Source organism: Pseudonaja textilis, chromosome 1 (genome assembly GCF_049901715.1).
Source record: "Pseudonaja textilis isolate UNSWEBS1 chromosome 1, rPseTex1.2, whole genome shotgun sequence".
In the NCBI taxonomy this organism is placed as follows: domain Eukaryota; kingdom Metazoa; phylum Chordata; class Lepidosauria; order Squamata; family Elapidae; genus Pseudonaja; species Pseudonaja textilis.
In genome coordinates, this window is record NC_141990.1 from 199,524,970 (window position 1) to 199,652,558 (window position 127,589).

Genomic DNA, 127,589 nt, shown 5'->3' on the forward strand with positions numbered 1-127,589 from the left:
GCCCAGACATCTCCCACAAGGTTCTCATGCACAAGCAGATATATTCGCAAAGGAAACGAAGATGGCATGCATGCAGAGCAAATAATTAAAGGCAAGCTTGGGTAAGCGCATCAGACATAGGGCTGGCCCCATGCGCAGCACTCTCCTAGGCATGTTTTTGTTCAACAGTAAATGACAGGGATTCCCATAGTATTTACTCCAAGTACATATGAATAATTTGGCAATCTCACAGAATGAGTGCAGTGGGCTTTACTCTCAGCAACCGGGCACAGAATTACAGACTTATTATTATATTAATTGGTTAGATTAAATAAAAAAATAAAACTTTTAAATAATCGGCCTGACTATTTGAATAGACTATTTGAAATCTCCTTAGGCATTTGAGTTTTCTTTTTTTTAAAAAATCAGATTAAAGTACATTTTAGAAAAATCATTTGTCATCTTCGTACATTCAGGGGAATAACCACACGCCTGCTTAAAACTCACGACCGTGATTTTTCTCCAATGGGTATTGATCTCCTATAGTTAAAAGATAGGGATTAAATCTAGTCATAGCATAGGTCCTATTAATATCATGGAGACTTCACCTGTGATTTCGCTATGTCTAGCGATATACTAATATCATCTCCTTTTAACAACCCCATAATCCCTTGCGGGGTGGAGTCTAGGCAACTGAATGGAACTAAGTGTTTACTGTCCGGATGCCTTTCCTGTAGCCAATGCGGAGTTTTGTTAAGCAGATATATTCTCATTGTGCCCAGAGAGAGAAATATCTGCCTCTACTTAGGATCAAACTCACAGCCTTCTGATTGTGAGGCAAGAGCTCCACTACCTCTAGGCCATTGCACCACTCGTCTAGCAATATATATAGACTACTAAATCAAGATCTAATCCAATCGAATGATCAAGCTAAGATTGATTTGATGCTGTAAGACAATCATCTAGAATCCTTTCTTGCATAGCAGAATAGTGTTATTTTGAAACCCTGGTTTTCAATTGGTATAATTCAAAGTATGCAATTTCTAGAAATACTCCTTTCACTAGACTAAAGAATAGTTTTTTAAAAAAACATCCATTTTTAATGGCTATACAAAAATTTTCCTTCAGAACATTCAACATAACAAAAGTCCCTCCTTTTTTTAAAGACACAGATCCAGAAAGTATGGCTTTTGAGTCAGCCAAGGCTAAAAGGAATTCAAAGGATCATTTTAAAATGTCACTAAAAGAAGAAGAAAGCATTGAAAAACATATATTAAATTAAGGTCATATTTGTGTGCATAAATATTTTCATCCCATTGGATTTCCTTGATGTTTAGTTGGTAATTTATCCAAAAAGGACTACGTAGCAAAGAGAGACAGGAGACCTAACATTATTACAGATGCATCTTGCCAATGTCTCTGCGTATGATTTATAGGTGTTGTTGTTGAAAATATGGCATCGCTTGAATTCCTAGGTAATGTCAAGTTGCAGATGTTTCCTTCACAACAAGAAGTGCATACCTGAAAAAAAAGAAAAGACACTTAAATCATTTTTCTCACATCTGATAGAAATTTCACTGTCGGATGCAAGTTACACATTATACCCTAAAGTTTGCTGCTACTGCTGTCTAAAACTGCTCTGGTCTGGTGTAGAGAAATTCCCCTTTTATATCTTTCTTTCTTTCTTTCTTTCTTTCTTTCTTTCTTTCTTTCTTTCTTTCTTTCTTTCTTTCTTTCTTTCTATCTATCTATCTATCTATCTTTACACATACATACATACATACATACATACATACATACATACATACACCACGTAGCTCCAAAAGCAGGGTTGCTGTAAAGATGAAGGACATTTGAAAGGATAATTGATGAATTTTTTAAAAAAGTATCAAGGCCCATCTTCATATTATAGCTGCAATTAAAATTTGCTTAACCAACCAGAAACTGTTTTAATTTGGGGAGGGAGGGGGGCAGGGACAGCTTGGCTATACATGTTTGATTAGAAGGTGCAGTTGACTTTTAACAGATATATAACTTTGGTGAACTATCCTTTGTAATTGGCTACCATGCAAGGATGGGCAATTACCCTCCTACTTCATATCATCAAATCATGAATTATTGATTTTATATATTTTAAAACTTGACAGGAGAAAAAGGTAATACATTTATGATATGATACCAGAGAAGCTACTTTAAATTCTGATAGAATCTCTTCCCCCAAAGCATTAAGCATACCATAAAACCACCTCCATCTATTAATTGTCATTTATATTCCTGGATGAAGAAGGAAAATTTTCCCCTATTATTATCAACTTCTAAATCACAGGAAGGAAAGAAAAAAAAAAGAGACTTAACTGGAAGCATGCATACAAAATGAAAGAATGTTACATTCTGACTTGTTATAAATGTTCTTATATCAATTTTGTAGCAATGGCTGGAAATCCCTGTTACTGCCACAGTGGGCCCCAATTATGAAATTCAGAAATATGTATTTCCATTTTCTTTTTCTGGTCAAGTTTTTTATTTTATATTACATATACATATCACTGGGTATCATACATGTTAGTACAAGTAAACATAATATTATTACTCACAGCTATTACATTTCATTTTCATTGTTTCATATTGTTTAAACATACCTAATACTGCTGCCATTCAATTTCTAATCTTCCATCTTATTATTTACATATATCTTGTTATGTTAAAATGTGAATACTGTTATTCCCCTCTTATTTCTATCTCTATGCTAACTTTTATTCATGTTTCCATTTTCTAAAGTGCTCCTTAAAATCAACTTCAGAGAAACCAACAATCTTTTCAGAACTCCAGAAAAGTTACTCTAATAACCATGTTGAATGTGAGGAATATTTTATGTGGATTATTCTATCCACATGAATTAGTTCAGGCGACTTATCTGAAAACAGTAACTTATTGCCATGGTGGTGCAGTGGTTAGAATGCAGTGCTGCAGGGCTAACTCACTGCTTACTCCAGGAGTTCAATTCTGAGCATCTCAAGGTTGACTCAGACTTCCATCCTTCCAAGGTTGGTAAAATGAGGACCCAGATTGTCGGGGGCAATAGGCTGACTCTGTAGACCGCTTAAAGAGGGCTGTAAAACACTGTGAAGCAGTATATAAGTCTAAGTGCTATTGTTATTGCTCTACTGTACGTCCAGGCTATTGTTAGTAACATCCCCTGGGTAACATATGTTGGCTGCATCTGTTTTTGAGTTGAAAACTTCCATTTTCTCACCTCTCCAATTGATTCCTCTTGGTAATCATCAGCATTCACCCAGGGTTTTTAGTAAACCTATCTTCTCCACTACAAGACATCAGCATTGGTCATGTCCTTAACTCCAACGATTTCTTTCATTTAAACTTTTCTCATTTCGAGAATTACAGAGACAATTACAATGCCAAACAAAGCAACTAACTTCCAAGTTATGTCCGTGAAACAGTTTCTCATAATGTACAAAAAAGAAACAACGCACCAATTTATTTCATCTGTTCTCTTTACCTTGAGTCCTTTATGCTGGAGAGCGATGCATCCCGTAGTCAAACAATCTTCCAGTGGCACGCATCTCTTGGTGACTGATACACTCTTTCCATTGGCTTCCAGGGTATGTTGAGAATAGCAATATCTTGTTGCTAGCAAGAGAAATAGGAAGTTTTATCTCTAGTGTAATTAAGTTGTGTACAGCAGTACCAGGGGTACAAACTAGGTGGGAAAACAATGTCCTGAAAGGCGATACCAAATCATGCTGTTATCAAGAAAACTGTACCAGAAATCAAAGTTGGCTATCTTTACAGAAGATATCACAGTAAGTACAGCATCCAACTCAGAGACGAACTTTAAAAATTACTGAATAGGATCTGATTAATGCAGCTGGGAAGCCACTAAGAAACCTCAAGGCTGCAGGCTAGAAGAGAGAGTCAAAATCACCCCTGCTCCCATGGAACTTGCACAGATGTGTCCATGAAGTCAAAAGGAGTCAAGTTTTATTTATTTGGGGGAAAGAGAGAGTGGGGAGAGGGAGGGAGGGAAGGAGGGAGGGAGGGGGAGAGGGAGGGGGAGAGAGAGAGGGAGGGGGAGAGAGAGAGAGAGAGAAAACATTGCAATCATTTCATAATTATAAGTGTGTTTATAAAAATAGAATATTTTTTCTATCCCTCTTTTAAAAACAATTTAAACTCACTTCATTTTGTATGTATGTAGGACTGCATTTACAGCAAGGTATTCTAGCAATTAGATGTAAAAAACATTTTTTCATGTTAAAAAGTTTTACATTGGCTTGCATCAAAAAAGCTAGTACTATTCTTGAAAAACTCCTAATACAATACTATGGCTATGTAGAGTATAGAAACATATCAACGGTCTTATATATGTCCAGAAAGTCTTGTTCACATGAAGTGATTATAGCACCTCATCTGCCTACAACTATGTCTACAACAGGGGTCTTCAAACCTGACAGCTTTAAGACTTGTGGACTTCAACTCCCAGAATTCCTCCTTCAGTCATCTTAGCTCAGGAATTCTGGGAGTTGAAGTGCACAAGTCTTAAAGTTGCCAAGTTTGAAGACCCTTGGTCTACAAGCATAAGGACATCTATATCAACGGGATCAGGTCACACAACCTTCCAAGCTGATAGATGAAAAGCTAGATAGACTGATGCTAACAGTCTGCATGGGACATTTAAAATATCATCAGAAGTGATCCATATTCATTGCTTTTCTGGCAACATACAGCTGATTTACCTCTTGGACAGTACACATCTGGAGCCCACTGGTTGCATTCGTAGTTATCAACTGCTTGTTCACAGGTAAAACATTTGAATCCACCAGGATACGGAGTTGCTGAAAAATGCAGATGCAACCATGACATCAGTTACAAGGCTAACTGGAATATATATATACGTATACGTATACATATACGTATACGTATACGTATACATATACATATATATATATAATCTGTTATACATGTATATCTGTTATACATATATAGCAATTATACATATATATCTGTTATATATATATTTCTGTTATATATATATATTTCTATATATATATTTCTATTAGATAGATAGATAGACACACACACACACACACACAGTCTTAACAAGACTCTTATTGAGATAGATAAAACATTTAACATTTAAAGCAAGATTCTGAAGAAGTCAACTAAGTAGATCTGGACACCATATCTTTCACCATTTTTTGAAAAAGTAATAGAAAGAAACAGGACAGGATGGGAAAAATATATTTGTTAACAGTTTGCTTTCTCTGTAGCAGGGCTGTCAAACTCACGGCCCATGTGATGGCCATGCCCAAACCCAGTTTAGCAAAGTGGGGGAAAGTCCTGATATGTCACATGACATCACCATAACGATGTGTGTTTGACACCACGATCTATAGAATCTCAGTACAGCTCACACAATGTTCTTGTTTTATCCCAAGATAAAGTCTTATGAGGCAAGTGACATCATATGTGAGTTTTCCCAGTTACAGAGGACCTGAACAGGGATCTACCCAACTGTAGTCCAACATATTAATCTCTGTATCACACTGGCTCCAAAATGTTGATCTAATGGTCATTCAATCATAATTCACAGCAAATTTGTGTCCCATTTTCCATTCTCACTTGGAAATTTTTAAAATATTAATAAGCACAGCTTGTCAACTGGCACAGAAGCTCCACTAGAAAGAAATAATGCCCTGCTATTAAGAGATTTATCTTAACATCCATCCAACATCTACACTTCTGGATCTTATAGCTGTAAAGCACTATGAAATGGTATATAAGTCTAAATGCTATTGCTATTATGTATCCTGTGAAAATCTATTTAGACTCTTCCAAATATGAGTCCTAAATATCTCTGAGGGCTTCTAACACGTCTCTTTTCTAGTCTTTTCCTGGCTATGCATCACCATTTTTTGTCAACACTTCTATATAACTCATATTTTTTAACCTACTGATTGCCTTTGCTTTAAAAAAAGCTTGATCCCACCTGCCTACATTTCTTGCTATCAGACTGGCAACCCCCCACCCTCACCCCAAAAGAAGCCCCTGGCTACAAACCAACCATAGTAATCTATGCAACAAAACTGTACTGCCACTGCAGGGCAAGACAATGTGGTACCCTTTTTATTCTGTCTTTTTCGAGCTATTTTAACCGAAAGAAAAGACAAATAAAAACTTTGATTGCCCAGGAGCAAAGCACTGGCCTCTGACTTTTAACTTTTTATTGATAACAATGCCTTTCTGACCCTTACAGCTTGTGTAAGCATTCTTAGAAATGTTGTTTTTTTTTAAACGATGGGTGGCTGCAGGCCAGTTATTTAATAGCATCTCCACTTGTCTTGATGGTAGGATGGGGGGAAGGCGAACGTAAAGTATGAGTGGTAATAAGTATGCTGGGAGTTGAGAGAGAGTGAAGAGGAGATAATAGATAATCTCAATCTATTTACCTTCTGCTAATGGCTGCTTTGTGAAAAGCTCCGATGGCTATCAGGGTCATTAGAGAGAACAGCTACAGAATACTTTGAAAATTCCAAATGGACCAATTGCTCATTCAGAGTCATTGAGTTGAGGGAGAAAACCAACTCTTGATTCAAGGAGAAATTTGAAGTCCCGATAGTGTTAATGTACAGGATCAAGGAAGAGATATTGCTATCTCTGCAACGGGTGACATTTCAAACTCAGAGCATACTTTTACTACAGATATTGTCAAGTGCAAAGAATCAGGACCATTTCTAAGGTTGCTGTGTAGAAGATTTATTCATTCAAGCATAAAAATTTAGTCATCTAATGAACAGCATTACATTGGTGCTAGAAAAGGGCCAATAAAATTCAAGGGAAGGTGGACTTGGATCTCTTGTGGCAATGTAAGGACTCTAAACTGATGATGCATTTAACTCTACCCCCCAGCTGTCCCTGCTCTTCTACAGATATAGCATGCATCCTATGAATATCTAGTCAAATGCAAGCAGAACTGAATAAAACAGAAACATGGAGTATACATAACAGTAGAACCACATTTTTTAAAAAATAGAACGGAAAAGAGAGATAGCACAAATATTAAGTATGCATTATGAATTTATTGTGCACTGTACCCTCAGCAACTTCAGCTCCCTAAATTCTTTCCATTCTCATTTTAAAAAGTACCAAGTGATAATTAATTACACAAACAACACTCATTAAAGTATCAGCAATTAAATCAACAACATTTGAAGGTTAAGAGGCCCCAGGGTTAGAGATACATCTATAAAGTCTTGTGTTAATTTTACCCATTATGTTAATGCTAGCTATAGCTCAATGGATGCAGATATACAAAAGGGGCAAAATGTTTTGTTTTATATGAAGAGGAAGAATATTTGATAACCGGTGTTTCGTAAACTTTTACTAAGATCTCCAAACATTTGCTCAAGGTAAGCAATATCTTTCTATATATAAAACAGGGTGTGTAACTGTCAAGAGTATATTCATGAACTGGAATAGAGCTTGGTAACAAGATCAGCGAATGAACAGGCATAGCAACTAAATCAGCCAATGAGGACTGTTTTGGAAACTGAAACTAGAAGTAGCCTAGGCTGGAAACTGAAACAAAAAGTAGCCTAGACTGGGCTCTATATTAAGCTCTGCAGAGATGTTGAGCTCCGAGTCTGTTTATTGAAGATGAAACTAACTTGCTTGCTTGCTGAAGACTGGAGCTCTGCTCTGAACTTGCAACATGTTTCTGTTTGAGTTTGCTCCAAGTTGGAGAAATCTACAACTGGTTTGTAAAATCTACTTACGTTTATAAAGATGTTAAATGAAGCACCAGCCATCTGTGTTTTACTTTTCTGGCGCTGAATTATCGCTGCAAAACTCTCAATAGTTACTGTATACAGAAATTGCCAGGTTTAGCCGGGCTTGTTTTGTTTTTTTATTTCAAAAAGAATTGGCTTTTTGTATGGACACTGGCTATTGTATTCAACAAAAGCATCATCAGTCTGACTTCATTCTTCCTCATGAGAAAAATGATTGTACGGTGGCAAGCAGCCAATATCAACTTCATATCTTCTTAGTAGACAAAAGGTGTCCTGGACCTTGGAACACTCCCATAATTTAGTACTATAATCTAAGAATAAACCAGTATCTCCCAAACAAAAGATGAAAATAAGCTGTACATCCTTATGCAGTATCCTTAAAGTAGTGGTGGTGGTGGGAAACCTCCAATATTTATAAATATACAGCTAGGGAGATTGATTCCAATGCCAAAGTCTTTGAACATTTTTTCCCCATTACCTCAGCTAGCAATTACCTCTTCGTCTATAGGTAATCCTTGACTTATGGCCATTCATTTAGCGACCATTCAAAGTTACCTCCACCCTGAAAAAAGTGACTGAAAACCAGGCCCCACACTTAGGTCCATCACAGTGTCGCTGCAGTATTGTGACCGCAATCCGGGCACTTGGCAATCAGCATGCATTTACAATGCTTACAGCATGCTGAGATCATGATTACCATTTGAGACCTTCCTAATTGACTTCTGCCAAGTGAAGCCAGTGAAGGAAGCTTGATTTGCTTAATGACAGCTTTATTTACTTGATTTGCTTAATGACAGCTTTATTGACTTTCACACAAAAAAAGTTGCAAACCACACACACTTAATGATGCATCGCTCAGTGATGTAAGTTGCTATCCGAATTGTGATGATAAATTGAGGGCTATCTATGAATTGCACTTGTTTCTGGGTAAATAATGTTGTATAAAGATATTATAATAATGTTATATGAAGAAGGTATATTCTGCCTCACTACCAAGAACTATAATTTTAAACAGAAACAACGGGTAGAAACAGGTGTCAGAGGCTTTATTTTTTTATAGCCCAAGGGATTGCATTGCAATTTTATAAAGATATGGGAATACATACCCCTGTCTTTCCTTCCAGTTCTTCTGTAACAAGAAGACCAAGCTTCCATCTCTCTCATAATTTCTTCCAACACTAAGCTTAATTTCTTTTATTTTAAGGGTAATTTTTGAATGAGATTGGGAGAATGCTAGTGTGATGAAGTGGGTTTGGTGCTAGCTAGTGTCAGCACTTCCCAGGGTGACCTCGGGCTAAACACAACCCCTAAACTGAGTGTTAATCATATGGAGATAAAAGCTAGAAGAGGTTCTGGAGGGAAAGGGAAAGCTATATGAATAACATGACTGGAGGATATTAATTGCTTCATTTTGATACTGTCAGTATATTTTACAAAAATAAAGAAAATACCTGCGTGACACTAGAGAACGGTGTTTAAGAGAGCGGTGCCTTTAAGAAAGCAGTGGTGGCATAGTGGTGAAAATGAAGTAATGTTTCTCGACCGTGGCAATTTGAAGATGAGTGGACTTCAACTCCCAGAATTGCCCAGCCAACTATGGCTGGCTAAGGAATTCTGGGAGTCCACACATCTTCAAGTTGCCAAGTTTGGTGAAACATGGCAGTATTGCAGGCTAACTCTATCGACTGCCAGCCTTCCATTCTTTCAAGGTCAGGAAAATGAGGATCCAGATTTGGGGGGGCGGGCAATATGCTGACTCTGTAAACCATATAAAGAAGGCTGTAAAGCCCTATGAAGCAGTACATAGGTATAAGTGCTATTAGGGAGGCCCATTAGTCTTCACAAATGATTTAATGGAGCTGAAAAGGAAGGAAGAATCTTTCCAACAACATGTTCATTCTGCTGATAGATAGCCACTGTTGGACAAAACCATTTATGGAATGACAGGACCTATAGCCAATAAACTCTAAGTTATAAAATGCTATACACAGAGCCATGCAATGTATCTCCTTTAACTAAAAATGTTTGCCTAGGGATCCATCGTGTGAAAATAAAACTTTGGAAAATGATGGCTCGATAAACAAAATGATTCAGAATAATTATCTGGCTCCAAATATAACTAACTTGAATGACCAGAAAACATTTAAGAAATGCCAAATTGATCATAAGAAGCTGAATTATTTTATACTTTTACTGTTCTGGATTATTCCACTATCTTATCTGGGTGCTAGTTTGACAAATGATAAATTTGCTTACTCTGCGTTGCATTTAAGGAAACCCTTAAATGAAATGTAAATACTTTTAACAAGAATCACTCTGGTGTAGTGGTTAAGGCACCAGAGTAGAAACCACGAGTTTTGGTCTCAACTTTAGGCAGGAAGTCAGCTGGATGACAATGGGCCAGTTACTCTGTCTCAGATGAGAAGGTGACAATGGCAAGCTACTTCTGAAAAACCATGCTAAGAAAACTGCAGTTGCCAGGAGTCAATTATCTGAAGGCACTATATAAATGCACACACTGTAGCACAAATATACAGCTTTGGTTATGTGTCTCAGAGGCACGGAGAGACCGTATTCCAGGAAACAGAACATCTTGACTGATAACACTGCTACCCTAAGTTTTTTGTCCATTCAGAGCCTTTGAATTAAGTTCGTATATAAGAACAGAGGTATCATAGCTACTCTTTTGTATGGAGAGAGATAGCGCCACAATTACACCTGCCTGATGTTCCATCTTGTACCTGCATGTACAAAAGTGTATGCCTAGAGACAAAGAGGCTATGAAAGCTCCTGAATGCTTTGTACTTTTTGTCCCTGCTAAGATAAAAACAGGGGGAAAAAAAGAAGAAAGAAAGACTTATACTGAAAGAAAGTTTTTTTAACAATGGTACAGCTGTGAGAGACTCTTGTTTGGCTTGTGATTAGAGAATTTAATAAGTCCGATAGACTGTGGTTTGGGGCAAAAGGGCACACTCCTGTAAAAGGGCTATTCTAAAGGAAGAAAAAGAGACTGCCCTCTGGTCTGGAATTGCCTGTAACTATATCTGGCTATTAATTCCACTGATGAACAGCAATGCACCTTACAAGCCAATTTGTAAAGAAGACAGGAGGGGGGGAGGGGGAGAGAGGGAGGGAAAGAAAGAAAGAGAGAGAGAGAGAAGGAAGGAAGGAAGGAAGGAAGGAAGGAAGGAAGGAAGGAAGGAAGGAAGGAAGGAAAGAGAAAGAGAGAAAGAAAGGATGGAGGGAGGAAGGAAAGAAAGAAGAAGAGAAAGAAAGAAAGAAAGAAAGAAAGAAAGAAAGAAAGAAAGAAAGAAAGAAAGAAAGAAAGAAAGAAAGAAAGAAAGAAAGAAAGAAAGAAAGAAAGAAAGAAAGAAAGAAAAGAAAGAAAGAAAGAAAGAAAAGAAAGAAAGAAAGAATGAAGGGAGGGAAGGAGGGAGGGAGAAAGGAAGGAAGGAAGGGAAGAAGAGAAAAAGAAAGAAAGAGAGAGAGAGAGAAAGAAAGGATGGAGGAAGGAAGGAAAGAAAGAAGAAAAGAGAGAAAGAAAGAAAGGATGGATGGAGGAAGGAAGGAAAGAAGAAAAGAGAGAGAGAGAAAGAAAATGAAAGAATGAATGAAAGGAGAGAAAGAGAAAGAAAAGAAAGAGAAAGAAAGAAAGAAAGAAAGAAAGAAAGAAAGAAAGGAGGAAGGAAGGAAGGAAGGAAGGAAGGAAGGAAGGGAAGAAGAAAAGAGAAAAAGCAAGAGAGAGAGAGAGAGAGAGAGAAAGAAAAAGGGAAGGGAGGGATGGAGGAAGGAAGAAGGAAGGAAAGAAGAAGAAGAGAAAAAAAGAAAGAAAGAAAGGATGGAGGAAGGAAGAAAAGAAGAAAAGAGAAAGAAAGAAAGAAAGAAAGAAAGAAAGAAAGAAAGAAAGAAAGAAAGAAAGAAAGGAAGGATGGATGGATGGAGGAAGGAAGCAAGGAAGGAAGGAAAGAGAGACTTCCGGTTTGAAGGGCTTCAGCGACAGACAGGAATCCGCGATCGTGTGCTGTTTCTGTCTGGGCTTGCCGCTGGAGAACCCCAAGTCAGCTGGTTTTGGGGCTAAGCAACCCCGTAGAGGTGATGAAGAGGGCGGAGACCGCCAGCAGGGTCAAGGAGAGCCGCATCTCTCCTCCTCAGCTGGCCATTACTCCTTTTCCCGAAGGTGGTAGGAGCAGTGGTCAGAAATGGCCACCTCAAAGAAGAATTCAACCGGAAAAGAACGTGCGGGAAGAAGATAAGAAGTGAAAGTTTTGGCTGGCCGAGTTAAGTTGAAAAAGCAACAACTAAGGTACCCTGGAATTTAAATTTTACAAAAAATAACATCGCCCCCAAAGAAATGTCGGAAGCAGCGAAAGAAAGTGAAAAGGGAAAGGTTTGGCTTTTTTTTTCTTCTCTCTCCTTCCTTATATTGACAACTAAGAGACTTAAATAAAAAATCGGAAAAATCCACTTTGGCATCAATAGGCAATTAAGCTGAAAATAAAACAAAATGCCAAAGGGACAATAAAGATTTCTGGACATTAAAACCTTTTTCTCCTATAAGCAGGAAGGGAGAGAAAAAGAATAAGGGCAGGATCTGGAAGAGGGAGGAGACTGCCTGGACTTTAAAAGAATCTAAAGTAAAACTTCAATAAGACTTCTAAAAGATACATTTTAACTGAAACTTTGCAACTAAATAGTAACTCCAGGAGAGAAAGTGAAAAAAAAGAAAGAGCAAAAAATAAACAGCTTGCGTGTATTTGGATTATTTGGTGTCTTTTGGATTTTTGATTATTATATTTGAATGACTAAAATCAATCGGGTGGTTGTTTAAAAATTTATACAATGGCATCACTTCTGGATGAATTTAAAATGGAACTTAAAAAGTACAAAGAAGATGCACAAGAAGGGAAGGGTTCTTTTGGCTTTGTTTTTCAATTCTTAGAAATTGAGATCTGGAACTATGAGAAACAACAAGAAAAGACTGCAAAACAAGAAGACTGGGACAAAGAAGAAGCCATCTTTAATGAACACGTAACTTTATGTGGGGAAGAAAAAGAAAAGGGGAGAAAGAGAATGGAGAATTTAAGACTTAAAAAAACAACCAAAGAAAAGAAAACTAATTCGAAAAATAAGTATAATACTGGAAAGCAACAGAAAAGGGGAATACAGAAGAGGGAAATAGAGGTAGAGAGACAAAGGGGTAAAAAGGAGAGAGAGAAGAAGAGAGGGAAGAAGGAAAGGAAAAGAAGTTACAAAGATCCGGAGCAAGATATAAAGAAACAGGACCTATTTAGAGATAATGGGTGAAAATCTAACTGAAAAAGGGATTCTGTAAAGGTACATAAGATTGCATTGTTATATTAGTAATAGAAATAACTTTAGAAAATTGGAAACAACATATGATTAGAATGAGGGATAAAATAGTGTAATTTAGCGAAATGTTTGTGAATAAAATAAATGAAATAAAATAAATGAGAAAATTGAATTAGGAAGGAATGGGAACATTTTAATTAGTCAATGTTTTATAAAATATAACTGAAGGGGAGGGAATTAACTATGGAAAGTTTATAATTCTTGCCATAGAAGTATGATATTTCATTGAAAAGTAACGTGAAAAATGTTAAGACTTTAATGAATATTAATATTAATGATAGAATTGAATTGGAATGTTGTTTTAATTATATACATTTATAATAATTTTTTTCTTTTTTTTCAAGAATACAGTGTGTAGTTTAAGAATGTACCAAGCAGAATCCGAATGGAAGTTATGTATTATATTGGGTGTTACAACTTTAGGGGAAAGATATAAAGGCGTCATACTCCAATCAGTAACGACAGGAGAAATTTTGTTTAATGAGAAAAGATAATAGACAGTTGAAACAGGACAGACAAAAAATACAAATATAATGATTTGAACTGAGATGAAATAAATAAAATAAAATTGAGAAAATTAAAAGAGGGGAGAAGCTATGTAGAAAATGTAAAATAGTAATAAGATATGGAATAGAATATAAAAATGAGCATGAACCTGAATTTGCGTCTGTACGAAGAAATGTAACCCGGGATTATGCCGCTTTCAAAAAAGATGTTTTATTTGTATTTCTTTTCTTTTTGTGAAAACTCAAATAAAATTTACAAAAAAAAAAAGAAAGAAAGGAGAGAGAGAAAGAAAGAATGAATGAAAGAAGAGAAAGAAAGAGAAAGAAAGAAAGGAAGGAAGGAAGGAAGGAAGGAAGGAAGGAAGGAAGGATGGAGGAAGGAAGAAGGAAGGAAAGAAGAAAAGAGAAAAAGAAAAAGAAAAAGAAAGAAAGACAGAGAAAAAGGGAGGGAGGGAGGAAGGAAAGAAGAAAAGAGAAAGAGAGAGAGAGAGAAAGAAAGAAAGAAAGAAAGAAAGAAAGAAAGAAAGAAAGAAAGAAAGAAAGAAAGAAAGAAAGAAAGAAAGAAAGAAAGAAAGAAAGAAAGATTGATTTGTAGATATTTCACTTGTCTATGAAAACTGGTCTTACCCTTGTTTGGCATCATGTAAAATCATGATAACTAGAGAACATAGAAATTACAGTTAATATCCAAATAGATGGTATGAATTACGTGCACAACGTAGAGTAGATCTGCATGGCAATAATATTTATTTCCTGTCCCTTTTTTATTCTGCCCAAATTGGGACAAGAAAGAACTTTGCCAATCCTACACTAAGGGACAAACTGCATGCTGCATTTACTATACAGGCAGTCCTTGACTTACAACCACAACTGGGACCAGAATTTCCATTGCTGAGGTGAGTCACACCTGATTTTTACATCCTTTTTGTCATGATTTTTAAGGGAATCACTGCAGTTGTTAAGTGAACAGCGTGGTCATTAAGCAAATCTGGCTTCCTCCATTGACTTCGGCTTGGAAGGTTGCAAATGGCAAAGACATGACCCCGAGATACTGCAATCATCATAAATACATGCCGGTTCTCCAGCTCCTGAATTTTTATCAAGTGATTGTGGGGACACTGCGATGGTTGTAAGTGTGAGGATCACCTGAAACTTCAAAAGGTCACTAAAACGAACAGTTGTAAGTCAAGGACTACCTGTATAGATTGTTATCTACTTCTGTGCCTTTTCATAACCCCCAAATAACATGCAGGATCGAATCCAACCTGGAACGAACTGTTTATTCCCTCCGGTGCCTCTATATGAATTAAGTTTTCCTACCTGTGATCTGCATTGCTGAACAGAAAAGCCCCCCGTCACAAAAATAAATCCTACATGTTTAGCCAACCCTTTCTGATTAAGGGTAGGGGAGGATATAACTGAGCTGTACACATTATAAAGAAAAGTTTGGATCTAAGAAAGGCTACCTGATTTCTTGTTGTTCTCTTTCCTTCTCCCATGTTTTCTTCCCTGTACATTATGTATTTCTCTGTCGTAATAATCTCTCCTTTTAAATAAGCATTTCCCGACTTTTCTAAATTCCCCTATCCATCATCAGAGTACTGAGTTCGTACACTAAATTTAGAATGAGGTACAAGTTCCATGCAGAAAATGAACAGCACACCTTAGAGCTCATAGTCAAATGTATATATCTTAGGTTTCTTATATTTATCTTTTCTACAAAGTTTCCTCTGCAATAAAAAGCCAGGTTTAAATACAATGCTAAACCATAATTCAGCATCACATTAACGAGACTGAACTGTGAATATTTCCCCTTTTTGTAGCTATTTTGGTAGGGGCAAAAAAAAGCAAGGTGCTTAGCGAGATTTGCTAAGCGAGTTTTGTTAAACAGTTTACTATTTATTCACCGTAAAGAGCAGTAAAATGTGGTTAGTTTAAATTTATTTAAACAAGCGGAAGCCAGCCTGGATCAAAGTTGTTCAAATTAACAAGCGATGGTTGTAAGTAAATTAACAAGCGATGGTTTCTAATCAGGACATACTTAGAAGGCAGGACAAGAAGCATGGATGGAAACTAATCAAGGAGAGAACCAATGTAGAACTTAGGAGAAATTTCCTGACAGTTAAAACAATTAATCAGTGGAATGGCTTGCTTTCAGAAATTGTGGGTACTCCAACACTGGACGTTTTTAAGAAGAGATTGATTGGACAGTCATTTGTCTAAAATAGGTTTCCTGACTGGGCAGGGCTTGGACTAGAAGACCTCCAAGGTCTCTTCCGACGGTGTTATTCTGTTAGAAATTCCATTTAACTTATATCAGGAACCCTACCTAGTTACTAAGAACTGTCTTCCAGCAAAGGATTACTTCTGGCCCATGACCACCATCAATCAATACTACAGCTCTAAACAGCACTTGGGAAGCAGTGACATAGCACAAAGTACACCCCCTAATTATACTCTTCCTTAATATTTTAGGAAGCTACAGTGTTTACTTTCTGCATAGACTAGCCCAGTGATGGCAAACCTATGGTACGTGTGCCACAGTGGCACACAGAGCCATTTGTCCAGGCACGCGAGCCCCAGTCAAACTTACCTGCACTGTGCATGCACGCGCCTCCCAGCTCATTTTCTGCCCATTTGAGGCCATTTTTGCCCTCCCGGAGGCTCAAGGGAAGCCTCTGCAACCTCAGGAGACCGAAAAACGGGCCTTACAGAAATACCAGAAGTGCTGAGATGGGCCCATTTTTCGGCCTCCAGAGGCTGCAGAGGCTTCCCTTCAGCCTCCAGGAGGGTGAAAAAGGCCTCAAAAGGGCCGAAAATCAGCTGGGAGGCACGCGCATGCGCAGTGCAGGTAAGGGGGAGTTGCACGCGCATGTGCAGGGGGCGCATTGCATTGTGTGTGCCCGCACGCACACACGCACGCTATTGCGCACACTCACACTTTTGGCACACCATAACATAAAGGTTCACCATCACTGGACTAGCCTGTTTTTCAGAGCATTCCCCCAAAATCAAGGACCCGTTTTGCTTCAACAAAAAAGGCTCTCTCTCAAAGATTCTTCCAAAGCTATGTGGCCACTTCACTTACCTCAGTGACCAGGTTGCTTATATACTACTGTTTTACAGCATTTTGGACTGTCTCAACAACACAGGCCAAATTTTGTCCAATGATGCTGAAGGAAATTGATGAATTTCTACAAGCTTCTCAGCCAAAGAAATCCAGCCACTCTTTTGCAAGACCTCTCACAAAATCTGTAGCATGAGGAGATTCCTCTGGGTTGCTTGCAAAAATCTAGCAACTGCTGCAGAGAACATATCACTTGCATCATCAAGATGATTTACCAAACTCCTTATTAGCAAGTGTGGCAGAGAATAAATTTTGGCAAGTCAAACCAGAGAACATTACCCACAACGTAGCCCAAAGGAGCTTCTGTTCAAGAGCGATTATGGGACAGAAGCTCCTTTGGCTTTTCCAATAGACAGGCCACAGACAGAAAGAAGCTTTGATGCGAAACCCAGCACTGCATAGACACAAATTGCAGTGGCTTTTTGCTTTATTTCTTACGTGCTAGCAATCTGAGGGCATTTGTGCTCTCCTATTTGTGCTTTCTATTGGTTCTATTCTTTGAGCTTTCCATAGTCCTTGTATACATTATGACCTGCTTCACAAGTCTTACTTGAAGGATGAAGGTACACAATATCTTTCACTGTAAAGTCTCGCGCTCGTGTTCCCTTCAGGCAGTCAGCAATTAAGCTAAGGAAGAGGAGCCAGCCCAGCGTAGGCCAGGATTCCATAGCAGAGAGGGTGCATCAAACATGCAGATGGCTTGAAATCAAGTTCTCCTTGTCACCAGAAGGCCCAGGAATCTAAGAAACACACAAGGAAAGAAAAACAGGTAAGAAATCAACAGATAACCCCATACCTGCATAATTCAGGTGATATAATAAGACCGAAAACCAACACTGATCCTCAGACATCAGTTCTGTCCCAGCTTGGACACCAAGCATGTCAGATCTCTTTTATTTTTCATCTTACGGAACGTGATTGCAACAAGAAAACAATTGCTTTGTTCCTATTGGGTTTTTTTTTCTTGCCATTTTTTTTCTTGAAAAACAGCTTGCATCTCCTGTTTAAAAACAATATTGAATCGCAAGGCTACAACAGACATTCTCTCAAGATCTTCAGCAGCTCTGCAGAAAGTCAGTATCAACCTAAATTGGCCACAGAGTGTATTTCTCCTTGTACACACACACACATTATCCACACACAATGATTGGGCAGGACAATCTTACACGATGGAAATTCACCAGAAGTAGCCAGTGGTAACAAGATCCCAGGGCGCGCATATGTGCCTGCAATGTACAGTTTCCCTGTTTATTATTTATGTGCATCTAATCCTTCCCTTTTGAAGCATTCCCCAATGCAACATGAATGGGAAGCTTAACTCAACTTCAACTGAAGTGGCACATTCTTTTTTCGCACAGCAAGGTTGCATCTCCGGCTAGTATTGCCGTCTCCATTCTTTCTGCTCCATTTCAAAATCCACGCATCATAAAAGCCGTAATGAGCCCTTCAAATTGAAGCCAAAATCCATGTCTTAGACATGTATGCTCACACCACTGGCCAATTATACCCAATATTTTATTTAGTAGTTAGAATCCTGCAGTCCATTGTGGGCTATTGTTTTAAAAATGCTGGCAATTTTGCTTGTCTGAGTTGTTTTTAATCCAAAGAGATTAGTGGTTGGTTGGCAATGAAAGCCAAAGAAGAGGAAGATTTAGTGCTCTCATAAACTGTGCGAGTAGTCTTACAAAAAAAGGTGATTTCTTTTAAACACTCCAGTTTAGCACATTAAAGTTATATTTAGTAGAGTACCACATATACATGCATATAAGCCCGTCCTCAGATAAGACCACCATCAAATTATAAACAAAAATAGCATGAAAAATGCACCACCCACCGATAAGCCGACTCTCAAAATGTTGTACATTTTAGACTGGATTTTCTGCAGCTGGCACATTTTTTTTTCAATGGTATTTTGGTTAAATGTTTAATGATAGGATAGAAGTGGTTGTTTAATACTTTCAATTTGCCCTTCGCTACAAAAAGAAAGACAAAAATTAAATTCTAATCAGATGGGATGTTATCACTTGTAAAGCCTGACCTACAACAATGCCTAGGCTGTAAAAATGATTGCTCTAAATTACGATCATGCTGATAATGGAATTTATTCCTCCACCATTCCCATCCTTCTCTAGACCAGTGCATTTTTATATCTAAAGAGAATGAAGCAATGTGTGAGGCAGACACACAATTCTGCCTTTATTATCCCTCAATTGCTGTTGCTCTAATAACAAAGATATTTTTTCAGACATTTTTCTCTGAGGCAACTTAAAGTCTTCTTACTCTGTCTAAGAACCACTGCATCCTAAATTTAAGCAGGACATTATTAAATTACCTGTTATTAGTTCTGCCATAATTATGTTTCCACCTCAATCAGCATGCAAAAAAAAGATGCAAAACCAAAGCACAAGATCTCAGAAACTGATCCCAGACACATCTAAGATCTTTCTGAAGGGCCAAGTCTTCAGAGAGCACTCGATCAGGGCCAAAAGTCTTTCTGAGGAAGGGATCTGTTTAGGCTGACAGCACCACCAGCACCACCAAGAACAGGTCAACAAGTTCTAGATAGGGTTGTACTTTATTCCAGGGATACAACACAGGTAGTCCTCGACTTACGAACACAACTGGGACCAGAATTTCCATTGCTAAGCAACGTGGTTGTTAACTGAATTGCACCCAATTTTACAACTTTTTGTGCCATGGTTGAACCACTGCAACTGTTAAGTGAAACATATGGTTGTTAAACGAATCTATTAACTTTTGCTTATCAGAAGCCAGTCGGGAAGGTTGCATATGGTGATCACACATAATCCTGTAATCGTAAATACATGCCAGTTGCTAAGGGCCCGAATTTTGATCATGTAAGTATGAGTATGCTGCAATAGGCATACGTGCAAAGACCAATTGTAAGTGATGCTGTAACTTTGAACAGTTGATAAACATATACAAAGTGCAAATATGGTTCTGACACTTGTTTTCTATAAAAAGAGCTGAATAGAATACTAGATACTACAGGGAAATGTACTACAATAAAGGGCGCACTACCTTGTGAATTAAACCCACTTCTGAGTTATTGTCTAATCCACTGAGCTGATGTCTCTACACTTATTAAAGCCCAAAGTAAATCACAGAAGTAGCTCTAATTAGCAACCTAGCTGCCAAGCCTCTACTGACAGTTGTATTGTAAAAGCTCCAAGTACAAAAAGCCAGAAACCTGCATTAAAAGGCAGATCAAAAGACCAAGCTGAAGGATCTCAAGAGAGGAAAAAAGAACAAGTGAGTGTACTAATATTGCCACAGGGCAAAGCTTTTAGAAAAAATTGTGTGAATGCTACCACCATCTCTCACAGCCTAGAAAGTCAGGCCATCTGGGCTTAATCCACAGCTGCTATCATAGGGAAGACACATTGACACACTTAACTATTTGAAACTGGTATGTGCAAAATAGTTCTTTTTATGAAGTCAACAAAGCAAGAACAGGTGGGGAGGAATAAAATAGAAAGATAGGAGATGCCAGCCCTTATTCCTTATGATAATGATATTTTATTCTGGTCATACATGGCCACCAGGTGCATGTCTATGGAGATTCTCTGTCACCCAGGTCATGGTTGTGCCAAAGGTGCTTTTTTCAAGAGGCAACTGGACTTTCTAGTTTTTATTTGAAGATGTTTCATTTCTCATCCAAGAAGCTTCTTCAGCTCTGACTGGATGGTGGGGAATGATTGACATATTGAAAAAGCAGCTTTGTGACCACTAGGTACATAGTTCCTTCTCCAAGCCAAGAGGCCAAAAAACCGAAAAATACAAGAGAAGAAAAATGGAACTATCAAGAGAATACTGATTGTTAAACTAAAGTTGAATCACTAGAGGGATGACAGAATCAAAAATTGCCGAGAACCATCTATCCCATGTTAATAATCCCTGAATGAACTCTATTATGAATACCAATTCACACTGGATTTTAAAAGAAACACAGTAATCAACTGAAGGGAGAATCAACTCTTTAGAACTCAAATGTTTATTATGCTAGTTTCCCATCTATAATGTTCACTGGGTGTTATGTTCTGAGTATTACTTTCGTTCCCTACTTTTGATCTTTTCCATGGTATTTTTCTCTTTCAATCATTTGAGATTACTCCAATACATACTTCCAATTATCATTTAATTCTTTTTTTTTCATATGCCTGAATTTTTATAAGGTCCTATCACTTTCAGTGTTCACTACATCTGTTCTTCAGCTGGTCCAACCAACCTGTCAACCAGCCTATTCTCACAAGTGGAGACTGAAACAAGTAGAAATTTTCTCTCAAGGAAGCGGGTTTAAAATAATAATTTTTTTTTTATTTAAAATTGGCTTTTTAAATTGAGTCAAGGGACCCAAGGGCAACCAATTTAGTTGGTGAAATACATGTGTCGCAAACCATGTTCCGGAAACTTTTTCAAAAGGCATTATACTGCCATCCTAGATATATTGTGTGGATAGCAGAGTTACAGTGACAATGCTCCATATTGAGTACAGCTGGCAGGCCAAGCTGAGCTGCTTAAAAGCAACTGTGCTACAATTGTAATTTGAGGTTTCTCAGTTAAAGAAGTGCTTGAAAGAATTCTCCAAAAACAAAGCTACATTATTTCCAAATCTATCGTTTTTAATCTACTTTGGATGTCAATTCTTAATCGAGGAACACTCTAAAATATGGCTGACACTCTGAAACATATTTCCTGTATCATATTTTATAATGTTTTTTATAAACATTTATTATCTGAAATGTACCAGGAATAAAACCTTAGAAAACAGCATAGGAAACAGTCTATAGCCCCAGTGTTTCTGAGTCATGTCTGGACCACTACGAAAAACACACAACCCTATTTATGGATCACCTGCAAAACATTTACAAGTAAAATTTACTTCTCTTCAAAGAACTGAGACTTGTTTTGATTAAATTTCAATTCAGCCATCATCAAACAGTCTGTAAACACAAGTTCAGAAGTTCCATACCTTCCCAGTAATTAGAAAATAAAAAAGAGAAATGAGTATCAATTGTCCAAATCTTTAAATTATTTTACTAGATGTTAGATGTAATGTTGAGATGTACAAGAATAAGATGGATACAATCCAAAGAAGAACTACATATGATGATCTGGATGCTGTTGCACACTAATTTTTATCTGGATTTTTTTTTTCAATTTCCCAATCTAGTTTATAGCCCGATGCCTAGAAACTTTGATAGTTTCTCATCCAAGTATTAACTAGATCTTATCATGGTTAATTTTTTAGCACATACAAGATTGGCCAGGAGCTATTATACACCGTGATTTATGCTTTGTATAGACCCATTTTCTGTAAAATTTCCTATCACCCAACATCGCTACATTCAAACAACTCTTTAAATGCATTCTTTTCACCCTTCCTAAGTAATTCTTTCTTTTCTCTCCTCCAAAATACAGCACTTTATTCCTTTTGCATAAATTCCATTCTGTTCTTTGTTATTTTTTACAGCTTCTTTGCTTCAGGTGGAGGATAGAAAAGTGCTTTGAGATATCCTGTGCTGTAAATTTACACACCAGCAAGACTTTAAGATATGGCTTCAAAAGATAGTATAGAATAGAATTCTTTATTGGCCAAGTGTAGTTAGACACACAAGGAATTTGTCAGTACAAATACTCTCAGTATACATAAAAGAAAAGATACATTGATCAAGAACCATAAGGTACAACACTTAATGACAGTCATAGGGTACAATAAGCAATCAAATCATACTAGGAAATAGTCAATATAGATCATAAGGATACAAGCGATAAAGTTACCGTCATACAGTCACAAGTGGGAGGGAATGGATGATCAGGAGTGATGAGAAGATTAATAGCAATAGTAGTGCAGACTTTGTAATAGTTGAATAGATCATCAGAGATGAAGGCTGTTTTTCACATTAGAAACAGACAAAATATTTCACATTCATTCTCCCTCTTCTCAGTACTCAAATATACTTCATTTAATAAAAAATGGGAAAACTGATACGTTTTTATGTTTTTATTTATATCCATTTTTATTAGTTTTATAAATAACTCAAGGCAGCAAACAAACCTAGTGCTTCTTTGTCCTCTTATTTTCCCCACTTTGTGAGGGAGCTGGGCTGAAAGATTGTGTCTTGCCCAAAGTCACCAAGCTGTCTTTCATGCCTAAATGGGGACTAGAACTCAGTCTCCTAATTTCCAGCCTGGTGCTTAATCTCTATGTACACATATGCTGGCAAAGAGAAAAAGAGAATGAGAACAACTCATTACAGCAAGTGATGCTGGAGAAAATATCCAAAACTTCCTATAGTTTGGGGGTTCAGTATTGTATTTAGATTACAAGTCTACTATTCCTGTCATTCTAATATAAAAGCCTAGCTAATTTGAAGTTCTCAGAGCATTAATACGTTACACATTTCCCTTTACCTCTTCTTACAAAAAGATGGCTCTCACTTGTCTTGTTCTCAAACAAATCTGAAATTAGCTAGTTAATTCATTAAGTAGCAACACAACTGCTCATTTCTCAGGTCTGATTAAGTTGGCAAACTGTTACTAGACCAGAAGAACTGGAGTTAACTATCAATTGTCCATGTGATGACTTGGGACGTGGCACAAAGGCAATACAGTCAAATAATAAGTAGGAGTCCCTTTATTTGCTCCAATTTTGCCCCCAATGTTCTGGTTACCTTCTGGGCTGGAGAAAAACTCTCCCAGAAACAGCCTTTGGCTGCAGAGATTCAAGTCCAAAACGTTGTCAACAAAAAGTCCAATCAAGGCAAAATGAGGTAATTAGTCCATCAGGGCAAGAGCAGGAATTCCAGACATGAAGGAACGGCAGTAATTCAACCCAGTTGGGAGGATGCCAGGAACGCAGATAACCAAAGTCAACACAAGCTCACGTTTGTTCCCAGCAGACACGGTTCTCGGCTTGCATCTCTTTTAAACTCTCTTCCCAGGTGTGCCTAATGAAGGGAATCAGGGTCCTTTCCTCCCCCGTAAGCCATCCAACCCACATTGCTCTCTTCTCCAATCTTCCCTTCGTGCTCCAGGATGAAGAGGGGGTGGGCCTGGGTTTTCCACTGAACTCGTTTTACCTCTTCTCTGCTCTGCCCAGCTGGACTTTGCCCTTCCCTAGTTTCCTCCACAGCCGACAGAGCCACACTCCCACTCTCTGTCAGCTGTTCTTCCTCCTCAGATTCAGACTCTGACAGAGGCATGACAGTCCATATGCTGTTCTAGCTACAGTCACAACAGTACTTCTAATATCCTTGAATTATTTAATTGTACACTGCATAACTCATTCTGCAAAGTAACTCCATACAGCAGGATTTACCTGTCTCATTCTGCCCCATCTTTAGCAGAGACCCCTGATAAGTTACATCTAATGGTACATTTCAGTTGTACTGGAAACATCCAAGCAGGATTCTACCTCTTTTCTGTATTATCCTAACACTAATTATATTTACGAGTTGCCAAAATCCAAATGACCAGCAGATGGCAGGAAAGAATGAATTTTCTGTATCACTTTTCTGTCATATCGTGATTATTCATTTTTGCAGTCCAGATCAGGCAGCCCAAAGAAAAGTTTCATTCCAAGCTTTCTAAAAATACCTTAACGCAGACCTGGGCATTCTACAGTCCTTGGGCCATATCCAACCCTTTGCCCAGCCCACATGTGGTCAATTGGAAAATTAGAAATCAAATGTAAATAAATGTATGCCACATATGCAATGTAACTGCATTACTTTTAGTTTGAAGATGAATGCTATATATTTTTTTAGTTTACGGTTGTGCCTATACACCTTCACAGCCCTATTGATTCGGCCCTCCACAACAATGCCAGTTTCTCACATTTCTCTTGGGAAAATTAATTGCCTTATCTCTTGGGTTCCAAGTAATAATGATTGGAATCCTTGCAATAATGCATCTCAACTCTGAAACACACATTTTTAAAGTTCTATTTCATTATTACGTGGCAAGTGCTGAAGAAAGGTACACGAATACAAGAACAGTGATATGAAAACCAAAGTAGGGAAGAAAAAACTAAAATAAAACATGAATAAAAAATATTACAAAAAACCATTAGTGACATATTTTCCCCTTATCCTCCAAGGTGGTGCAGTGGTTAGAATGCAGTACTGGTGACTGACTGCCGCCTACAATTTGGCAGTTTGAAACTTACCAGCTCAAGGTTGACTCAGCCTTCCAACCTTCTAAGGTGGGTAAAATGAGGAGCCAGATTGTTGGGGACAATAGGTTGACTCTGTGAACTGCTTAGAGAGGGCTGTAAAGCATTGTGAAGTGGTATATAAGTCTAAGTGCTATGGCTATTGCTATTATTTCCCAACTGCTAACCACAACATAAATATCTGCACTTTTCATTGAGTGTTGAAAATTATGGCATCTAGTTAAGGAATTTAATCTATTATTTTTAATTGGTCTCATGATTATTTTTCTAGAAACCATATCCCAAATGACTGGGTTTTTCTTCTTGCTGTGTAATATTAAGGAACTATTCTTACATTTAATAAATTTCCATTATGACATAGTATATATTGTCAATTTTGTGACTTCTGCTTATCTCCAATGTTAGCCTTGCAATTGTGTACAGTATCATTAGCAAAGGAAGGTTCCCCCCAAAAAATGTTGTGCCAAGTTTGAGCTGCTCTCAACATGTATGTGGTATAAAAAAGTGATATTTTTTCATTACGTTTTTTACAAGACCATCACATTTCTTATTTTCAATATTTACTGTTATATGGCACATTTTGTCTGTCTTGGTAACTACTAGTAGGGTTATGTACCATCTGTAGAACATTTTATAACAATTTCCTCTTACATTTATAGTTTGGAATACATTTTATTGATTTTTTTTCTAGAGCTCTTTCATTCTTCCTGTTGTTATACTGTAATTAAAGTTTCCAATACACTTTATTTCAGTAACTATTTTTATATACTAAATATAGTCTTGATTTGGCATAAATGTTTCAGTTGTCATCTTCAAGGTTCCATATTCTTTGTTAAAATCACTTTTTATTGGTCCTGCAATTTTCTAAATGCATCACTCATAGCGAATTTTTATCTTCACTGAGTAGTTCTGGCTATGTTTTTAGTTATTTTCTGAGGCTGGATATACCTTATCAGCATGTTTGAATAAATCTTTCTTGCCATATTTATCCCTGAAATAGAGCATGTGATGGTAAAACAGACTTATTCTTGGTTTAAAAATATTCCATATCTTAACAAACTTTGTCTCATAATTTTGGATTCCTCTTTTTCTTTGTACCATAAATATTTATGAAGTCCACTGGCTACACCAGCTCCTTCTATGACTGATACTCTGTTATTTGATGATTTCACACGTTCTGTGTTATTCATGACAGTTTGCACAATATTATTTACAAAGTTAGCAAATGCAAGTCCACCTCTTTCTTTTGAGTCTTACCAAATTTTAGTTTTACCCTTAGTTTTTTCCTATTCTATATAGAACTGTGGATTAGATTTTGCCAAGATGCATTTTTAATCCAATTCACCCACTATGAAAGAACATTTGTTGCTAGTGGCATTGTTATTCTTGTTTTTAGAAAGGAAAGTGCATGTGATTATATGGGGAGGGTAGGAAGACTTTTTCTGTGATATTTTACTTTGCAGAAATATTTTGTTTTATAAGCTCAATACAGGAAAGTAATACAATGTAACGAAAGTACTATTAGCATAATATATATTTAATTAGAAATCTAATAGCTTAAAATTAGTTATCTGCTGATAGCCCCTGTTGTCAATTATTATGTTAATGATGCTGATTTAATATTTATTTTTGCTTTTAATTTTTATTTTTGTGATTATGAAATGTGTATTTTATACACACATATGCAGAAAAACGCATAGTAAGCCTCCATGAATATTTACACAAACAGAAAGGCAGAAAATAATTTTAATAAATAAAAATTATTGTGCCAAGGTTCTTCCCATGGTTTATTCTTTTCGTCTTTAGCTGTTTAATGAAAATTTCTTGGATTTTTTTAGAATTGCTGAGTGTTTATAGTGGCAGATCCAGAAAAACACGTAGTTCCACCCAAATGAAAGTGCTCTTTTTGCTGAACCTGCTTTTCAGATCCTACTCAGGAAGGAGGGAAAAAAGTAGCTTCAGCTAATGAACATAAAAAGTGTAAAAATGATAAAAGACTTGTTCTCATGCTCCAAAACTTTCCTTTCCCCAAAAAAGTCAGGATTCAAATTCACCCATTTACTGATGGAACACTTCTGCCTTCTTCAACAAAAAGTAATGGTAATTGTTGCATATTGGATATTACTGCATTTTAAAAATAATATTTAAAAATAATATTTTTAAAGTGCAGTAATAAAATATGCATTTTAAAAATATTTTGTGTGTGTGTGTGTTTGTGTGTGTGTGTTTGTGTGTGTAAACTGAACAAGGAGGGGTTTAACCTGGAAATAAGGAGAAACTTTCTGACAGTGAGAACAATCAACCAATGGAACAGCTTCCCACAGAAGTTGTGGGAGTGCCATCACTTGAGACTTTCAAGGAGAGATTGGACTGCCATTTGTCAGAAATGGTGTGAGGTCTCTCGCTTGGGTGGGGGGTTGGACTAGATGACCTACAATGTTCCTTCCAACTCTGATTATCTGTTAAATCTGTGTGTGAATAGACTAAAAAAAAACCCCACGATGTAACATTATGAGAATAAAACTGGCTGTCTTCCTTGAAAAAAGTTTGAAGCTTCGTTAAAAACAAAACCCAGTGTAATGTTTCATTTGAATCTAGTTTAAAACAAGTTAACATCATAAGCATCATGTTCGAGATCAAGTTTGAATTTTACTATGAATAAGTAAAAACAACAACCTAATTTTCTGAACAAGGCATTTTAGGGATCCAAACTCATATCTCCAAGCCCATTCAAGACAGAAGACTTCCAAAAGGCATGGCAAATTCACCACAGGACAGGAGCATGTAAACCCAAAACTCACTGCTAAATAGATAATTCCCTCAACACTGTCCAACTATTTACAAAGTCTGCACTACTATTGCTATTAATCTTCTCATCATTGCTTATCACCCAACCCCTCCCACTTGTATGAGTGTAACTTTGTCGCTTGTATCCTTATGATTTATATTGACTGTTTCGTAGTATGATTGATAGCTATTGTATCCTATGACTATTATTAAGTATTGTACTTTATGATTCTTGACTCTTGACAAATGTATCTTTTCTTTTATGTACACTGAGAGCATTTGCACCAAGACAAATTCCTTGTGTGTCCAATCACACTTGGCCAATAAAGAATTCTATTCTATTCTAAGACTAAATCACAACCAAGCGTCATATGCTAGGGCACTCAGGTTAAAAAATGTTGCAAATAACTCTCCAGTTCACCTTTTAAACCCTGAAAAATTGTTGCAGTTAAGTAAAAGAGAGTCTTCAAAAAAATAATGAAAATGAAGATTGAGTTTCACCGTTATTTTCAATTTCATTTTATTTCATGTGGAGGACTCTGCATTCATGTGACAAAAGAATTTTAGAAAAGTATTTTCAAAAGGTCTAAACCTGTATGGATTGGAAAACAAATCCTTTGAACAATTCATTTAAGCAAACTTTAAAAAAATAAAATAAAAACATCTTGTGTAACTTAAAAGTTCAGGGTTGTTTTTCTTTCACTGCATAACTTTTCACAGAGTCTTTCACAAAGCATCAGCCTTAAAAAAACTGATAAAAAGGGACAACTGGGACACAGTTTGGCTCCACAAATCTGCTAGTACAAAGCTAGATTTTTTTTCTTGTATGACCTCTACATCAATTATATTATTCACAAATAGCAAATTTAAAACCATAAATAGTGGATACTTCTCCTCTTGTAAGTTTAATTTGCATTTTCTTCCAGATTCCCAAGCATGTGTCCACTCAGCATTCAAATTTACCTCAAATATTTGCAGCTAAACTGTTTAAAATGAAATACTATTTCCAGAAATGCTACCATAAACACATCATAATTCTTTATTTTTAACATTTGGGGATGATAAAGCTCTGGAAATTGCTTGGACAAGTTGCACTGTGTATAGTTTGCCCTGTGGTACAGTCTCCAACACAGGCTAAATCTCAGCATTCAGCCTTATTGCTGGATTACATATACATTTTGTGTGAATCATGCCTAAATCATATTATGAAGTCATAACAATATAAGCTAAACAAGCAGGGGTGGGATTCAATTTTTTAAAATAACCGTTCTGTGGGCATGGCTGGATGGGCGTGGCTTCTTTTTTGCAGCACCTCCCCCATTTTTTTTTTTTTTGCCTCCTGGGCCTCATGGAAGCCGCCTCCAAGGAAGCTTCTCTGGGGCCGAAGAAGGCAAAAAACAGAGCATGGGGGGGCGTGCAGTACCCTCCTGCACTCCATTTTTGGGCCTCCTGGGCCGCAGGGAAGTCTCCTGGGCGAAGCAGTAAGACAGCAAGGGGGATCCTGGCACAGCTGATCATTGGAACAGCTGATCGTCGGGAGGGGGAAAAAAGAAATACCTTAAGGAGTGATGAGTGGGGGATAATGTAGTCAGCGATGTCAGGCATGTGCGCAATATCGCGCATGCATGATAAGGACTGCCTGGGAGGGGAGGGGAGGGGTGGGTGGAGAGGGATGGGGCCAACCAGGGGCACCATTTGCTGGTTCTCCGAACTGTACAGAATCATAACAATCAGTTCTATAGAAGGGGTCCAAACCGGTAGAATCCTACCCCTGTAAACTAAGTAAAAAAATGTTCCTCTTATCTTATTATTCCTAATAAGCATCACAAATTCAAATGTAGCATAGATTATGCACACCCTAGGCAGCCTTAAGGTTACAGGTAGTCCTCAACTTATGATAAATTTTTGTTGCTGAGCTAGGTTAAGTAAATCGCAGCCTGTTTTACCATCTTTTTTGCAAATTACTGCAGTTGTTAAGTGAATAATATGGTCTTTAAGAGAATCCCGATTCCCTCAATGACTTTAAACGTATTTAAACTTCAGGGTTGTGTTCCCCCATCTCTGCTATCAAGATTCAATCAACTGGCAACTTTATTTCTAACATACAGCTCGCTGTACGAAATTGATGAGGTCATTACATCTTTAAAATGCTGCAATGTAAATTCTGCTCAAAATGAATACTGGCAATGAGTCTTGTCTTTGTCCCATCACTTCGCACAGCCTCACCTTTCTGTGTACACTTATTCTGTTTTATAATCGTTTTAATGAGAAAAAATACCCAGTTTCACAACACAGAACCTTTTCCTGTTACTGTTACATTTGGAAGCATTTCATTCAATTTCCACCCAAGTAAGGACAAGCACAACAAATTCAGAGAAATAGGCAGGAACATACTGGATGAAACTTCACAAAGGTCAAGACCTCACATCTGTGGGAGTAGCAACAGCTTCTGTGCTAGTCCTGAGAAATGTCCAGGCACAGGTGCAGAGGAGGATGTGAATGGTCAGGGCAGATAACTCATCAAATATGAAACAGGTTTCCAGAGGTTTATAGTGTAGTATAAAATAGAAATATCCCAACAGCTATTTCAATTTAGCATCAGTAACAGATGACCCATTAATTCACCAGGAGAATTTATTATTTCAATCTAGAAATAGTGGAAAATATTAGTAGCTCACTTGGTAGATGTTGGTCATAGTTTGTTCTCCGTGCTTGTTGTTTAGTTTCTGAACATTTCATCACCAGGCTAGGTAACATCATCAATGTGACCAGAGGTGGTATTCAGCACGTTCTGACCAGTTCTGGAGAGAGAACCGGTAGCAGAAATTTTGAGTAGTTCGGAGAACCGGCAAATTTCACCTCTGACTGGAGATTTTACAGTATCCTTCCCCTGCCACATGCACCAAGCCACGCCCACAGAACCGGTAGTAAATTTTTTTGAATCCCACCACTGAATGTGACCAATTGACCACCTAAGAACTAAAATAGCAGAAGAGAATTGAAACAAGGCACTTCAACCAAAGTTCCGCTGATGATGTTACCTAGCCTAAAGATGAAATGTTCAGAAATGAACCAGCAACCTCAGAGAACAAAGCAACAACAACATATTTGCATCTGTTTTTAATTATCTTAATGCTTCTTTGTTAAAGATGACCAAATGTAACAACTACTCTATAAATAATTGTTCCTGGGATAGAATCCTTGATAGATGAAGTTGGTTCACACAGGAATGAGATAAGGGCCAGGTCTATTGAAATTGCCATTTCTATATACTTATTAAAAATAAGATTTTGCCCTTAGACATCCTTTTTCTGCCTTTTCCTCCAGACCAGGAATGGGTAAACCAGTAGTCCTCCAGATACGGTTAGGTTTCTTCTACCATCAACTCCACCTGCTGTGACTAATGGCAGGACTGATGTGAGGTGTAATCCAATATTTGAGGACCATTTTCCATCCTTGTATTAAATTTAAAAAAGCTGCCACCATTCTGACTGAATGTAGTTGTGGATTCAACAATACCAGAGTTGAAAGTCAATAAATTAACTCAGCATTTCTGAAACTGTAGGAATAGCTCTAGTTTTAGATGGACAATTCATGGAACTTGCTTGCTTTTCTCTAATAGTCTGCCACTGGATATAATTGTAGGCAACTGATCTCAATGTACACGGATGAAATTAAAAAGTGATTAAATGGTTGACATTTTCAATAAAGAATGAGTAAGACTTTTCTTTCCTTGTCAATATCCCATTTCCCCTGAAGAAAACTTCTTTCACAAGTAGTTCTTCTGAGCTTTTCTGTCCTTACACTTTCACTACTTCAACATGGCTTCCTCCATGATTTTCAATTGGGCCTCTGGGGAGAAGGTTTGAAATCCCTCCAGTTAACTGACAGACCATCTCATTAGTTATATTAAATAGTTCCAAATTCATTTTTTTTCCTTCCTTTTGAAACATTTATCTTTGCAATTTGTCAGTTTTATCCTACTTACCACAATTATTCTATCTCTTCAGCCGGTTGTTTTGACATTTTGTGAAAATACCATTTTTGTTTTCTGCTTCAAGTGTTCTGTCATCTCTGTCTAGGTCCCCTCCTTTCATTTTTACTTTTCCATTTTGCTTCCAAGCCTTGGGAAAAGGTTAGATATGCTCCATCCATTCTGAAGTCTAGACAGGCTTCATTATATTGCATTACTCTTGCAGGAAATTACGAGACTCAGACTTTGGAATCCAAAAATAAGTTAGTTTTATTTGCACAAACAGATTCAGAGTATTTTAGTGAGAGACACTTCTGAACAAATTTCTTATAGAACAGCACATGCCTATATACTTCTTCAGAAGGAGCAAAACATATCAGTCATTCATTGGTTACTTGAAACACAGCTTTCCCCTCCCCTGTTGCTAGGCTAGGATGGCTGGATGTCACAAACCCATCTTGCTAAACTCCCTAGCTTGTGGTTTTGTTACAAGCGAGACAAGGTTTCTTGGCAAATATAAGTTTGTGACTGATAGATGTTCCTTGTGGTTTGGCTTTTCACACTTCCTTGTTTTTTCTCTTCCTAATATCACATATTTCACTATCTATAAAACTTGTATCATTATTTCATATATTTTTACGTCCTGCCTTATTATCACCAGTAAGACCATGAACAGACCCAATGAAGGAGTTCACCATTTCACCTCAATTACAACATGCAAGCATGGCCAAACAGTCAAACACAATTAGTGTACTAATTACTCTCTGAAAAGTGGCCCATCTAGCTTTGCTGCTAATGCAAGTGGCAGATAAGAGTTCAGGGCTAGAAAAGCTGCATTACTTTAAACAAAGTTCTTCTTTGCTTGCCTGACCTTTTCCAGAAGTATCTGTATATCTCATGTTTTCTTTTTTTTTACAGTGAATCACCATTGCATATAAAATGCAATGCATCTTAAAATAAGATTAATCATCAAAAACAAATCTGTAGCAAAGCAACAAATAGTCAAAATAATAACGCAAGTTCTGAAGGTTGTTTTTAAAAAATCTCTCCTTTTACAATCCTAGCTGGCCATTATTTGGTCCTAACATGAATCTCAGCTGGCGTTTCTAAAATAAATATATTCAAAAATATGGCAGCAACATCAAAACATCTCTATTCCAAATTTCATTTGCTAAACCAGGGGGCTCCTAAACTCTTTGTCATAATTCTGCCTTTACTAATGCACATACTTCCCCTAAAGATCCAAATATCAAAATGAATATAGGTGAACAATGAAAACAAAACAGAAAAATTGTATTTTTAATAAAGACATAAAAAGAAAAGTTTGTGCCTCCTCCACCACAATACTCACTTTGAAATTAGTATTTTAGGAAGAGCGCATTGTTTGGTACAATATGTATAACAATGTACAACTAAAACATTCTTCACACCTTCCCTGGACTCTGCACCAAGAGAAGTAATAACACCTTACAGTTTCGGCAATCCTGTGCTAAAGAGATGAATGAATGGGATTTTTCCAATCAAGATTTTGTAGTGTTGTCTATATTGGCCTCTTAGGTTCAAACAGCAAAAAATATATTAGAAGTAAAAAAAGAAAGTTTAATTACAAGCTTTATTCTAAATACAGAGAACACAAGTCTCTTTAAACCACTTGCTATCTGTCTTCCAGGATAGCTTTTCATTAGATTGCAAAAATTCAGAAGCACAAGAAAATAATAGTAAGAGAGGTATATTCATTTGAGCTCTTGACTATATCAAGCATATGCCATGTATTTGAATGAGTGACTATACTTGATAATAGCACTGCTTTTCTTTTCAATGTTCAACAACCTGCTTTGTTCCCATTTATCTTTGCAATCTGGCTCAAGTTCCCCTCACATATCCAACAACTTGGAATCTTGCAAGACCACCTTGATGCTACACAAAACTATCAAAATCTCCTGAAAACTATTAAGATTTTAAATTAATCTTCCAGATCCTGAGGTGTTGCTAAACTTTGATCTACTTGGCAGAAAACAAGAAATCACACACAGTTTCAACAACCTGCTGGTAGTATTCTTATCATGTTATCAAACATCCAAGATTTGAAATAGGTTTGGAATAAGAAAAAGTCTTGCCATTCTACTGTAATGCAAAAGCATTTGGAACAGATGGACATCCCAACCCAGGGAATATTTTTTTTTACGCTATGGAAGTGTGGGAATGATAGCAGCAAGATTATAATCAAGGGGCCATTATATGTGTTAAACCAGGCATGTAATCACAAGCAGCTTTCTCCAACTTGGAGAAACAACTACTAAATGTTTTTGGACTATACTTCCTAGAATTCAGCAAATCCTACTTGGCTTGGAAGCATGGAGAAGGCAGGATACAAGTACTTAAAAAGAAGCAGCTGCATTGAAAAAAGTACCCTACCACTTGAAAGTCATTCCCATATTCAAAGTGTATTAAGTCAAAATAATGTTCTAATAAAAGAAATAACTGAATCTAACTGTAGCCTCTTCCCCAACTATGCAGAATAACCTTGTTCAGAATAATACTGAAATATCTTAAGTTGTATTTGGCACAAAAACTTAACAGACGATGATACCTCCTGCATAGAGGGGATATGTTGGAGATAAAGTAATCCAGCAAAGCTTATCAATCATTAAAGAATTTCAAAACAAAAGGGTGGGGACACAGCAAAATACAAAGTACTTAAAACCACTCCTGCCCTTCATAGATCAGAAAATGCATAAACGAAAGATGTGGAAGATTTAAATGTGAACATGTAGTTTAACAGATCAAATTCCAGATCAACATCAACATCATCAAAGGTTGACTCAGCCTTCCATCCTTCTGAGGTGGGTAAAATGAGGACCCAAATTGTTGGGGGGAAATATGCTGTTTCTGTAAACCGCTTAGAGAGGGCTGTAAAGACTCTAAAGCAGTATATAAGTCTAAGTGCTATTGCTATTTGGCTTATTCTAATTTTCAATTTTTAAAAAGGCATTTCACAAGACAAAATGGTAGTTGAATGTTGATTTGTCTTCTAATCCTAGCCCTCCAGGTACCCTATGATCTTATTATTTTAATAATTGGGAGAATCCCTCTTTTTTTAAGAGTTGGAAAGGACCTTAGAAGTCTTCCAGTCCAATCCTCTGTTCAAGCAGAAGACCCTATACCATTTCAGACAAACGGTTGTCAAATCTCTTTTTTAAAATCTGTATTGATAGAGCGCACACAACTTCTGGAGGCAAGTTGTTCCACTGATTAATTGTTCTAACTGTTGGGAAATTTCTCCTTATTTCTAAGTTGATCTCTCCTTGATTAATTTCTATCCATTGCTTCTTGTCCTGCCTTCAGGTGCTTTTCAGAAAACAAGAATGAAATGAATACTTTATATTTGTGAACCCAGCCTCGGGGCACTAAAGATGGAAAGCTATACCTTCTATACCTATGCAGCCAGCAAGTAACACAATTTCACCTCCTCTTTCAAGCACGGCTCTTAGACATGTGGGAGAACAGGTTTATTCTGACATTCCTTCAGCCTAGATCAAGTGACTGAAATATTAAACATGATCACTTTGACTGCAACACCAGATAAATCTGAATCCACATTACTTGTCAAGAGAAGGTCTAATTGCTTCAGTGCCGTACAACTTGCATAAGCAATTTGGTCTATGCTACAGGATTTTTACTTAAAAATCTATCAAATGAAACCACAATAAGTATGCAAATGTGGCTTGAAATATATAGTTTTGTATTATCCCTCATAAATATATGCTGCCTTTGCTCAACAGCAATTTTAAAGGATGTTTTGACAGATGAAAAACGGAGCATCTCCAACAGTTATTTCAATCCACCTAGCAGAAATGTGTTCAGCATTTTGAGCTAAGGGAAAAGCAGAAAAACAGAGGAGATAAATTGTATGTCCAACACCCCTTCCTTACTTGACATTTATCTTTCTCCTGGCATTGCCTCAGGCATTTGGCTGAGACAAGGGAACCATCATTCCATCAAAACGTCTTTGTGCAAACTGCTTTCTGTCTCTCCAAATCAGGCTGGTGGTAGCCATACTGGATGTGTTCTGCTATGTACTTAGAAATAAAAGCAATGGTGATCCTAACTGACCAAGATGAATAAAGATAAATCTCACTCCGATCATCATTATATCTCTAATAAAAGCTCCCTGTGCTTTATTAACATAGGGTTTCCTAGGTCCAGCTGGACACGTATCAATGCAGCAATTCCCACTCAAAAAGAGCTGAGGACAAAATGAAACACATGATAGATCTAAGCCGACAATTTATTAACTTCCACCAAGGCAATTTTTGCAGTCAACCATACCAAGAAACTGGACTCCAGGCTCAAATTTCAACTTATAAGCTATTCCATGTACATGCTGTAGGACAAATCCATTGAAATGGAACATACTTAGTGCAGCCAATGTGTTTAGGAGGCGTTTTGACTCATTCCTCCTGCAGTACACAACTGCCAATCACTATGTTAGAAACTTCTTCATATTCCCAAACTGCACCATCTGTGCTGAAATTCTCATTACTAAACTGCTTCTGCAGAAGGCTGATCAGCAAATGGTGAGAGAATCTTTATACATACCAGTGACCCGTTGAGCATGTGTGGGTGATAGTAATTTAACTGGTGCAAGTACAGTCATGCTACATCAGTACGGTAACTTGCAAGACTACATGCCAATTCCATAGCAAAATCAATTGGAAGAGGCTGCTAGAGTCTTCAGCGCAGACTTCTTTTCACCATCTTGGGTATTTCAGCTGGCATAAAAGCTTGTAAAAGCAGGCACAGTCCTCACAAGGTGACCACCTCACACCCATAATTCTGGACTCTATTAGGCCATAAGTAGAGGATTACCTTATATGTTTTTAGTGTTTTAGTGTTTATTCACATATGCTTCCCTGCCACATTTATCAGACATCTGTACATTTTTAAAGACTTAAATGCAATCAGAAAAAGAAATTGTGATCTAGAAATCTATGGGCCTTGATCTAAATCTTGACATTTCCTCAAATATATACACATAAACAGAAAATGCCTCTGCTTCAACATAAACTAAATGAGTAATCTTAGTCTTCTACCCATTAGAATGATAGTGTATCAGAAGATCCATTTTTCTCCAGAATGTTCTTATACTCCGCAATATTAATTTGAAATATCTAATCAATCTGCCATTTTTTCAAGACTGGACCAAAAAACAAGCAAATTATGGTTATACCAGAAGCACTCTTATTTTTTCTTTATACACTACTCTTAAACAGCTGCTTTACTCCTCTAATTTCTCTTTTTCAGAAATGAATTCTTGTATTTTTAAGTTTTAAAATGAGCAAAGGGGTGTCATGTTTTATCTTATTTTTTAAAAAATAAAGTTTCATTTGTTTAAATCCATCTAGTTCCCATAGAGGAAAAAGAGGAGTGAATCAACTACTCACTTACATCAATGTTATAGAATCAGGAGGCAGGCTATTGAAATTATTTCACTTTTTACATTTTTTTACCTTTTAATAACCAAAAATAGGGTGTCAGAACACTTTTTCTCACACACAGAGTCAGGTAAAGCACCTCTTAGAAGACAGGTGGTAAGAATGGGAACCTCAGGCTGCTACCTTAAAGCAAGAGGCAAGGCCAGTATGTGAAAACTGAGAAGGCTCCTGGAAAAGGGGGCTTGAGCCTTGGACTACAACTGCTTTAACATTAGGTATAATTAGGTCCAAGAAGACATTGTAGTCAAAAAATGTCACCATGTAACATTTAAAATATTGGTTCCTTGACAAATATTACTTGAATAGATAGCAAAAGATGAACGTTGAGTTACGCAATCCATGATAGTTCATAGTTCAACTTCCAATTAAAAAAGAGTACTTTCGAAAGACTGTTTCTGAACTAAGTAAACAAAATCTATGGGGAAAATAGGTGTCGGTATGTGCTCCTTTCAAAATCCAAGAAAGAAATACTCAGACTCCATGGTTCAGAGCAAAGTTCTTCTTTACTGGAAGATGAAAAGGAAGCTACAAATGGAATTCGAAAGTGAGAATTTGGCGCGCAGATCACACATACAAAGAAATGGAATTGTTCCCACCCCCAAAGTCCAGAAGTCTCTGCCAATTAAAAGTTCCGAATATGATCATGTGAGCATCTTCAGGTAGTGATGAGGCCTCTGTCCGTGCGACCTTGACATATTTTGATAAGACCCGCAGCTGCGCAAAAGGATAGAGGCTAGGAAAGAAATGGAAAATTGGAAAGAAGAAATCCCCTTCTTCTGCCCACAGTAAAGAATGCAAAACACCTCCAGCTCTCTTCCCCCCCACAATTACCCCCCCCCGTTGCTAATGACAGCCGAAAGAAGTAAGCCTAGTAGTAGAGATACTAAGGGAGAAATAAAGGATAATAGTTGGGGTACCCGAAGAGATCTTGAGGCTGACATTAGGAGTATTAAGCATGTTCATCCCCTTCAGTTAACAAAAATATATAAAAGATGGAAAGAACAATAAAAGGCAGCTTTACTTGGAATAGCTAACATCCTTTTGACACTATCTCTTCACACCATCAAACAATAACAGGTGCCTATCCCAGGTTTTTGGAAAGGACTCAACAGCTGGATAAAAATGCCAAATCCAGTAAAAACATCTGGCTGTGCATTGAACAGTAACAATGATGATGATGCAACCATACTGGACTTAATTGGTCTTGCAAGGCTAAGTGATTCTATCTATCTATCTATCTATCTATCTATCTATCTATCTATCTATCTATCCATCCATCCATCCATCCATCCATCCATCCATCCATCTATCTATCTATCTCAGCCTTCCATCCTTCCGAGGTGGGTAAAATGAGAACCCAAATTGTTGGGGGCAATATGCTGACTGTGTAAAACTGCTTAGAGTGGGCTGTAAAGAACTGTGAAACAGTATATAAATCTAAGTGCTATTTCTATTTCTATTTATCTATCTATCTATCTATCTATCTATCTATCTATCTATCTACCAACCTACCTACCTATATCTATCTGGGCTTGGTTGCTCTTTTACAGACATTTCATTATCCAAACTAAGTAACACCATCAGTGCTAGTCATAAATTACACAGCATAATTTTTAATACTGTACTTTATATAAAACATAAAATATGGTCTCCAGCTCGACTTTTTCCAGAATAACCAGCAATGCAATTATCCCAAGCAAAGTGGTGAAATTTTAATTATAAGCCATGATCCCCTTCATTGTCACACATAAGAAAGATGCTGGTGGGTTCTCTCTGCCATCATAATCCACATAAATATGAGCTGCTTTTCCAAGAAACCTCCATGGTTATCATTACTGCTGTTTGGTACATTGCTTACAAGTACCCTGAAAGAAATAAAACTTTTGAGCATCACAGAACGAATGCTTGAAGTTGATCCAATTGAAAAGAATTAGAGTCAGATCAGGTTGAAACTTCAAGCAGAAAAATAATAATAATTCAACCAAGTGTACATTATATTTCAACATAAAAACCTGGAAACCATCAGAACGGAGCATTTTGACCTTCTCATAAACAAATATTAATATAGTACAAATTCAACATGCATAGAAAATAATTTAAGACTTTGAGACATTGCTATTGAAAACATCATTTTACCAATATTTTTCTTTTTAAGTCTTAAAATTAGCTATTAGCAAAACACTAAAGAAATTCTTTTTTAAAAAAATATCTCATATTCTCTAAACAATTACCTTGCTTTTTAAATATAGAACAATTATAATTAGGTTTTTCATCTTTGAGAAAGCCAAGAAAAGAATATCATATACTATATTATAAAACAAAGCAAACTTTATCATAATCTAGGATTATGTCCCAGAAAAAACATCTGCAAGCAAGCTCAGAGTCCACCCTGACTACAAATATTCTCCTTTATTAAAATTAGAAGTAATTGATCATATTGAGTAGGTGAGGCTCTCTCTACTAAAAGTAGAGAAATATCAGCCCTGGGTCTCCCCTTCTCACTCACTGTCCTATTCCCTTTGTCATACCTTGACAAAAGTAGAGAAATATCAGCCCTGGGTCTCCCCTTCTCACTAACACTTTCCTATTCCCTTTGTCATACCTTGACATCCCTCCCCAAAATTTTCATATATTTTCTTCTTTTAAAAGAGTGTCATTTTATTAATCTCTGAAGAAATTCATCTACTTTATATAAAACGCTTTCTGACAAAAGCTAGATTTGGGGTAAAATAGCATTTTATTGTCAAAAGGAAAGCATTTTTTCCTCCCATCCCCACAGAAACCTAGAAATTCCTTATTCAATACAGGAGATGAAATTAAAAGTATCCCCATCAACTGGCTGTCCAGCCTCCATAAACCAACAAGGTATGGCCAGATAATGTGATCTTGTAGGCCAAACATCTCCAAACATAGCAACTTTAAGACTTGTGGACTTCAACTCCCAGAATTCTCCAGTCAGCTGGCTGGAGAATTCTGGGAGTTGAAGTCTGCAAGTCTTAAAGTTGCCACATTTGGAGACCTGTTGTAGGCAGTCATCTCTCTCTGAGATGAAGGCTTGTGCCGTATTATCCTTTCAACATCAAAAGGATGACCAAATGATGGAACAGAGGAATTGAGCTTATATGAACTGTACTCTGGTGCATGAAAGCCTAATTTTTGCCTTTCCTGGTTTTTCATATATATACTGCTCAAAAAAAATAAAGGGAACACTTAAACAACACAATGTAACTCCAAGTCAATTCAACTGTCCACTTAGGTAGCAACACTGATTAACAATTTCACATGCTGTTGTGACAACAGGTAGAAAGCATAGACAGTTAGCAAGACATCCCCAATAAAGGAGTGGTTCTGCAGGTGGCGACCACAGACCATTTCTCAGTTCCTATGCTTTCTGGCTGATGGTTTGGTCACTTTTGAATGCTGGCGGTGCTTTCAGCCTAGTGGTAGCATGAGACGGAGTCTATAACCCACACAAGTGGCTCAGGTAGTACAGCTCATCCAGGATGGCACATCAATGCAAGCTGTGGCAAGAAGGTTTGCTGTGTCTGTCAGCATGGAGGCGCTATCAGGAGACAGGCCAGTACATCAGGAGATGTGGAGGAGGCGTAGGAAGGCAACAACCCAGCATCAGGACCGCTACCTCTGCCTTTGTGCAAGGAGGGACAGGAGGAGCGCTGCCAGAGCCCTGCAAAATGACCTCCAGCAGGCCACAAATGTGCATGTGGCTGCTCAAACAGTCAGAAACAGACTCCATGAGGGTGGTATGAGGGCCTGACATCCACAGGTGGAGGTTGTGCTTACAGCCCAACACTGTGCAAGATGTTTGGCATTTGTCAGAGAACACCAAGATTGGCAAATTCGCCACTGGCGCCCTGTGCTCTTCACAGATTAAAGCAGATTCATACTGAGCACATGTAACAGACGTGACAGGGTCTGGAGAGGCTGTGGAGAACATTCTGCTGCCTGCAACATCGTCCAGCATGACCGGTTTGGCAGTAGTTCAGTAATGGTGTGGGGTGGCATTTCTTTAGGGCGCTGCACAGACCTCCATGTGCTCGCCAGTGGTAGCCTGACTGCCATTAGGTACCAAGATGAGATCCTCAGACCCCTTGTGAAACCATATGCTGGTGCGGTTGGCCCTGGGTTTCTCCTAATGCAAGACAATGCTAGAATTCATGTGGCTGGAGTGTGTCAGCAGTTCCTGCAAGATGAAGGCATTGATGCTATGGACTGGCCCGCCCGTTCCCCAGACTTGAATCCAATTGAGCACATCTGGGACAACATGTCTCGCTCCATCCACCAATGCTACGTTGCACCAGATTGTCCAGGAGTTGGCGGATGCTTTAGTCCAGGTGTGGGAGGAGATCCCTCAGAAGACCATCCACCACCTCATCAGGAGCATGCCCAGGAGTTGTAGGGAAGTTATACAGGCATGTGGAGGCCACATACACTACTGAGCCTCATTTTGACTTGTTTTAAGGACATTACATCAAAGTTGGATCATCCTGTAGTGTTTTTTTCCACTTTAATTTTGAGTGTAACTCCAAATCCAGACCCCCATGGGTTGCTAAATTTGATTTCCATTGATAATTTTTGTGTGATTTTGTTGTCAGCACATTCAGCTATGTAATGAACAAAGTATTTAATAAGAATATTTCATTCATTTAGATCTAGGATGTCTTATTTTTGTGTTCCCTTTATTTTTTTGAGCAGTGTATTTTCCCCCAAAGGATATGCATTGCCTCCCTCTATTGAAAGAGGCACAGCCTGTTTTCATTACCCAGTAATAAAATCAAGATGATCCGATTCCCATGTGCAACAAATCTAGCTTGCACCATTCAGGTGAGGAAAAGGTATTTGTAGAGTATTGTTGTGGTCAACATGAATCCAGTTGAAATATAATTGATGATATTCCAAAAGTACAATGGCTGAACTCAACATAGAGGCCTCAATAAACAGAGCTGCAGCTGAGCATCTTTCTACTCTATAAACATCTGAATGGCTGGCAAAAAAAAAAAATCATTGTGGCCTGAACTAGATCAAAGGGAAGGCCAACTACAGGATACTATTTACATGATAAAGAAACCCCAAAGAACAGTATTTAAGCACAAACATTAAAATAACCAGCCTTCCAACTACAAAAATCATTCGAGTTTATAGTAGAATATTGACAGTTTATGCCAGCTAAAACAGAATGCAGTCGAATGTTATGGTGTTTATAGAGACCTGTGTATTAATGTTCAGATTTTATAGCACGCAGGGGAACCTAAGATTCTTGTGGAACTGCAAGCAGCCTTAGCCAGAATGAAAAAAATAACACATTTTTTTTGCTATTGCACAAATATGCACACAATTCTTATTCAGAAGCTGCAGGTGGGTCATAGATTTCCCACTTCTGGTTTAAAGTGTAACAATGACACTGTTATCGTAGTCCTAGTAATCTGAACAGACTGCTGAAGGAAGAAACTGAAGAAATCCAGCTTCACACTGAAAGGAAAGGAGGGAGGGAGGAAGGGAGGAAGGAAGGAAGGAAGGAAGGAAGGAAGGAAGGAAGGAAGGAAGGAAGGAAGGAAGGAAGGAAGGAAGGAAGGAAGACTTCACAGTGAAAGGAATAGTGCACCTCTTCTCTACCACTCTTCAAATTCACAAATTCAATTTTTACTATTCAGAAATGCAGCATGACCTGATACCTGTTGCACAAGGCAATATATCAAGCCAGAGCACAGTTGATGGCAGAAATATGCCTGAATTCAGCAAAAGGAAGATTGTGTTTCAAACCATTTAACAGCAAGAACTTTCTCCAGGCTAAACAATTCTAATCCTATCATGAGGCATGATGGAGCAGAGCTAAGTCAGAAGACTCCTCACACTTCTATTTAAATGCCAGGATAAAATTGCAGAATGTGCAGAGTTATGCTCTATAAAATTAAAGGAAGAAAACATCCTTATTTATTGATGTTTTTCTTCTCCATCCTACTTCATTGAGAAGGGTCCTTATTTGGTAAGGAGGTGCATCTTGGAAGGGAATGAGGAAATTATGAACTTCCTTTAAATTAATTTATCTTCAGATTCAAGCCAATTATTTTGTAATCAAATCAAATGAAAACAATCCAAAAACCTGAGATGATTCTCCACTATTCAGAAGACCAAGTATTCATTAAAGCCACCATACAAATGAAAGGACTTCTACCCTCATTTCCTTTGGACCTGCTTTTTTCTAGTTGCTTTTCTTACAGGCAAGAGAAAAGACATTCAACCAGCCTCAACCACTGTGAATGACTACACTTAATTGGACTTTATTCTTTTCCAACTCAAGTCATTAATCCATAAATTCAAGCCAAGGAATAATTTACAGTTCCATCCTTCACAAGAGTAAATCTTCAATGAGACAAGGAGCCAAGAAGAGCCAAGTGCAAAGCAAGGCAATGCAGCCAAGTCTTTAACTAAGAGGAGAAAGAGAGGAGGAGGAGGAAGGCAAAGGATCTGAGAGACATTTTTGTCTCGAAACTAATTTTGATTATCGTTAACAATCTAGTTTCTTCTCCCATCTCTTCCTCCTAATCCCTGTTATGTGGCAATAATAAATATTCACTTGCTCCTCAGGGATTTTTTGATTATTAATTAACATTCATATAGGCTGTTTGAAGACAAACAGTGCCAAGTAGTATCGTAATTAAGCATGTGCATTTTTTTGGCTCAAATCCTAAGATCTCAGCAAATATATGGTAAATTATCCCCTGGAGACAACTACACTCCCTAGGTTAAGGAGAGCAACATTATCCGCTGGGTAGTTTCATGGAAAGTGAAACACCAAGAACATCTGTTTAGAAATGAATGTTCTCCTCCTCATCCATGCTCATCCAAAGAGCCCTAGGATTGAAAAATTTATAGACTGAAAGAAATCCTATGAAGTTTTTATTTTTAGGGAAAATGAACCTAATTCACAGGTAGCACCATAGGTAGCCAGAATAATTTCCAGTTCTAATTTATAAAACACATGTTAGTAGAATTCTTTATTGGCCAAGTGTGATTGGACACACTGGGAATTTGTCTCCGGTGCATAAGCCCTCAGTGCGTATACAAAAAACAAAGGGGTAAGTCATAGATCATGAATCATAAGATACAATCATAATCATAAGATACAAACAAGTAATAAATCATAAGATACCAATAGGGGAAGGTAGTAGGAAAGATGAGAAGGTGAGAAAGATGAGAAGATAAGATGAGAAAGATGAGAAGGATAATAGCAGTACAGCCTACTGCCTGGGTAAATATCTTTAGGCAGAAGACAATGCTGTGGGTGGTAGGTGTTTACCAGGGTGATGCCATGGGGGGAAAAAACTATATTTGTGTCTAGTTGTTTGGGCATGCAGTGCCCTATAGAAGCATCCTGAGGAGAGAAGTTAAAACAGTTTATGTCCAGGATGTGAAAGGTCTATAGCAGAGGATTCAAAAAATTTTTTACTACCAGTTCTTTGGCATGGCATGGTGGGCATGGCAGAAGAAGGATACCGCAAAATCTCCATTCCCATCCCATTCTAGGGGAAGGATATTGTAAAATCACCATTCCCACCCCACTACTGAGGAAGGTTACCGCAAGATCCCATTCCCTCCCCATCCCACTAAGCTGCTTTCCAGCTCCGTTCTCCTGTGCAGGGCAACTGTTCTGACCCAAACCTTGATCCAAGGAAACAAACATGAAACAGAGGTAACAGCAAAACCTTTTAATGATTCTTTACTAATTCCGTTCCTTCGTGGTTAAAAGGCTGTTGGAAACTAATTGTCTCTGATAAGAACGAGCCTTGCCAAGATTGTGCAAGGCTGCCAAGAACACTAGATAAAGTTACTAAGAAATATTTCAAACACAAAGAGTCTCCAAACACCAACCAAGATGTTCCGAACGTCCACAAGGCTTGAGTACAAAAACTTCTTTGCTTCCTGCAAAGAACTCCTGTTTCTCAGCTGGCTTTTAACTCTTAAGGGAGGGGCCATTACCTTCTAGCCTTACTCCTGAGTCGCCCATGCTGCTGCAGCTGCTCTTTCCTATAAACAGCCCTGCACGCACATGCACTGGGCACAGGCTCCTCAGGGACCTCTTCATCACTGCTGCCAGCCTCCACAATCTCCAAAGGCAGCACTCCACTCCCTGATGGTCCTGGCCCCATCCCTGCATCACACGCAGGCCCCTCATCTGAGTCCTTGTTCTCCGAGACCTCAGCTGTCCGCACTTGCTGCTGGCGAACCACAACAGCAACAAAAAAAGACCCAGCCAATTAGCTGGGAATCAGGAGACAGAGAATAGATGGGAGCAGGGCCAGACAGAGGTGGTACTTGCCGGTTTTCAGAACTACTCAAAATTTCCACTAGCGGTTCTCCAGAACTGGTCAGAACCGCTGAATACCATCTCTGACCTGTAGACATTTTCTCAACCCTCTTTCTAGTTTGTGCAATGTAGTGGTCCTCAGTGGAAGGCAGGCTGGTTGCAATTGATTTTTCTGCATTCCTAACTACCCATTGAACAGCCCTTGATGAGCCCACACATATGCACACAAACATTCAAAGAGGCATAGGATAATCCCTATAACAGTAATAAGAAATTGGAACTGTTGTTGAAATTCAAGCATCTCTCAAAAGTAGCAATGCTGGTGGGAAGCTGAAATTCAACAAAATCTAGAATGACCGAAGTATCCCACTTCTACTGTACATTTCTTTTCCTATAAAATAAGAGGAGCAAGCAGAATACTTGGGGCGTTTCAACAGGTCCGGCTCAAAAGGCTGATGCTTCAATAGAATGCCCAACTAATAGCCAATAAAAGAAAAAAATTGTGAGCCAGTTGATCCAGTTTTCCTTCCTTGTAAATCAATCGGCAATGCTCTAACTTCATCAGATGCAGATGCAGATTCCCCACATTTGTAAAACTACTGCTGGAGAAGAAAAGAACTACTAATTTATTTATGGTAGCTCAACTATACTTTTCTATCTGCAAGTACACAAAGATGAACTGCAGTAAAATGGTAGCATCTAAAAATAATAAACACTCAACAACACAGAAAGAACCTAAACCCAGAACAATTACACAGCAATAACAATACAGGCATAGTCTGCAACTGAAATTTATATCAGCTTAAAATCAGTTTAAAAAGTCCCTCAGAACAGAAGAGTTTTAGCTTGGAATCAAATAGGGCAGGGATGGGATTCAAATTTTTTAACAACCGGTTCTGTGGGCGTGGCTTAGTTGGTGAGTGTGGCTTGGTGGTCATATGACTGGGTGAACGTGGCTTGGTGGTCATGTTATTGGCTGGGTGTGGCCAACTCAATATCACTCACATCAAGCCACGCATCTCCTCGCCTGGCCTCTCATGACTGTGGGGATGCTACAACAGTCGTAAGTGTGAAAAATGGTCATAAGTCACTTTTTTCAGTGCCATTGTAACTTTGAAGGGTCACTCCACACAAGCAAAGTACCAGCAAAGGAGGGGGGAAAAATCCAGAGATATTCCTGAGACAGGAAGTCTAGTCCTGCCAAGAACGTAGCAAGGGTTAACAGAGAGGCAGTTTCTGTAAGCAACACCAGAATGTTTCCTTCCTGCCTTCCTTACAGGATTAGGTTAGTAATTTCTTCTAACAACCAGTTCTCCGAACTGTTTAGAATGTTACCAATCGGTTCTACCGAATAGGTTCGAACTGGTAGAATCCCACCCCTGAAATAGGGTATCATAATATCACAAAAGAATCTCAATGTAATGTTTCTTCTTTTGAAAGTGTCTCTACAATGAAGCCTATGATTATTATTTATTTGTTGCATTACCTCACCTATCTCACACAAAAGTTTTGTCCATTCAGCAACCCAATGCGGTGGATCAAGGGTGTCAAACAAGATTTCATTGAGGGCCTCATCAGGGCTGTGTTTAACCTTGGGGGACGGGTGGGTGTGGCCAGGATGAGCTGGGTCGGCTTGACTTCACTCATGTCAGGAGCGCCTGTGGTGGCCCAAGTCCTCTGCCAGTGAAAACGTAGCTTGGGTGGCTACGACGACCTCCTGAAACCCTCTGCCAGCGAAAACTGAGCTCGCCCTCCCGAGGTCCATTTTCCCTGGCAGAGGGTTGCAAGAGGCCATCGCAGCCACCCAAGCTACACTTTCGCTGTAGAGGCATCGCAGCAGAGGTGGTATTCAGCAGGTTCTGATCAGTTCTAGAGAACTGGTAATGGAAATTTTGAGTAGTTCAAAGAACTGGCAAATACCACCTCTGACTGGAGATGTTACAGTATCCTTCCCCTGCCACATCCACAGAACCGGTAGTAAAAATTTTTGAATCCCACCACTGCACCGCGGGCCAGTCCTTTATTGTTTCCAGGGTAGTCCTGCAGGCCAGATCAAAGCACCTCGCGGGCTGCATCTGGCTTCTGGGCCTTGAATTTGACACCCTTCTGATAGACGAAACTAAAACAAAGACATTACTTCCCTCTGCTACCCTGATTGAGCACATGCTCTGTGGACATTCATTCTGCCCAGGCTCCCGTCTAGACAAAGTAAAAACAAATTCTGGCAACAACAACACCCCAAGTTCCCCTAAATTTCTGTTCACTTTTAAATGGGCTCCCAGAAAGCTGAAGCTCCCAGTCTGAGCACTTCTAACCTTTGTAGCTGAGAAGATCTTTTTATCTGGAACCCTTCCAAATCATAAGCCAACCATCTAAGCACCATGCTGGTTCTTGCTAAAGCAATACTAGTAGCCCAAAGGAAGACTGAAATGTGCTTTACGTGGTAATAACACGGCTATGTAGCATCTGGGATTCAAAGGCAAAAGATACTTTGCAGGGCATAGACATGCAAATTTAGCACTTGTCTGCAATGCCTTAAAGTATCTGCACACCTTTTCTATAATTCAGACTCTCTTTTATATGCCAGCAAGTTCTAGAAGCCCATTTTATATCATTTATTTAAAGAACGAGAGCCAGCTATTTATACGGACAACTTTATGAAGATTGCTGTCACGTGATCTTTAAATAAATGATATAAAATGGGCTTCTAGAATTTGTTGGTATAAAGTCAAGTCTTCACTGGAGATTTTAGGGATGCATTTACTGCCCACAAGCCTATGGGAAAACTTTTAAATTCATTTCCAAACTGGGACACAAAGTTAATCCCTGGGTTTAATTAGAGGATAGGTTTCAGCACTATTGTTCAAAGGATAATGACAACCATTCTTTCAGTAAGCAAGAAGAATGTCACAAATGGAGAATAACACAAATCATGCTTTAAAAAAAAAAAGAAACAATGCAGTGCGTTAACACAATTTCCAATTGGAATTCCTTGGAATGATGTAAATTGGAAATCATAGGTGGAAAATGCATTTGGCTGGGATACATGTTACCTCAAACTCAACAGTCTGTGAAATAGAGAGAACAGCTAAACTGTGATGAAGAACTTTGTAATTTTTGACTTTGGCTCTGCAGGGGTCTTCCTTTTCAGGATGATTTATTATGTCACTCACTTCAGATTGTGATATATTTGATGCCTCATTCACTGGTAAGAAAAGAAAGCCTGGATCCATGACCTCAAGCCTTACTTATGCATCCATTATTGACTGGCCCAAGTTCAGTCAATGAATACTAATGAATACTAATGTATTATATATACAGGAAGTCTTCAACTTACAATCACAATTGAGCCCAACATTTCTGTTGTTGAGACATTTGTTAAGTGAGTTTGTCCCATTTTACGACCTTGTTTGCCACAGTTGTTGAGTGAATCATTGCAGTTGACAACTTAATAACCCAGTTGTTAAATGAATCTGGCTTCCCCATTGACTTCTTGTCAGCAGGTCGTAAAAGGTTGACATGGCCTTGGAACAAGCAACGGTCATAAATATGAACCAGTTGTCAAGCTTCTGAATTTTGATCATGGGGAGTCTGCAACAGTCATAACTGTGAAAAATTATTATATATATAATTATTATAACAGCACTTTTTTTAGTGCCATTGTAACTGTAAACTATCACTAAACGAACTGTTGTAAATTGAGGACGACCTGTATATGGAGCCAGATTTCCTGACTGAGATATCATTTGCAGAAAGATATCAGTAAGACTACATTGCCGTAGGAGTTAACAATACAGTGCAAGACAACAACACAAAGCGACCTTGAGGTTTAACACAAGAAACTGAAGGCCAAAGCCAGGCACTAACACTGGCCCCTTAGCAGGGGTGGGCTTCAAAAATTTTAGCAAAGGTTCTCTGCCTGGTTGCTGGATGGGCGTGGCCATGGTGGGCATGGTCTAGTCGGCCTCCTGCACCATGGCAGGGGAGGGCCAAACTGGGCTCCGGAGGCTTTCCTCGAGCCTCCGGGAGGGCAAAAACAGCCTCCCTGGGCTCTGGAGGCTCTCTGAAAGCCTGAAACAGGCCCACTTCCGGCCTTCCCGAACTTCCGGGAGGCCTATTTTTAGCCCTACCTGAGCCTCTGTGCACACCCTTCCTTTACCTGCATCCAAAATGGGTCACTTGGGGCTCCTGGGAGGGGTGGAGTGGGCGGGGGCAGCCAGGAGTGGAATTTGGGGGTACTCTGAACTGCACAAAATCTTAGCTAGAGGCTCTCCCAAACCCCTGCGAGCCCCCAGCAACCCACCCGTGCCCCTTAGCGCTATCACTGAAGACCAGGGTCTCACCCGCTTCCTATCCCTTGTTGTCCAATTTACGGTTCTTCACAGGTTGTGATCATTAGAATCTGTCTGTTGGTCTGCTGAAGACACATTTCAAATCCTGAAATACATAAATGTTAATACACAAATGTTAATTGCAGATAATGCTACAATTTCCTCCTTACTTACTTGGGCTTATTCTAATCATGTTTTATTATCTGAAAGGGTTACAGGTTGCAATGGTTCTCAAAACCCATTCTCATTGTACTCCAGGAAAAAAAAATTGTTAAGGGGGAAAAGGGGGGTGGGGAGGATTTCAGATTTCATTTAATTTTTTTCAGGAGAAATTGGGAGAACACACAGAATGTTAACATTAATTTCATCCACGGAAAACAGTTTATTTTAGAATGAGGAAGATGTTTTTAAAGTCAAGTGTTTAGTCACTCAGCATACATATTATGATTTGGGGAGGTGGAGAAAGAAACCTACAGCAGAACAATCGTAACCAAAGTTGTAATTAAAATACATGAATACGCTTATATACTTGTATACTGAGTCTGTACAAAACTACTTCTCAAATCAGCTGACTTTCACAGATTAAAAAATGTTGTAACGTCAATTTTAGGGTTGTTTTTGTTTTTTCTTTCCAGATGGCAAAAATGAAGGTTCATGTGTCTCAGTAGTACAAAGCAGTGGTGTTAAAATCTATTCCTGCTTTCAGCTTAATTTGCACATAATTGTAAGGGTTCGTTCTGAAATAGCTTGTCAACTTTAAAATGGGTAGACTTCAAGACTTCAGAATTCCCTATGCCTGGCTATTTTGGGAGTTGAAGCCACACATCTTAAAGTTGTCAAGCTTGGAGATCACTGATCAAGCATGATTGGCTGGAATAATCTCTGATATAATCTCTCATTATATTTCTGAGGAAACATGCACAATGTTTTTAAACAAAAGAGGAGTGGTCCTAAATTGTTCTGTTCTAGTGGTTCTAAAATGTTTAAACGATTTGTTCTCTGAATATTGCAAATTATTCCAAACAGCATATTTTAATGCTTTCATATATGACACGTTTTACATTAGGGTTAGACATTAGTAAAATTTCATAAGGAAATTTCAAATGTCATCGTTTTTGCTCAGTCTATCTTCCCCTTCATCCCCAACCCCAGTTAGAATAAAATGGCTTCAAAATATCTGGAAATCTTATCATCTGTTTTCAAGGAAAAGATTTTGCTTCAAAAAAAAAAAAAGAGAAAAAAACAGTACAGGAAAATGCATCATGATAACCACTTCATTTAAAAAAATCTACCTAAAGTTCATTAATAACAATAAATATTCTCTCTTCTTCCGCTCAAACCAGACTAATTTAGATTCCTCCTTAGTTTTGGTTTCCATAAAGCCTGGAGCGGAGAGCAATCTTCCCAATTATATGAGATCATACAAATTTTGTGCCAGTTTCAACCATGTAAACCCATGTTATACAGTGCTTCCTATTCCCCAGTTAAAGGACCCTACCTTTGAAGTCAGTATAAGAACAAAACTGGTATCAAATGTGCAGAAGAAGCTATGAAGCATAATAGAAATAACACTCTACGCCTTTGAGTGATAATTGTCTTGCTGCTACAGAATCATCTTTGTTCTTCAAAAGGATGATGAGAGAGTGAGGGAATGGGGAAGAGAAAGGGCGTTGGTACTTACCTGATACGCCTGTTCTCTGTGAGCTGTGAAGAGCATCCAGAAGTGGGAGGTGCTTCAGTCTCTTCTAGAAAGGCTGGTTTTAAAACTCCGGGACACTCCTCCTCCTCCACAGGACACCTCCTCAGCGTCCCCCAGTTTTGCGAAGACTGAGTGCCAAAGTCCAGGACTCATCACCTAATCTAGATCCCTGACTGGAACGGAACCACACCAGATGGAAAGAAATGGGTGGGACTGGATGCTCTTCACAGCTCAAAGAGAACAGGTGTGTAAGGCAAGTACCAACGCCCTCTCTCCCATGAGCTGTTCAGAGCATCCAGAAGTGGGACATACCAAAGCTTGGCCTGTCCTTAGGGAGGGACTCCGTCTGGATCGAAATCCACTCCTAAACTCTGTGGACCCTCTGCAGGACTCTTCTGCCAAATGAAGCGTCTGCTGAGGCATAGACATCAATTTTATAATTTTTGACAAAGGGAGATGGTGAAGCCCAAGCTACCGCTCTGCAAATTTCATCTATGGAAGCCTGTGTGGCCCATGCTGCTGATGTTGCCACACTCCTTGTTGAGTGGGCCGTAATGCCCTTAGGGACTGAGATGGACTGGCATTCGTAACTTTTGGCTGTGGTGGCTCTCAACCATCTACCGATGGTCGTGGACGACACCTTTTGTCCTAAAGTGGATGGATTGAAGGATAGGAATAGAGCCTCAGATTTTCGAAATGCCGCCGTATGGTCTAGATAGATGCTTAAGGCCCTTCGAATGTCAAGTCGATGCCATTGATGCTCTAGTCTATGAGATGGTTTCGGACAAAAATTTGGAAGGACCAACTCCTGTGCTCTGTGGAAGGTTGAATTTACTTTAGGAGTGAACGATGGATCCAAACGGAGAATCACTCTGTCTGCATGAAACACGCACAGGTCCTTTCGCATTGACAATGCAGCCAATTCAGAAATTCTTCTAGCTGATGTGATTGCAATTAGGAAGGCCACCTTATATGTCAGGAATTTAAGACTAGTGGTTCTTAAAGGCCAGTCGGGGAGTGCACAACCTCTTACCACGAAGGCTAAGCTAAAACTGGGGGACGCTGAGGTGGTGTTCCGTGGAGGAGGAGGAGCATCCCGGAGTTTTAAGCCCAGCCTTTCCAGAAGAGACTGAAGCACCTCCCACTTCTGGATGCTCTGAACAGCTCATGGGAGAAACACCTCAAACCTCTCAAAACTAATCTTCCAGTGAACTCCCTTAAACAAACAATGTCCAACAGGATATTGCTAGGGAAAATTAAAATAAAAGCAAAAATCTAAGAACAGGCATCAGACACACATAAGTTATATAATCTAACCCAGAAGGATTGCCAGTTTCATACTAAAGTAGATCTGGTGCCCTCCACATCTCTTGAAGTATAATTCCCAATGTTTTTTTCAGGTACTATTTTTCATGGGAACAGTAAAATAAAAGGATGGTTAACTAATGAACTGATCTGAAATTGCTCTGAAACTGCACTAGAGGTAGTCCTCGACTTACAGTCACAACCAAGCCCAAAACCTCTTGTCGCTAAGTAAAACATTTGTTAAGTGAGTTTGCCCCATTTTATGACCTTTCTTGCCAGCGTTGTGAAGTGAATCACTGCAGTTGTTAAAATTAGACAAACTGTTGTTAAGTGAATCTGGCTTCCTCATTGACTTGTTAGAAAGTCACAAAAGGGAATCACGTGACCCCAGGACACGGCAACCGTCATAAATATGAGTCAGCTGCCAAGAGTCTGAATTTTCATCTTATGATGCTATAATGGCCCTGAGGGTGAAAACTGGTCATAAGCAGGGGTGGGATTCTACCCGGTCGAAACGGTTCTATAGAACCGGTTGTTACAATTCTGCACAGTTTGGCGAACCGGTAAATTGAGCCACTGGCTGGCCCCGCCCCCTCACTTCTTACCTGATATGCACTCCATCCAACTTGCCTGCATTGTGCCTTCGCCTAATTTTTGTTAAGTTGTTATTTTTCTTTTCTTTTTTTTCCCCTGACCATCAGCTGTTCCAACTATCAGCTGTGCCAGGAGATTTAGATTAGCTACCAAACAGGAAATTGTTGGATGTCTTGCTTTCTAGCTAATCTAAAAACAGACCTGAACCTTCCTTAGGACTGAAGCTTCTATTTTTCAGTGCAGACCCAGGTAGCAGATTGCACAAAGGTAGATCTCTGAGTGAATCTGTGATTCTGTGAGCAACTTAATTTGCCTGCCTGCTTTGCCTGATTTTGGATAAAAGTTGCTCTTTTTTAATAAAAGATTTCAATATTTACATAAATATTTACAATATTTACATACAAGCCATGCCCAGCCAGTCATGTGACCGCCAAGCCACACCTAGCTAGCAAGCCACGCCCAGTCACATGACCAAGCCACACCCACGATTTGGCCACACCCACAGAACTGGTTGTTAAGAAATTTGAATCCCACCTTGGTCATAAGTCACCTTTTTCAGTACCGTTGTAACGCTGAATAATCACTACATAGTTGTAAGCCTAGGACTACCTACCGTATATTGTACAGAGAAGGGAAAGAAATTTTAGGCTCTAATTTGATCGTAAGTAAAGGACTACCTATAGAGGCAACTTTCACAGTCACTGCTATGCCCCTGTGTGATCCATATACTGATCTAATTAAGTCACTGGTTAAAACAAACCACGCCTCAGCCAATGTGTAGATGCCAATAACAGCTTGGTTCTAGAGCAGGGGCCTCCAACCTTTTGGGAACCAGGGGCTGGTTCCTTGGAAAAAGGTTTTTCCACGGACCAGAGCGGATGTGATTTTGTATGCTGCCTGCATCCCGCGGATGAGGCCTCACTTATTTGCGCGGCCTAGTTGCTGACACGGAACATGGGTTGGGACCCCCGTTCTAGAGCTTCACCACATAAAGATAGAATGATTTTTAGATCAAAAGTTCCAGGTCCACCAAAGTCATTTCCTATTCAAGCTATACAGCCCACAGAATACTATCAATAGATTTGTACCCAGGACCATCTTTAGAACTGTAATTGGAGCCTCTGGCACAAAGGTAATTTTTACCCATCAAGCATTACTTCAGTGATGAAAGAGTCATGTTTCCTAGCCAGGGAACCTCGGAATTTAGCAAGGAAGTCTATTCTTTATTGAACAGTTTTTCAGCTAGACAAAAGTGGCGCCATTTAACATAAACATATTAAGCAACACAATTAACTAAGCGAAATAAAGAGGCCTTAACAATGCTTGTTAAGTAATTGGATGCTTTGGAAAGCTAATCAAGTGCAAACTAAAATCTTTCTTTTTTTTAATGTTTATCAAAATAAATGTTCTTTACAGCTGATGACAGAAAAAGATGATGAAAAAAAGGAAAAGTAGAAAAAGAAATTGGCCCAACCTAACCCTGTATTTTTCAATGGAGTTCATAAGAAATCCAAATTAATAAAACAATCCTTTTCCTGAAATGTGAGAAAACTAGCGTTTTTGTACACTGATACAGCATCTTATATACACTTCTCATAAACAAGCCTCTTTGTTCATTTTGCTGGCAACTCTGGAATTAAGAAATATGCAGAACTTTCATCTCCGTATCTTAGGTTTTAGTCCAGGTCTCATATAAAGGCGCTTTTAGGTAAGTTACTCTTTCTGTCAATAGCTTAAGGATGGAAGGGAGGCAAACTGCATTATTAGTTGCCAGTACAAATTCTTCCTTACTTTTTTCACCAAGCACACTCAATATCTTTTTAAATAGTCTCAAATGGCAAGTTTGCTTCTAGGCCAACCTTTAGCAGTCTCCAAAGCTGAGGAATTGTGTACATGTTTGCTAAGAGAGTTCAGCCTGACTTCAACACTGGTGTGTATACAATTGCACTTTAAAGCTTCAGAACACCTTTATGTGAACAAGGTGTTCAAGCAAAAATATAGAATATTTGTGCAACCATTATACATGTCCTTTTTTTTTTTCCAGCAGGATGCAATGCATTATCAGTGATAGCCATTGTTTCAGGAGCTCTAAAACAGCATTTGTTTCAAAGTGTTTGCAGTGTGTACTCATTAAATGTTTGCCACATGAAAAGAACTAGTGTAGGTCAACTTCTTAAGTACTGTACATCCACTACTTTAATCTTTACCCATGCCATGGATTTTGACAAGAATATACACAGATGTATATTCTGAACAGAACAGAACAATTAGAGTACACTTGTATTAGCTCTATTAAAACCTCCCCATTGAACTAAGTCAACAGCAGTAAATGTACATATTTTAGTCTTTTAAGATTATTTATTCATAGTTGAAGTCAAAACAATTTTCATTTTGTGGATTTTATGTGCACTTAATCCAAATTGTTCTTGGCATCTTATAAAAGTATAAGCGTACAAAAGAATATTTTATATTTTTATATAATTCTGTATATTTTGATAAAAGCTCTTCTAAAACTTGACGAGACATGAGTATTTGTGTGTGTGCGCACACATAAGCACGCGTGTCTATCATATATTCCCCTGGAATGTGGGAGGGCTGCAGAAATACACTCCAAAGTTATGCTAATTGGTTTGGGCTGATTACATCATAAAGCTTTTAGCCATTTTTATACACTGGGGAAGAGTGAGTAACTCTCCGTCATTGCACATAACTAATATGTAATTAATAAAAATTACATGATGTATCCATGGCAGCCAACCACAAGTCTCTTAAATCACTGAATAGTTGCCAATCAGCATTCTTGGCACACTCTAGTTTCACTAAGATCTGAAGTACAATCAATGAGCCTATAGGGAATTAATTTGTATTTCTAACTAAATTGGACTTTGATCAATGTACAATATCAATGTACATTTATTGTGGAGTCCTTGGAGCTCTCTGAGCTTGGGAGTTTGCTTGCAGACATCTCATTACCCAACCAGGTAACATCAACTAATGAATGTGTGGTTTGCTCCCTGTTTATATGTAGTAGGTTGCCCTGTCAGTGTCAGCCCTCTCAGGCAAACCAGATAGGAAACACAACCAGATGAGCTAATTCTATTTTATTTTAAGATCACATGAACAGAATCTTGTATGTCTAAAGGTGCAAATTTTCTGCTGCCACTTTTAACCTCGCAATCAAATTAGAATGGGTTCTTCCTAAGTTTCTTTCCATCACACTTACTAGCACTGATGATGTTATCTAGACAAGTAATGAAATGTCTGCAGCAAACAACCAAACTCACGAGAGTACCAAGGACTCCACAGTTCAACCCTTGGCTACACAGATTCTCTTCTGTTACTGTGTGCTTATTATTAAGTATAGTTTTCTGTTTGTCCAGAAAATACCAGTATCTTTATGGGCATTGTGTCTGAATAATCAAGAGTTATCTTGAACCCTTACTGTTAAGAGTTTTACTTTGCAGTCTCTGTCTTACTTGAATTCCCATTTATTAAAAAGTTAATAATAAAGAAAAATAAGTTGCAGATAAATGTTCACCAGATTAGATAAATCCAAAAACAAAAAAAGGATTGTTACCTTGTTTGAGGATCCTTTAGAAATGTTATGATCCATGTGGATATCTCTGTGCATCTCAGATATCTAAAGAAGCAGCTAATATGGTGCCAAGCTATAGACCGATCAGGAAATCTTAGGTGAAAGTACGCCAGCAGATATCTTGCATCACAATTATAGATCAATGTTGAATATGAAATTTAACAATCCATTATGACACAATATTTTTTTAAATTAGCCAACTATAGAAAATTGGTCTATTATTTGATACACATCTGTTGTTTTTTAATTTGGCAGCCACATGTCTGTCTATGTGACTATTGCTATTAACAATGCAGTTCTAAAAACAAAATTCCTCCCACTCTGTTTCCCAAATGCTATATTGGAAATAAGAGTTCAATATGAGTAGCATCAAAATGGCACTATAGAAGAAAACCAGCCATATATTTCTGGTTTCTGCCAACACTGTTGATGTAATAAGAGAATATGTATGACAACTAAAAAACGTAGGAGGAGGAAAGAGTATTAGGTATGTTTGCTACCTTGAGCTATTTACAGAACTAATAAAGGAGGGATTAAAATCACTTTTTAAAAATCCAACTATGCCCACACTTGCACCTTGTTTGCACAACATTCATTTTGCACTAGATTTTGGAGAGGCAACAGGTAAATGAAAAAAGGGAATTATTTTTGTACAAAGGTAAGGAGCCTTTAGCTGAAACAATTTTTTTTTTCACATCTGCATGCATGGTGCTACTGGACTGCAAACTCATCCATAGCTGATTAATTTCCACTTGTTGAAGAAAATTTGATGATGGTATGGGCAGCTATGAAGTAGAATTATTAAACATAAATTTAAAAGTTTCAGAAGCAGCAAAACATAAATACAGAAATGTTAAAACAAATGGTCTTCGGGTCATTATGAAATAGTCACCATACAATCTAGAACTGCCAGAAAAAAGGAAAATCCAGGGAAAACTTGAAACTACAGAAAGGTTAAGGAATCTGAATACTACTGCAGAAAGATTGGGATTTTATTCAGCATTGTTTTTAATCAAGGACTCACAAATTTTGACACTTTTTGTGGTCATGTAACAAAATAATTGTAGACAACTATGCAAAGACAGATTGTTCAATAAAACTATAAACAATTCATTGATTTTAACTATACATAGTCCTCAAATTGCAACCCTAATGGCACCAGCCCATTACGGTTGTAAATTGTGACAGTCATACAATGAGTTACCCTTATGACTGACTTGATTTTATCATTTTTTTTACAGCAATTGTTAAGCAAACTCCACAATGGTTAAGGAAGACAATTGTTTGCAAGAGATTGATTTTGCCCAAAACAAATGGAAGTAAATGCCACAACATCATAAAACACGATCACATGACTGTGGGATTCAGCAAATGGCCGTAAATGCAGGCCAGTTGCCAAGCGTCCAAAATGAGGTCACATGACTGCGAGGAGGGGAGGCAGCCAACAGAACTTCAGAACCAAGCACTCCTAGGGAAGACCATTGTAACTTTGAACAATTGCTAAGTAACCAGTCACAAGTCAAGGACTAATTGTAAAGATGTCAAGCTTTTAACCACGGTAGGAAAAAATTCATTTTGGCGGATTCAGGAATCTTTTTAAAAAAACTATTTTGCCACTGTAGGCCGATATTAAGTACTTGCAAAGAGACTATTTCTTTTAAGCTTGCGTGTTTTGGTAACTTGTGCCTTGTTTGTTATATAATCTACAATTGTGCATAACCTTATGAATTATGCACTGTTCAAGTATGAAATCAGACAGAGAAAAGACCAGCACAATAGAGATGCACAAACTTTTCACAGAAAACATTAATACTGTCAAAATTCCATGCCACCAATCAGCTACAGAATATTTCTTTCAAGTAGTAACTGTGTAGAAAATACTGCCTCTAATTCAAAACTTCTTTTAATGGCTCTATCTTACTACCAGAGAAGGATAGGTTGATTGGAACATAGGGCAAGGTCTCTACTGTGGCCAAACCCTCATCACTGGACTTTTTCCCTGGAGAAATTATATTGGTCCTTCCTTGTTTAGCTTGAGGCAAGCCATTAATATTCTGTTTCATACTTGAATACCATTTTTACTACATTTTTAGCATGTTATTTGAGGCAAGATTCTTCAAGGTATTTTAATCTGTATGTAACCTTAGAAGGCCTATTTGGGCTAAGAAGGAACTAACATTCTTATCCAATTAATTAAAAAGCTACATTATTTGGGTTTTGATCGGTAATAATCAAATAATTCTATAGCCTGCCATAGCTGAAAAAACAGAGGGCAGGTAAGAATGGAACAAAATGTTTTGCACGTTAATTTAGTTTGCTCCACGTTCCTCATCTATGGAGCTTTTCAGGGCCTTGGTAATCATTTTTCTCCTCGTTTCCTTTCAGCAGCTAGCCAAAACAAATATTTTGTTTGCTGGTTGTTAAATATATTCCCGGTGAGCCTTCAGGAAGCTTACTAGCATAGTGATGGGTCCAGTACCTTAGGCTGAGTATCAGGATAACTGAGCATTTAAATACATTTTAATACCTTTAGGCCATTTTGCATGGCACTGAACGCACCCAGCAAACAAACAAGGTTTACAAGAACTTAGCATTCTAACTAACCCCTGTCCTCATAAAATACAGAAATGTGTTAAAACTTCAGAACTCATCTTTAAGAACACCTAGAGGTTTTATTTCATGAAAAATTTAAAAAATGTACATAATATTATGCTAATTGACTCTGTTTATATGCTGGAGATACCAGAACAATTTTCTAATGCTAATGCCAAATGGCACATTTGCCAGTTGCATTACAGATGGTATGTTGTAGATAAAAAAGTACATCCACGGTATCAACTGCCATCATGAGAGATCTATCTGATAAAGTAGGTGTAAGTGTACATGGTGTAAAAAAATGTAAAAGTCTACACAGATTTGCACTTAAAACAAACTGGATGTAGCACTAGCACTTAGCAACAGATCTTACACTTATATACCGCTTCATAGGTCTTTACAACCCTCTCTAAGCTGTTTACAAAGTCAACATATTGCCCCCCAAAAACTGGGTCCTCCTTTCCATCCTCGGAAGGATAGAAAACTGAATCCACCTTTAGCCAGTCAGGATTGAATTGCTGGCAATCGGCAGAGTTAGCCTGCAATACTGCATACTAACCACACCATGGCTGTCATTGTCCAATGACAATGTAAACGCATGACAAAATTATTTGCGACACACCCACCATATGGAATAATGTATACAGTTTCAATTTTCTCTAGGATTGCCACTGATTGGGGTCTTCCTGGGTGGGACGAATAAAGGAACCTGAGAGTACATGATCTGTATATTATATTGAATATACATTGTATAATCCCACCCAGTGCCAATGAAGGTCAACCTGGTTAAAGCAAAAAGGCATGATATTCAGCAGCAGTGATTCAGAAAGATGCTGGAGGCAAATGATCACTTTAGAGACAACAGCAAAGGCATGATTTCATACTGAGGAGAAAGCAGTAATAAACCACTCCTGTATTTTACCATGGAACCTACAAGGATAGACAATATAAAATACATGACAATATAGTGCCTGATGACACTCAGTTAGGATGCCATTCAAAATGGAGTTGAGGAAGAGTTGAGGATGTTTCAAAGCATTATTGGTGTTTAGCACTGGTTAAATTAAAACCTTCCAGATGTCTAAAATACAAAGCTGCAGATTTACAGTGAGGACATGGAATGTAAAAAAGCATGAATAGGGGAAAACTCAAGACAAGAAAAGATAAACATCAACTGCACCTTAAACGGACTGAACTGGTCTTGAATATTTTTGGTTGGAAGAACAGAGTGATTACTACTCAGGACATGAAAAAGAAGGAAGCTACTATATTGTTTCCATAGTCAGAATGGATAAAGCAAGGATAGTACTTCAATACAATGCAATCAGTGACAATAATATCAGACTTCAGAGTCAACCTTTTAATATCATGATTATCTAAGTTTATCCTCCAAGCATTAATAGAGAAAAGGAGGAGGTTGACGATGGTCCGGGTTGAACTAGTCCAATTCAATCTAAAATCAACACCAAATGTTGATTTGCTACTTGTGCTTGGAGACTGCCACAGTTGAAAATGTTAAGTAGGAAAACAAAGTTGGAATGTACGGTCTAAGAAACAGAAATGAAGGAAGAGAATGATTATAGTTTCTGCCGATACAATGGTGTTTTTTTCTGAAATTACTTTTTCCAGCACCAGAAAGACTTCATTTTTCAATCACAATATTTTTCCAGCCCATTTTTATTTTCAAGAACACATGTCAACAATAACACAAAATAGACAATAGTGAGCTTTTCAAATTCCACCGTAAAAGCATATAATGTTCCTAAAGGATCAGGCTGAGCGAATGTCCTTAAGAAAATATATTTGTGCAGCTGGTCAGACATTGCCTTGATGGCATATAATCATAATCAATGATACAATTTCAATGAAACCATATGAATGACAGAAACATATATAGGGAACAAAAAGCAAGTTATGTTCTTTTCTCTTCCCATTACTTTTACTGGTTGATATCACAGAAGGAATTCATGCTCGTAAGTCTTGTTCAAACAATACAATATAAAGGCTGTGTTAACCATTAAATGCTCCTTGTGCATTGAATAATTAAGTCCAACTAACAGATATACAACTAGTGCAAAACCACAACAAATAAATTTTAGCATGAAAAAGAAAGCAATACAGTAATTATTTTTTGGAATAAATACCTTCAGAATTTTTGAAATTTACAATAACATCTGGTTTTGATCTCATTGTCAGGCCAACTTCTGAAGCTTGGTACTCTCTTCTAACTTAAAAGGCTTTCAACGCTTAGGATGGTTAATTCAATTTGGTCCATAGTTTTAAACAAAACAACTTATTTTGCATCTCATAAGCTAATATGTGATCAGAACGTATTTATTCCACAGAATGCAAATTCAACTTGAAATTCATACAAAAATTAATAAATTAGAAAAGGCTGCATGAAAAAGTTGTAGGCTAATGTCAAAATTGGATGTAATAAGAGTCTCAACACGTGTCAGATTACATTATAACATTAAATTGTACCTGCTCGAACTGTGACAGATAGCATTAATATTTGACATCCTATTGTCTTTCAAAGTTAACTGAATAATTCTCTCTAATTTCAATTGTGTGGAGAAGAATAAACTATAGATTGCATCCAATGGTGCCAAGGGGTTAGGACACTGCATTTACGCCTGCCTAAAATGCATAATATTCTAGAGATTACCCTGAATTTAGGATAGATTTTGGGGAACCAATAAAGCTGCAGTGGGCAGGAAGCTGACAACCTGCTGAAATGCAAATGATTAGTTATGAGCACAAAAATACACCAAAAAGATATAAGAAGGTATGCGCTCCAGGGTATACAAACTCTAGAGCATATCTAAAAACTCCTGAGGGTCATTTTATATTCCTCAACCCAAACCTTCATTCATAAAAAGTTCTAATCTATTTGATAAATGAGACATTATATCAAGAACGGCACCATAAACTCTGCAAAGCTATGGTGCTTGCAGTCACCACTCTATATTTTTATAGACTTGTTTTATCGAAAACATTATATTCTTGTACAACATTCAATAACATCGGACATTTCTAGCAAGACTGCAAATCACAGAAGCACATCCTCAGACATGATTCTGCAAACATAAATTCAGTTTCCAAGCTCTTGATGAATCCAATTAATGGTGTTCCACCAGCATGATAATCAATTCCAAAGCTGTTCTAAAAAATGAATTAGAAATGGATCACTGGATGTTTTGTAACATATTGGCAGGGTTTCTTATGCTCAAATGCTAATCATCAAAAGTCTCTCAGTTCTCTACCCCCTCCTCCGATCGGCAGTAATTGTTAATATCCTTGATCTGCGGTAACTCGTACGTAACTTGGCACAGTGTATATTAAATGGAATGCAATCAATGAGTTCACCCCCCCTTAGCCAGAGCTCTCCCGCCAATTGTTGACTGTTTACAAGACTGAAACAGATCTTGCAAACTAAAAGTTGCCCAAATCTGACATAGCACGCATTGCTCTTAACCATTAGGCTACCCACAAACCTTCCAAGCTAATCAAGTGGATGTAACGACTGCAAGCATATGAATTATTTCATTTGACTTCCAAATATGAATCACCTTCACTGAACAGAGCCTTTTTCAAAAATATGCTGTCAGATGGTATCAAACAGGTGGTACGATGCCAGTTTTGTAATAGCTCCCTTACATCTGTCATGTGAGAAATGGTAGAGCCGAAAGAGTTTTTGAGAAATAGGGCTTGAAAATATAGGCTCAAAATGTTTTATTTTAATAGCTCATCCTCAGCTCCCGTGTCACAAAGAGGTTGTGTTAGCTGCTCAAAAAATATATGGTATCCCATTGCTTTCATTTCATCACTGCGGCAGCTGAAGTCAGCTTCACGTGTTCTGGAATGAAGGGATATTTTTTTCCCCTCATGTAAAGGAGATGGAGAAGGAACCTTGAGGTTACGTGGTCAAGATTGTGGACTACCTTGGTTCCATTTGGCCTGGCGGAACCTCTATGGGACTATTCCCCCCCTGTACAGTCACTGAGCGTTGAGTCTCCAGGGCCATTTAGCTGCGAGAAAGACTTTTTTTTTATTTAATTAATTTATATGCCACCCATCTCACAATCATGTGAATCCGGCTTCAAATTGTTAGTCCAAATTGACCTTTTTGTTTAACCTTTCTGGAAGACTAACATGCAGATGGATTATTCCTGTGAAACTAATTCACCGATACTATCATTTGCAGGTTATTTGGACTACGGCAAGTTGAAATTCTGGTTTCTGTAAACAGGCTTCGAACGTAAGAAAACACAAGAGATAAAATTGTAAAGCTAGATAAATGAATAAACAAGCATTACCTAAGGCAATCCAAAAGATACTGCCAGGCTCAAGCCTGGTGATGAGACAGTGAGAACCAATCAAGTCCAATCCTTTATTTGCTTATACCTACTGGACAGAATCTTTCAAATACTAAAACTCTAACCTACTGGATACATCCTGAGAGTTTCTAGGGTGGGGCTAACCCAAACCTAGGAAAGCTTTGAGTTGACCAAATCCCCCTCTGCTACTGCAGGTGCACATTCCATCAGATGCTAAGCTGTGATTGTGAATAAGCATCAATTCTTGTATTTTCAAGAATTAATCTTTAAAAACAAAGGTTCATCCTACTATGATTCATTCTTTGGGGGGGGGATATACTGTCAGATGCCAAGAGGAATTGCTTTCCCCAGGCTGATATGAAGTCTCACATTATCCTTGGATAATCCTACATAAGGAATTGTTCATTTACTGAAAACATACACCTTTGATGTTTGATAAAACTTCACATCCAATGCTGATAAATATTTAAAAATGGCAAAATGGAATTCACACTAGAATATGCAGCTTTACCTACCTTAATTACATGTGTAATTTTTATGGCAATTAGCATCTGATTAAATTGTTAAGATAGGCCTTTATGAACAAATGCACATGTAAATGAAGTCTAGTAGTTCAGGTTCATGCAGGTGTATTCATAGTGTCAAAGGTGCTTACTCCCACATAAATGTGCAAAAAATCTACCTGTACAATATATGATTCTGCTCTAAATGTTGTGTTTTGATTTTTTCCTTATATCACTGTTCTCAACTTGTGGTCCAAGAGCTGTTAATAGTCCACATTTATAAAGCAGGAGGTTTCTAATGACAATGTTCAATATAATAAATAAATAAATTGCAAGATTTGGGCATCCTCCTTCCACACCACACAGGATTTCCATATCTGCACCCAAGGTTGCACAAACACTTCACAAGCAGAAACACAAAAATCTCTTGAAAATTAGGGTATTAAACTTTTTAATAAACGTTTTTAAAATTGAGATTTTTTTTAAGGTATCCTCTCCGGAGTGGGTGGTTATTTGCACTTCCAGCTCCTACCTGATACTGGATCTCAAAGGGGTCTGTTGGTGGTGTGCTCTACATAAAAACTGGAAACTGGTACCTGAAATGATCTTTACTGCATGAAACGCTGCTTATGCTAAAACATTTCGAATGCATTTGTTTCTCACCGAGTACAAACATATGCTAGCTTTCAAAGATTAAATCCACTTCCATTAAACTCTAGAAAGAAGGGGTGGCATTACTGGGAGTGGGGGGAATTAACACCCATTCAAATGTTTGAAGCAAAGCAAATTAAATATGGGATATACACTTCTATTCAGCCGACAGATGAGCTGCCGAGTAAAAATAAGTTTAACAAGGTTCTGCAGCCTTAACGTAGTGCAAATCTTGCAACGTTTGACCCAAAACTGGCTTAAACCCAAGTACTTCATCTGTGCTCTCGTACACACGAACAGTAAACCCGATCGTTCGTCTCTAGCGATTTCCAACGGATTAACAATAAAGGCTGGCCACATACAGGAATACAACCGCGTGTTAAGGACCCACCCTTTTAAACTTTAAACCTCGGAGTCTTTTTTTTTTTTTTTAAGTTTTCAGACCCGCGCTAATTCCTGGTCCAGGCTTTGAACTATGTTCTGCAGTCACGGAGAAAAGAAAAGTTTTACCCCCCATTTTTTTTAACTTTTAAAACGCTGATCCGTAAAAAAAAAGGGGGGGGGGGGAAAGAGGAGAGAGAGAATTCCTCGGGTAAATGCGTCTTGCTGCGGTGCTCGACAGCGTCCAACTTCGCCCGAGAAAGCGAGCCTTTCTCTTTCCCGAGCCTTTAAACCTCGCCCGGGGAGGGGGCAGAGCCCTTGGGCCACCATCCCTTGCCAGTGACACTATTACAAGCAGGAAGCCAATTGCCCAGCAGAAGAGGAGGGGAGCGCCCCGCTCTTGAGCAGAGCCTTGGACGTGGCAACTATGCCCCCCGAAGGCAAAAAAATATTTTATTTTATTTTTTAAAAAATCATCATCTGTTGCTGCAGACCGCGCTGAGAATGCAGCGCTCAACAATAAGCCTAGTCCGGGGTTCAACGCCGAGCGCCCCCACATCCTTCACCCTCCTCTTCTCCCAAGGCTGGTTCAAATAAGGGGAAGGGAGCCACGCGACAAGAAAAAACAGCAGCCCTTTACTCACCGGCTCAACGCCCAGACCCCTTCGCCTCCGGCCGGCCGGCCAGCCCGCCCGCCCGCCCGCCCGGCTGCCTGCCTGCCCGCTTGTCCCCCTTTCCCACGAGCGTACAATGCAGCGAGGCTGGCGGCGTGCACTGCAGTCCTGCCCGGGAACGCTCAGCCTTCCAGACACTTCCCAGCCAGCCAATCAGGAAGGCCCGACTCCACGCTAAATTCTTGGGCTGCTTTGCCATTGGCCGGCCAATTAAGCGAGCCTCGGCGGAGGCGCTGAGAGGAGCCGCGGCGGGGCTCGACGCTCCTCGAGTTGAGGAGTGAGGTGTGAGGAGTGAGGAGGGGAGGTCGGAGGTTTGGCTCTGCCGGGCGGTGAGTGTTTGTTGGTCAGCTCGGAGCCGGATAGTCGAAGCCGCCAGGGGTGGGGGTAGCATAACCCACTCCGACGCTTGGTGCCGCAGCTCCGAATCTCTCGAATGGTCATCTATACGGGGGGGAAAGCCGGGGGTCTAATTCAGACCTTGGCATCTGATGCCCAGCCTATAGAGTGCGAATCTCCGCCGCCGTTACTACCACCCATGTTTTTTTAGTATCTGAATCCAGACCAACCTCCCGCGCAAGGTGGGCTGGGGTGTGGAGGCTTGTCCGAGACTACACGACCCAAACGGCCTCTCGGCGACGAGATGGAGCTTCAGGGAGTCTTGCGTGGCCCTCACCCCCCCAATCCATCAGGCTTGGAAGACAAAAATATGCGCAAGACAAATATATAGGGAGCTGATGTCGAAGAGCTCTGGCAAAAAAAATATGAAGAGCCACCTAAAGTTAGCTCTATTTGCTGTGGCACGATCCTGTGGCGCATCGTTTCTTACTCCTCTTTGCATCGTGTCACTACCCCCCAAAAAGGAATAAATAGATGTTGGTGTGCTAAGCCCTGAAGGACACTAGTATATAGGAAGGAAGGCTGCAGTTGTTTAAACTGCGCTTAGCAAATCTGCAAGCATCTGCCTTGGGGCAAAGTCCTGTTGTAGTGACCCTACTCACTGCTTGAAAACCAGCAAGCGGCCATCATTGGTAAAAGGGCTCCTGCCTTCTGGAATAACAAGCAGGTGAGCAAACAGAGCAGCTGATGGCTGTCCCCAATAGCCATCTCCCTACTGGACAGGCTGCTTGCAGCTGGTGGTGCTGCGTGGTTGGTGGTCAGCTGCCTCTTCTTGCCACGGTTGCTGGCAAGGAGTTTGTTTTGCTTTCTGCTTCCATCGGTCATCTACCAAGTGGCAGGATTAGGGTAGAAAGGACCTTCCTGCTCTGTTCTGTACCTCTTTTTTATTCTAGAAATACATAGTGCAGAGAGGAGGGATTCAAAAAAGTGGGGAAACATATACAACGGACAATCCACTTTTATTCTATGAACTTTGCATCTATGCATGTCAGGCCTGAATTTGTAGAGAAGGGGGCGCAAAGGAGGAGGGCTGGGCCATCAAGAAAATGGAACTTCCTGCTTCGAAAGGGGACACTTGTCCCTTTGCCCAGCTTAAGTATCCATGGTTTATAGTCTGGTTGCTTACAGGACCATCTCTGTCCTGTGGTTTCTATCTGCCTTATCTGGTCAGGCAGAAGAGGCATGCATGTTCCAAGTCTGTCCAACAGTTAAGATAATCTTTCCTGTAGCGGCAGCCCCGTCTCTCTGGAATAACAACCCACCACAGGTCAGATGTCCTGGCTGGTTTTTCACAAGGGCCAAAAGACTGGGATGTGTGCTAGACCCTGGGGTCCTGGATGTGTAGGGGGAACCCAGAATCATATGGTTTGAGATGGGTGGCTGTATAACTCTATTAAATAAATAATAAAGTGTCATTTGAATCCATTACAGACATGGTTTACTATTGATTTATGTCAGGCTGTGGTTCCAGCATTCCAGTCTGTCTTAGAACTCTGAGATTTCTTGGTGATATCTTCTCCAAGCACTAACTAAATCCCATCTGTCAAAGGCAGCCTGGTCCACCACCTTCTGATGTATTAAATTGGCTGTTTAGACACGTCTTGCCTCTTGCGGGACATCGTTTCTTTATTAACAAGGGCAGGATCAAGATCTGGTTTTTGCTGGAACATGAGGAGACTGGTTTTATTATTCCCCCCCCTTTCATGATAACCTTGACACATCCCTTTAACCCTAGCACTCACAGGACTACTGGTAGCTTTGGCTTTCATGGCTACCACATCTACTAGAATTCTAGGAAGCTGCGGTCTAACAAATCCAACCACTTTTTCATCCAACCCAGACATGAGGATGTCAGATGAGACATGGGAGGCCAGGAGAACAACCAAGCCCGTGCTACTGAAAAATGGTGTTGTTAGGAGCCACTGTGTGTTATCTGGTTGGAATAGTGTGGGTGTTTTTTTAAATGTGTGTGTGTGTTGTGTACCTTTAATGTATTTTAATTCCTGTTAGTTGATCACAGTTGCATTGGGGAGATGGATCTACAGCTAAATAACGTTCCTAGCCACACATGGAGAAACCAGGAGGTTGTGAGTTCTAATCCTTCATTGACACAAAGGAAGCTTGGTGACCATTTTCTCCCGGCCCTAGGAAAGATCAAGGGCAATTCACGTCCAAGATCTCGCCAAAAAACCTGCAGGAACTTTATCCAGGGAGTTGCCACCAGTAAACTCAAAGGTACATCCACACACCCCTGAGGATGCCAAGCATCAAACCTGTGACTCTCTGATGCAAATGTGTATTGCAACGCTGTGCCTGTAGAGCTGGTTAAATTAACCCGCTTAAAGCAAATCTTCGTGTCGCATTAACCAGCATTCAACTGGGATGGCTTAGCATAATATTTTTTTATCATCTTCAAAGAGTGAGCATTTGGATTCAACTTGTCTTGGGCTTCATTTCAGTCGTTAAAACAAAAGTGAACTATTCTCTGCTTCTAAATTAATATTTAGAGACTCTCGGATCAGCAAATAATTGAAAAACGGCCCAATAATGTGCTGCATTTTGTCTGGGGGAAAACGTACTATTTTGTTTTAGGCTTAAGGCCATATCCCTACATTCACCCAACAGTGGCATAAATACCATTGGTAACATCTTATTTTCTGCTATATTGCCATTATATGTTCCTTCGCTGTGTCTCCATCCCATGAGTGAGACAGACTTAAGTCCTCCTTAGCTGTAAAGGGATTAAAGTGGTGTTTTCTCCCTTTAGCTGCTACCATCCAAGTGTAAAATCTATTATTTAGGATTTGTACCTCTGAGTCTTCTTTACTACGTGTGGAGATTTGTGCCATTCTATAGCTACACTATTTCAGACTGGAGAAACAGAAATATTTCAGACTTATGAATGTTGAGCAAATGTTTTCTCAAGATAGTTCTCACAGTCACGCTTCAAGCTTCCTGTTTCTCTCCCGGTCCTTCTGTCTGTCTCTCTCTCTCTCTCTCTCTCCTTCCCTCTTCTCTCTCTCTTTCTGTTTCTCTCTGTCTTTCTCTTCATCTTCCTTTCCCCCCTCTCTTTCTTTCTCCCCCCCCCCTCTCTCTCTCTCTCACACACACACACACACACAGAGTGGAACTAAGGAAGAAAAGCTTCATTGCACAAGCAAACATACACTTGCATCTCAGAGGCTTCATTATAACAGCAATTACTGTTCCCATCAAGTTTAATATTTCTCTTTCCACAGAGGTATGCAATTTCATTCAAGCTGGAAGCATCCATTGGCCTCAGAATGGAATGATGGTGCCTCATCCTAATAAGAAAATCAGATTTAACACTACCAAATCAAGCTTAGCAATGTATACTCCTTATGATGACTCCTCATATCGAAAGCTACATGTCAGTGGCCTCTTTAGGCTTCCCCAGAGGCTGATCCAGAGCAGTTAGAGATCCTGTACGGCCCTTGGGCTTCAGTGGGCATTACAGGCAGTCCTCGATTTACAACAGTTCATTTAGTGACCATTCAAAGTTAAAACATTGCCGGAAAAAAAGTGACTATGACCGTTCTTTGCACTTAGGACCGCTGCAGCATCCTCATGGTCACATGATCAAAATTTAAATGCTTGGCAAGTGATTCATATTTATAACGGTTACAGTGTCCTGGGATCGTCTTTTGTGATTTTCCAATAAGCAAAGTCAGTGAGGAATCCAGGTTCACACAACATCCATGTTTCTAACTTTAACAACCGCGGCAATTTGCTTAACAAGTGTGGCAAGAAAGGTCATACAGTGGGACAGAATTCACTTAACAGCTGTCTTGCTTACCCACATAAATGCGGTGCTCAATTACAGCCATAAGTCGAGAGCTGCGTGTATCGTCTTAGTGGCCCATTTTAACTTCTCTCGTAGTCCATGCTAGCAATTTGGACTTCGCTCAAAACACCCAGCATTTCAAAACGTTCACATTGCAAGTAAGGACTTGTGTTAATTTCTTACCACACTGGGCCCTGACACCAATGTTGCTCGCACTGACTTTTTTTTTCTTTCTCTCTTACTGGCTAAGAACTGAAATCCTGCTCATTTTTTTTTTTTTCCTTTTCAGATTTGCATGAAATGCTTTTTGTCAAACCCCGAGACAGCTGTGGTTAAACAAAAATAGTTTAAATCAATTCAGGGCAGCAGCTGGTAAAGAAATATGCCTTTGTAGTGACAACATAAAGAAAGCAAGGACTGAGACTGCCCCTCCCTCAAGTTTGTTTCTTTTTTGTATTTTATGGAAATGCAGCAACTTCAGCTGAAATCCCTAAATAGAAATCCTTACACGATTTAACGTAGAATACTATCAACTTGTCCAGCGCTCATTATTATCCTTATTTCTTACTTTTGTCTACTTAATTTGATATTTATCTTCCCCCTTACTGCTTTATTCTTGATAAATATTCACTTTTGCAAAATGCCCAAGAAAGCAATTTGTCTGACTGGTCACAATTCATATAGCACTGTGTGCTGTTGTGTATGTGTGTGTTGCTGTGATGCAGAAAATTCTGCAGTTCCCCCCCACCCCTTTATTTCTCATTCAAGATGATAAAAGAAAAATTTGCTTTTAAATGTTCAATCCAAAGGGAAGAAGGTCAGTGAAATTCTAATAAGCAGAGTGTGGCAATCTTGCACCAATTTGGTTATGAGGTATTGGGAAGAAGAGAATTTTACATAGAAGAAAGAATTTGCTGAGAGAGAGAAACTTAAGGTAGGAGTATAAATTTTTAAAGAAAGGGTTCTTGAGGCAGATGCTTGCATGAAAGCAAACAAACATAACTTTGTTTTGGAAATAAACAATGATAGTAAGCCTGAGTAATTTAAGGACTTGCTGTATCTGCATTACCCAACTTGGCTTTCACTGTTCATTCTCTCTTAATACACACACACACACACACACACACACACACACACACACACACACATACCAATAAAATTACCTCAGGACAGTTGTTTTTTTCTGCTCTACTTCCAAAGAACACTTTTCCACGTTATGTCACCTTGAGTGCACATAACCATTTTGGACAGCAAGTTTCATTTTGTTGCAAGTTTATCCCCCCCCTCCCCCCAATGGGCTCTTTACAATGCCCCTTCAACAGAGTCGATAAAACTACCACTTGATCATGACTTGCAGTAGTATAATGGTTACAACAATTGGCTTGTATAGACAATTGTTGGTTCAGAATAGAAATGTTCTTTAATCACTTCTCCAACCCCTGAGCGTACTACTTGTTCCTGGCTGGCTATTTTACTTTCAATAAATAAAAAGGGATGCATTGTTTCATGCTTTTTCCAAACACTTGAGGTAGAATGATTTCACTCTCAGTTCTGCAGGAGAGCTAAAAACAAAGATAATTTTAGAGTCGCTTTTCTGAGTGAGATAGGAGGCATATAGATTTAATGAATAAATAAATTGGAAAATAATGAAATAGTGCCTCGCTGCCATAGCGTGTTAGCCCAGATAGGATATTCTTAAGCTGACTTAAAGTCAAGTCAGCACAAGACAGGAACTATTTATTTATTTATGTAGGCATTTTATATGGCAAGCTTCTAAATAAAAACAAAAACAAACCTCGGGAAGTGTATAATTAAAATATTTAGAAAAGTCCACCGATAATAAAATGCAGCTTAAATGGTAAGTCTCTTATCATTTAAGAGTAAGTCTCTTACCAGATGTAGGGTATAACCTACATCTATCTACAACTGAGACTCCATGGTGCACTTTCTTCCATTATGGAGAGAAAGTGAGTCAGGGAGAATCCAAACTGCAGAGTTTAGAAAGAGAATGGAGCTGAGAGAGGAAAGAAGTCAGGAATGAAAAGCTTAAGAGTGTCAGTCTAACCACCAAGAGCCAGCAATATTGCTTTTAGACAAGATGGAGATAAAAGTTCAGAACCATCCTCTGTTCCTGTCCCTACATCTATTGCCTACAATTGTCAATAAGTTCGTGAGAGCCAAAAGTTGGGTCATGCAAAGTTGAACTCCAACACAAGATGGCCAAGCGTATGAATGTCTTGTCTTCGTGGTACCTTCATCTTTCCAGGGTTCTATAGATTCCATGACTTCTTGTGCTTTGTATCTCAAGGAAAGATAACACGATGCAGGGGTGTCGAACTGGCGGCCCGTGGGCCAGATGCATCACACACGGGCCACGCCCACCCCAGCTCCACGAATGGGAAAAACGTCGCAAAACACCACGTGACGGCAACGCGACGCGGCGAGTTTGACACCCATGCGATAAAGCTTCTCCCTCTTGTACTCTTCCAAGTTGGAAAGAGTGGGCAACTAAGGAAGCCTCGGTGACAAAAGAATGTATAACAAAACATCACTCGCAGTACCAACCATCATGGAATTTAGCAGAAAATAAAGCTCAAAAATATTACCAAAAGAAATTTGAAATAATTTCTCAAGTATAATAGATTAACAGAGTTGGAAGGGACCTTGTAGGCCATCTAGTCCAACCCCCCCTGCCCAAGCAGGAGGCCCTACACCATTTCTGAAAAATGGCAGTCCAGTCTCTTCTTGAAAGCCTCCAGTGATGAAGCTCCCGCAGTAAAGGAAGAAGGAAAGAAAACTTGAGAGAGTGCGACCCTCATTTGAACCCTTTATAATTGAAAGCATTTGATTTTCACACTCCCACTAAACACCAGCTATCCAAGAGTAATTTTTCGGTTTCTGTAAAATAATTTTGAGCTTTAATTTCCATGAAACTGAAATGATGAATTAGCTGTGCTGTAAATCATATTTCACTCACAAGTTGATTACTTTTCAGAGTATTTCCCACATGGTGCCGTTTTAAAGTATATTTCTTCTCAAAGCACTTTCTAAAGTACACAACAGATGAAATACTTTTAACTATAAAGGCTTCATCTTGTTAGAACATTTATTAGGTCCCATTAGGCGTAAAGCAATTCTGTCTTAAAGTAAAACATTTCTGCATCAGAATGCCGTCACTTCTCCATGGCCGTGCTAGTGACAGATAGGCAGGCTGAAGTGAAGCTTTTTTACCCTGTTAATAATATTTCCCTCCAGCTTCTCCTTATTAGCAAAAGACTAGAGCATTTGTTTGGTTTTCTGTGTGAATATACTGTATAAACAGCACTAGGAAGCTGGGAGGGGGATGCAGGATGTCACCGGCATGGCAAAGATTTACTTCCTTCTTTTTGCTAACCATGGATTTTCAAGACAAGTGGAAGATTTAATTATTTATTATAATTATATTCCACTTTTTCATTCAGGAGCTCAAAGCATCATACCTAGTGCTTCTTCCTCCTGTTTTCTTTTATAAAACATTGGGGCAGAGGTTGGGCTGAGAAGGGTATCCGTTCACATCCTCCACATCCATCTGCTAAATCCACCACTAGACCCTGGCTAGCAAGTCGCATCAAAGAGCACTAGGACACAGATTTTTATTATCAGTGGTTTGATGGTTGTGTGAAAATGTTCGGCTTGTCTCCAGGTTTACTCCAAGGGTAAGGACAGGACTTTTCCTGCATATTTCAGATTATTTAGAAAAAAAATAATTACCATGTATGTCTGTGGAGTTTCTAAGTCATCCAGGTCATGGCTGTCCCAAAGCTGCTTGTCCAAAAGGCAACAGGAGTTCCTTATTTTTTTTTTTCTTGAAAACATTTTGCTTGTCATCCAAGAAGCTTCTTCAGTATATTCAGGTAATTAGCAGGTGGGTTTTTTTTATAGGGTTCGAATGTGCACATTCAGATTAGAGCTACATACAGTGTAGTCTATGTTTATTCAGAAATATGTCCCTTTGTGTTCAGATCACTATCAAATTGATTTTGCTTCTCAGAAACTGACTGGAAAGATTGCAAATGGCGATCACATAACTCTGGGACGTGGCAACCAAAGCTGGTTGCCAAGCACCTGAATTTTGAATATAAGATCGTGGGGACGTTGCAACTGTCAGCTGAGGACTGTTTGTAAGTCCTTTTTTTCAGTGCCATTTCAACTTCAAACAGTCGCTAAATGAACGGTTGGAAGTTGAGGACTACCTGTCCCAATAGTGAAAATGAAGTTTCTCTCCATCTTGGGTGACCAATTCTGGATTATCTTGCCTTGCTTCATTTCTGTCTATAATTGATGCTAAGTCTGCACCTAGGAACGTTCTCTTTTGAGATCTGGTTTGTTTCTTTATGTCATGCCCTTTTCTTTTAATTCCCTGGGCTTTTGACTCTTAGACTTTCCCCCATATTTCATCTCGTTTTGCTATTATGATCTCCCTGCTTTCTTTCCACATTATCTTTCCCTCTTCCCGCTCCTTGCCAAATTCAATAAAGTTTAATCATATCAATTTACTATTAAATGTAGGTTCTACTTCCCTTTTTTGCCATTGGTGCTCAACAGCAAGTGGAAAAAATCAGAAATTAAAAATAAACCAGACTTATAGTCTTATTCTTCTTTCAATCTGAGGATAAAGTTTATGGTCATTTTGGTAACTGCTGAAAACCTTCTGGTGAATTATAGCTTAAACAGCATACTTCAGCTTCAATAAATTACTGCTCCATCTACTGACAGATATTGAATCAACAATTGATGTATGTCCATTCTTCAGTCACTAGCCAATTTCAACTCCAAAAAGGAAAGGAAAAAAAAACCAGGAAGCAGAGGCTAGCTTGTTCTCAAAATAGAATACAGGTCATGAAAAAAGACGAGCCGTGTATTTCTGGATCACCAGCACTGCTATAAATGCATTTTCATTATGAACAAAATGTTTCTCTCCCATATTGCGGCTTCGTAGACTACAAAGAGGGCAACTGGATAATTTATCATTAAAACCAAGGCAAAGGCTAATGAAAGATTTGATCTGAGACCTGGATGCCTGCATACCCTTCCTTGTGACTAAAGACCAGAAACCAAAGATACTGCGAAGGGCAATTAAATAAAACATTGAATAACTTCTAGCTGGTCGGAATTGTAATTCTGGGTGACCTTGCCTAATTTTCATTTCTGCTTCACCATACTTTGCTAGAGTTTGAAATCTGAGAAAAGTAAAATCACCTAAAAAAAATTATGTTCCTCCAGAGCAGTGAGGAAACAGAGATAAGATGCTAAGTGTTACCATTCTGATATTGCTAGTTCCTCATGGGCAAATATGTTTCTCAGATAGGATCTCAGAATATCTTCCCTGTAATAATTCAGAGAGCCAAATATTATAACTAGCCTAGAAAAAACTTTCTTTAGTTTTGGAAATATAAAAAAGAAGCAGAGATAGCCAGCTGCTTCCCCAGACCCCTTTGTCATGCAGGTCCTACTTTCATGTGCAGAAAGTTTTTTTCCCCCGTTTTTTATTTATGTCTGGAACCTGATATTATTTATTTTGCAGAACTGTACGTTTGGCATACCCCAAGGATTATATGAATATTGCTGATAACCTCTATATTAGGGTTGTCCAACCTTGGTGATTTTAATACCTGGCTGGGGAATTCTGGGAGTTGAAGTCCACAAGTCAAAGTTGCCAAGATTGGACACCCCTGCCCTATATCATTAGTTTTTCTATGATGACATTCCAACTAGAAAGAAAATCATCAACTATTTTTAGTGGAAGTGAATCTGAGGGGAAAACTGGAGCTCTAATCAATAGTTTTAACTCCAGCCTCCATGCCCTAGCCATCAATTTTAAGCATCTTGGTTTCTCATTCAAGAAGGGCATTCGCTACCCCCGCGTTTCTGGCTTGGTCTGAACTATTTCATGAGAGTTCTTCCCAGCGGAGAGGCCCATTTGAGCCAAGACTTTATCTTAGAGGTGTTTATAATGCAGCCAGTGCTAGTTCAAACTCTGTTAAAAAATGAATCATTTGACAGCTATTGTAGATCTTGATTGCAACAGGAAGACATAATCATAGTGAGCCATCCGGTTTTCTTTGGGATAGAAAACTACTGCCAGCTGTATAATAGAGACCAGTCTAAGAAGCCAATGCAGATCAAAGCTATTTTTATTGTAATAGAATCTTACAAAGTCTGAATGTGCTTGTCTGAGATGTTTACCCAAACTAGTTTCTTGGAATGGGCTCAAGCTCTGCTTATCCATTTGTTGCCTTGGTAGTGGCACTGTCCTCTATCTTTTAAGACCATTCTGTTTGCCCTCTACAATTACCTCCAAATATTTAAAGATATAGACTTGTTCTGTTAGGTCCCATCTATGTTTCCTTTTGGTCAAAAGTCCATGGCTTCAGAGGTCTATTTTTCAGTAGAGCTTCCTAAACCAACTTAAGAAAGGTTGTATTATATTTCTTGAATGACAAGAAAAATATTTAATAAGATCATAGAGCCAGGCTAGGCTAAAACTAGGAGACTGTGAGTTCTAGGCCTATCTTAAGCATGAAAGCCAGCTGAGTGATCATGCACCAGTCACTTACTTTCAGCCCAATTCACCTCACAGGGTTGTTGTTGCGGGGGGAAATGTGAGGAGGAAAGAATATTAGACGTGTTTTCTACCTTGACTTATTTATAAAAATAATAGAGGCAGGATACAAGTACATAAATATATTGTTCTGTCCTAGGCTTCCCCAAAAAGCATTAAGTCAATTCTGAGTTCTGGCAAAAACGTATTTTATTACATTAATGTGAATTTATTTCATTCACAGTCAGACAACGGCTTGGCAAACAGTCTTGCAAAGGTATACTAATTAGCTCAGACCTTTATCAATCCTGAGACGCTGCCTGGTAAAATTCCACACTCAGTGCCGATGGAGAAGGGCTGGGTTATACAGACAAATCTTCACGAGGCTGGAACAAACGAACGAACGTGTGAGTTGTTATCTGCAAAGGCCCCCTCCCCTTTTGCTTCTCTTTTAATCCTGATGGGAGGGGCCACTCATTGTCCACCTGTGGCCTTACTCCCATGTTGGCCCTGAGTTCTTAACCGTGCCTTCCTTTTGGCAGCTCTGTGCATGCACAAGCTGGGAACCTGTTCCAGAAGCTTCCCCTGCCTCACTGCTGTCCGAGCCCAAAGGCAGCTGATGGCTGCCAGCCTGCCCTGGCACCATCTCTGTCTCTGATGCACAGGCTTCATCATCCAAGCCTTCCTCAGCCTCCAGTAATGGCCTGGGCTCCTCCCCAACCTCCTCACTACTCTCTGAGCCTACTGCCAGCTCTGCCAGCCGCCGTCAGACCACAACATAAATAAGAATAAAATATTCATTAATAAAATGCAAAGAAAATCCATGAAACCCTCAGTAAGGGAGTTGGACGATTCAGAAACGTGAAAAAAGAAGAATCCTAGTGATCCAAGATTTATCTTTATTTTCAATCCTGTATTTATTCACGATAGCAGAAAAAAGTCTACTCTCAATACTGAATACTACAAGATTGACATTGGTTGTTGAATTTACCTCCTAAGTTATGTTTATATACAAAGGTGGTTGATTTTCTGAGCAATTCTAGATATCCAGATAAGAGTTATTTGATCCACTTGGGGGAAATGTATACAAATCCTTCTAACTTTTACTATGTATTAACTGAGATAAGCAAAAGGAGAAGGGCATACCAGAAAACACTGAAGCAAAAAAAAAATTGCCTAAGGACATAACTGCAGTCTGCTAAAGTAAAGCTTTTCATACTGTTATCGCTAATTATAACAAATGAATAGCTTCAGAAAGAACTCTGAAAATCTCATTACTGATGCATTCCCAAACCAAAATCATTACTGATTGAAATCAGCTATTTTGCCACTGCATTCCAACAAGGGGTTTAGCGAGGATTGCAAATGGCTGCTGTGAGCTCCAGGTTAACCACTTTGTGTTAAGCCGATATTCATGATTTAGAACCCACAGTTCCGGTTCCATTTTATTCAACCCGTGACGCCAAACACACAGGCCATCTTGTTCCTTGCATGGATCTAATCTTTAATTACCAGCTGATTCACCGCACACTGGGAGCCTGCCTGAATGAGCACAGTAAAGAAACTATTCCACACTGGGAGAGATGTAAGGGAGATTCCTGTACCCTCCCTCAAAAAGCAACCCCTAGAATGAATATCAGGAGGTCTTCATGCCTTAATTGAATCATTGTACAGGTCTGCATGCACTGCATGCTATCTGAATGCCTAGAAAGCATACTGAAGTGCCTACCAGTGAGCTGGTAGTTGCCAACAGGAGAATCATGCTGAAATTCTACAGAGATACCATCATCTCTTTGTACATGTGAGCTGTTTGGGGAGGGATAAATAAAGGGAAAGATCTTTGAATTTCATATCTGTTTCCCCCCTGGCTTAGTGTTAGTTACTCAAGTCTTGGTTTATGAGAAAAAAAGATAATGGTCTGTTCCTTTCTCTCTTGTTTTATGATTTCCTCTCCTCAGGATGTAGTTCAGATGGCGAAGAGTCTTTTTATTCCTTAGTAACTCTTAATGAACATCTGTTAGTATTCATTAATAGCTGGCTATGGCCATATGCTACTTTCAACACAAGGATATTATGAGCCTTTTATTTTTTTTATTTTTTTCCGGTAGGATGTTCTGCTACTTAATTACTCGGCATTCTTTCAGCACTCTGCTTATGTTCAGGAGCATATTTTCTAACAGGAACTTCTGCAACACAACGCCCATTTTCAATAGGTTATTACTAAATGGCTTCAATTACTACTGAACCAAATATAATATGCAACAGCTTTGCCTTTTTTTGCCTTAGCAAATCTCAGCACATACACACATACACACACACACATTCCCAGTCTCAGAAGTAACTCAGAAGTAATCAAGGTCAGTAATAATCATAACCGTAGAATGGCTTTATCTAACTTTGTTGGACTATAATTATCATCAACTTTAGCTTCTGGTCATAATGGCTACAATTAATAGAAGTAATATTCCAACAAAGTCAGATTAGAAATTTGATTGATATGGATGTATAAAATATATGCAGAAGAAGGATATGGGTTTTTTTTCTACAAAGAAACCCTAAGTATTGATTATAATTTAGCCAAGGACAGTCATTAAAAATGTGGCATCATTTATGATTGTTACTGTCATTTTTTTTAACTGTGTCATATAAGTAAACATACAAAGAAAGTTCAAAATGACAGTCACGAGCAAAATGTCTTGGAAAATAATGAATATATGTGTGTGTGTGTGTGTGTGTGTGTGTGTGTGTGTTAAGTTTTCGCGGGTACTTACATGTATGGCATTCAGCTTTGTTTGGGTATTTTCCCACATCATTGTAGTTGTGCTTTTAAAGTTGTAGTAACGTTTTGGCAGAATCTCATCTGCCATAATCAGGCTTTTGTATAGTGTTCATCTGTGAGTCAGACTTTTACACTGGTTTCAGATTTAAATTTGGGGCAGCCTATTGCTGTGCCAGAATGGTTTTTTCTTCATCCTGATTGGTTGGGAGTCTTGGTCTGTGTTTATTGGTTTTGGAGTTTGCTGTGTTCTGCTTGATTGGTGTTTCTAATATCTTCTGACTGTTTTTTGTCTCTTTTTGTCTCTTGATTGGCTGGCAACATTGTGTTACTTTATTGGAGGCCTTTAGTGCAGCTTGGCTCCAAGTAAATGGACGGCTATCATTAGTTAGGAAACTAGGTTTCATCTGGGTGCCTGGTTCGGATGTGTTTGAGCTGGAGGTATCAGGGGGGATCTGTTTGTGCCCAGGTGTTTGCCTGGCTAGTGGTGTGGAGATTTTTTTGTTTGTGAGTGCAGGCTTCCAAATGATTGACAGTCTGGTGGAATCATCTCTTCTATTCGTGCTTTCTGGTCTTTTTTCAATCTCTATGGCTTCTCTGATGATTCTGTGGCTGGGGTTTTCTATAGTGGCTAGGGTTTTTGGTGCCACTGAAGTTGATGCTATGACCTGTGGCTTCCATGTGTTGGATTAGTGAGGAAGTGTGTTCCAGCTTTTTGACTGCATTTTTGTGTTCATCCAGGCGGGTACTTATTCTTCTATTGGTCTGTCCAATGTATGTGGCCAGGCATGATGCACAGGGGACTTTGTATATGCCTTGGTTTTCCAGGTCAATTTTATCTTTGGGGTTTCTAAGGATGGCTGCTATTTTTCTGTCTGTTTTGAAGGCAGTCTTGATGTGATGTCTGTGTGGTATCTTACTAATTTTGTCTGTAGTACCTCTTACGTAGGGCAGGACCGCTGTTCCATAGGTCTGTTCATCTTCTGGGTCTCTATTATGTCTCAGTGTGTTTTTGTGGATCAAGCCGGTGATTTTGCTTTTGTGGAAGCCGTTGGCTGTCAGTACTTTAGTCAGGGTGCATAGTTCAGTGTTTATGTGTGTCTTGTCTGCCAGCCATTTGGTTCTAGTAATTAGTGTTTTAGCCGCGGAGTTTATCTGTGCTGGGTGGTGGTGGGATTGGGCGTTGAGGTAGCAGTTAGTGTGTGTTTTCTTCTGGTATACGGTGTGTCCTAGTGTGCCATCTGCTTTTTTGCAGATTAGTACATCTAGGAATGGTAGTTGTTTCTTTGTTTCCGTTTCCATGGCGAACTTGATTTTGGGGTGTGTGCTGTTTAGGTGTGTTAGGAAATTGTTTAGGTTTTCTTTTCCATGGGGCCAAATCACAAATGTATCATCGATGTATCTTAACCATAGTTTGGGTTTGTGGATGGCATTGGCCAGGGCTCTGGATTTGAATTCTTCCATGAAGAAAAAACCATTCTGGCACAGCAATAGGCTGCCCCAAATTTAAATCTGAAACCACTGTAAAAGTCTGACTCACAGATGAACACTATACAGAAGCCTGATGATGCCAGATGAGATTCTGCCGAAACGTTGCTACAACTTTAAAAGCACAACTACAATGACATGGGAAAATACCCGAACAAAGCTGAATGCCATACATGTAAGTACTCACGAAAACTTAAGAAATATATATATATATATATAAAATATTCCCAGGTTTACTGAATGCCAGCTCGTTATATGAACTGTGTTCTATGGGTGCTGAATATCTTAATATGCAGTGAAGACATGCTGGAATGAAAACCCCTGGAAAAAAAAGCAGAGAAATGCAGAATTTTATTAATGAACTTCTTAATTTGTTTTTGACTTGGTCTCTTTTCTTTGGTTTACCAATTATATAATCTGAGTGTGAAACACACTTATGATGAATATATTTTGCTTTTCCATGTTTCAAGAGAACACACTAAGTAACCTATTTACCTTTAATCTCCTTTTACCTGAAACTTGTTCTGAAAGATTTATTACTTTAAAGGAAAGCAATGTTTCACTTTTCTTTTATACCACAGCTTTCCTGCTCTTTATAGTCTTCATTTCATCAGGCTGCACAATAAATAAAAGGCCTCTTCATTGACATAATATGGTTGACAGCAGGCTGTCATTCATTTTCTCCTCTCCTAGCTGGAAATTCCATAGAGTTTTCGCTTCCAGAGTATCACAACCAAAGACTTCTTTCGTCATTTAAAAGTTGTTTTAGGCAATTCTAAGTGAAGCAAAACACGTCTCATGCTTTTGGGAGGTGTCAAAGGAAAGACTGTTGTTGTTGAATCCAACATCTTTCATGTCCACAGTTATATTCCACAAGTAGCTGTTCTTTTCTCATTGATTGTTGGCTGCTCTAACTCATGTTTAAATATGTCCATATGCTTATATATATATATTCCTGGGCCAGGAACCAGGTTGCTTGTCTGGCACTGATGCATCCTCATTAATTGCTTTGAAGAGATAAACAGCTAGAAACATGTAAAAATTATATGGATTAATAATTTAGACAAAGATTACTGAATGAGAGCCATAAGTTAGGAAAGTATCACCCTAAGGTAAAGTAACGTGGAATATTCACAGCTTGGAGAAAGCATCTTGTAGACTCCACTGAACTGGAAATGGAAAGTGGAAAATATGCTGGTGAAATCCATTGCATGGTATTTTGAATGGTTTTTAAGACTAACATTGTTCCCTAGAGCAAGATCCTTACTTTCTCCTTGGTTTTGAGAAAATGCTTAGTGATCATGGGAACTGGGCACCTGCAGAGTTACCAAGGCTCATTTTGCTAGTGGGAATATAGTGACAGTAATTGGATGTCTTCATAATTATAGGGACTTTTTACGTTAAAGTCATTTTTTTGCAGCAAATTGGTAGTTATTTTCCAAATAGTGTACATGTTGTTTAACGTTTACATTCCCCCCGCCGAGACAATTAAGATAAGGATTTAAAATTCCCAAGTGGTGCCACTGATGGTAGCGTATGTTTGTCTGCAAGCATTGAATTCAGATGTGATAAGGCATATTGTTATCTATTTGGACCTGAAGTAATACGTTCTACAAACATAGTGTGTTTGTAAGCCATGCTTTATTATAATGTGTGAGTCCTCCCACTCTTGTTTGTTCATGAAATTGTGGCTTAGTGTGTTATGGAAATGGAGGCACAAAGCGAAACTGATGGAGTTACTCAGGTTTTTTCTTTTAAGGAAGCTTTGAATGCTTCTCAGTGGCCTAGTTGGCAACTGGGCAATTAGTCCAGGATGATCCAGCTAATACATCACACTAAACCACAATGGCTTTGCTCGCATATCGCTCTAGCCCAAAAGCCAATAAACCATCAACAATCAACCATGTCTAAATCCTGTGTGAATCCAGCCAATTAAGGCTAAATTACGCTTTTCTTTTAATGCTGTACTTAACAGTGTTATGCATTATCATTCATATTTATACCTATTATGAGAAATCTCTGATATATAGAAGAAGGAAAGAAATTATTCCATTATTTATCACACAAAATTATGGCTTTGAATTTGTTAGTAGCCAGGTATGCAGAATCTTTCTCCAATTTTTAAAGACCACGCTCTTCAATTTTGTACCCGCTCCCTGCATTGACAGACAATATCCAGCAATGAGAATACTGAACCCATCCCAAAGGCAGAACACCAGAGCTATTGAACTGTCCAGTCTATCACAGATCCTATCAACTCCAGTATCTACTGCTGTCTTTTTCATTTTCATTTCAAAGGATCCTGGTAGAGCCAAGCAAATTTAACATAATTGCGATGCACTTAAAAGTCCCCCCCCCAAAAGAAACTATGTTTCAATGTACTCATTGTACAAAAGATGAAACAGGCAAACAATGAGCCCTTCATTAATCACCATCTAGTAAAACTTAAGGCCATCTGCTTCTTGACTATTTTTAAAAAATGAACAGGGAGAAAAAAAGAAACAACAAAAATCAGGAAATATTATGTACCATGGAGTTGGTTCCCATAATGCTATATAGCCATTTCACCCAATATATATGGAAGATAGTGAACAATTTCCTGGTCTTATCTTTGTGAATTGTAAGTTGTATAAAATATATCATTATACTTTGTTTCCTTTTTATTTTTCTAAATTGTTTTTGTTGTTGTTGCATGGATTCTTATATGAGGATCTGTCAAAATAATATAACTGAACAATTAGATAAATGATATTTTAAGGGTTCCTGTACTTTGTCCAGCAACAATTGCTTAAATCGGATCTGGACAGAAGTATCCATGGAGAATGGGGTGGGGAAGGAGATCAGACTGATAAAAGCAACAATATGGCATCCATTTCTTTTTTTTAAAAAAAATACTTTATTAAATTTCTGCATAAGATAAAATATGAAAAGCAAAAAATAGGAATTATGGAGTCAAAAATAGGGAAGGGAAAGACGCAGAGAAATAAAAAGAGAAAAGGGAGGGAAAGGGAAAGGGAAGGAAGGGAAAGGGAAGGGAAAGGAAAGGAAAGGAAGAAGGAAGGGAAAGGGAAGGAAAGGAAAGTCCACTAGCATTAGGGCTTGCTTTTTATTTGTGAATGATAGCCTTATGCTCAAACAGGTGGTTTCAATGTCATAGGGGCAGAAATTACTTAAAGATAAATTAAAGTAGTTCATAGTGAAAAAAATGCCAATATGCTATGCAGGTAGTCCTCAAGAGCACAATCGGGACCAGATTTTATATTGCTAAGCAAGGGGATGGTTAAGTGAATGACCCCTGATGGGGCCTTTTTCCTATGCCAGAGGCTGACTGGGAAATTTGCAAATGGCAGCCATGTGAGCCCAGGATACTGCAACCGTTGTAAGTACAGGCCAGTTGCCAGGCTTCCAAAATCGTGATGATGTCACCATGGGGAATACTCTGATGGTTGTACGTGCGAGGACCAGTTTTAACTTCATTTGTTTCATGGCCATTGTAACCTCAAGCCGTCACTAAATGAATGGTTGCAAGTCGAGGACTACCTGTCCTTGAAACACGAGCCCCTTCGGGAGGTGGAATATTTTGATAACAAAGCCCAGGTATGGAAATTAAGTTCAATATAGGTATCAAATATCTGCTTAGGGCTAGAAAAGGGTGCCCACTGAAATCAAGGATGTTTCCTTTAAGAAAGTTTTAAAAGTCAGTAAGCCGTATTTACAAGTGAGGATGGAAAATCGTAACTCTCCCCTGAATCTGCCTGAATAAAGGTGCCTAGAGAAGCCTTTTTTTAATGAGCCCATCCTTGAATGAACAAGGATTCCCAGTGGTACCATCCTTTCTGCGTAAAAGCTGATGCAGCACTAAATCTCAAGTCTTCTAGGACTTACATAGTGGAAATCTATTTAAAGTCTTCAATCTTTTTAAAAAATCTCTTCCTTAAAAAAAAAAAGTCTTCCCCATCTTTGCATTTTAATGGTTTTAAGTAAAATATCGTTTTACCTACTCGGATAGGGTGATCGTATGTTTGTTGCCTATTTAGACTAAGAGGCACATTATTAAATATTAGAAAAGTATTTGGAGCTCCTTACAGTCAGTCCCTGATTTATAACAATTGGGGTCAGAATTTCTGTTGTTAAGCAACACAGTTGTTGCCAGAATGACGTCCAATTTTGCAATGGTTTTTTTTTTGTCACTGTTGTAAAGCGGAACTGCAGTTGTTAAGTGAATCACACAGACGTTAAGCAAATCCAGCTTCCCCCGTTTGACTTGTTGAAAGCTGATTGGGAAGGTCACAAAATGGTAATCACACAATTCCTGGATGCTAAACCCTCATCAATACATGCCAGTTGCCAAACCCCCAAATTTTGATCCATGTAACTCTGAGCATGCTACGTCGGTGGTAAGTGTGACGGCTGGTCTCAAGTCACATTTTTAGTACCACTAAAGCTTCAAATAGTACTAAATGAATGGTCGTGTTCAGGATTATCTGTACCTTAAAGTCTATATTAGGAGTAATAAAGCAGATTTATCAAGCCCTTATATATTAATATGAATTTTATGAGTGAATTCTTTAAGCATTCAAGGTTTGGGTTTCTCAGGAGTGAGAATGGGTGTACATGTAGGCATCTACACATACATACATATGCATATATATACTGATATATACATACAACATATAACGTGAGACAGCCATTCATTTCTGCTATCACAATTCAGTACCAGAAGCTTTGTCCTAATTAAAGGCATCAGGTAGCAGGTAATCGACATGATCTCCTCTTGGAGCACCAAAGTCAGAGTAGATCATATCAGTCTGTCTAGACAGGTCTTTTGATTTAGTACAAGACAGGTTCATATATTTAAAAAAAAAATGATTTGCATGGAAGGGGTTGCTGATCAAGAAACACAAGTTTCAAAGCTCTTTTTATATTTCTGGAACTACCTGCCTGTTGTTAATTGGTTTTTTTTTTCTCTTTTTGTTTGTTTGTTTGATCCCAGCCTGACTAACTTACCGTAATTTTCTTCCTACTCATAACCGCAGCATCAGACATTCTCAAGGCATCAGAGTTCAAAAAGCATCATACTGATTTTCATTCCTTGTATATGTTTCTGTTTAGAATTAATTTTATCCTTAAAGGAAAAAAAAAAACATTGTGAAATGTACTGTAGCTTATACAGTCTTCTAGTATTTGTTCATGCTGGTCGGGACTAGTGGAAATTGGATTTCCACAGTACCTGGAAGGATACCAATCCTTGTCTTGTTGACACACATATCTGCCAGAGGTGACAGAGATGATGTTTGCCATCTTGAACGAAAAAAAGCAACTGGCAGTCTCCATCCACATCTATGGCAATAATGAGGTGACAGAGATGATGTTTGCCATCTTGAACGAAAAAAAGCAACTGGCAGTCTCCATCCACATCTATGGCAATAATGATAAATTCACCCAGTCCCTAAGTTGTTTCAGCACATTAAGCAGACACAAGGTTCTCTCTCAGACTGTAAAATGTATATAGATAGTCCTTGATTGTTCAAACTTACAATGGCACTAAAAAAAGGTAACTTATGATTGGTTTTCACACTTACGACCATTGACGCATTTCCCCCTGATCACGTGATCAAAATTTGGGCACTTGGCAAGGGCAACTGGCATGTATTTATGACAGTTGCCGTGTCCTGGAGTCATGTGATCACAACTTGTAACCTTCCCAGCCAGCATCCAACAAACAAAGGCAACAGGGAAAGCAATATATCATTAATGATCTCATGATTCACTTAAAAATTGCAGCGATTCACTTAACAATGTGACAAAAACGGTCATGAAATGGGGCAAAGCTCACTTAATAACTGCCTTGTTTAGCAGTGGACACTTTGGGCTCAAAAATTTTGACTCAGCTTTCCATCCTTCCGAGGTTGGTAAAATGACGATCCAAATTGTTCGGAGAAATATGTTGACTCTGTAAACCACAAAGAGAAGGCTGGAAAGCACTGTGAAGTGGTATATAAGTCTAAGTGCTAAGTTGCTAAGTGCTACTGCTATTGTGGTCTTAAGTGAAGAACTTTTTGTATCTTGTTTTGTTTATTAAACAAATAAATAGAGTTGTTTTTTTTTAAAAAAAATCTTCATGATACTGTCTGAATCCTTGAATTGCCCAGTCGTAAGACATACACCTTACATCTGCATCACACCTTATTCTGTAGACTCTTGGTCAGGAAAAGAAATGGAATGAAAGTGTACACCAGTTTACAAATAAGACTCTCTTACCTGCATATTAGAGACATTACAATAGAACCATGATGGCGGACCTATGGCACACGTGCCACAAGCGGCATGCAGAGCCATTTGTGCTGGCACGCCAGCCGCAGGCAAACTTATCTCATTGCGCATGCGCGCACCTCCCGGCTGATTTTCAGCTTGTTTGAGGCCTTTTTTTGGCCTCCCAGAGGCTTGAGGACAGCTTCTGCAGCCTTTGCAGGCCGAAAAAGGGCTCAAACGGGCCGAAAATCAGCTGGGAGGTGCAGTGCAGGTGAAGGGGTTTGGGGAGGGCACGCACATTGCCTTCAGAGTGCTGGCACGCGAACATGAGATATTTGGCACAGAAGCCCAAAAAGGTTAGCCACCACTACAATAGAACAAAAGCACGTTACTTTTGAGGATTCTTGTCTAACAATAGTAGCATTGAGCCAGAGGTGAAGTAGACCAGCTTACAAAAGGAGCGCATCGAAATGAATATCAAAAATAAATTCAAGAACACAGAGAGGTACAAGTTCCTTCCCGTTCAAATGATTTCCTTCTATATTAACCGTATGTGAGAAATGCAAAGCCTAACATCAAGAATATGCAAAGGGTTAGGAATCTAGATGTTCCAAACCAATTCTAGGGAAGGGAAAACAGAAGAAAAGGCAGACACGTTTCATGTACATTGAAGATTTCCAATTTCAATTTAAAATTGTGCCATGTGTTCAGAATACTATTCGAAACAATAGGATTCACATTCGAAGAATTTTATGCCCCAACATGGGCACGGAATTTGTTATTATCCTAAGCGTAGAACATCAGCCATCTGGCTGAAGATCATTTACATTTTTGACTGATGTATGGGCAGCATGATGTGCATAGCACTTGCATAGAAATGGTGGGAAGGGGACCAGAGACTCAGTAGAAACCATGGCACGTTTGCCAGTCTTGGTGATTACCGTTTGCTGGCTGTTTGCTTTCTTCCAGAAAAGATGCCAACTAATTTCAATTCCTGCATGTCCCAGGATATCACACCGATTTCTATTACATGCCTCTGAAATTGCATTCAGTCCCACGCTTTATTGCAGGCGATGACGTGAATCCCAGAGGCAAAATCAGGCTGACAAAGAAAAGGACTAGCAGAACGAAAGAACAAAAGACAAAAGCGCTGGAGAAAAAAAAAATTAAGCGACGTAGCGGTGTTTTGGTTCGGGATAAAATATTCATACCTGTCCCTTTCAAAATGAATCCCTCTCACACCTTACAGGCTATTAAACTTAAGCTTTTTGTTTCTGCATTTTGTTTGCATGAACCAGCTTCCAGCATTGAAATCGCACCTAAGTGTCACGAGGAGCACATCACTTGTAACGGGACTCATAAAAAAGGCGTTAGGGTCAAATGAGCTATAATTTGTCATTCAGGAATGCAATCGCTGTGCAGAATTGTAAAAAGCAGGGAAACAGCCATAGGGACAGGAAGAAAAAAAACAACCTTACCGCCTTCCTCTCTAACCCCCGTGATCCTGGCAGAAATGATGTATCTGAGGCCAGCATTCACTCTGGGAGAGAATCTTCCATAAATACCAATCGAGGCTTATCTCTCCCTCTAAACAGAAACTTTAGAGAGGGAACATTCATTTTAGACTATGATAGAAGATGGGTGGGAAACTGGGACCTGACCTATGATTTACAGCAGCCTCATAACCATAGATTGAAGGTGTTGGCAGATACAAGTTAGCAATATATTATTTTTTCCTTCAACCTCTACTTTCCCACTGCTGCTCAGATGCTCCTACAGCTACTCCTTGCCCCTTAGTACCCTGACAAATGAGCCTACCAAGTTGCTCTAGAAAGTAGCTTTTATGCCATCAATGGATTACCTTTGTGGCAATCCCATAGGCATGAATTCCAATCAAGCAAGCTGTAAGATGTTAATTACTGTAAAATGCTGCATATCACTAGGTGAATTGGAAAGGCTACGGGCGAGTAGGAACTGCACGTGTGGTTCTGTGGTTCTTTGAGCAAAAAGGATTGCATCCTTTAAATTCCAGCTGTTGTTCCCAAGACTCCCCCGCAAAGCAGCTGGCCGAAGGAATCTGAACCTTATAGACAAGACTTTGCCGAATTCCGGGTACTCTGTGACAACCTGACTAGATCAGGAAACAGTTTAAATTGCACAGAGAAATGATGAGCAATCAGCATTCCCAAGATGTAGGAGCAGGCTTTCCTAGACTTACTGAGCTGGGCATGAGTAGTTGTCATCAGTAGAAAGGTAACATAAGCAAATTAAAATAACATCATGTTCAGTGGTGGTATTCAATTTGTTTTACTACCGGTTCTGTGGGCGTGGCTTGGTGGGCGTGCTGTGGCTTGGTGGGCATGGCAGGGGAAGGACATACTACAAAATCTCCATTCCCACCCCATCCCAGGGGAAGGATAATATAAAATTCCCATTCCTTCCCCACCCCTCTAACCTGCTTTCCAGCTCCATTCTCCTGTGCAGGGCAACAAAAGAAGACCCAGCTGATCAGCTGGGACTCAAGAGGCAGAGAATAGATGGGAGCGGGGTCAGTCAGAGGTGGTATTTGCTGGTTCTCCGGACTACTCAAAATTTCTGCTACCGGTTCTCCAGAACCTGTCAGAACTGGCTGAATACCACCTCTGATCATGTTGCATTTTCTCTTCCCCTGCTTTGATATCAATCAAATGCTATCCTAAGGATTTATGTGCAATCTTTGTTTTAAGCACTGTGACAAAGTAAAATGTGAGGCAATTAAGAGTGCAACAACGTGTCTACCTAATGGTCTTGTCACAAGAGAGAGGCTAGGATGGCAACATTCGGGAACATCTGAGACACCAACACAGGAGAGAAAAGGAATGATAAATGAGCTAAGTGACAGCTCCTTATGCAATGGAGAGACAGCCCACCCAGTGACTAAACCATCACAACAACAACCCTATTGAATTTGACCCAGGGATCAAAAAGGAAAGCAATAAAGCTGTTTGTCTACAGTAAATATGAAAGAAAATAGTTAGGGTTAAGCTGGAGCTGCATCTTAGAGCGGCATAATATTTCAGCAACTAGTTGTTCAAAGATGATGAGGGGGTTGTTGTTTTTTTGCCTCCATATATAATGAACCAAAACTTTGAACTTTTATTTTTACAATGTGTTGAGCAATTTAGGCCATACTTCACAAAAGAAAGAAGCAACTGTAATTAATCTGACCAATTTAGCCTAAAACCATAACTCCACTTATTGTAGAACAAGTATTAACTCCTGAAAGGTAGGACTTACATCTATGTAGACATACACAAGATTGGACTATTGTGAGTTGTGACAAGTGAGTCATGTTTGTATAATATACATGCAGAATTTAGAAGGAAGGGATCATTTGTTATGATTTCAAAGAAATGGAATGTGTCATCGATGGGCATTCTTGTCCTCTTCTCTGAAATTCTCTTAGGCACTATGCCTCATAAAAATATAAGGTGATTTATCAAGACTAGCATTGACCTCAGCTTATAGTCCATTGAAAGAGATCATCTCCAAGGTCCCTTCTGACTCTTCCATTCTATCAAGTTGCCTTCAAGTCAGAGCATTGGCCCATCTAACAAAATGTAGCCTGCTCAGATTCATAGGATCCTTTTATCTCAGATCTCTGGGATTAAAGGGGGATATTTTCCTGGAAAATATAAAAAAAAAGAATAGAACTGATATCCTAAGATCGATGAGCACAGTTATCAAGTATACAAAACAGCACCAAAACATTTCAGAGATAAAGTTCTTGGCTTCGCTTAGATCAATGGGAAAATGGGATTGCAATGACTCAGGCTAGCACTACACTTACAGGTCATAGCAGATGATATATAATAGCACCAGTACTTCAAATATGAGGAGATGCACTTATATTGTCCATGATCAAACTGTAGCTGTAATTCCTTGCTGGCAGCTGGTTACACTGGCTAGAATATATCTCTTGATCAGACAGACATGCATCAGATTTAATGCCACACATGTATGCATTGTCCCTTGGTGTCCCTTGGTGTCATTAGAAGATCAAGATGCTTGCTTAAATGTTGATGATATTCACTGAGGTCATTCCAAACATTTCTTTCTTTAATATAGCTATGTAAGTTTCAAAACATTTTTCATAGTAAGTTATGACTATGTTATGGTTCATAATGCTCATTTCTGCTCTACAAAAGAGCCTCTTGTCATCCTTCCAGTTGTATTGAAGTCCAGTTAGTAGAACCAGCATGTTTCTTTGACTGATAAATATGGAAGCCAAAGCTCAATGTATCTAGCCCAGGGCTGTCAAACTCATGGCCCGCAGGCCAGATGCGTCACACGCTGGCCACGCCCACCCCCATTTTAGCGAAGGGGGGAAAAAAATCACGATACGTCACATGACGACAACGTGATGCCGCAAGTTTGGCACCCTTGATCTAGAGGCTGAGAGATGCTGAGGTTGTCCTCAAATACTTAGATGCTTCTTGTGATCTGTTTGTGCAAGGTTAGACTTAGGCTATTGCTTTTATGACTGAGCAGTTGGCACTGGCTCTTTCCATTTATATAAAGCACCCATCCTTCTCTCCTCTGAAGTTTTTGAGGCAATTTAGTTCACCAACAGTAAATTTTGAAATAAGAGAATAGCCTGGCATGGAGTATGATTTGTTGAGGGTGATTTGACAGATCTTCCACGGCTTTTGTGCTTCATTTGACCTCTGCATCTCTGAGTCTTTTGCCCTTAGATGAAAAAGTCCCTAGATGTGTCACAGAGTGCTCAGTTTCTGATGCAATCATTCTTGTAAGAGGGGCCAAAATGAGGGTCTTGATGAGAATCCAAACCCGAGATTTCAAATAGGGTTGAATGACAGTTATAATACATTTTCAAAGGAGCAAAAGCACAGTGACAAATTGGAAGATAGAAGAAAGATGGTGGTATCCATAATAATAGAAATGATGGGAAAACCCAACTTATTGGACAATATATCTGCTATCATTTTTATTATTTATTTATTAAATGTCCATCCAACATTCATTCTTTCATTTATTCAATCCCATATAAGATTGGCACCAGCACAATCAATGACATCATGACAGGCAGAAAGAATCAGGACCATTTGTAAGATTGCAGCATAGATTTATTCAAACCCACACACATGATCTGGTCAACTAAAGGTCAACACTACATTGGCACCAGATAAGCATCAACTGGAGGGGTTGGACTTGGAGCACTTGTGGGATCAAAACAATTCTAAGCTAATGATGCACTTAAGTCTGCTGCCCCTCCAGCTCTTTCTGCTATTATTTGCGAATTGTTGGGATTGGGTAAATTATAGCTTAGAACTCTACCTGAAATCACTATACCTGAACTAAGCACCTGTAACCAGCTCATGAATTGCACCTGAATATCTTATCATTTTTAGGGTCAGAGAAGGGCATGGGATGGCCTCACGCTTGCCTTGCCTTTCAACAACCCACAGGTTAAAAAAAAAAAAACAGCATTCAATGAACTTTAGACGAAGGTTCATGTTAGAATTAAAAACGAAGTGCCTACCACAAAAGCCAACCCACTGCTTTTCAAATCAGAATGACAACAGCAGCCTTTTGATGTAACATTCTTAAGGCTTTGTGGAATAATAAGATTGTATGTGGAATTAAATTAATGAGAGGGTAAAGAACTCAAAACAGCTAGGGATGTGCTCAAACATATTTCCCTAGAGGACCATCTGAAGAGGAAGCTGGGTTATATGTTCAACTTTGTCTTCTACTGATCTACATACTTTGCAGTCTCCCTTTCATCCTATCTCCACTTTTAAGTAGTATTTTCACTTTAAAGGTGGAGGTGACTAGCTTGTTTATTTGATTAAAATATTGTTTACAATATTTCATTTTTAAAGAATAAACATATGGGATGGACTCGTAAATGACATACAAGAACCAGCTGTTTAAACCGGCCCAGCCTAAATGGAAAGTAAAGGAAAAGGTTTGGCTCTATTTTAGAGGCACTTTCTAGAAATGGAAATAATCTGAGAACTTTGGGTCAGTGCAAATACAATGTGCAAAATATTTACACTTCTCTTACATATGGGGGTTTTGTCCTGTTTAATAGGCCATGAAAATAAAGTGAAAATTCCATTTCAAATTACTTCAAAGTTTAATGGTAACTTGCAGTTACAATAAAGTAGTTCCTTCCCCATTTTGGATGTAAAATTTGTATCACATTTTAGAACTCAAATGTACTGGACATCAGGAAAAAATGACAGACCAAAATCTATTCATTAGTCTTAGAAGTTAGGTAGTAATGGCTAATCTTTTTGACACCGAGTGCTCAAAACGTACAAGTACACATGTGAATGTGCATGTGTGCAAACCCCCAAAATGCAATATGCACGCATCCCCATGCATGTGCCTCATCCCTGCACATGCTCACGCATTCCTGTACATGTGCCCTATGTTCCTCCCGCCTATGTGCAGCAGAGACCCGAAGACCAGCTGGCCAGTGGGAAACATGCATGTATGCATGGTGGAGCTGAGCTGGGGCAACAGCTCATGTGCCGGCAGAGACGGCTTTGCTGCCACCTCTGGCATGCATGCCATAGGTTCACCATCATGGAGTTAGGGTGCTCACCAGAGGTGGAATTCTACCAGTTCACACCTATTCGCTAGAACCGGTTGTTAACATTCTAAGCAGTTCGGAAAACCAGTTGTTAGAAGAAATTACTGGCCTAATCCTGTAAGGGAGGCAGGAAGGAAACATTCTGGTGTTGCTTACAGAAACTGCCTCTCGGTTAACCCTTATTACATTCTTGGCAGGACTAGACTTCCTGTCTCAGGAATGTCTCTGGAGATTTTTTCCCCTCCTTTGCTGGTACTTTGCTTGTGTGGAGTGACCATTCAAAGTTACAATGGCACTGAAAAAAGTAACTTATGACCATTTTTCACACTTACAGCTGTTGCAGCATCCTCACAGTCATGAGAGGCCAGGCGAGGAGATGTGTGCTTCGATGTGAGTGATATTGAGTTGGCCACACCCAGCCAATAACATAACCATCAAGCCATGTCCACCCATTCACATGACCACCAAGCCACGCCCACCAACTAAGCCACGCCCACAGAACCGGTTGTTAAAAATTTGAATCCCACCCCTGGTGTTCACAGAAAGAGCCTAGAGTTTAGAATCAATCTATAAGGGAGTTTCACCCTTTTTCTTCTCCTTCTATAGGCATCATCTTCCTTTCAATGAATCTTCTTTGTTATCATCTTTCAAGATTCTGTTACTACAGCCTTCATCAATAAAGTATATCTCCAATCAGATGTATGGAATCTGCTTCCTAACCTGGATTATCTCAAAGGGATGACATCAGCCCTGAAAGTCTGCCTTTCTTTTCCCTTCCTCATTCTTATACTCCAGGCAGAGTCAATTTGTGTTTCAGGGATTTTTTTTTTTTTAACTGTTTTTCCTCCTTCAACTTAAAGCAGGGATGTCCAACTTGATAACTTTAAGACTTGTGGACTTCTACTCTCAAAATGACTCTACAGGGCACTGCACACCAGAACAACTAAACACAAGGACAGTTTTTCCCAAAGGCCATTAGTCTGCTAAACAACTAATTCCCACAACACTGTCAAATTATTTACTAAGACTGTATTACTATTATTCCTCTACTACTAGATTATAATAACACTTCCTAGTACCTATCTCTTCCCACTTATGACTATAACCGTGTTGCTTGTATCTTTACAATTTATATTGTTTCCTAGTATGATTTGATTGCTTATTAGTAACCTATGACTATCACTTAAGTGTTTTTATGATTCTTGATGAATGTATTTTATTTTATTTTTCTTTATGTACACTGAGAGCATATGCACCAAAGACAAATTCCTTGTGTGTCTAATCACACTTGGCCAATAAAGAATTCTATTCTTTTCTATTCTATTCAACTCCCAGAATTCCCCAGTCTACCACCAGGAACTTGAAGTCCACAAGTCTTAAAACTACCAAGGTTGGGTGGCCCAGAGTTAAAGCATTCCTTTGGAACCACCTCTGCATAGTTTCATAGAGTCATCTCTGTGATTATATAGAGAAACTAGAGCTATTAAAGCTATCATTTGTTCTATTTGTTCAGAATGTTAAATAACCACTCATATAGCCATATTGGTAGATAACCCTCTCTTCTCCCAGGAACAATTATTCACTAATTCACAAGTAAGCAAAATTCTCATTCTGGAGAACCATGACATCAGAATTAAGCATCCCACACACTTGTTAATGTAATAATTACAAGATGTCAGTAAGTGTGTTGCTCTATACATTATTTCTTTCTTTTTTACATTTTGAAGCCACTCAACTCCAAACAACTTCTGTAAAGGTATTTCCTAGAGAACTGCGGCATATGGTTTTTTTTTTAATTGGCTTGGAATAGCTGATGGGTCAGTAAATGGAAAGAGAAATGGGGATAAGCTGACTTGACATTCAAGGACAGTTGTGTTCTCATGAAGCTTGATGACTTGACTGCTAACCTGAGCTGATATGGGAAGATTCATAACAGTTCACTTGGTTCAGCCCCGTATATAAGAGGTAGGAACTAGAACCCTGGGGTAGGTGTTCCTCAATTACTGAAGGTCACGCTGCTGGTTTGACTCAAAATTAGAGAGGGAGAGAAATAATGAGGAAGTGAAGAGAAGAAAAGACTATAAAAGAGAATGGCTGGAGAAAAAAGTTGGAGAGTAAAATTATGTGAATGTGCACAGCAGTTGTTGGTTCCTGGTCAGAGATGAAGAAGTACAGCCCATGGGTAGCTGCCCTAGAGGACAAGAAGTTCCAGAGAAGATGGAATCTTCAACAAAAGCAAAATATAGGAAGCAGGGAACTGTCTTTCTTTGGCGAAGTCCTGAACTCTGGGAAGGAGAGAGATGTTCCTCACCCAACAGAGAAGATGCAGATGGTGATGAGCTGAGCAGATCCAAGAAAAGGAGATGAGAAATGGTACGCAGATTCATTTATAAATCCAGCACGTTCCTTTCTTTTTATTCTCTTAGTTAGGAGAGTTAGAGGGTGTGTGTGTGTGTGTGTAAAAGAGAGAGAGAGAGAGAAACACTGGGTAAAAATCAGGATCTTGCTGTAAATACCTAAAGTAAATATCTGTTTTAAATAGTTTTACTGTATGTAGTAAAAAAAAGCATAAAAGCTTCCACAGGTTTATTTCTCTGTGTCAACTGCCATTCTTGCAAATCAAAACAGTTGTAAAACAACTTGGTTGCACTGTGACCAGAACCATATAAATAAAACACATTTTTCTATTTAACTAAAAGAAAGACGGCCTTGAATTTAAAATGATCTTTTCCAAAACAAAACAGAAAAAATAGACAGGAAAAACTAGTCTATCTCCTACAATAGATCACATTCTTAGGAAACCTAAGACAGCTTCTTTTTCTAATGATAAAACTATTTGAAGCGGGTGGGGGGGGAGACCCAAATTTTGCCTGGAGGCCATGTGGACTTGAATGGGGGAAGAATCAATTTTGGGTCAACTCTGACAAGACAAATTGGCTGTGGGTTTTGGATTGCCCCATAACTGCGTCACCAACTTTAATTCTGTTTTTAGTGGTGACATTCCTCTCCCAGTCAATAATGATGTGAAGTCTTAAGAGTTTTCCTACAGTCATGGCTTCTACTCAAAAGAAGAGCTATGACCAGGAGGGTCTTTGCACTTCTTGCACACCAGTGGTGGGATTCTTTTCACTACCGGTTCTGTGGGTGTGGCTTGGTGGGCATGGCAGGGGAAAGATACTGTAAAATCTCCAGTCAGAGGTAGTATTTGGCGGTTCGAACTACTCAAAATTTCCGCTACCAGTTCTCCAGAACTGGTCAGAACCTGCTGAATACCACCTCTGTTGCACACCAGTTTTAGCCTTTCCTAGATCTGGTACTACTGCTAGTAGTCACTCGGGCCTCAGTCACCTTCCAGTTGGGCTGTTGCAACATGCTATATGTGGATGTGCCCATGAAGAGCTGCAGAAGCTGCAGCCGGATCATGCTGCCACAGGGATAATAGTAGATACACTCATGTAACACTACTGCTGTGTGAGCTGCACTGGCTCTTAGTTGGAGATATGGCCCCAGCATTACAAGTTCTTCAATCCTAGGTAGTGGAAGATGCTGGAAACTCCATGTGGTGTCAGGAAAGGCATATAGCCAATAAATGTTCAGCTCCATCCAGTCTCCCTGACTCTACCCTGAATTAAGGGTTGTAAAAAGGGGATATGATAGATAGATTAGATTATAGATAGAGGAGAGAGAGAGAGAAAGAGAAAGAGATAAGCAAGCAAGCAAACAAGCAAGCAAGCAATTTTCTCTTCCCTTTTATACAGTGTAACAGTCATTGCTTATTTTTCTAGGGATTTGTGACATAAAGGTGGACTTGTAAATATTATTTCATATACTTATGAGTAATTCTATAACATTGATATGGACGTGTATTTAAAAACTACACAAAGCTTATCTGTGACAAGCATGTCCCAACATGAACAGCAATCCATCCATCGGGAACTTTCTTGTGGTTAACCAGGCTGATGACACTCTATGTTTACAACTTTACATGCTGATTTAAAATTCAAAGCAAAAGTTACATTGGGACTAATATGCTGAACAGGAAAGCACCACCATTCATAATGAATCATCATAATATCCAAGAATATTCCTGAATTCTAGATAGGTCACATACATGTTCCTCAGAGCTATGAGATGCAGGGTGTCAAAAATCAAGATGTCTTAGATGGAAGCAAGGAACTATAGAAAATTCTGCCTGGATTTTTGTAATTAAGATGTGATAGACCAGATGTTTTGGGGGGGGAGTGACTGGGACACCAATTACAGACCACAGATGTAAGTAAACTGGGGACTGATCATAAGTAACTTAGGACCTAGAAAGTATAATGGGGAATAATTTGCAAATTAGTGTCTTGTGACATAGCCACTGGAACAACAATAAGTAGGCTGTTTCAGAATGCAGCTATTTTCTTTGAGCAACCACAATAAATGGCTTTTAAAATGTAAGAGACACCTACATATTCAGAAAAGAAAGGGGTCTTTTGCTGTACCTATTTAATGCTACTTTTCAGCAATGAAGATTCTGAGGAGGTATTTTACTTGCAAGGGAGCAACTCCATCCGTAATACCAAACCTATGACTTTTCTAGAGAAATGTTGCACATGCACTGTGGGAATTGTAGGCTTTGAAAAATGAAGGAGAAGGATGGCATTTTGTAAATCACGGTGGAAATATTCTGAATATGAAACAGGCCTCTTCAAAGCCTGGGGTAAAAGCTTTATTTGTGTTTTCATTTTGAAATGCTGGAGCAATTAGCATAGAGGGAGTAATTCACATATAATTACCAGTCCCACATTAAATAGCCTTAAATTTAAAACAAGAAACAGTCATTAGCAAGAAGATAGTGTGTTGCTAATGTTACTAAAAGCAGCTTTATTTCAGTGGGAATAAACCACCTTACACCATGCTCTCTGTGCTTAACTACTTTAAGGAATCATCTGCAAAGGAATATTTTTTGAGGGGAACCAATTGTTTAGAACTGGAGTTTTGAAGTAGGGCTGTTTCTCTCTCCTCCCCACCCCCCCAATGGGTGTGTGAGTTTGAGAAGGATAGCAGGAAAGGTGGTATCAAAAAAGAAAAAATATTTGTAGCTCAAGACTGAAATTAAGGGTCCTTGGTGCTCTCGAATTACATTCCAGTGGCTTGAGAGCAAACCCAGTTCCCTACTAGCACCAATGATCTTACCTAGTTTGGATAATAAAATGCCTGCCAAAAAAGCAATGAAGCTCAGAGAGCACCAAGGAGCCCTGGGGAAAGGTAGTCTTCTATCTGTGAGAAATGGCACACATTTTTTTCACTTTAAGCGCATGAACTCACCTTGAGCTGAAGATATCTCAGCCTACAGACCTAATATAGCTTGATGCCTTCTAGGAAAATGCTGATATTGTACCTGCATATTTGTAAGAATACTCAAACTATGTAGTAACCACATCAGAAAAAAAAGGCAAACCTGTAATGTTTTCTCGATGACTCAGCACAGTTCTGGAACTGAAGACCATGCAATGCTATGCGGCCTCTCTTTCACTGTAAGCATTTCATACAGTATTCCACCAATAGGTATGTATCATCCATAATCCTGAATAAACTACAGTACTTCGTACAGCATTTGGGTCACAGTAGTCACACAGCAGGGAAAGAAGCCCCTCCCCCAAAGGTGGAAGCTTCAGCTTTCCTTACAACCAAGAGTCCTTCAATAAAATGTTGCCGCTCTGGGGTGGGTGGCGACGCTGCTTGTTCAAACAAGCCAAGCCTGGATTCCTGTTGACTGATAAAAAGAGCAGAATGTGGCTTCATGGCTGAGATGCAATTTGTTCCATCACAAGCATTTGGTTTTTGTTACTGCTCATTTGGGGGAAGGGGGAATGATGCTACGGAATTATATTTTCCTCATCTCCTCCTTTGAATGCTTCAAATATATAAGAGAGAGAGAGAAAGAGAGATGGAGATGATAAATTAAATAGAGATAGATAGCAATAACACTTAGACTTATATACTGCTTTACAGTGTTTTACAGCCCTCTCTAAGCAGTTTTACAGAATCAGCATATTGCCCCCCAACAATTTGGGTCCTCATTTTATCCACCTCAGAAGGATGGACGGTTGAGTCAACCTTCAGCCTGGTGGGATTTGAACTGCCAAATTGCAGGCAGCTGGTAGTCAGCAGAAGTGGCCTGCAATACTGCACTCTAACCACTGCACCACCACCTAGGCTCTTTAGATGATAGGATAGATAGATAGATAGATAGATAGATAGATAGATAGATAGATAGATAGATAGATAGATAGATAGATAGATAGATAGATAGATAGATAGATAGATAGATAGTGTTGTGGCTCGGGGGTGGGTTTGAGCCTGCTTTGTTAGAGGATTTGGAGTTGCCTTCCTCCCCAGGACTTTCCTCTTCAGCCAGACCTTCCTCCCTGATTGTGCCTCAGGTGTCGGCAGATAACCAGGAGGGTGTATCAGAGTCTCTGACTGAGGAATGCTGGCTTGATGCGAGGCAACGGCGCAGGCAAAAGTGCGAGTTGCAACGCAGAAAGAAAGGATGAATCAGAGACTGAGATGAGGGACGGACACGCCCCACAGGGATTAAAAGTGGGTGTGTTCGCTCTGGGAACTTGTTCGGGACAACGTGTTACTTAGTGAGAGAAGCTTCAGAATATCCTGTGTGCGGAGACAGCTTGTGATTCCTGCTTTATTGTCGGACCTGTCAGACAGCTTGTGTGAGACTGCCAAGAATTTTATCGGCTCAAGGAATTTAACCCTGTCATTACAAGACTTGTTTGCTTGTTTATATTCATTTGGAAATTTGGACTTCTCACCTCGTTTGCACAGGTGAGACATAATAGATAGATAGATAGATAGATAGATAGATAGATAGATAGATAGATAGATGACAGAGCAATAGCACTTCAATTTATAAATTGCTTCACAGTGCTTTATAGATAGAAAGATATAGATAAATGGATGGATGGATAGATAGATGATAGATAGAGATAGAGATAGGTGACAGAGTATATGTGTGAGAGATGATAAATAAAATAAACACAAGGAGCTAAAAATACAGTAGGTATTCAGAAAACTGTCTTTATTGAAGTTTTATAATGTTGTTTTGACACAGGTACCAAAATTGGGTTTTAAAAAGCACCATGGTATTTCTGCTTGACTCACGCTAGCATCAGAATGATACAAATACAGGAGTGCTGAGTGTGGGTATAGGTGACAGAGTATATGTGTGAGAGATGATAAATAAAATAAACACAAGGAGCTAAAAATACAGTAGGTATTCAGAAAACTGTCTTTATTGAAGTTTTATAATGTTGTTTTGACACAGGTACCAAAATTGGGTTTTAAAAAGCACCATGGTATTTCTGCTTGACTCACGCTAGCATCAGAATGATACAAATACAGGAGTGCTGAGTGTGGGTATACAGTATATGAGCTGCACCTGTAACATCCAATCCCCTGAAAAATGGCCAAGAAGTTTCACAACCTCTTCCAATAAAAAGCCAATCTGGTCTTTAAGTGGAACTGCCCTCAAAATATGGATGTGATGATCTAGTGTTGGGCACCACTTCATATTTGATTCTAAAAAGATGTTTCAGAGCATGCAGTAGGAGAGCATGATTTCTCCCTGAAACTCTTTAAATCAGCCTAGTCTTTTTCAAGATAACATGGCAGCTAGAAATGGCTGCTTGTCCAGCCTGGGAAAAGATGGTCTGCCAAGCTTTGGCTTGGGATTGCAAGTTCTTAGGATGACACCAGGGGTGGGATTCTACCAGTTTGCAGCTATTCGCTAGAACCGGTTGTTAACATTCTAAGCAGTTCAGAGAACTGGTTGCTAGAAGAAATTACTGGCCTAATCCTGTAAGGAAGGCAGGAAGGAAACATTCTGGTGTTGCTTACAGAAACTGCCTCTCCGTTAACCCTTATTACATTCTTGGCAGGACTAGACATCCTGTCTCAGGAACTTCTCTGGAGTGTTTTTCCCCTCCTTTGCTGGTACTTTGCTTGTGTGGAGTGACCATTCAAAGTTACAATGGCACTGAAAAAAGTGACTTCTAACAATTTTTCACACTTACAACTGTTGCAGCATCCCCACAGTCATGAGATGCATGCCTCGATGTGAGTGATATTGAGTTGGCCACACCCAGCCAATAACATGACCACCAAGCCATGTCCACCCAGTCACATGACCACCAAGCCATGCCCACCACCTAAGCCATGCCCACAGAACTGGTTGTTAAAATTTTTGAATCCCACCACTGGATGACACCATTAATTGGCATGCTTAGAGAAAGTTTGGCAGGGTTTCACCAACTAGGAAATCTCCAAGTAGATCAGCTGGGGGTGGGCTGAGACTTTGATAGTGAGAGGAAGAAAAGTAGATTGGAAAGCCAATCCAGAAAATGCCATGGAAACGTACACAATTGCAGAATCAACTGTTGCAGTGAACGTCATTGCCAAGGGAGGGGGAGGATAATTGTTTTATTTAAGTAAGAGGTGTACTTTTGAACCATATCATATCTTTAAGGAGAAAATAACATTCCTATGTTATTTGCATAGGAAGGAGTGAATTAACACACTGCTGACTTTGAGCAAACATTGCAGGACACAAGGAGATTCATCCTGTAATGTTATTCACCTTTATTCCTGGACCTGTATAATACTGCCTGTATAATTTCAAAGTTGTTGTTTTTCTAATGCAAGTCGTAAAGGTTTTTTTGGATCATAGTTAGAGATTGATATGTTTCCCATTAAGTTGGATTAGTGGAAGAAAGGAGGAAATTAGCCCCTGAGAACCCCTCTCCCAAAACCTTGTGGCCACTGGCTTTAAATGTATTGGATAGAAACTGGATCCTGTCTGTACAATGCCATGGGAAAGCAGCATTCTTAAAACAGGAGTTACTCATCTACTAAAGATTTTCCTACTCATTTACTAAATGATAATAAGGCAGCAGTTTTAGTAAGGCCTCTAAGAATCTTGCAAACAGCTTTGCTGGGATAGCTGGATGACTATTTCTGGAGCCTTGTCAAAAAGATGCCCTTTTCTACTAAATCAGATCAATATTTTGTGTTGTGACTTGGGGGTTTGAGCCTGCTCTGTTAGAAGACACAGACTTGAGCAATGAGGAAGAGGAGGATTTGGCCTTGAGGTTTGAGCCTGCTTTGCTAGAGGACACAGACTTGAGCCATGAGGAAGAGGAGGATTTGGCTCTGAGGTTTGAGCCTGCTTTGCTGGAGGATTAGATATTGCCTTCCTCCCCAGGACCTTCCTCTCTGGTTGTGCCTCAGGTGTCGGCAGATAATCAGGAGAGTGTAGCAGAGCCTCTGGCTGAGGATCAAACTGAGGAATGTTGGTTTGATGCGAGGCAAAGACGCAGGCATAGGCGTGAGATACAACGTAGAAGGAAAGGACAAATCAGGGACTGAGATGAGAGACTGACACTCCCCTCAGGGAATAAAAGTGGGCGTGTTAGCTCTGGATTCTCGTTCGGGACAATTTGTTAATTTGGGATAGAAGCTTCAACAAATTCTGTGTGCGGCGTTTGCCTGTGATTTATGTTCTTGCTTTATTATTGGACTTGGCAGGCAGCTTGTAGGAGACTGCCAAGGACTTCTCCAGCCAAAGGAATTTAACCCTGTCGTTACTGGTCCTGTCTGTTTGTTTACATTCCTTTGGAAACTTGGACTCTCGCCTCGTGGGCACAGGTGAGACATAACATTTTTGTCTAGCATTAATCAACCTCTTTTTCCCTCCCGAAAAGCACACAATCCTACTACAATCCCCTTGACCAGGTACTGTACAGCCATAGGTATTTTCCAAAGGTTTTCATCTCTAACCATTGGCCGTACAGTCTTAGGTCTATGACAACTGTAATTCAAGTCATTTGTCGCACTTTAGCCTCTCTACCCTTGTGAGTAGCCATGCACACGACACAGCACATTGTGGGTGTAATTGCATACTGTAATGGAGTATAATATTGTGAAACTGGTATGATGGATGTAAATTATCTAATTCAAATTCTGCTGAAAATTGGACGTAATAAATTTGTTTTATGTTACCATTACTTCATCAATTTGTTATTAAATGTATTCTCACATTTATTTCTGAAAAAAGTGGGTCGGGCCACCTTATTCCCCACCCCAAGCGAAGGTCAATTAATGTTTATTGTTGACAAAATTTCACGCACTATTTTCTTGTCACACAAGAGCCTTCACAGGGGGTAAACACTCATTAGTAAAATGCTTGGTGGATGAGAATTATTTCTATGAACTTGAGTCTCTGCCAGCGTGAACTCATTAATCAAGTATAAAGTCTTTCTTTCCTGTGCCAACTTACAGTAGCTCTATAAAGTACTTACAAAATTAATTATCACGAAACTAGGAATAACCTTTTGTTCAACATTATTGGTAGAAATATTTAGGTATTGTAAGTTTGCAATTACGGATTGACATGCTGGGAGAAAGCATGAAAGGTTTGTGCCAAAGCTAAACCAGGACCCATAACAGTTTAGCATAATTTGTGAACTCGTTCACTTCCTTTCACCACTGACTTGCCATCAAGGAGCAAGTTAGACAAGAAGGTGCTTGAAAGCAATGCAGAAACAATGATTTCAAATCAATTTTCTGCTAAGATCCATTTTGCAATGTTAGTTAATTTCTATATAAATTGCACCACCACCCCGCCTAGGACTCTATCGATAGCACTAGTATTTACTCAAAATTCAGCTTCTAAAGATTTTTTTTTATTGATCTCTATAAAACATTAACAATAAGGTATAAATTCAGAGTTTTATCCTTCTGAGCCATGATGTAAAGGATCTTGGTACATGCAATGATTTGTGGGCCATCATACTTGCCTTCTCCAAAAGTGGCTTCTGATAAACCTCCTTTAGAAATATGTCAAATGAAGGTCTGAATTTGAAAAGGTCAGCATTTATTTCTCTCTCTCTTCATATTCTATGCATGCATACAGCACTGCGGATCTGAACCGTATAACCTGTATGTGCCACACAGACATAGATAAAATACTATGAACGTAATTATTTTACTATACTAGTATTGTATTGTACTGTACTATAGTATTGTACTATACTACATAGTTGATATTACAATGATCAAATACTTTTAAGATTTAAACCATTAATTGAAGATTTTAGTAGAAGAAGAATTCCATCCTTGGGGGCAGTGGTGGGATTCAAAAATTGTTACTACCGGTTCTGTGGACGTGGCTTGGTGGGCGTGGCAGGGGAAGGTTACTGCAAAATCCCCATTCCTTCCCCACTCCACTAACCTGCTTTCCAGCTCCGTTCTCCTGTGCAGGGCAACAAAAGAAGACCCAGCCGATCAGCTGGGACTCGGGAGGCAGAGAATAGATGGCGGCGGGGCCAGTCAGAGGTGGGATTTGCTGGTTCTCCAAACTACTCAAAATTTCTGCTACCGTTTCTCACGAACTGGTCAGAACCTGCTGAATACCACCTCTGCTTGAGGGAAAAAACTTTTCATATTATTGACCATTCTTCTTAGATAAGTTTTTGCCATTTGTGAACAGTACCAAAGTTAGGATCTAAAATTAGTCAACTTGAAAACATGAAGTTTTTTTTTAAAACAATCCACACTATGCAGTATTTTTTTTTCCCTGTTGTGGAGCGGCGGAGGAACGAGGCTGAGCCAGAGTGAAACGTAAAAGGCTTTATTGCAATGAATAAAGGGTTGCCGCGTCTGCCTCCTAACTAGGCAGGTTAGCTGGCGGCAACGGGGCTAGCACTGCTCGACAGCCGCCTTTTATAGCCGGCTGTCAAACGGTGCCAGCCAATGGGAGCGGCTGGTGCTCCCGCTCAAACAGCGGACCTGGTTGGGGACTCCAACCAGTCCCAAAGACATAACATTCCCATTCATCAATCATCCATTCACAAAAAGGTTGTTTCCACAGGAGATCTGAAACCGCTTCCTTGGGTATTTTCATATATACCAAGGCTGCAAGTAGCTGTTTCTTTCAGGTGTTCATCCAAGCCCAGGGAGGGAGTGGGGGATGAAATTAAAACAAATCTACCTCTCCGCTGCATCTTTTGCCTGGCTTATAAGAAGCCTGAAGAAAGGCAGGTTGTTTTACGAAGTAATGAAGAAGGAATGTGCTCCTACTTCTCTCAGATCCAAAGGACTTCTTCCAAATCATCTTCCAATATATCTAAAATTCTATCACGCTGGGAAGTAGAAGCATTTTTAAATGCCTGATTTGCAGAAGAGGAAAAACAGATTTTCCTCTTCTCTACCGTGTTTCTCATATAATAAGGCCGGGTCTTATTTTATTTTATTTTTTGAGCCCCGAAAAAATGGCCAGGCTGTCTTTCCGGGGGTGACTTAATTCCCCTCCACTTGCATCTTCGGGTGGGTGGGTGGCTATGGCTTGGATGTTGACCTCGGCGTTGGTGGGGCACTTCGTATCGGGGTCAACGCAGGCAGCACCATATCCGGGTGTGCAACAAAAGTACTTCCTAACGGCAAGCCCCCCCCCCATTCCCCCCATTTTGCATGTTTTAACTTAGGCCTTAATTTGGGGGGAGGGGCTTAATTTCATTTCATGCCTATAAAACATGCCGGGACTTCCTATTGGGGGAGGCCGTATTGTTGGAGAAACAGGGTAGAATCAGTGATGGGACATGCATTCCAACACTACTGCAAATAAAGTCCATTTTTTAAAAAACAGATTACATCCATAGACCAGGGCCATTTCTTGTATGGAAATTATTTATTAGGTTTCATCTCATCTAGAGAATATATTAATAAGGAACAGACATCATAAGCCATTGATGGTGCAGTGATTAGAGTGCAGTACTGCAGGCTACTTCTGCTGACTGCTGGCTGCCTGCTGTTTGGCAGTTCAAATCCCACCAGGCACAAGGTTGACTCAGCCTTTCATCCTTCCAAGGTCGGTAAAATGAGGAGCCAGATTGTTGGGGACAATAGGCTGGCTCTGTAAACTGCTTAGAGAGGGCTGTAAAAGCACTGTGAAGCAGTATATAAGTATATAAGTCTAAGTGCTATTATAATGTCATATGTCAAATGGACTGTACAGGTAGTCCTTGATTTACCACCAGAATTGTAACCAGAATTGCCATTGCTAAGCAAGACACTTGTTAAGTGAGTCACGCCCAATTTTATGGATTTTTTTTTCTTTTGGTCAGATTGTTAAGTTGACTGAAAAATTGCTAGGTGAATCTGGCTTCCGCTCTTGACTTTGCTTGTTGGAAACTGGCTAGGAAAGTTGCAAATGGTGATCACAAGACTCCAGGGTGCCACAACCATCGTAAATATAGGCCAGTTGCCAAGCATCCAAATTTTGATCACGTGACCATGAGGATGTTGCGATGGTTGGAAGTGCGAGGATCAGACCTTAGTCCCTTTTTACAGTGCCATCATGACTTTGAACAGTCATTAAATGAATGCTTGTGAGTTAAGGACTACCTCTAACATTTTCTTCTGTAGCTTTTAGTTTAGTGTACTTTAATTTAGTTCGCTTTATTGTTGTGGCACCTCGTACAAGGAAAGCAAACACCATCTTCAGTACACATCATGACCATGAAAATAAACACAAACACGCATCCTTCACACTCCACACATTGAACTGAAAACCCCCAACACCAACAGTAGAATTCAAAAGAGCTACTGCCTTGGGATAGAAGCTGTTTTTCAGCCTATTTGTCCTTGTTTTTTATTATTCTGTACCATCTGCCAGATGGTAATAGTTCAAAAAAAGGGTGCCCAGGATGAGATGGATCTTTGGGAATGTTTTGAACTTTCTTAAGGCAGTGGGAGCTATAAAGCTCTTCCAAAGAAGGGAGAGGGCAGCCAATGATCTTCTGGGCAATGACATTAACCCTCTGGAGTGCTTTCCTATCTGCCACTGTGCAGTTGGCAAACCATACAGGGGTGCAACATGTTAAAATGCTCTCTATGGTGCAGTGGTAGAAGGTTACCAGCAATTTTTCATTCAGTTGTTGTTTTCTGAGAAGTCTCAGGTAGTGTAATCTCTGCTGGGCCCTTTTGACCAGGGCTGCATTGTGAGCATCCCAGCTCAGGTCCTCTTTTATGGTAGCACCCAGAATCTTAAAACTGGCCACTTGCTCCACTCGGTCTCCATTGATAAGCAAGGGTTGGATGTCTGATCTGTTCCTTCTATAATCCACTATAATAAGCTCCTTGGTCTTATTGGTGTTGAGGACCAAGTTATTCTCTCCACACCACAAAAGCAACCGGTCCACCTCATCTCAATAGGCAGACTCATCCCCCTCCCCGCCCCCAAGAGATGTGTCCCACCACATTTTGGGCACCACCTCATCCACAAGATTATCTGTAGCTTTATTACTGTACTGTTTCTGTCTTCAAGTGCCCTAGAACAGGGGTCTCCAACCTTGGCACCTTAAGACTTGTGGACTTCAACTCACAGAGTTCCTCAGCCAGCTGCTGCCCTAGCTAGAATGTACACAGGTACACAGAGAATCACGTCCCAAGATCTAATTTCAGAAGGAAAAGGCACACAGGATGAGATTACATGAAAACAACCAGTTTAGAGATTATTAATTTAATTCATAAATATATTCTTGAGAGCTGATTTGGAGTTGTGGTTAAAACCCCAGGCTAGAAACTGGTAGGTTGTGAATTCTAGTTCCACCTTAAGAACAAAGCCAGCTGGTTGATTTTGGGTGATCTTGGGCCAGTCTCTCTCTCTCCCTCTCAGCCTTAGGAAGAAGACAAAGGCAAAGCACTTCTGAAAAATGTTTCCACCTTCCCACAAAATTGCAGGGACTAGTCTAAAATCAAGCCTGATTTGAAGTCATATATAACACCCAAAACAACTCTCAGTGAACTCTCTTAGTGAAAAAGACCAACGTGATAATCACATTGAAATCACAGTAACCTACAGCATTGCTTAATTAGCTGCCATGAAATCTTACGCATAATCCTTTTTGGAAATTTTATAGCAGGGAAACTACATCTCACCTACCAGCGTGGGCATAATTTCCATTGAGGCAAATAAGAATAAAACATACAGCTACCTGGAAGCAAGAAACTAGCAGCCTGTAATAATAAGAATTATTACACCCTGCCTGGATGCAAAGCAGCATTCGTTCAGTCCTTCCTTTCACGTGCAAAAAACCCAAAAACCCAATGATATTCATTCCAGTGACATCATTTGGGTGGAAGAAATGAAACATTCCAAATAGTTGCAATAAGTTCTGGTGAAGTAAGGAAGGGTATACATTGCAAATGAGATACTAGGAAGGGAGAAAAAAAAACCTGCAAAAATGAGAATGTACAAATTATGCATGCTCGACAGCTCTAGGTATTAGAAAATCCTTGCATGATAATAGACTCTCTAGAAGTTAAAAAAAAGGGCGGGGGGAGGTTTTCCCGTTGCTGGAAAAGCAAATGACATTGTAGGGTGCTTACAACTTAGGAGGATTTCAGAGCATTCTGTTCTTGGCAATCACATCTCAATTAACTTCCTCTACATTTCACCTCTCATAATATATCAGTACTACAAATTTGGGATGTAGTGAAACTTTGCCTTTTATTTTTTAACTTCTATAAAAAGAAAAAAACTTAGTTCTACCCTGTAGCTTTTGATTCAATGAGCCTTAGTACTCTCCTTCCTCCCTCCCTCTCTTCTGACCATCCTTTCCTTCCCTCCCTCCCTTCCTTCCTTCCTTCCTTCCTTCCTTCCTTCCTTCCTTCCTTCCTTCCTTCCTTCCTTCCCTCCCTCCCTCCCTTTAAAACACCCTCTGCCTCATGTATATGCTTGTGTAAGTGAAGGAGCGCTTCTGTCACACTGAGGTTCTGCCCTGCCCATTTGCTATTAAATAAGCTTTTCACCCGAATCACTACTTTTATTAAGACAACAGAAGCTTTAATGACTTCCAATTTTCACGTTTCTTGGAATATTTTCCATGGATGTATTTTTAAAGGTTAGAAAAGGATGAGGTGAAGATACGGTGGCAGGCTCTCACTGAGGCAAAGAAATGATCTAGGCAGGAAGAGGAAGATCCGATAAGAGATTTACTCTGAGAAAAAGCTTAGCAAACAGGAATTTTCAGGTCAGGAGGAAAGAGATAGTGAAAGCACGGGTCCAGAAGGAAAAGGAAAAGGAAAAGAAAGAAGCTAGTAAAACCATGCCAAAGGTGGTATTCATCAGGTTCTGACCAGTTCTGGAGAACCAGTAGCGGAAATTTTGAGTAGTTCGGAGAACCGGCAAATCCCACCTCTGACTGGCCCCGCCTCCATCTATTCTCTGCCTCCCGAGTCCCAGCTGATCGGCTGGGTCTTCTTTTGTTGCCCTGCACAGGAGAATGGAGCTGGAAAGCAGGTTTGTGGGCTGGGGAGGAAATGGAGATTTTACAGTATCCTTCCCCTGCCATGCCCACCAAACCACGCACACAGAACTGGTAGTAAAAAAAATTGAATCCCACCACTGGAACCATGCCAAAGGTGAAGGGGGTGAAGGGCCATGCCATGGTATTTTAGTCCTTCTCCTTGTTTCTGCAGCCTTTCTCTTTTCTTTCAAGGTGTACTAGAGCCAGGCAGCCAGGCAGCCAAGCAGGCAGAATGCCTTTCATATTACACTTATAGAAAGCAATGGCAAAAGTTCCCACGGTAAAATGGCTTCTTACAGACTCCCATCGCAGAGAAGAGAGTTTTTATGCTCGTCTTCTGGACTGAAAAATACAGGTGTGCAAATACAGGTTCAGCCCTGAAATTACTGTAAAACTCACACAAAAGGGTTACAGTATTTACGATAGGTTCCTTCCTGCAAGACCCCTTATGTCAAAGAACAGGTAGGTTTCAATTAGTGAGGATAACGAATTCCACAAAATGGGTCACAATATTTGATTTTACATCTTCAAAGTGATATTTCTTTGGAAAACAGGGTAATTGATTCTAGCCTGATAGAAATAGACAATGATCATTTTTAAACATAATTTTTGGTGTTTATTAAAGAAACGTAACAATAAAGGGTTAAAAGAATCACCTTATAACTTCAATCAATTTTTAACAAAGTCACAGAATAGTTAAATGTCTATGGATGTTCTCAGTCATCCAGGTCATGGTTTTGTCCCAAAGGTGCTTTTTCAAAAAGCAAATGGACTTTCTGGTTTTTCTTTGAAGATGTTTCATTTCTCACCCAAGAAGCTTCTTAAGCTCTGACTGGATAATGAGGAATGGAAGGATTTATACTCCTTGAAGACATTTGCATTCTTTTAACAAGTGGTTAAGACCACCTGGAGGTTTATCTGTGTTGTCAGGGTGACCTGAGTGGTGGCAAGTGGGTGTGGAGCCTTCTTGGAATTGTTGAAAGGACTGTGTTGGAGACTGGAGATAGAGGATGTCTTTGCACCACTCAGGTGACCCTGGTGACACAGGTGGCCTTAACAGGTGGCCTTAATAACTCTCTAAAAAGAATGCAAGTGACCAGCTGTCTGCAAGGAGTATAGATCCTTCTATTTCCCACCATCCAGGCAGAGATGAAGAAACTTCTTGGATGAGAAGTGAAATGCTTCAAAGGAAAGCTAGACATTTCAGTTGCCTCTCGAAAAAGCACCTTTGAGTCACAGAGTAGTCCTAGAAAATAAGATAAAAACAAAATAAAAACAAGTATCATTCCTACAAGGGAGGTTTACACTGACAAAAACCTCCTACACAGGCCTGTCCTATGATCTAGAAGCTGTACTATGTAGTGCAGGAAGTGACAGCAAGATACTTATCTAAACTACCATCCAGATAATTTTTTTTAGGTTTTAGTGTTTTTATTGCTTTCTAATGGATCATAACCTACCACAATATCTTCTAGCACTCATAAATGTTTAAAATAAATCAAGTGAGCAAAGCACAAGCTGGAAGATAAACCCATATCTAAAGAACAGAAAGAATAACAGAATGGAAGGGACCTTGGGAGGTCTTCTAGTCCAACCCCTGTAGAAGCAGGAGACCCTATACCATTTCCAGACAAGTGACTGTTCAGTCTCTTCTTAAAAGCCTCCAGTGATGGGAGCACCCGCAACATCTGAAAGGCAAACCGTTCCACTGATAAATTGTTCTCATTGATAGGAAATTTCTCCTTATTTCTAGGTTGATTCTATCCTTAATTAGTTTCCATCCATTGTTTCATGTCTTGCCTTCAGGTGCTTTGGAAAATAGGTTGTGGGCTACTCTTCTGTGGAGTAGCCCCTCAAATACTTGCACACTGCTGTCATGTCTCCCTAGTCCTTCTTTTCACTAGAGTAGACATACCCCATTCCAGCATCTTTCTTCATATGTTTTAGCCTCCAGGCCCCAATACTCATTGTCGCTCTTTTCTGCACTCTTTCCAGAGTGCATAAAATGTACCTATCTTCATTTTTGAGCTCTCCTTGAACAGACTTTCCCTTTCTCAATCTTCATTTTGCACACATGAAGATTAGCAGCATCTAAAATTTTGACTGCCACTGTGCATGCCTGAACCTCAACCAACCATGTGTTAGACTCGCATTAAGTGAATTTTGGCTTGCACTAAGTGTGGCCTCCATCAATTTATAATTCACGCTAAATCAAGCATTGCACTATTCAAACTCATATTAATCATGACACATCTGTACCAAATTTTAGCTAAAACCAATCCATCCATCTGATACCAAGAAATCTGAAAATAGGCATGACAAAGTAGGAGTAGTGGAATGCAATAGTGTACAGGATTGAAGAATTTCTCTCCCTGTCCTTGAATATTGTTTAAATAAAAAAATAGAAAGAGTCAAAACTATAGATTACCAAGCAGCTGCTTTGGATAAATTTGAATGGAAACTTCAAATCCTGAATACAGTGTCAAGGAGAAGGTGGAATGCTTTGACAGGAAAAGAGAGCAGGTCTATTTGATAGAAATCATATAATTCCATTTATTTTTAAATAAGCAAAAGGTACAATTATTTGGTTAATCCTGGGCCTTTTAAGGCTGCAAAAATTAGAAAGTAGATATGCTGTCCACATGCCCTTTGTTTTTAAGATCTCCAAACTGCTTTTAAACTCCTTTCCAAAACTTTTCCACTTTCATATTCAGAGATTGAAAAGAGTGGAGATTGTGCTTTTCTTTCCATAAATCACATATTTAGCCTCAGCCATGCATTAGCACTTCATGCCACAGAACATAAATTTCCACCTGATGTCATCTGCAGTGACCTTTGAAGCAACTTTTTGCTTATAGCAAAGCTGAAGATCTAACCAGCTAGAAAACATTTGTAAAGTCCAAACCCTTTTAAAACCAAACCCCTATTCACAATTCTTCGTTGTGGTGATATTGAATTTGCAGTCATACTATTGACAGTAACTGTAGTGCTGAAACTCAAACAAATAATCATCTCAAAACCAGGACAGAGTCTTTCAGCTGCCCAGATTTGTTTACAGTGCACGCTCTTAACCTCCTGGCCATTTGGGATAATATCTTCCAGCTTTTGAAGATACTTTATGAACAACAGACATGGTCAAATAAATTGAAATCATATCCCTGGAAAAGACTGAATTTTAAAAGAATCTGCTTCAAGACAAATCTGTGGATCAAATGATAGTCTTTTTAAAATTCCAGCTCTGTTTAAACCATATTTTCTAATGCAGTTATTCTTAACCAGTGATCCCTGGGTGATACACCTCTCCTATCTATGCCTGGGGAAAGTTGTGTGTGTGTGTGAGAGAGAGAGAGAGAGAGGGGGAGGGAGGGAGGGAGGAGAGAGAGAAAGAGAAACAACCATTCTCTAGTTAAGGCCACTGATATTGTTTGGCTTATTAATCAAGCCTTAGAAGAGAAAGAAGTGCTATATACTTTACTTTGAAATAATAAATATATAAAAATTCCCCTCAATGGCTGCTGAGATATATGTATCCCCTGTGCTGCCATTCTCTAGCACAACTGGGTAGAGGCGCTTAGAGTAGGAATTGGGATTGACATGTGAGCATGTGTGTTGTGATAAATCTATGCTTGACTTTGTCCGATTGTGTCTTCTTTAATTAAGATAAACCTGTAAACAGCTTGCATACTGTCAACATAAGAAGATATTTTCTTTTCTTTTGACAAAAGGCTACTCAATGAAATGCAACCACAGATTTGTTTACTAATGAATTTGAGTTATTATTACCATCTCTGTCCTGGTTTTGAGATGATTAGTTGTTTGAGTTTCAGCACTACAGTTACTGTCAATAGTATGACTGCAAATTGTTATAAACTTTTAAAAAATCCTTACTGTAACTTCTGAGTATAACTAGCAGGAATGTGCTGAAGTTTGGATACCCAAATGCTTGACAGCAGGCATGGATACACATGCAGGATCAGGGCCTCTTTAAAAAAGTCAGTGATCAAACCTGAGATATTTTCATTTAGATTATTTCAGTCCCAAGATATAACCAGGGGTGGGATGCTACCGATTCTGCACGGCTCTATAGAACCGGTAGCTCTGAAGAGCATCAGACACAAAACCGGTTCTGTGTCTGCTGCTGTTTGGCCCACCCGCCCACCTGGGCTCTTACCTGTCCTTTATTTCCTGCTTTTTCAACCACAGCTGCTTTGTGAGGCACAGCTGAGGTTGAAAAAGCAGGAATAAAAGTGCCTTTTCAAACGCTGCGCAGCCGTGCGCAGCACTTTCCAGCTGACCGGGCGGCACAGCTTAAGGTTTTTAGCACGTGCGCACACCGAACCAGTAGTAACACCGGTTGAATCCCACCCCTGGATGTAACCCAATATGAAGGCAAATTAAATAATACATTCAAGCAATGGTAATGGAATAAGTAATCATATCTTGAAAAATGTAAGGAAAAGGAAAAGATGTCTTGATATTGATAACAATGCATATAGTTTTATTTTATGTTTTTAAACTTTGGAATATCAATAAAATATTTTTAAAAAAATTACATTCAAGCAAGGATCACCTGACTGAACATAGGGGTTTTAGTAGAAGCTAAAGCATGCCATAATTGACACCATCCAATAACAAGGGGAAGTATATAGGTAGTCCTTACAACAGTTCATTTAGTGACCATTCAAAAGTGACTTATGACCGTTTTTCACATGACCCTTACAGCATCCCCATAGTCACGTGATCAAAATTCAAGCGCTTGGCCATTGACTCATATTTATGACGGTTGCAGGGTCCAGTGTTCATGTGATCCCCTTTTGTGACCTTCTGACAAGCAAAGCCAATGGGGAAGCCAGATTCACTTAATAACCATGTTACTAGATTACCAACTGCAGTGATTCACTTAATAATGGTGGCAAGCAAAGTCATAAAATGGGGAAAATTCACTTAACAAATGTTTCACTTACCAACAGAAATGTTGGGCTCATTTGTGGTCATAAGTTAAGGACTACCTGTACTGTAGACTGAATGCCATTAGACAAAGATTATTCTGATGATGATCTGCAGATCACAACTCAGCCTAAAATCTCCGTTGATGATCTAGCTGCATATTAGGAAAATGGATCTCTTTCTATAATAACATTATTATAATAAACTTACAAATAGGTAGGTAAATATATAAATATATAAAATATAGAGCCTCGGTGGCACAGTGGTTAGAGTGCAGTACTGCAAGCTACTCCTATTGCAATTTGGCAGATCGATTCTCACCAGGCTCAAGGTTGACTCAACCTTCCATCCTTCCGAGGTGGGTAAAATGAGGAGCCAGATTGTTGGGGGCAATAGAGGCTGACTCTGTAAATCGCTTTGAGAACGCTATAAAGTGATATATAAGTCTAAGTGCTATTGCTATTGCTAAATAGTACATGCGAAGTATGCTGACTCTGTGAAATCACTGCACATATTAACCCAATGAATGGTAATCATGAAGGATCAGAAGAAAGTTCAAATTGAATTTTGTAAAGATCACAGATTTAAATTTGTGAATTCTTTGAAAAAGAACAAGATAGTCCTTGACTTACGATCACAATTGAGCCCAAAATTCCTATTGCTAAGCAAGATGGTTGTTAAGTGAACTTTGCCCCGTTTTATGACCTTTCTTGCCACAGCTGTTAAGTGAATCACTGCAGTTGTTAAGTTATTAACATAGTTGTGAAGTGAATCTGGCTTCCCCATTGACTTTGCCGGTCAGAAGGTTGCAAAAGGGGATCACATGACCCCAGAACACTACAACTGTTATAAGTACATGTCAGCTGCCAAGCACCTGAATTTTGATCACATGACCAGGTGAATGCTGCAATGGTAGAAAAGTCTGGAAAACAGTCATTAGTCACTTTTTTTCAATGCCATTGGAATTTTGAATGGTCACTAAATGAATGGTTTTAAGTCAAGGATTACCTGTAATAGTTCTTACCAAATTTTGTGGCGGTCCAATCCTAGATGACATTGAGTGGAGGAGAATGTGAGCCAACTGAATGCTGTGTTTCCTCCTTACAAGACAGTGCCTCAAACTCAGGAATCTGCTTTCTGTAGTTTTAATACATACTCCAAGGGTATCAGGGGTGGGATTCAAATTGTTTTACTACCAGTTCTGTGGGTGTGGCTTGGTGGGCGTGGCAGGGGAAGGATACTGCAAAACCCCCATTCCCTCCCCACCCCACTAACCTGCTTTCCAGCTCTGTTCTCCTGTGCAGGGCAACAAAAGAAGACCCAGCCGATCAGCTGGGACTCAGGAGACAGAGAATAAATGGGGGCAAGTCAGAGGTGGTATTTGCCAGTTCTCTGAACTACTCAAAATTTTCCCTACCGGGTCTCCAGAACTAGTCAGACCCTGCTGAATACCACCTCTGAAGGGTATATATTAAACCTAAAAGGGACATGTTCCCAAGTCAGTAAATTTCCATATATTTAACTTCGCTGGAAAGCTTTATGGTAGTATACATGGGTCTCTTCTCTCACAGCAGGGATAGTGATAATACGTGATCCAAAATCACCTACAAAATTCATAGCAGAATAGGAATCTGAGTCCAGATCTTGGTTCGAATTACTCCATGGGGCTTCGCTCTATAGTAAACATATTACGTATGGTGATACTCTGTCCTGCTCTTGAACGCCAAATAAGGGGCACTAGAGGAAAATGATGTTGTGACTGCTTTACAGATGAATTCCCTGTCCTGTTCAGAGTGGAACAAAAAATAAAAGGCAGTGTATTGAAATGCCCGTGATAAGCACAGTAACAGCAACGAAGAAGGGAAACAAACGAATGCTGTGAGGTGACCTTTTAAACTGTATCCTGTAATAACAGAGATTATGTCCTCTGTGCAAATATATCACAACACTGAGAAGCCCCAGAAAGGTGTTTGCCTAATTGTAACAGGGGAGTGTGTGTGTGTGTGTGTGTGTGTGTGTTTTAATGGTTCCTGCTGACACTTAAAAGTTGGAAGCATCTCCATCTATTCATGTAAAAATTTGGAATATCACGCCCTAATCACCAAGGTTTGATCTAACAAGGTAGTTCATGGTTGTTTAAGGAACAGGAACAGAATCCTTATCTGTCTAGCACAGGGGTCCCCAAACTTCGCAACTTTAAAACCTGTGCTCTTCAACTCCCAGAATTCTAGGAGTTGAAGTCCCCAAGTTTTAAAGTTGCCAAGTTTGGAGACTTCTGTACTAGCACATGTTTTCCTGATTAAAGCCTCAGGATTGTAAGTAGGAGACCACCGAGAAAAGGCTGTGTGCTAATCAATCCCTGATAGGACAAAGAGTTGACTTCAAAACAAATTGAATATTTACGGCTGTTAGGTGAGGGCCATTCAACTGGTCAGGACACCCAGGGGACAATGAACAGCTTAGAGAGAGAGAGAGAGATGAACGTTTTAAGAAGAAAAAAAACCTGACTGGAGGAAGCAGCAGCACCATCCAAATGTTAGGGTATTGAAAGGGAACAGCAGACATCACAAACATTAAGCGACCCATCGTACTTATGATAGATTAAAATGTCGTTGATAAAAATGGTGCATTTATTTGTTGCCCAGTTCTAACACCAATATGCACCTTGGCTTTATTTGCTGAAGAGGAGAGTGTGATCGCACAAGTGCATTTCGCATTTAAGGGGGATGAGCCTCGAGAGAATTTGACAACAAACCCTAACACAAACCCTAACACAAACCCTAACACAAGCCCTAATACAAACACAAACCCTATCCCTAAGCATAAAACTAACTATAACCCAAACACTAACCCGAACCCTAAACTTAACCCTAACAAAAAACAAAACCCTAACCCTAATGCTAACCCTAACCCTAACTGTAACCCAAAGCCTAAGCCTAAGCCTAACCCTAACACAAACCTAACTCTAACCAGAAACCTAACCTAACCTAACCTAACCCAAACCCCCCTAACCCTAACCTAACACTAACCCTAACCCTAACCATAACCTAACCCTACAACTAACACTAACACTAACCCTAACACAAACCAAAACCCTAACACTAAACCTAACCCTAAACCTAACCCTAAACCTAACCCTAACCCAAACCCTAACCCTAACCCTAATGATAACCTTAACACGAACCCTAACCCTTTAGGGTTAACCCGTTAGGGTTAGGGTTAGGAGTTAGGGTTAGATTGAGTTAGGGTTGGGTTAGGAATTCTGATTGTTAGTTAGGGTTAGGGTTAGGTAGATTAGGATTAGGATTGGGTGGGTTGGATTAGTTGGGTTTATATTATAGTTAGGGTTAGGATTGGGGTAAGGTTAGGTTTATGGTTATAGTTAGGATTAGGGTTAGGAGTAGGCTAGGATAAGGGTTAGGGTTTGGAGATTAGGGTTAGGAGTTAGGATTAAGTGGGGTTAGGGTTAAGGTTGGGTTTATGGTTATGATTAGGAGTTAGGGTTAGGATTGGGATTGAGTTAGTTAGGTTGGGGTTGATTGGGTTGTGGTTATAGGGTTAGGTTAGGTTTAGGTTATAGTTAGGTTAGGGTTGGGGTTAGGGGTTTAGGGTTATAGTTAGGGTTAGGGATTGAGGAGTTAGGGTTAACGGTTTGTGTTAGGGTTAGGGTTAAGGTTAGGAGTTGGGTTTAGGTTAGGGTTGGGTTTATGGTTATGGCTATGGTTAGGCGAGGTTAGGGGTTAGGGTTTCATTTGTTTTGGGTTTGTGTTAGGTTTGTTAGGAGTTAGGTTATGGTTATGGTTAGGGTTAGGGTTAGGGTTAGCTTTATGGTCCTAGTTAGGGTTAGGGTTTGGAGTTAGGGTTAGAGTTAGGGTTAGGGTTAGGGTTAGGTTGGGTTGAGTTATTTGTGTTAGGGTTAGGGTTTGGGTTAGGTTTATGGTTATAGTTAGGGTTAGGCGTTGGGGTTAGGTTTAGGTTTATGTTTATAGTTAGGGTTAGGGATATGATTAGGGTTAGGGTTAGCGTTTGGGTTGAGGTTTTGGGTTAGGGTTGGGTTATGGGTTAGGTTAGGTTTATGGGTTAGGTTAGGTTTAGGTTAGGTTAGGGTTAGGGTTTTTTGGTTAGGGTTAGGGTTAGGGTTAGGGTTAGGGGTTAGGTTTTGGGGTTAGGGTTAGGGTTAGGGTTAGGGTTAGGGGTTTGGGTTAGGGTTAGGGTTAGAGTTAGGGTTTAGGAGTTAGGGTTAGGGTTAGGGTTATGGTTAGGTTTTCATGGTTAGGGTTTGTGGGTGTTAGGGTTAGGGTTTTTATGGTTGAGGTTAGGGTTAGGGTTAGGTTTATGGTTAGTTTAGGGTTAGGGTTAGGGTTAGGTTTATGGTTATGGTTATGGTTAGGGTTAGGGAAATTAGGGTTAGTGTTTGGGTTAGGGTTAGGGTTAGGGTTAGGGTTAGGGTTTGGGGTTAGGGTTAGGGTTTAGGGTTAGGTTAGGTTTGGGTTTTTTGTTAGGTTAGGGTTAGGGTTAGGGTTAGGGTTTGTGGGTTAGGGTTAGATTTAGTGTTAGGGTTAGGGTTAGGAGTTAGGGTTAGGGTTAGAGTTAGTTAGTTAGGGTTAGGGTTAGGTTAGTTAGGGTTAGGGTTAGGGTTTTGGGTTGGGGTTAGGTTAGGGTTAGGGGTTAGGAGTTAGGGTTAGGGTTAGGGGTTAGGGTTAGAGTTAGGGTTGGGTTTATACGTTAGTGGTTAGTTAGGTTACTGTTAGGGTTGAGGTTGAGTTAGGATTGAGGTTGAGGATTAAGGTTATTGTTAAAGGTTAAGGGTTAGGGTTAGGGTTGGGTTAGGTTGGTTTGTGTTTAGGGTTAGGGTTAGTGTTAGGGTTAGGGTTTAGGTTTATGGTTAGAGAGTTAGGTTAGGGTTAGGGTTAAGGGTTAGGGTTTGGGTTTAGGGTTAGAGTTAGTTTAGTTAGGGTTAGGGTTATGGTTATGTTATAGTTAGGAAGGGTTAGGGGTTAGGTTTTAGGGTTAGGGTTAGGGTTAGGTTTATGTTTATGGATAGGGTTAGGAGTTAGGGTTAGGGTTTAGGTTGGTGGTTGGGTTAGGTTAGGTTTGAGGGTTAGGGTTAGGGTTGGGTTAGGGTTAGGGTTAGGGTTAGGGTTTAGTTAGGTTGGGTTTATGGTTATGGTTATAGTTAGGGTTAGGGTTAGGGTTAGGGTTTAGGGTTAGGGTTTAGGGTTAGGGTTAGGGTTAGGGTTAGGGTTAGGATTAGGTTAGGGTTAGGGTTTAGAGTTAGGGTTAGGGTTAGGGTTAGGGTTAGGGTTAGGGTTAGGGTTAGGGTTAGGGTTAGGGTTAGGGTTATGGTTATGGTTAGGGTTAGGGTTAGGGGGTTAGGAGTTAGGGTTAGGGTTAGGGTTAGGGTTGGGGTTAGGGTTAGTGGGTTAGGGTTTAGGTTAGGAGTTAGGGGATAGTTAGGGTTAGGATTAAGGTTGGGTTGAAGCAGGGTTTAGCTTAGGGTTAGGGTTAGGTGTTTTGTTAGGTCTGGGTTAGGGTTAGGAGTTAGGGTTAGGAGTTGAGTTAGGAGTTAGGGTTTTGGGTTAGGGTTAGGGTTGGGATAGGGTTAACGTTAGGGTTAGGGTTAGGGTTAGGGTTGTAGGGTTAGGAGTTAGGGGTAATGGTTGGGGTTAACGTTAGGGTTAGAGTTAGGGTTTAGGGTTAGGGTTAGGGTTAAGGTTTAGTTGTGTTAGGGTTAGGGTTGGGTTAGGTTTATGGGTATAGTTAGGGTTAGGGTTAGGGTTAGGGTTAGGGTTAGGGTTAGGAGTTAGGGTTATAATTAGGGTTAGGGTTGGGGGTAAGGGTTAGGGTTTATGGGGTAAGTTAGGTTATGGTTAGAGTTGGTTAAGGGTTAGGGTAGGGCTAGGTTTGGGAGTTAGGGTTAGGGTTTGGGTTAGGGTTAGAGTTAGGGTTAGGGTTAGGGTTGGGTTTATGGTTAGGGTTAGGGTTAGGGTTAGGGTTAGGGTTTGCAGGGTTAGGGTTAGGGTTTGTGTTAGGGTTAGGGTTAGGTTTTATGTTATGGATAGGAGTTGAGGTTAGGTTAGGGTTAGGGTTAGGGTTTAGATTTGGGGGGTTGTGGTTGGGTTAGGTTTAGGGTTAGTGTTATGGTTAGGGTTAGGGTTCGGGTTAGGGTTAGGGTTAGAGTTAGGGTTTAGTTAGGGTTGGGTTTATAGTTGGGGTTTGGTTAGGGTTAGAGGGTTTTTTGTTTGTGTTGGGTTAGGGTTGGGGTTAGGTTAGGTTTATGGTTATAGGGTTAGGGTTAGGGTTAGGGTTGGGTTTAGGTTAGGGTTGGGTTAGGGTTAGGGTTAGGGTTTAGGTTTTAGGTGGTTAGGGTTGGGGTTAGGGTTAGTTGGGGTTGGGTTTATGGTTATGGTTATGGTTAGGGTTAGGAGTTAGAGGTTTGAGGTTAGGGTTAGGGTTTTGGTTATGGTTAGGGTTAGGGTTGAGTATTTAATTAGGGTTAGGGTTGGGGTTAGGTTATGGTTAGGGTGGGTTATAGGGTTAGGGTTAGGTTAGGGTTAGGAGTTAGGAGTTAAAGGGTTAGGGTTAGGGGTAGGGGTTAGGGTTAGGGTTAGGGTTTGGGTTTGGGTTTGGTTAGGGTTAGGGTTTCGTTAGGGTTTGGGGTTATAGGTTAGGGTTAGGGTTAGGGTTAGGGTTAGGGTTTGGGTTAGGGTTAGGGTTTGGCATTTTGGTTAGGGTTGGTGTTAGGGTTAGGGTTGGGTTTATGGATATGGTTAGGGTTAGGGTTAGGGTTAGGGTTAGGGTTAGGGTTTAAGGTTGGGGTTAGGGTTTAGGGTTAGGGTTAGGGTTAGGGTTATCGGTTAGGGTTAGGGTTAGGGTTAGGGTTATAGTTAGGGTTAGGGTTAGGGTTAGGGTTAGGGTTGGGTTAGGGTTAGGGTTTGGCTTAGGGTTAGAGTTGGTGTTTTTGGGTTAGGGTTGGGGTTGGGGTTAGGGTTAGAGTTAGGGTTAGGGTTAGGGTTAGGGTTGGGTTGGGTTAGGGTTAGGGTTGGGTTAGGTGGAGTTATGGTTGGAGTTAGGTTTAGGATAGGGTTAAGGATTGAGGGTTAGGGTTAGGGTTGGGGTTAGGGTTAGGGTTAGGGTTGGTTTATCAGGGTTATGGTTATGGTAATGGAGTTGGGGTTTGGGTTAGGGTTAGAGTTAGGGTTAGGGTTAGGGTTAGGGTTAGGGTTAGAGTTAGGGTTAGGGTTAGAATTTGGGTTAGGTTTAGTTGGTTATAGTTAGGGTTAGGGTTGTGGTTAGGTTTAGGTTTATGGTAATAGGGTTAGGGTTATGAGTAGGGTTAGGGTTAGGGTTAGGGTTAAGGTTTGGGTTAGGGTTAGGGCTAGGAGTTAGTGTTAGGGTTTTGAGTTAGGGTTGGTTTTTAGGGTTGGGGTTAGGGTTAGGAGTTAGGGTTAGGATTGGGGTTTTGTTTGGGGTTTGTGTTAGGTCACAGGGTTAGGGTTAGGATTAGGATTAGGATTAGGTCTGTTGTTTTTTTTTTTTGGCCCAGGTTAGGGTTAGGGTTAGGGTTAGGGTTTGGGTTTGTGTTAGGGTTAGGGTTGAAGTGTTAGGGTTAGGTCTCTAGTTAGAGTTAGGGTTTGGGTTAGGGGTTAGGGTTCAGGTTATTTTTAGGGTTAGGATTTGGGTTAGGGTTATCGTTAGGTTTAGGGGTAGGGTTTGGGTTAGGTTTAGGGTTAGGGTTAGGATTAGGTTTTGGGTTAGGGTTAGGGTATGGGTTAACGTTAGGGTTAGGGTTAGGGTTAGGGTTAGGGTTAGGGTTAGGGTTGAGTTAGGGTTGGGTTTATCGTTATGGTTAGGGTTAAGGTTACTGTTCAGGGTTACGGTTGAGTTAGGATTGGGTTAGGGTTCCCAGTTTATTGTTAGGGTTGAGGTTAGGGTTAGGGTTAGGGTTGGGGTTGGGTTTATATTTTATAGTTTGGGTTGGGTTGAGGGTAAGGGTTGGGTTTATCTCTGGTTATAGTTAGGGTTAGGGTTAGGAGTAGGGCTAGGATAAGGGTTAGGGTTTGGGTTAGGGTTAGGGTTAGAGTTAGGGTTTAGTTAGGGTTGGGTTGGGTTTATGGTTATGGTTATAGTTAGGGTTAGGGTTTTCATTTGTTTTAGGGGTTTGTGTTAGGGTTAGGGTTAGGTTTATGTTTATGGATAGGGTTAGGGTTAGGGTTAGGGTTATGGTTTAGGTTGGGGTTGTGGTTGGGTTAGGTTTAGGGTTAGTGTTATGGTTAGGGTTCGGGTTAGGGTTAGGGTTAGAGTTAGGGTTTAGTTAGTGTTGGGTTTATGGTTATGGTTATGGTGGTTAGGGTTATAATTAGGGTTAAAGGAGGTTGGGAGTGAGGTTAGGTTTATGGTTATAGTTATAGTTATAGTTAGGGTTAGGGTTAGGGTAGTTGGGGTCAGGAGTTAGGGTTAGGGTTGGGTTTGGTTTTTTGGGTTTGGGTTAAGGTTGGGGTTTTCGTTGAGGGTTGGGTTTATGGTTATGGTTATGGTTAGGGTTAGGGTTAGGGTTAGGCTTTGGGTTAGGGTTAGGGTTTTCATTTGTTTTAGGGTTTGTGTTAGGGTTAGGGTTATGGTTATGGATATGGATAGGGTTAGGGTTAGGTTAGGGTTAGGGTTAAGGTTGGGGTTGGGGTTGGGGTAGGTTTAGGGTTAGTGTTAAAGGTTAGGTTTAGGTTTATGGTTATAGTTAGGGATAGGGTTAGGGTTAGGGTTAAGGTTGGAGTTAGGCTTGGGTTTGTTGGGTTAGAGTTGGTGTTTTTTAGTTTGTGTTGGGGTTAGGCTTAGGCTTAGAGTTAGGGTTAGGGTTATGGTTTCAGGTTATTTTTAGGGTTAGGGTTTGGGTTAGGGTTATACGTTAGGGTTTGGGATAGGAGTTAGGTTAGGATTAGGATTGGGATTGGGTTAGGGGTTTATCATTATGGTTGAGTTAGGGTTGGGTTTATCATTATGGTTAGAGTTAGGGTTAGGGTAATGGTTGGGGTTTGGGTTAGGGTTAGAGTTAGGTTTGAGTTAGGGTTATGGTTAGGGTTGGGATTGAGTTACAGTTGTGTTAGGAGTTAGGTTAGGTTTGGGTTAGGTTTATGGTTATAGTTAGGGTTAGGGTTGTGTTAGGGTTAGGGTTTAGGTTTATGGTTAGGTTGGGTTGGGTTTATGGGTTAGGGTTAAGGTTTGTCATTAGGTTTAGGTTAGGGTTAATTAGGTTTGGGATTTAATTGTTGGTTAGGGTTAGGGTTGAGTGTTAGGGTTTTGGTTAAGGGTTGGTTTATGGTTGTGGTTAGGGTTAGGGTAAGGGTTAGGGTTAGGGTTTTCATTTTTAGTTTTAGGGTTTGGGTTAGTGTTAGGAGGAGGTTAGGGTTAGGGGTTGAGTTGGATTAGGGAGTTAGGGATCTAGGTTTTTTTTTATTAGGTCTAGGGTTAGGGGTTACTGGTTGAGGGTTTGGGTTTGTGTTAGGGTTAGGGTTAGGTTTATGTTATGGATAGGTTAGGGTCTCTGGTTAAAGAGTTAGGGTTTTGAGTTAGGGGTTAGGTTTAGGGTTCAGGTTATTCCCCCAGGGTTAGGAGTTCGGGTTAAGGTTGGGTTTAGGGTTAGGGTTATACGTTAGGTTTGAGGTTTATGGTTAGGTTTGGGTTAGGTTTAGGGTTAGGGTTAGGGTTTAGGTTTTGGGTTTTCCTGGTACTAGGTCTAGGAGTTAGGGTTACAGTTAGGGTTTTGGTTTGTGTTAGGGTTAGGGTTAGTGTTAGTGTTAGTGTTAGTTCTCTGGTTAGAGTTAGGGTTAGGGTTAGGGTTAGGGTTCAGGTTATTTTTATGGTTAGGGTTTGGGTTAGGGTTATCGTTAGCGTTAGGGTTAGGGTTTGGGATAGGTTTAGGGTTATGGTAATGGTTAGGGTTAGTGTTAGTGTTAGGTCTCTGGTTAGAGTTAGGGTTAGGGATAGGATTCAGGGTTTGTTAAGTTAAGGGTTGGGGTTTAGGTTGGTGTTTAGTTTGGTTAGGGCTTAGTTGAAACTGAAGTTGAGTTAGGGTTATGGTTCGTTATTTTTAGGGTTAGGGTTAGGGTTTGGGTTAGGGTTAGGGTTAGGGTTTGGGTTAGGTTAGGAGTTAGGGTTAGGGTTAGTTAGGTTAGGTTTAGGGTTAGGGTTAGGGTTAGGGTTAGGGTTAGGGTTAGGGTTAGGGTTAGGGTTAGGAGTTAGGGGGGTTGGGGTTGAGTTACGGTTGGGTTAGCAGTTAGGATTTGGGTTAGGTTTATATATATAATTAGGGTTAGGGTTGGGATATGGGTTAGATTTATGGTTATAGTTAGGGTGAAGGTTAGGAGTAGGGCTAGGTTAAGGGTTAGGGTTTGGGTTAGGTTAGGGTTTTAGTTAGGGTTGGTTAGGTTTAGGTTAGGGTTTAGGGTTTATGGTTATGGGTTATAGGTTATAGTTAGGGTTAGGGTTAGGGTTTGTCTGGTTTTTTTTGTTTTCTAGGGTTTTACGGTTAGGGTTGGTTAGTTTAGGGTTAGGGTTGAGTGTTAGGGTTAGGTCTCTGGTTAGAGTTAGGGTTTGGGTTAGGGTTAGGGTTTATTTTTAAGGTTATGGTTTGGGGTAGGGTTTGGGTTAGGTTATAGTTAGGGGTTGGTTTTTTTTTTATTATTATAGGTTAGGGTTCATTTGGTTTGTGTTAGGAAGGGTTTTTTGTTAGTTCTCTGGTTCAGAGTTAGGAGTTAGGGTTAGGGTTGGGTTCAGGTTAGGGTTAGGGTTAGTGTTAGGGTTAGGTCTCTGGTTAGAAGTTAGGGATTAGGGATTTCAGCAGGTTTATTACTAGGGTTAGGGTTAGGGTTAGGGTTCAGAGGTTATTTGGGTTAACGTTAGGGTTAGGGTTAGGAATAGGGTTAGGGTTGGTTGAGAGTTGAGTTGGGGTTGAGTTACGGTTGGGTTGGCGTTAGGGTTAGGGTTAGGGTTGGGATATGGTTTAGGCCAAGATTAGGGTTAGGATAAGTTGGGGTTTGGGTTAGGGTTAGGGGGTTTAGGGAGTTAGGTTTATGGTTATGGTTATAGTTTGGGTTAGGGTTAGGGTTAGGGTTTGTTAGGGTTTTGAGTTAGGGTTGGGTTTATGGTTATGAGTTGAGGAGTAGGGGGTTAGGGTTAGGGTTAGGGTTTAAGGTCATTAGTTTTAGGGTTTGTGTTAGGGTTGTGTTAGTTAACGTTAGGGTTTCGGTTAGGGTTAGGGTTGAGGTTGAGATTAGGGTTAGGGTTAGGGTTAGGGTTAGGGTTTAAGGTTGGGTTAGGGTTAGGGATAGGGTTAGAGTTAGTGTTTTTGTTTTTGTTGGGGTTCGAGTTAGGTTAGGGTTAGGGTTGATGGTTACTGTTAGGAGTTAGGCTTGGACTTAGGAGTTACGGTTAGGGTTGTGTTAGGGTTTGAGGGTTAGGGTTAGGTTATAGGTTAGGGTTAGGCTTAGGGTTGGGGTTAGGGTTGGGTTGGGTTTTTTTAGTTGATATTTTGTTTTTTATTGGGGTTAGGAGTTAAAGGGTCTAGGTTTAGGAGTTATTAGTTGCTCTAGGGTTCAGGTTAATGTTAGGGATAGGGTTGGGTTGGGTTAATGTTGAGATAGGGTTGGGTTGCAGGTTTAGGGTTAGGGTTAGGGTTCGGATTCAGGTTAGGGTTAGGGTTAGGGTTAGGGTTAGAGGTTCGGATTCGGGTTCGGGTTAGGCTTAGGCTTTCGGTTACAATTAGGGTTAGGGTTAGCGTTAGGGTTAGGGTTAGGGTTTTTTGTTTTGTGTTAGGCATTTAGGTTTAGGGTTGGTTAGGTTAGGGCGAGTTGGGTTTGGTTAGGGTTAGGGTTAGTTTAGGTTGGGTTAGTTGGGGTTGGGTTAGGGGTTAGGGTTAGGGTTTTGGGTTAGGGTTTAGGTTGGGTTAGGTTGGGGTTGGGGTTAGGGTTAGGGTTGTGGGGTTAAGTTAGGGTTAGGGTTAGGGTTAGGGTTAGTTAGGGTTAGGGTTAGGAGTTAGGGTGGTTAGGGTTAAGGTGGGATTAGGGTTAGGGTTAGGGTTAGGGTTAGGGTTGGGTTGGGGTTAGGGTTGGGGTTGGGTTTGGTTTGGGTTAGAGGTTAGGGTTA

The 127,589-nt window shown here is 39.6% G+C and overlaps 1 protein-coding gene across 1 annotated transcript; it reads right to left on the bottom strand.

Moving 5' to 3' along the window:
* Positions 1-403: 403 nt before the first annotated feature.
* On the bottom strand, positions 404-66,343 carry LYPD6 (LY6/PLAUR domain containing 6). The gene is made up of 6 exons (XM_087920271.1): positions 66,204-66,343; positions 49,909-50,002; positions 17,341-17,530; positions 4,734-4,832; positions 3,497-3,627; positions 404-1,500 (listed from the first exon to the last, which is right to left on the bottom strand). Exons 3-6 carry the CDS (start codon positions 17,456-17,458, stop codon positions 1,339-1,341), a joined length of 510 nt encoding a protein of 169 aa, XP_087776397.1. The 5' UTR covers positions 17,459-17,530; positions 49,909-50,002; positions 66,204-66,343; the 3' UTR covers positions 404-1,338.
* Positions 66,344-127,589: the final 61,246 nt, after the last annotated feature.

Excerpts from the sequence above, each read along its gene's own strand:
- LYPD6 (XM_087920271.1), bottom strand. The coding sequence starts at position 17,458 with ATGGAATCCTGGCCTACGCTGGGCTGGCTCCTCTTCCTTAGCTTAATT. Across the intron at positions 4,833-17,340 it reads TGTGTACCTTCATCCTTCAA|CAACTCCGTATCCTGGTGGA; the intron begins GTAAGACTTGTG and ends TGCATTTTTCAG. Across the intron at positions 1,501-3,496 it reads TCCAGCATAAAGGACTCAAG|GTATGCACTTCTTGTTGTGA; the intron begins GTAAAGAGAACA and ends CTTTTTTTTCAG.